This window comes from Python bivittatus, unplaced genomic scaffold, assembly GCF_059951505.1.
Source record: "Python bivittatus isolate LINGU-HERP-01145 unplaced genomic scaffold, Pbiv_v1 ctg000610_np1212, whole genome shotgun sequence".
NCBI lineage: Eukaryota > Metazoa > Chordata > Lepidosauria > Squamata > Pythonidae > Python > Python bivittatus.
In genome coordinates this window covers 48,862,600-48,982,754 of record NW_028277088.1, presented here as the reverse complement: position 1 = coordinate 48,982,754, position 120,155 = coordinate 48,862,600, and the positions used below count along the sequence as shown (strand labels likewise).

General features: G+C 37.4%; 1 protein-coding gene across 2 annotated transcripts; it reads right to left on the bottom strand.

The window, feature by feature from the left end:
* Window positions 1-13,413: 13,413 nt before the first annotated feature.
* Window positions 13,414-117,246, bottom strand: NPSR1 (neuropeptide S receptor 1). Of its 2 annotated transcripts, none has more exons than XM_088149971.1 (11): window positions 117,149-117,246; window positions 92,973-93,176; window positions 92,251-92,468; window positions 77,527-77,659; window positions 38,638-38,741; window positions 36,462-36,555; window positions 30,155-30,356; window positions 27,217-27,293; window positions 25,310-25,399; window positions 21,042-21,222; window positions 13,414-17,827 (listed from the first exon to the last, which is right to left on the bottom strand). In XM_088149971.1, the coding sequence occupies exons 3-11, from the start codon at window positions 92,449-92,451 to the stop codon at window positions 17,740-17,742; spliced, it is 1,170 nt and encodes a 389-aa protein (XP_088006097.1). In that variant the 5' UTR covers window positions 92,452-92,468; window positions 92,973-93,176; window positions 117,149-117,246; the 3' UTR covers window positions 13,414-17,739. The 2 variants fall into 2 exon arrangements, 1 of the variants encoding a protein (XP_088006097.1); XR_015797721.1 differs by lacking the exon at window positions 13,414-17,827 and adding an exon at window positions 23,855-23,986 and having other exon boundaries at window positions 21,137-21,222.
* Between the last annotated feature and the right edge of the window lie 2,909 nt (window positions 117,247-120,155).

Sequence of the window (120,155 nt, the reverse complement as noted above, 5' to 3'; positions counted from 1 at the left end):
AGAGAGGTTCAGGAGCTGTAAAACTTGTCCAATGAAAGGAACTTCTTTGTGAGTCATTTCTATGGAAAACCATCCTCACTGGTCAAGCTCACCACAGGTGTGTGGAGATGGAATGCTCCAGTGCTTAAATATTGGGATCTTTTAAATAAATCTTTATTAGTAAATTGTAAGTGGCCTGGTATCTTCCTTGGTGTTCACCTTTTTTTGGTATCTGACCTAGCTGGCAACAAGCTGTCAATGAGAATCTATATACTACTAAAACTCTCATGTCTATAACCTTCAGTTGGGCAAAACGGTGCATCATAGGGCAACAATTTTTCAACCAAGGTACCTCAAATGGGCTAACTAAATCTGGGACCTATTACTCTCCTTGGATTGAATTTGGGAAAGTTGTGACCGCTTAAGCACTGATGCGCTGCCGTGCTGCCATGGTCACGTGACCATCGTTTCCAATGCTCCCTGCCAGTTTCCCACAAGGAAAGTCAATGGGGAAGCCAGCAGGGAAAGTCGCACCTCCTTCCCTGGTCTTCCTGGACTCCCGTACGTGCACACGTCCACCAGCGTCCTCCTTCCCAAACCTCCTTGCACTTGCACACACCCACCAGTACCCTCCTTTCTGTGCCTCTCTGCGCTCGCACACATGCACACACCCACCAGCATCAGAAAGTCAATGGGGAAGCTGGCAGGAAGTCGGAAGTCGCCCCCACTCCCACTGTTTTTTTTTCCCTTGGTCATTCTGTTTCTCTGTTTAGGTAAGGAAATGAAACGTTGACCCAACGGGTCATGGGTTGTCTAGTAGGCTATATTGGGACAAATAGATGATCTGGCATAAAACCACTTAAGTTCTATGTTAGCTAAAACTTAAAGAACAAGAGTTGCTATTTGATGTTAGGTAGAAGGGCAAGCTATCCCCTTCCATAATATGCAATAATATATACCCTTCCATAATATGGTGATACATCAGAACTAAAGATAGCTAGGCAGACTTGCTTGTAACTCTAGTCCTGTGAAGTAAAGCATGGACTGAAGTGATTCAGCCCTTCGCTTTCCGAGATGAAACAGATGGAATTTGGCACTTCAAGAGGAAAACTTGCATTTTATCTGTATTTTCAGAGGGTTGGCAACTGTATTAAAACTGAATTGGTCAAGTTTTCCCAACTCTCATAAGCCAGACATTGTAAAGTAATTCTATGCCAAATTCTGCCTTGGAATTTCTTAAGTTTTTTTCAGTGATTACCTTTCATTACCTTTGATCATCCACATTTCCCAATCTGTCAAAAAAGCCCCATGTTTTCTTACAAAGTTTTCCCTTGGGATTTAATTGAAGAGTAGGAGGCCAGGGAGGCTGCAAATCTCAGCAATGGCATAATATTAAGTAACAATACTGTGGAGATCTTAATACTAAATAATCAGCTTAAGACAGAAACCTTTACTGTACAAGAAATACTTCAATGCAATCTGCAGCTGTTTTTAATATTATATTCAGTTCTGGATGAAAAAGCTAAATAGTCTTATGTACATTAACGTCAACATTTTCAATTGTAATACTGATATAATAATACTTTTATCTGAAGATAAAGTTATCTAAACATTAGAATCTTGATCTTTAGTTAATACTGTACAAATACCACTGTATTGAAATAATATAATGCCTTATGTATGTTTTACAACAATATAATAAAAAGAAAAAAAGGCAAAATGATCACTGCAGCATAATTGAAGCCCCACTGTTACATGCAAATACAAAAGGGGCAGGGCTTCTATTGCACAGCCATCTTTCCTCTTTTTACTCCACTGTAGGTACTGCTGCTGCTGGAGAGAAATTTGTAGAGTGAAAGACAAGACATTCTCTCTCTCTCTCTCTCTCTCTCTCACACACACACACACACACACACACACAGACCACACTGGCCATCCTATACCTAATTAAGTGCTAGAACACCAGGTTCCACTCATGAGGATGTCACTTTGAAGGAAAAGAAATACTCTTTGATTAGACAGAATGAGAACTATTAAAATTGCAGGAGAATTTTTTTGTGTATGAAAGCACTGTAAGAATAATGACTTTTTTGTATTCACTCTATTTTTCTTTATATTATTTTCTTTCAGTTTCTCATTCTAGGTTTACTGCTGTCATCACAGGTGAGAAAAAAAAACACAGCAAGAGTGATGAGAACAAATCAGATTTGTTCTTTGCAACAAATCAAGCTGTAGTTAAAGGAATACAAGCCTAGTTGAAAAGCTAAGAGCTTGAGGCATAATTTAGCCTTATCCCAACTTTGGCAATGCTGATTGGGAGTTATGGGGACTTGTACTTAAACACATCTGAAAAACAACAGGCTGGGGACTCAGAATAAACAATAACTACTACAGTCATTTTATTTGTATAAAGCCTTTTCTTTCCATCTATCTGTCTATCGATCGATCGATCTATCACCTCTGATGTCCAAGCAGTTCACAATAAAACATGTTCTTCTGAAATACACATCACTCTCTATAATATTCTTTTTTAAAAGCAGCACAATTCAGGACAAGCATTAACATAGCACACAGACAAGCAACACCAATACTAAAATTTCAATGGGACTAATATAAAAACAAAAATTACTAGCAGAAACAAAGTATTGTTTATGCTTTTCCATCCCAGCCCACCCCAACTAACAGCACTGACAATGTAGGTTCCCCTGTTTTTTGTCCTAGTTAAAGCAGCTCAAAAGCAGCATTTTGGATCATCTATTTTGTCCTATCAATCCTACAGTGGTCGTCAGCTCTTTCACATTTACAGCTTAATTTTGCACAGAAAAAGAACAGATTAGAAAAACACCCCTTCGCTTCAAGTGACACTCTCAACTGAAAAATTGGAATAAGAGCAAAGTTTTTCAATTATAAAAGCCAAACCAGCTTGCTATTTCTTATTACGGAAAATGATTGGTGGATTCCTTTGGCCACTGAATATCACTAACAAGAAAAATAACCATAGCCTTTCTCCCTGATATTTGCTGTGGTTTTGCTCAAGTGTTTGAATGGGTTTATTCACAGGGACATGGTTTAGTGCTATCCCAGAGCACTGCAACTGTGGTGCTAAATAGGTTAAGAAGTAGTCTCCCCCCCCCCCCAAAAAAAGGGGGAGAAGTGGAAAGTGGAGAGTAGTCCTCCCTTTGCATCTTGGAAGTGAGCAAGAGAAATGTGGCAAGGTTATAAACTTAAAGGAAAAGTCACAATTCTGTTGGTCAAGCAGCTTTGCAACTGGTTCATGCATTGAACTGGAATTAACATTCAGGGACCAGCAAAGAAAGTATTACTGTACTGTTATTGGGATGGTGGTGGTGATGATGATGATGATGATGATCCAGAACCGCTCAAATTTGCCCTCACATAGTCAATTTTTCAGCAGTCTTTTCCCCTGCGTGAATGGGGGAGAGGCAGTGCTCCACATTGATGACAGTCAAATTGAAAAAGAGGGTGAAATGTTACTTGCAGCCATCTGGAGTGGGGGACATTACCTGCACATCTGTATTTTAGTATTTTAGTCTGGCCTGCCTGTTGACTTAATGTTTCTCACTGTTTTTATGTTTGTTTGTTTTTTTAATCTTGTACACCGCCCAGAGTCCACTAGAGTTGGATGGCCAATAAATTAATAAATTCTGGGAACTAATACATAAATGCTAGGCCTTTTGTAATTAAAAAAAGACAGGTCTATCATTCTTTCAAAAGAGCAATAAACCTCTGTTGATAAGGAGCCTACATAACATCAGCTTTGGAAAACAGCAGTCCAGGTATTATCCAGACAGATGCCCCTGCAGGGGCCAAGTGTCCAATCTCTCTAACAGCCCAAAGCTCAGCATCTAGAGGGAAGGGGACATGCCCACAGCAGCCTGAAACAGTTAATAGGAGCAAAGCAGATTCCAGCCGTGAGATCACTTCGGACAACATTTGTGTTGGGAGAAGAAATAAAATACTACTGGAAAAGTGGAACTGCTAAGGACAAACTTAGGCTGCCTTCATCATGGGCTGGGGATACGATGACGTCAATGTCATGAGATTACTTTGAACTTTATTAAATTATGGCCAGCAGTTAAAAGAGTACACAAGAGGAAACAGGTTACAAAAGAAGCTTAGTGATAATGGCCTAACAGCTCTATAGAAATAGAATGAAATCAAATAGAATATATATTCTCTCTGCATGATATGCATATTGAAAGTTCAGTTCCCTTAGACTAGCATCAAATAAAAAACTTCACTATGGTCAAAGACCAGCAGAAACAACAACAAACAGACAAATATAAAGAGAAAGAATAGGAAGGCTATGTAATTATCTGATTGCCCTGACATTATTACTAAAAGCAAAGATTAAACAATAAATAGTGGAGATTTATTCTTACCTACATAGTTAAAATAATGTAATGTACTTGCATCTAATTTAATGTTTGCTAATCAGATATACTGAGTACTAACTGCACAATCTTGGTTATTCCTTTGTCCATATATAGATACTATATTTCTGTACCAATTTTTTTTCTTTTCTTCTCTTCTCTTTTTGCTTATTTGTTCATGCTTATTTGTTTACTCTTTTAAAAATAATTAATAAATTTTTAAAAATAAAAATTAGCATAATGCCAATAAAATCTGCAATATAAAAGCACACATGTAATAATTTTGATCTCTTCCATTTTACAAAGGCACAAGTAGCAGGTTATGGGAATTGCTAATACTGTGTTGCCCTGCACCAACACAGAAGGAAGGGAGTTGCAATGTGCCTTTCTAAAGGCCCATCAGTATTTAGAATGGATCAGTGTGTAAAGGTAAGATGACATGACTCTTCCACCTAATATAACTGAGACACTACAGAAACTGAACAACTGACCTAGATTTAACTGAAGCTCTAAATCCAGGAGGGATTGTGTACTCAAGTATTGGCCTGGTCCCTATTTAATGGACATAAATTAGCTGGCAATAGGCCACACATTTTTTTTCCTGGATTTTTTTCTTATATCTGCATTGGAAATTATCACTCAAAGTGAAGTCAGATAACCCAAAGGAAGTAGAACTAAATTTATGCTGGTAATTAATTGCTGCTTCTCAAGCTATAGTTTCTACTCTGACATGATCAGACTCTAACTGAAGAACAGTGTTAGCAACCCATTTGGAAGTGCCAAATATAGCTCTGAGAAACTCAAACTGTATGATCTCAAATGGCCTGAAGTTATTATATGGGCCAAGTACTGCCCCAAATAGAAGTTGTATCAGATCCTTTGCCTAAAAGGGTTTGACAGCAGCAGGCAAAAATTATTTCCTTCTTATGCTTTTTATGAATCATAAAATGGCTAAGGTGCATCTTTGTACAAGACCAGTGACCCATTGGGTCATCGTTTCAGAGATAATTCCTTACCTAAACAGAGAAACAGAATGACCAAGGGCAAAAAAGCAGGAGTCTGAGCGACTTGCGACTTTCTGCTGGCTTCCCCATTGACTTTGCGTGGGAAGCTAGCAGAAGCCTGCCTGCCTGCCTGCCTGCCTTCTTTCTCCTCCCTCCCTCCCTTCCTTCCTTCTCCCTCCCTTCCTTCTCCCTCCCTCATCCTTCTTTCCTTCCTTCCTCCCTCCCTCCCTCCCTCCCTTCATTTCCATATATACTAGAGGATTGTGCTGTTTGCCCTCCCCTCAGGAACCTCAGGGTAGCCCCGGTGAAGTTGCCTCCTCCCCCTTCCCCTACTTCCCCTCCTCCTCCCCCTCCTCCTTCTCAGCCTGCCACTTTGCTGGGGGGAGGTGGAAACAAGGAAGCCACAGTCCGTGAGGAAAACTGCACCCCCACTTCCTATTCCAGTGTATCTCTAAGAGACTCTTCCCTCGAGGAAGAGGGCTCACCCATCAACCAGCACCCCACAGCCAGCCTTACCTTGCCAGCAGGCATCCAAGTCACTCCCTTGTCCTTCCCTCACTGCCAACTGCGGTTATGTCAGGCCTAGCCCAAGGAACTCCAGGAGATCATGCAGATTCAGTTCAGCAATGTTTATTAGCTACGACCTCTAGCAAGAATCTTCCCAGACTGAAACTTAGTTCCCACAGTCAGCCAGTGAAAACAGAGTGAATTCCTCAGGGAGGTGCCAGCCTCATCCTCTTATCTCTTCCTCGCCCTTCAGGAGACGAAAGAGGATGTTTCCCGCCCTGAGTGTGGCCTTCATAATTCCATTCCATCGCAGGTTAAGAGATTTCAAATTTCTGCCTCAGTTCCAAAGCAGCCAATCGCCACTCGCCTGTCAGGCTTTGGCACTACCTGATTGGGCGCAGGGGACAGAGGGAGGCAGAAAAGAGGTCAGGAATATGCCCGTGACAATCATGTGACCTGGGCTGAAGCAGCCACAAATGTCCCAAATTTCAATCCCACAGGAGTCATGGGTCCTTACATTCTGTAAGTTAGCCCATTTGAGGTACCTTTGTTGGGGAATTGTTGCCCTCCCATGCACCATTTCTCCCAGTTAAAGGTTACAGACAGAATAGTTTTAGTATGTAGATTAGCAATGTAAGCTACATTGAGGGGGAGGGGGCTTTTCCTGTTGTCTTTAAATACAATCCCAAGCTATCTGAAGATGTTAAGTTACTCAACTGTATAGCTGTTGTTAGCCTACCAATGGATTAACTAACATAAAAATCAAATTCAAAGCCTTTTAATAGCAATGACAATTGAGCAAAACTACACAACGTTCTTGGAAATTTCAATGAAGAAGTCAGCAAGTTAAAAGCAGATGGTGTTAATTTTAACCAGCCCACAGTGAATAAGGAGTGGAGTTACAGGATCTGTGTACCAAGAAGGCAGTGAAGTAAAACCTTCCCTACTGATCTGATTGCAGAGTCAGAACAGATAAAAATATTCTGCATAAGGGATGTTATTATATGTCCCCTCTGTCAGCATTGAGGGTAAGACACTGAGCCTTGCTAATGTGAAAGCTCTTTTATATGTAGAAGAAGTAATTCTATAAAAGTAACTGGAGAATGTAGAAGGACTATGAAAGAAGTCCTTAAGACAGTAAGATAGAATTTTAGATCTGTCATTTTTTTTTTTTTTTGTTCAGATCAAGGGCTCTCAATTAAATTACTTGCGTGGTTTTGTCTATTCCGGTATTAGGAATGGGACAGAAAAGCCACAAGAGGATAAATAATTGGCAGTGGTCTTACCTCACCTATTAAATGTCTAAATATAGACATTAAAAATGATTAGCGAGGTATCTTTCAGCCAGAGTTAGCAAGATGTGTGGAAGAGTCATGAGACAAGTCAGCTTTGTTCTTTTCTAATGTAACCATTGAGATGGTGGATTGTGATAGAGGAACAGATTTTGCTAAGACATTAATTTTTCAGTAGGGTCCAGTTTCTAGGCACCTCTGTATGAATCTGTTTATATAACTTTGCACTTCTGAGGACCAGCCATTTAAATTATAAGCATATTAAAGAATGATATACTTCTTTAATAAGGGCATAGAAAAAGAAGGATGCACCACTCTTCTTTGCTTCTTCTGAACTTCCAGCTTGTTTCTACAACAAGGAGAGAAACAAAGGACTATAAAGTAAAGATTATTGTTTGGTATGAGCAATTTGCAGGTTTGCACAACAAACATTGGAAAAAGCTGGACCTGCCAGTGTTTAATTCCTCCACAACTATTAAAGGTAGTAGAAATCCATTTCAGTCCTCTTATTTAACAATCAATATATAAAGATATAGCAAGATTCGAAATTACAGTTCCAGATGAGGTTTTGATAAAATTCTCCTGGCCACTATCATTATCTGAACTTCTCTAGTAAGTGATAGGGTGGGCATCTGAATGTTTCAGGGAGAGCAACTGCTAAGATCATTTATATTTCTCTATCCAAAGTCATGGGGTTAGCCAAAATTACTTTCCAGAATTAAGTTTAGCTTGTCTGCATGTTCAAACTGCTCCACATATTGCTTTATGTCACATGGATGGATTAGGATTGATTGCCATATGGATGGATTAGGATTGGTTAGGATTAGTAGAAATTAGTAGAAATCAAAGCCAAGTATCATTTGCAAAATGATGATACAAGAGACCAAAGTCTAGATGGCTTTCTTTAGCAGTTTCATGCAGTCTGAGGGAAAAAGTGAAATCTTGTGGAACCTGTCAGCGTTATCTTCTGAGATGGCTCATCCAGAAAGATTCAGAATCACCCTCTAAACTTAACCCAACCAATAATTCAGAAGGATATCATACCACTGAAAAGACCAGGAAAATCAACAGAACCATGCTTTTTATTTAAAAGAGAATAAGAGAACAGCATAAACAAATCCCTGGCATAAACAAATCTATTACTTTGACTAGCACTCTTTCAATCTACAAACCAGGCCCGGAAATGAATTGGAGTGTTCCCATAATAGCTTAATGCCAAAGTAACTATGTGGTTCTGAGAAACCATCCCACTGATCATCCTGCCTCTGAAAAATGGTTCATTATTTGCAAGATTCAGCCAGACATTTACATTCAGGATGGTAAAGGATTGAGAAAACAAGATTTTTCAATCCTCTAAACACAATTTTTTTTCTGTAGCCTCAAAATATCCACAAGTTAAGTGGTATTCATAATAGTAATATGGCATTACAATGGTATTGTAAGGAAGTAGATAAAAAAATCTTAGCTGCAACATTTTCAACAAATTGGTCAGAGTACACTGTCAAGGGTTCAAGGCCTTGCACCCCATGTTGTACCCCAAGGAGCATCTTTTATCACCCAAACAAGTTCTGTTGGATGACATAAAATTAGTGGCAGAAATGTCTTATAGAATGAATGGGAAGGTAAATTCTCAACTATGCTTGACAATGTCTTATTTCATGGTTATCATTGACTGTGATTTTATCACCTTCCATTCTTCAGAATTTCAGGGAATTCTGGAATGGGCTGTAACTAGGCTGAGGATTTTTAGGAGTGGTCACTTGGAGAGCTTGGACATCACTTTATTTCAGGTGACAACCCTATGATCACAGAGTTTACAATCTGGAACCTTCACTTTTTAATTTGTGGAAATCTATATTTCTAATAGGTAGGATTCTCACTGGTGATGTCTTGTTCTATATTCTACCTGTGAAACTTTAGAAAACAGAGCAAGGTAACCTAATGACTTTGAGGACAAGGAGAGCTACACTTCCTACACCCTCCTCCTACTTTTGGACCCTCTCTTGAGATTCATGTATGAAACAGGCAATACTTTTACTGTGTAATACTTTTTGAGTTTAAAGCAGTATATAAAAGTAAGAGATAAAACCTCACCTTTATTTGATTGGGGGTCTCTTGCCTGACTCACAATTAGGCCAGATTGTTATTTTACATGGAATATAGCCCCATTAAAATCAGTTGAAATAAAGTCATAGCATAACTTCACTTATGTTGGACTGCTATTTAGACCATTTGCCTCCTAAAATACTGCAAAATAAAGCTTTTGGGGGGTTATATGGTTAAAAAAAAAAGAATGTCTTTAGTTGCCATGAAAACCAACTTTGTGTTTGATTGTTTTTCAAATAGCAGCTCTAATATGAACAGTTGTTAACTTATTGTTCTAAGAAAATCAGTGTGTACTCAAATCAGTATGTACTCATATTTTCACACATACTCATCTCTCATTCCAAGTTACCTTTTCTATTTATCTTCAAAAGCTCTTGCCACTGATAGATTTCTCTGAATTCCTGGAATAACTATACTAAAGCTAACTACTGGAAAGGTTAATTGATTACAAAGGACAACATTGGATGCATTCAAAGGTAAACCAAATATCTTCAAATTTAAATAATCATGAAAATAAAAAACAAAAACAAAATGCTAATAGTTTATAGTTAGCTGAGCTGGTAAAGGCTGAAAATTAAAATAACCGTTAAAAATTCTTCTCTTTCCTGCTGGGAAAGAAAAGTGCATATTTCATAAATTTGAGTTTGCATAATTACAGCTTTTTGTGTAATTCTGTAACCAAGAACCCCAAATGATCATCTGTTGTTTCTATAATCATCTAAACTTTGCTCATGGGGTTTAGTAAATTAATTGCATTATGATTCACATTAGAGATGAATTAGATTTGCAGTACACCAGAGATAAGAAATCAGATGGCCTCCAGGTGTTTTCCCAACATCCATAGCTAGCATAGTGAATGGTCAGGGATTTTAGGTATGGTAATTCAAAACATCTGGAAGGCTGTTGTCCATCCTTGCAACAGAAAATGAAGCAAAGGTAAGTTTATAGTTTTAATTAGGCCCACTGTTTTCCCAGAAAAATGCTGTGTGTCTTAGCAGTTGCATGGTAGACAGATCGTCCTGTATTGTTTTCAGCTTCTACTTTCAATGGTGGCCTTTGAAGTTTGCTGACAGTCAGCTTCATGCATCAAATTCAATTGCAGAATATGTGAATGTATCATCTTGGGTCTACTCGCTTAGTAGGAAATTCTCTTTTTTATTTAAGGGCATAAATGGCACCAGAATCTATTTTATCTAGCTAAGATGTTTTGTTTTGTCTTGGTTTGTTTTAATGGAACAGGTGTTATAAGGTTATTGCTGCCTTTTAAAAGAAAAAAAAATCTTTTAAATGCTTTCTATGAGTATGCATACACTTCAGTTTTTGCCCACGCTGCCATAGAATGCTTACAAAGTGGTGTGATTTCCATAAGATCACAGAAGTGTTGTTCTTTCACACAGTTTTCTGACTTTCTGAGAAACTGCTATATTCTGATTGTGCTTTTGAAGCACTGGGCACTGCCATTTCTTATGTGTAGGTGTGTTTAATCAGAGATAACAATAATTACACCAGAGAATCAAGGTAAAGCTATTGTAGCAGTGCTCAGCCTTGTTTGAAGTGTTTGCTGTAATAAAGCAGCGATGCAAGCGGTAAAAGCTGAAATCACCGTAGCAGCTTGACACATGCTAAGGCTGTGCAAGTGATGAATGGTAAAACCTTGAAGTGAATGTCGCAAGGCTGTTAAGCAGACATTGCAGCCAGTTGCCCAAAGGCTAGATGCCCAACATCACCTTTCATGTGCTTGGTGCACAGAATGCTTTTTCCTCTCATGCTGGGAACGATGCAGCGTGCAAACACAACACACCCACACACATGCATGCACACTGGATAAATATGGGATTGGCAAAGAAAAAGGAAACAAAATAGTTCTGAAACATTAGTGGCAGAGATTCCCAATTGGAAACTGTTTGCCACATTGGCCCACATCTGATTAAGTCATCTTTGCTGATCATTGTCAAGAGATATAACCATGCTGAAATTAAACATTTCTAAGAAATGATGCCTGAACTCCCTTGGGTAACAATTTGTGACAGGAATGTCCTTTGCCTAATAGAGGGGTATATCTTCTCCAATGGGGATGAACAGCTCCTGCAAGGTGGGTTCATGTTCTACATGTAGGGAGCAATGGGATTTTCTCTTTCTCTGCCCTCCCCGCCCCGCAGTGCTGTCTTTGTTTGAATGGGTAGAGTATGGGTGCGTTATTTTTTTAAGTGAAGTACATTAAGCCTGTATTAGGACTTTCATTGCTATTTTCACATGTTCCCCACATTGCAATAGCATGAACTACAAAATATTTTTTCCCATTCCTGCTGCCCAAATTCATAGCAAACTGAACCTAGAAAGCTTCCAGGAGCTACAAGAAACAAGGTCAGGGTCATAAACTGTCATATGTGGCCCAAAATATTAATATAGTGGTACCTCTACTTACAAACTTAATCCGTTCCATGACTCTGATCGCAAGTCGAGTTGGTCGCAAGTCGTAAATTTTCCCATAAGGTTCAATGTAATTACCGTTAATCCGTACCGGTGTCTGTGGACCACGCATCAGGGGTGGAAAAATGGCCGCAGACCACATGTCAGGGGTGGAAAAATGGCCGCAGACCACGTGTTAGGGGTGGAAAAATGGCCATGGACCATGTGGAATGGGCGGAAAATGGCCGCGGACCACATGGAACGGGTGGAAAAACGGCCGCGGACCACGTGGAACGGGCGGGAAAATGGCTGTGGACCACGTGGAACGGGCGGAAAATGGCCGTGGACCACGTGGAACAGGCGGAAAATGACTGCGGACCACGTGGAATGGGCGGAAAATGGCCGCGGACCACGTGGAATGGGCGGGAAAATGGCCGCGGACCACATGGAACGGGTGGGAAATGGCCACGGACCATGTGGAATGGGTGGAAAATGGCCGCGGACCACGTGGAATGGGCGGGAAAATGGCCGCGGACCACGTGGAACGGGCGGAAAATGGCCGCGGATCCTGTTCATAAGTCGAGGCGAGTTCGTAAGTAGAGGTATATTTTGGGGGCCGGAGCTGGCCATATCTCGAAAAATTCGTAAGTAGGGGCGTTCCTAAGTAGAGATACCACTGTATAGGATTGTTAATTAATATAGGAGTCTTAGGATTGTTTCTAAATTTAAACAGCTTTAGAGTGGCCCTATTGGGTGACTGTTATTTTGAGCTGAAATTGGTGGCTGGAGTGCTACATATGTTGTCCTCAGCTTCTAGAGAAAAGGCAGAACAAAAATCTACCAGCAGATATAACTCCCAATAAATTTAACTTGATTGCTATGCGTCTACTCTGGATATGCCCAAGAGAGCAGAGCCAAGTCCTGAATACCAGTGAAAACCAAAAACTTAATAATAAAATTTCTTTATTAGCAAAACCCTGATAGGAAGAGACATAGGATGTGCTAAGTGATCCACTCCCACATGAATTGAGATGCTATAAACAGATTTTTTTGATGACTTCATCTTTGTGTCAGCAGTAGACAGAGGTATGTCTACTGCAAAGCGCTTTTCTCATTAGATATTTCTTCTACTGAACGTTTGCAGCAGAAGTATTTAATAAAAGAATCAGTGCTATAATCTGTTGGTTTAAGCAAGTAAGATATAGTCATTAGCACTCACTCAAATGTAATTAGAACTCCATAAACTAATGAATGTTTTGTGATAATCTCTGTTTACTGTGACATCTTTTTTCTATTCAGAAATAAATGGACGACACAGTCCACTTCAAGCATAAAGGTTAAGTACGTTGTTGGAGTATTCATACTAGGGCATAACGGAGGGGCTATCAAAAGCACTAAAAAAATCAATTGGCTTTGAAAACTAAACTTGAAAAGCATATTTTAAAGCTTAACAGTGGACCATTTGAGACAGTTGAGCATTACTCATACAGAATGTATTTTTTTATTTGTTGGATTTCTCCCCCGCCCATCTCCCCCACAATAGGGGACTCTGGGCGATTTACAAAAAACATTAAAAACTATAAATATATCTAAAACACAAATACATCCAGCATTAAAACAATACTAAAAAAGCATTGGTTAATTTATTAATTTAAAAGAATTAAAAATATCAAGGTATTTATTAATATTGTAGGTGACCTATATATAGAGATCCCTCAGTGTTTAATTCCCAAGTAAATTAGGATATTATTCAGTCATTTAAAAGTCAAGCTATAGCTGATTTAAAACCTGGACCCTATCATTTTAATCAAGTTAACACTTGGTCCATTACTTTTATCTGTTTTTCCTCCCTTTCTTATGTTAAATTCTGCATGATCAACATTTAGATTATAAACCTTCAGGATAGTGATCCAGCTCCCTCTTGCTCATGCAGATACATGCTGAGGAAGGCAAGCAGGCAGGCAATGAATTCTGGAAAAAGCAAATTGCGTTGGCTTTATAAAAATGCTTCACATATGGGTCTTCTCTTTGCAGAGATGGAGAATATGTTTGCAAGCACTGTGGATTTCATTAACATTGTATTACAAATGTAAGCAAGCATACTTCAGATCATGGAGGGCAAAAGAGAAGCCTATCATAAGATGTTCTTGAGAACAAAATAACATTTGTTTACTGTATGTCATCAAGAACATGTTTCAGGCATAGGGACCAAACAAAGAAAGTATACTTGACCAAAATAAATGAAGTTAAGAATTCATGGCATCCATGCATATGTGTGTGTACCACCAGCCAGAATCCTTTGCTGTATTAACATTTATCCTGAGCCTTCCATACTGGCTGCATCTGTACCACGTACTTAACCAGATCAATAGAAGGGAATATGTGTAGCTCAGGGTTGAACTGTGGAGTCCTTGGGGTTCTCTGAGCTTGGCTGTTTTCTTGCAAATGTTTCGTTACCCGGCTAGGTAACACCTGCAGTGCTAGAGTGGAATGGGGTTTATATACAGTGGCATGCCCTGCCAGTGTTGGTGGGGGTGTGGGTTTTGTTTTGTTTTATATTTTCCCTCTGGTAGTTCCTTGATTAGGGTATTGTTAACTGCTGATTGTATGTCTGGTGATAATCTTGGTGTTAATCTCTGCTTATCTGGGTGATGATTGCTGGTGAGGAGATGTTCTGGTCTTTTGTTTTCCTTTTTGTTGTCTCTTTTGAATAGTGTGTAGATGTTGTTTATCTCTATGTGCCTGTTGATGGCTGTCTTGTCTGAATACCAAGCTTCCAGGAATTCCGTTGCATTTTTGGATTTAGCTTGGTCTAAGATGCTAACAGTTTGTTATGTTGTAGATGACTCCTGTTTTTTCTTCTTCGAGTACTGGGTCTTTTGGTTTGCTTAAGATGTTTTGGAGGGCTTTAGTTGGTTTGTGTGCTACGGAGATGCCATGTGGTTGTAATAGCCTGTTGGTAGTTTCTGAGACGTTTCTGATGTATGGCAGTGTGATCCTTTTCATAGTTTGTGTTGGTTGTGTTGTAGTAGGTTGAGTGGCCAGGCGCTTTTTGATAAAGTTGTGTATATAACATCTTCCAACAAAATGGATATCCAAAATGAACTACCAGAGGGAAAAAATAAAATAAAACAAAAACCCCACCCCCACCAACACTGGCAGGGCATGCCACTGTATATAAACAGAGAGCAAACCCCATTCCACTCTAGCACTGAATACGTTACTTAACCAGATCAGTTAAGGAGCTAGTAGCAGAAGTTCCATTGCCATTTGATGTTCATAAACAGTATGTTTGCATTGTTGGTTTCTGGTGTTGTTTGCATTGTTTAGATATCTGGTTGTACCAGGGAAATATAGGACCAATTAAGCCATTCCAAAATTTGTGTTTGTGGATATGGGTGTATTTTTAGGCAGAAAATTTTCTGGAAATGTTTATTTGTTCATTTCCCATTCAAAATGAAGAGCCATACATTTCCCACAAATTTCACTTCATATAAGAAAACACATCTTACTGCCATAGAAATAAAAACAAAACAAAACAAAAACAAGGCACAATAAAACTACATACAACCAACTACAAACCAAGAGTGGATACTGTATAGCCTTGCAAAACATTGGGAGGAGCTTCCCCCCCCACACCCATAAAAGTAACACTGACATTGAAGTAACTTGCCAAGCAGCTAAAGTCAAAAGTAAAGATTGAGAATGCTAAAGAATGACATTTTCCTGAGAAATTTTAGAAGGAACTTCCAAGAGATGGTGCACACACTGTTGTCACAGTGATGCAACCTGAATTGCCTTTTTTGTGGCAAACCATTCCCTCCATGACAATGTGAATATCATTTTCCAAATGGACTAAATCTATCATACGGTGAATCTTCACATCCCTTCTCTCATATCTCTGATGGCTAATGGAAGGAAACCATTTTAAAATTCTATTTTAAAAGAATGTGAACATTCTTTTCAAGAACATTGATGATGCCAGCCTAGAGTTCATGATGTGGTCTATTAGTCTTCTGCTCTGGAGAAGACTAATGGAAAGAAGAAAGAAATTTACCACAGAAATATTATTGATGTTTTCAGATTGATTCTTTCTTCCTCTCCTTAAACTTCTGAATAACTGTATTTAATGTCACAATTTAATCCTATTTCTGCAAGAAAACCTTGTAATGTTAATGATTACCTATTTTCTCTCTGTGCCATCTTAGCAGCTAGGAGAGTTTATAGTTCTGATCATGTAAAAACCTGAATTTTGCATTAAATAATAAGGTATGTAAGCACCTATTTATTCTAACCAATTCTATAGTCTTCCTGGTACATTTAAGGGCTTTGTGGGAACAAATCAGATTTGTCCACAAATTAAAAGACTGAAGTACTTTATTATTTCTAGGAACATGCCGTCTTGATGATCACTTTGGGATTAAAATAAATATATCCATAGAGTTCTCTTTTTTTCTCCTTAAAAAAAAGTGACCTTGAATATTGCAATTAGATTTATGATACTATATAACAATGGCAGTGCCAGCACAACAGTACAACATTTGAAGATGAGCTGAAGTTTTTGCCATGATACAAGGTCATTGGCAAATATTCAAGTGACCAAAATTCAGTGCCAAAATGTGTGGGATCCTAGTTTAACACATAAATGAGACTTCTCATTTCAGGGAGACCATAAATTCAGTATTTATATCTTAATATTGATATAATATTGAAAATATTATATAATATTATTGTTATGTTCCTTCAAGTCCTGATATGCAGCCTCATTATGGCAATAGTTATTCATGCAAGGGATAAGCAAAAATGCTGGACTATATGCGAAGAGTATATACTACCAGCAAGGTCATACAAGGTGTAGAAGTCATTCTAGCTGCCCAGCTAAAGCAATCAGGCACCTATATTGAGCAGCAGAGATATAGGATGATGCTGGAGCTGGATGATCACTTTAATTACAATGGCAAAGGCAGTCATTCATACTGTATGGGAGAAGGCAATGATTCACTCCTGTGTATTACCATGAAAACCACGTGGGTAGAAAGCTACAATGGAATCAATGACTATTATCCAAGTTTATGATCCAACCACTGATGCTGAAAAAGAGGAAGAGGATGAGTTTTATGACAAAATGCAGTTAGAAATAGAACATGCAAACAAAAAGCACTGCTTGTAGTTGGTGACTGGAATGCCAAAATTGAAATTACTAAGAAGGAAAATGTACTTGGCCTAGGAAATTGAAATAAAGCAGAACAATTTATCAATTTCTGCCAATCCAATGATTTCTTCACTGCTAACACAGTTTTCAAACAACCAACATTATGCTAATATACATGGACATCCCCAGATGGAGTACATAGAAATCAAATTGACTACATTATTGGTACAAGGAGGTGGAAGAGCTCAGTTACAACAGGAGAGATGTGGCCAGTGACTGACTGTGAAACAGATCACAAACTGCTCATGTGCAAATTCCAAGTTAAGCTAAAGAGGAAGAAGAAAGCCAACCAGTTTCCATGATATGATCTTGAGCGTATACCCACCATTTTCAAGGAAAACATCAAGAATTGCTTTTATGTCCTGAAATTCATTGATGGGGTTGAGTCAAAGAACCATAACAATTTTGTTTTAGTGTCTTTACAAATTTTATCTTCTGCAATTGAAGAATATATAGACTTCCCTGAAATATTTATAATTTGATCTACAATTCCAATAAGTGAGTAGCATTCACAACAGCAGTTAACTTTGCAACGTATCCCATTCCTGTGGTACAAAGGGACAGTATATTGTCACATGAGGTTTATGATATTAGATAGATATATGGAAAGGAAAGTTTTTACATGTGGATAAAAGCTATTTACACTGAAATATGTTGCATGTATAATATTACATGTTGTCTGATAAATGTGTTGTGAGTTGACATCTGCTGGTAGAACTTACATTGCCACAAAGTGAATTATTTTTCCCATTTATGCCTCCCAAAATACATAATTTTATGAGGTTCTAGCTTTCTGCCTTCAGAATCCATATGATCTTTGTGGTCACATATAATCTCTAAATATATTCTGGTTTGGACACAACTTGCATTTCCAGTCCTTCTGTTCGATCTCTGAAAGTCCCCAAATTACTCGATCTTCTTTGCCTGGAAAAGAATACTGAAATTAATGTAGTGTACAGTGACAATATAATGATGGTGAGCTATTGTTACACACACATACATGCAAGTGGATACCATCTCTCTTTCTGTATATATGTGCATACAGGAGTTCTAATCCCACCTTAGGCATGAAAGCTGGCTGAGTGACTTTGGGTCTGTCACTCTCTCTCAGCCCAATTCATCTCACAAGGTTGTTGTGGGAAAATAGGAGGAGGAAGGAGTATTAGGCATGTTTGTTGCCTTGAGTTATTTATAAAAATAAGGCAGGATTTTAAAAAAATCTAAAAAAAAAAAAACAATAACAGCAGAAGCAACAGTGAACTATGCCCCTCAGTGAAAAATAATTATCCAACTTTGCTTTAGGATCATACAGCATTACACGTGTGCCGGGAGGGCCAATCTCCCCTCATTTGATTCTCATGGTTTTAAACTTGCAAGGTTGATTGGGTTGGCAAATCAACTGTGAGCTTCTCTGCTGCTATATAGGGTATAAATGCTATCTATCTATCTATCTATCTATCTATCTATCTATCTATCTATCTATCTATCTATCTATCTATCTATCTATCGTACCAAAAGTCAGTCCCCATAGACAATTTATTATATAAATTATATTAAATGTTTGAAGGTTGCCATTTTCTTCTAAACACTTCCTTTCTTGTTTGACACGTGACATTTTCTCTGACAAAAAAAATTAATAAAACATATTGTGATTGGCCTTTTGGTCCTGACAGTTGGTACACCCTGTATACATAGACATATACGCACAGAGAGAGACACACACACATAATCTGTGACCAAGCATATGAGTTTGTTAGCTATATACTCTGATATGCCAGGCTTTTGACAAAATCTTTTTCATTCAGTCCCAGGAAAATGCAATTTTTCCAATCATTGGTAGACTATAGCACTCCATTAATTGAAAGGTCTCCAATACAGAGAGGCATCTACATAGGAAACATCCATCTTTTGCTTTATTTTAGGATAGTGCCTGTCAGTTTGACTGCTCTTGACATTCTTCTGAATGGTTGAAGAATTCAAAGCAGAACATCCCTTTAGGAGATTTTTAACCTAAATTTTGAAATTATACATTAATAGATGGAACTTAGTGAAAAGAGATTTAGGACTGCTGATTGTCATTATTTATATCCTGCCTTTCCTCTAGCATTATATTAAACAATCTGTAAGCCACATATGGTTCCCCAGACTGCCAGGAATGTCTAACCAAAATTCTGTAGGAAAATTGTGATTTGGGGCATACTTTGGGAAGAGGGATATTTAAGAATTAAACAGTAAATTATTTATATAATTTATAGCCCGCCTGAATCACAGTCTCTGAGTGGATCATATAAAATGAATTCTTCGGTGGGTGGAATACTTTGCATGCCTGTTTTGGGTATAAATGCTTCCCATGTCCCCTCAACATTGGAAATAAAATATCTGAATATTTTGCCTCTGCCCATCACAGTGGCTGAACGCCCAGAGGCCACTGGAGGTTGGAGCCAGTTTGATCTAGTGGTTAAGGCACCAGGCTAGAAAGCAGGAGACTGTGAGTTCTAGTCCCACTTTAGGCATGAAAGCTGGCTGGGTGACTTTGGGTCTGTCACTCTCTCTCAGCCCAATTCATCTCACAAGGTTGTTGTGGGGAAAATAGGAGGAGGAAGGAGTATTAGGCATGTTTGTTGCCTTTATAAAAATAAGGCAGGATTAAAAAAAAAACAATAACAGCAGAAGCAACAGTGAACTCTGCCCCTCAGTGAAAAATAATTATCCAACTTTGCTTTAGAATCATACAGCATTACACGTGTGCTGGGAGGGCCAATCTCCCCTTATTTGATTCTCATGGTTTTAAACTTGCAAGGTTGATTGGGTTGGCAAATCAATTATGAGCTTCTCTGCTCTTAAATAGGGTTCTGCACCTGGGTATCCTCCTGGTCCCAGCTCAAGATCTTAACTGTTATACCACATGATCCAAATTTAGGTCTACTGTTTACATGTATACATACTCAATCCAAAGTGCCAGTCAGCAGACACTGGTGGAGATGGCCTCGCATCCAAAGGCCAAAATCAGTGCAGAGGCCTTGATATCATTGTACGAATTGAGAATATCACTAAAGTATTCCCAGTGGCCTTTGCAGAAATTTAAAAATCAGGCCCCATCCAATTCCCAGCCAAAGGCAGCAAGGTCACTGATTTCTATTGAAAAAAGAAAGAATCAGCAGCCCACAATTTGGTGAGTGGTAAGTTAAAGAGAAACCTCCATAATCAGCAGACAGAAACAATTTCCTGGGAAGTTTCTCTAATTTACTAAGGACTGGGGAATTGCCAAAAATGAAAGGTTTTAAGGTTGGAATCCTATTCATACTTTTATGGAATTAGCTGTTCACAGAACTCATCTGAGTAGACATGCACAGAATTGCACTGTAAACCAACTGTATGGCCAAAGAGACAATTATTTTACAAATTCTTAAGTCTAGATGAACCACAGAGCAGGTAAGTATTCATAACTATTATTTGCTCTATCTACACTTACCAAATATCAAATGAGATAGCTTGTAATCCTAACCCATACAGAATAGGACCTTTGCTTTCCTCCTACCAAAACATAGAGCTTAGGCGGACTTTTCAATGTCCAGTTCCCCCCTATTTTTCAATGGAATGCTTTTGGGGAATTTTGGAAGCTCTAACAAAAAGGTCCAGGGGCTCATGGAACTCCTGACATGCAATCATATATTCAGTTGAGATCCCAAGAGATTTTGGGTGCAGCACCACTGAACTCTAATTTTGAATGAAACAGAAAATTAGGAAGTAATTGTGCTGATTTCATCCTTTTGTTTTTATTGTTTTAAATATAATGCCTTTTCTTTTCCTGATCCAACCTCCTTTTGGGAATATGGCCTCTGTATACCACACAACTGCAAATATGGTCCTTGCCTCAATTAATGGTGAATATCAATAATTCTTCTTATATTATGGCTGCTTTTATCAACTGATTATGCAAAAAGTGAAGCTTAGTTCTTTGCCTGATACTTTCCCAGCTTCCTTTGCCTTTTCTGCTATTGTCTTTTATTAAACGTATGTGTTGGACAAGTTTTCAACAGGGATAGCTCTGAACTGGTGGGTGTAATGTGCAGCTAGACTCTTACCTGAGGAATGTTTGCCCACTGAAATGCTGGGAGAAAAAACAACAAGCATTTACCTGAAAGCATGGCAAAGTGTATCACTGAAGATACAGTAGATGATGGGGTTGACAGCACTGTTTAAAGCTGGCAGGTTCTGAATTATCACTGCTGCATAGAAGCGTTCTTGAGTTTCTGGAAGGATGCTGAAGTTATCCAGGATATCAAAGAGAAAGTAAGGACTCCAGCAGAGCACAAATGCTGAAAGAAATTAATGGAAAAAAAGGCTGTATATTACAAGAGCTGCTAATGCCATTTTGCTCAGATCTCCCATCAACACCTTTAAAGCTGAAAGAAATGGATGTAAACTTTTTTTCAGCCTGAGACATGGCCAGCCCTCATGATTTCAGTGGGTTCTGGTACACCTAATTTAGCATAAGCTCTGGTTCTTATGCTTTGGAACAATGATTTGTTTCTAAAAATAAATGAAAAGAGGCAAAATAGATCTGCAACATCATCTTTTAGAAGATGATAATTTTTAAACACTGAAATGACTTTTCTTTCAAAGAACCTCAAAAGCATTCTTGCCTCTGCTGTTGAATCTTACAGTAAGCATCACTCTTTGAATAACTTAAAGGGAGCCCTCGTTTAGCAACTACCTCAGATAGCAACTGTTCACAAATAAGATGGTAATAAATGGTAGTAAAAAAAATCATTTTCTGACCAATGCACTCACACCCAAATTTCTGGACCTGACAACACACGCCGGGGTGAGAGTAATGCTGGTGTTCCTGCACAAGAGAAGTGTATCTAAACGAGATGGCAGCAACCCTGCATCTCTCTCAGTCACGTGGTTTGCTTAGTGACCATTTCATGGGAATTTAGTGTGGTTGCTAAACAAGGACTACCTGTATTTATAGCAATGTTCTGGAGATTCATGGGCAACAGAGGAGTGTGCAAATACAACAGCCTCATTTGCACATCCTGTCAGCAAAGAGACTCCTAAGAAAACAATGTGCAATGCATAATACTTTAGCCTCTTATATTCATCCCTCAGGACTAATCCCTGCAAACAGAAATCCAACAACGGTAATGCAATCACATTAAGCACATATGTACATCCAATTAAATCATTATTAAATGCTAGGGAGTACTTCTTAAGATGTCCTCTGGTTTAATACTCATGTAATCAAATTAATATGACTTTCATCTCTAAGCCAGAGATTCCTCAGCTTTACCTGTGATAGAATATTAATTAGCTATAGCAAATTAATATTCAAATGTACAAGTTAGTTGTGGACTTCTCCCCCTAGCATCTTGAAAAAAATATGACGGGAGATTCTCAAAAAGAGAGAGAAATTTCAATAGAAGAGAATATCTGTAGATCAGGGTTGAACTGTGGTGTCCTTGGTGCTCTCTGAGCTTGATTGTTTGCTTGCAGACATTTCATTATCTGACTAGGTAACATCACTGATGATATTACCTAGTTGGATGATGAAACATCTGCAAGCAAACAACCAAGTTCAGAGAGCACCAAGGACTCCAGAGAGGTTTAAAGAGCAAAAGAATGAAGCAGTGTATGGATGTGGATGATGTGTAAGGAAAAATGGTATGGAGATGCACAGTGACTATTTTTGGTTAAACTAGATTTAGTTGACTGATTGCATTATGAATTCATGTAACTTTCCTTGCATGTTGATGCCTCAATAGAAACATGGTAGAGAAATTGTTACACGTGATCCATTTAACTGATTTATTGTTTCAAAACATGGTGGCATAGAAGAGGAACAACACAGCCTCAGTGAAATCCTTTTGGGAAAGCCTGTCTTTTGTTGTTACATCTGTAGTTTAAAAGCAGGAGAGATTTTTTCATGTATTTAGAAAAGCATAAAAATGCACACATTTATTATTTCTGCAAAAATATAATAGGATGGTTTTTATTCTTTTGATGGTAACAAAAACTCCTATGGTTTTGATTAAAAACACCCACATTTCCTGGGATTTAACAATAATGTGAAATTTCAATCATTTATTTAAAAATATTGTAATATTGGCAACAGCATTATAACACAAAATTACATTCTCTTCCCAGCACTGGGCTATTTGCAGTATTCTTGCAGATCTATAATGGACCACAGTCTGGGAACCCTTGGTCTAAACCTTTTGGTTCAGGCACAGTTCCACTTTTTCATCTGTTACTTGTCTAACTTAATCAACATTTGCTAGACAGAGCTGCAGAAACCTGACTATTTCTACCTTCCTACTTTGCAATACACCAAATTAATTAAGTCAAATAACAGAGGACAAATTACAATTATTACTCTTCTGTCCTCAATGAATTTCCTCAATGATGGGCAGATTGTACATTCTTCTCTTCTGTACTCCCCTTTTAATTAAACCACAGTTCCTTGCTTTACACTTAAAATGGGAAACTGTAATAGCCATATTTGTTTAAAATTAAGTCTTAAATCAGAAACAATCCACCTTTTCAGATTCTCACATGAGGTCTCCTTTTCCTGTTTTATGCATAACAGAGAACTGTGATTTTAAGAAACCAGGATCTAAACACCAAAACCAGTTGTGACTGGCAAGAAAGCAGGCAGCATTAAGATTTGGTGCTCTTTTTATGCCAGGATATTATGTCTGAATCACAAGACCTGCTACATTTGCCATCATAGATACAATTTTTAGGAAATGGTCAATAATCACAAGTTGTGTATGATTTGAAGAAACTTCACAGAGCAGTTCTATTGGATTGCTAGGAGAGCTTTGATGCAGGGACTTCCATCAATCCAATGTCCAGCTGGGCTTATCTTGGCAAACCAATAGTTCAGAAAGTTTAAAATTCATTATTTTTCCTGCACTTTTTCTGTGAAGAAAAAATCACACTTACTGCTTGCAAGCAATGAAAAGCAATCAAAGGGCTTTAAATTTTGTTTTCTTCTGGGGTCGTGGCAAAGGCCTAAGATTCAACGCTTCTTCCACCATCTCATGTCTGTCTGGGACTTTCTTACATTGAGTTTTCCTAAGAAAAGAGTTAGATGTGGAAGCTGGCAGGGACAGGTGATCCAATGACAAATTTTCATCTCCAAATCCCCTCCCCCCACTTTTAATAACCACACTGTTTTGTATTTTAGTCAGAATGAGGAAGAAGATAAGTTGTTGTAAGGTATATTGTGAAGGCACAGGTCCAAATGAAGCTGCAGTACCTTGGAGAAAAATATCAGGTACTCCAAATCTCGGAGTGATGGACAAGTCAAGAATCAAAAGATCTAAAGACACTCTTTTTCCTTCCCTCTGCTCAAAGGGCTATCTTAGCACATATAATGTGAAAACAGTAAAAAGATGGGGTATAAATCAAATAAATAAATATACTGCAAAAGGGATTTTGAAAATTTGACTTTAAATTAGCTGCTATAAAGTTCTGCTGTAAAAAAAAAGATGCACCAGAAGGGAAAAAAAGAAGAAGTAATACTCTGCAAACCTCAGGCCATTCAGTAAGGAAGTTCCATAGTTCTGGGCTGCTTTCAAAATGTCATACTTATTCAGGTGTTGTAGAAACTAAATTTTCCTATCTTATCTTGAATAGTTCTATAAAATGATAATGATAAATAAATGATAAATGATAAGCCAATAAAACTATAAAATGAAATACTGTTATTGATTACTTACCCCAGCTTTATCTGCTGTTCAATAATAAGTTTGCTTCTATTCTACCTTTGAATATAGGAAAGCTAAATTTGTGTATAAAGAGAACATGTGGGATGGAAATCAATGTAAGGTTGTAGAGAATAGTGTCTTTCTAGTCTGTAACTGTGCCATAAATGCCACTTATTCTAAGATGATTGAGGGTTCTAATTTTTCAATTGATTACTGATCTGACTCTTGGAAAGGTATTTTGGTGACAATGCCTTCAAACATTCCATTCAGTCTAAGCAATACTGCGCCTGCCACAAAAGCCAGGTTTAAGATAACTTGCTATAAATCCAGATTGTCTCCAACATATAAGTATGTGTGAAAATGAACCTCTTACACAGGTCGGTGCAGTTGCATATCCACATGTTCAGCAGGTAGTCTGAAGAGAAGCTGTACTCACATTGCACTGTACTCAGTAATAATATAATTTTCTATGCAATACAGAATCATCCTTGGTTTAGGTCCTGCATGGCTGGACATCTGAAGATGCTATTATTTTATACATTTCCATTGAATTTTTACTATGGAGGTAGGGCTGATATTCCCCCTCAGGAGACAGCCATGGGATCTATAAAAAGTGAAGCCTTCTGTTGGCTGCAACCAAGACAAACCTTTCTCAAAGTTTAGTCAGCTGGCATATGTTACCACTTACCAAGAATAACTGTGACACTATATTTGATAGCCTTGATTTTTGCTTTTGATATAAGAGCTCGATGGGTGTAGCTTGCACAGAATTTACCATCTGCAGAAAAAAAAGACCCCCCCCCCCGAAAACATTATAGAGGCATAATTGGAATGGGGAAACATTCCTGACATCTCTGCAGTTTAATCAAATTGCAAATCAATACACAGATGAAATTTCTTTAGCCCCAAATTTTACTGCTTTCTAACTTTAAGAATATTTTTAAATGAGAAATTGCTGCTGCCATTGTTGAGAAATTCAACAAAATATAAATTATTGATTCTGATTTTGTAATTGAGTTTCTAAATTAAATATATCCTGCTCCTGCCCATCTCAAATGTCTAGTATTGTGCTGTAGCACAGCTTTCACCAACGATGTACTCCACAGATCTGTTGGACTTCAACTCCCAAACTTTTCATTATTTTTAGTAGAAGGCAAAAACTATTAAATACATGGGAATAATCCTACTAATTGAATTTAATTAGTTTAATTGTAATGAGAGCAAATTATTTCTTTTCATACCCTCCTAATTTCTTGGAGTGTGTCTTTTGGTTCAAGAAAAATTGTACATATCTTTTTAGCATATGATAGTCATAACATATAATTTATGTGTTTTTTATGCTGCAACCAATCAAGGCATACCAACAAGTATAGCAATTCTGAATTTTGAAATTAAACATTGTAACATTGAAATTTTCTTCATAATTTTTTCATTCTAAAAATGCAGACGAAATAGCCAACTTTTAAATATTTTGATTTTTTAAAAAAAATTGAGCATGACTAAATAGTTATTATGGATTGTCTTATGTAGCTGTGGGGGGGGCAGTTATATGGGGATAGCATAGCAAGGCTTGGCAATCACCACTCATACTGCTACATTCTGGACCAGCTGTAGCTTCTGAGTGATCCTCAAAGGCAGCCCCATGTAGAACACATTGCAACAGTCCACCTGCAAAGTGACCAAGGCATGAGTGATCATGAGCAAGGCTTTTAACCCAGGAAAATGTTCAACTGATGCACAAGTTGAACCTGCGCAAAGGCATTCCTCAGAGCAGAAGCTGAGAGTCCAGGAAGACCTCCGTATTGTGCACCAGTCTTGAGCAGGACAGGGCATATCTTATTCAGAAATAAGGATGGGAAGTCCCCAGGACTTGGAGGAACTGTAGCGACTCAATTTTGCTAGGTTTGAGCCTGAGCCTGTTTCTCCTATGAAGACCCAACATCTTCCAGGCACTGAGACAAGCCTTAACATTGCTCATCCCGGGCCTTGGCTGATTAAGCAATTAAGTATCAGCAACATACTGAGGATGGCTATTATGCCTGACCCCAAACCAACAAATAACCTCCCCTAGTGGTCTCATGAGAAGTTGAACAGGAAGGGAGAGAATGTTGCATCCTGAAGCACCTCACAGGTCAGAGGCTTTGAGCTTGACCTCTCTCCTCCAAGCAACACTGATTGGAACTGGCTGCAGAGAAAGAAACAGAACTATCATAACGTTGGGCCTCCCACTCCCTGTAGCAGGTCCAAGAGGATACCATTGCTGAAAGTACTGAAAGCCACTGAGAGCAAGGAGGGGCTCAATAGTAGCATTATCCCCATCCTAGCTGTCCCATAGTTCAATGCCATCTCCATACTATGTCCAGATCTGAAAATTGCCCAGATAATCAGTTTCCTCTAGGATCCTTTGTAATTGACCACCTTCTCAACAACCTTCTTAAAAAAAGGGAAGGTTTGAGACTGGATGAAAATTGTCCAGGATGTTTGGGTCCAGTTATGATCTCTTGATGAGGGGGCACATCACTGCCTCCTTCGAGACTGGTGAATTAATGTCTGGTTTTAATGCCATAAGTGTCCATTCCTCCCTAAATTACTTACCGGAGCACTTAGATATTATTACAGCATGGGCTTTACTCTTAACCCATATTGTCCGAATCACAATGAAGTAAATAACACTAGAATGGGAATAGCAAACAAACAAGTTATTAGTTTGGTGTGGGTGAAATTCAAGAATTGTAGCTATCACTGTGCAATTTTATCAGTACTGTGTGTATTATAGGTTTGATTACAAGTTCCATTGTAGTTAGAGACCCATTAAATAAATGGGAACATATTCTTGATTAATTTAAGAACCACTGATTTCAGTTAGTCTATTCCAAATGTACATCTAGGGTCAGCCCTTCATACAGAATAGGCAAAACTTTATTAATGAATCCATTTATACTTTAATAGATTTTTCTGTTTCCTACTTCAAGAAAACATACACTTGCTTGAACATTTTATTAAATCCAATTATCTTACTGAATGACTGTGAATGTAGTTTAATTCTGAGAATTTATAATAAGCTCATTGTCTTTTTCTAAAATAGGATACTATTTGGATTGTTTTTCTCTGCATTGTAAAGCTAGAGATAATTATAATTTGCATTTCTTTGCCTTTTGCTTTCTTTTCAGGTATGACAGAATATCATAGCACTGGAATCCTATCATGACATTTGGCCTAAGCATGCTTATTTGCCCTTTATATCTTAAAGAAGGTGAATGGTTTGCACTTTGATCATATGCTGTTTGTGGACAGTAGGGCCACAATCGTTAACAGTGAGCAGGGTTGTGCAATTCCTTTGAAAGAGATGCTTTGGAATATGCAGGGGCACATATAAAGTATTTATTTTTTGAACTGTTAATACATCATATCTTTTTCCACCTACTTCAAAAGCTGCTTCTGGATGTATTTGCTTGTGTATGAATACACAATCATTTAAACTAACGGAACAAAAAATGAAATAAAATATCTCTGTATAAACCCATATCGGAGATATCCAGAAACATCATCTGAAGGAGATGCATGAGCCTGGAGAAAGATCTGGCTGCTTTAACTATATGACAGCAAATACTTTTTACGCATCCCTGTTCACTTGCAAGTAGCTTTTTCAAAGGATTTGCACAGCCCTAGCAAAGACTCTAGAAGTTCCACAGCTTTTTTTCCCTCACATATATGCTAACCTTTAGCCAAAAAATTCTGAAAGATGGACACAATAAATTAAAAATAAAATTGAAAAGTGATACATCTAGACCTAGGATTTGATTACCAACATTCTTAGTGGTTTGTTTAAAAGCTAATAATCTTCTAGTCAGAGCTTTCACTATTTTTTACTAGTTGCTACTCTTTTTCTGAAAAGCAGTTAATGCAATTATGTTAACTGTGTTCTGGACTTTGTTAAATAATTTTATTTTTCTCTATAATTATTGTTATGCTATGGTAAATAGATATGAAATATGAAAGCAGACAAAGAGATGGATGCAGATTTACAATAGATCCTATGAAATATATGGGGTTAAGTTAATTGTGACCAATATTTCTCAGTGGTTTCAAGCATCTACTCTTAGTATGATTAAGCCTGGATCTAACACCATGATTGTACATGCAGTACTTCTAGAAAAATTCAACAAAATTAACATGAAATTAGAAATAATAGCAGATAAAATGGGTCTTTATAAGCCCTATGTCCAGTTCCATCTGTCATAATCTAATGACTCCCTAGTTGTGGCTTAGTCATTTCATAGCTGTTTGCTTTTTAAACAGCATGAAATTCTGCTTGTAAATGGAAGATATGAATGATAGGATAATACAAAGTCAAGGAGATATATGCACATAACAATTCCTTTTAATAAACCTCTAAATCCCTGTTGAAATTAGATTAGAAGGTGGTACATAATTGCACAATGCTTGTTCAAATGATTATTCATAGAGCTAATGCATTTCAAGGTAAGGTTAAGATCTTTTTTATGAAGTACTAATTTCCAAATAAATACATGAAAGCCATAGAAAGATGGCTATTGTTAGCTATTATTATTGCCTGCACTAAATCTACAGATATAGCAGACTCCTAGAAATATGATGCAGTGAAGATTTTAAGGAGTGGCTCTTAAGGAGGAGACATGGCAGAAACTAGCCAGGAAGAAAAAAAATAATAGAGGAAATTGTTTGCCTTACTGCTAGAAGTCTCAAACTTTGTAGCATTGTGACCTGGCAAAATGATAAATTGAATTTTGCTATCTCTCCTCTCCGAATAAAACTATTTTTTTTCACTAGGGTTAGGGAAGAAAGAAATATACTACTTGCTTACTCTACCATATAAAACAATGGTAGAGTCTTAGAGGTTTCTAAAAGAAAATATTAAAGAGAGAGAGAGAAAGACAGACAGACAGACAGACAGACCATATTTTTAATGGAAAGGATTAACTTTGGCATAATTCCTGAAACTGGAGTTTTATTTGAAGATAGTCACTCTCATCCACCAGGTAGGAGAAAAGAAAAGTTCATTTCCTTGCCTTAAATCAGCTTTTCTTAAAATGCTGCAGCTTGGAGAATAATGTAAGACTGTAAGTTGTTTTTGGTGCCGTCTCTCCCAGTACAGCTGCACTGAGATAAAATCACACCCCAATCTACTTTCAGCCTGAATTTGCTTTGCATGTACAGTATTAATTTCCTCATCCATTCTCTGTTTGCATTAAACTCTCTGCATGCATCTTCCGATCCATGCAAACATTCACATGGGCAATTATGTCTTTTGGCCAAAATTCTCCTTTGATCTCCTTCAAGTTTTCTTCAGACTTGTATTTACAAACTTATCAGAAAAAAAAATCCATGAGTACCAATACTGTATTTGTATATATTTTTGTCATTACAATAAGAAGGAGTAAAAATGGGCAAGATTAAGATAAGATCCCTATTAAGATAAATACAGATCTCTCATGGATGGGTGAAAGCTGTGCCTGGAGTAGGGTGTATGAGAGTAATCTGCAAATAGTCTTACCTGATAATAATTAGAGGAATAAAATACACCAGGAAGGCAACTGTGGTCATATAAGGGATCCAGTAAGAGTCGTCTGGCCAGGCAGCCCAACACTGCACTTCTCCATTAGACAGTTGGCGTTTCCCAAAGATGATGAGAGTGGGAATTGAAAACAAGAAAGAGAGGCCCCAGGCAATGACAATGAGAATTTTTGCCTGCCTTTCTGTTTATGGGGGAGAAAAAAATCTCATTAATTCTCAGCGTAAACAAAGTATCAGTAGGGATTAGAAGAGTTCTCCATAGAAATGTAGTTGGCTGAGTGCTATGAAACAAACACAGTTTAGCTGTGCTTAACTTAATATAATTGTTAAGTTAATTAAACCAATAACTTTAATAACTTTTGTTTACTAAGTGTCTTACTGTGAAAGAGAAAGGATAATTAATACCCTTTCACATTTCAATTTCAATCGGGTGTCTTTCTTTCATTTGAGAAGTCAGTCAAAATTGCTGTGATTCTTTCCAGTCCAGCTGAGAGGAACAGGAGGCTTAGCTAATACACAAAGAAATAAAGCAAAAGAAAACACATCCAAATGCCTATGATTTTATAGAGGAGAATCCTTAAGTCATTGTCAGCATTTCAATACGGTTTGCAACCAAGAGGTCTCTGATTCCATCTACAAGATCTTCAGTTAAAATGGTGCAGATAGAAGTGCTGGTGGAGGTCTTCCATTAGGTCTAGATTTAGCAGGAGGCTCTCTTAGGCAAAAGCTGGGAACTAGCAGGACTGCTGCCATCTTTGCAGAATAACATCAATCCAGGCTACCTGCTGTCAAGAAGCATACCAAATTCTTCAATGAGTAAAAACACTGTGCTTGACATTCCTTTTCAGTGTCCCCAACATAACATCCCTCTGAAATAATGCTACATGGGAAGGAGTTAAAGAAATTATATTGAGGGGGAATTAAAATGGCATTGGACCTGCTCACTCAATGAAGCTGCTCAGGATGGCTTTCAACAATGTGCAACATAGTCAAAAACACAAAAGCTAAACAAATAAATACTGTAAAGCTTAATGTCATGTCTTCCCATTTATCGGACTTTGGATGCGATTTGTGTCCAAACGGACCTCCAAAATAACAGGCTAAGTCCATTGTATTTCAAACACTCTGGAGAATTCACTTAAATTTGTATTATTTCTGCCAATGTTTTGGAATTTATGTACTGATGCAAGTATACAAATGGTGCAGCTTATGTCATTTGCATCATGCTATGTCATTTTCATAATAAATGATGTAAAGCGACATAAATAGAAGCAAATTACCTACATTCAGTTTTAGCAGACATTCTGGAGGAATGGACACTGCACGAAGGTTTCACTCCAAATAAATACGTGTAAGGAGGATCGTGGATGTAGATTTTTATGGGTCCCTTAGAACAGGGTTCCTCAACCTCAGCAACTTTAAGATGGGTGGACTTCAACTCCCAGAATTCCCCAGCCAGGCTGGCTGGGGAATTCTGGGAGTTGAAGTCCACCCATCTTAAAGTTGCTGAGGTTGAGGAACCCTGCCTTAGAAGCTTGTTTGTCTTGCCATTCATAAAAAATAAGAGCTGTGTTGGTTCTGGCCTAAAGTCTCTCTTGTCCAGTGTTGTTCTGTTTTGTACTGTGGTCATTTAGGAAACTCAGAAACACTGATAGGAGTTGACAATCTACCTTTACCTTTCTTACCCAGTTGTCAGTGTTGCAAAGCCCATGATTCAGAAGGTAGCAGCTACTGATGACTCAATCCTGTATGAATTTGTCTGGTCTCTTTTTAAAACTATGTTTATTGGTGACTACTTCCACATCTGGGGGCAGCAAATTTCATACTGTTGAAAGCCATGCAGGAAAGCTGCACAGAGCAAATAAATGGGTGAGTCATTTTTTATTCCCTGCCCTGGGAGGAGGCTCAGCAACTGGGATACTGCACAAAGTCAGTGAAAAGCAAATTAGATCTTGTTTACTGGTAGTCCTCATTTAGCAACCTCATTTGGGACCGGCAACTTGGTTATTAAGCAAAGTGGTTGCTAAGTGAAAATCACGTGACTGTGATTGCCTACAATTTTACTTCAGCTTTCCTTTGCCTTACATTGATATGACCCCAAATAGCTGGGTAAGCCCAAATGGTGGGGAAAATTTCTGGAACTCAACTCACGAGGAAGCTGGGTATCTTATAGTCCTTTTTCTCAGCTCCCCCACCCTTTGGAATGCTCACCCAGGTACTGGGATAATTAGCAAGAAGAGAATTGATGTTTATATTTGCATTCTTTGGAGAGGAAGGGGTTACAAGAGAATAAGCAGGCACACAAAGGGCAATGCACATAGAAAGGAATGCACTAGTGCCGGCTGTTTCCTTAGCGTGCTCACAGCTGTGAGCTGCAAGCCATTTAGGAGGCAAAAAGCCTTTGGTGTGAAACTGATTAGGGTCTGGTCAGTGTCAGGCAGCAGCCCAGTCAGATGGAAGATTATAATCAGTTAAGGTCACAGAGCTGAGCTTGTTAATTTGTGATTAGCACTTTTAGGGATGGGATGGGGAGAAAAACAGCTCAGGAAGAGATAGCTTGTTTTGGCAATCTCTCTACTCTGCAAGGGGAGCAGGGGAGAAAAAAACAGGTCAGGCACAGGAAAACGCGTACTAACTGATTATAATGGTGAGCACATGACTGAGAGAGAGAAATGCTGCAAAGGTGGTAAATGCAGATATTGGTTACAAAGTTACTTTTTCATCACCACTGTAACTGTGAATGGTCGCTGTCCAAGGTAGTTGCTAAACAAGGACTATCTATATTGCATAGTTAGCAATCATAGTTAGATATTAGACCTTAAAAAAAAAATAGTGTGTCTCCCTTATCCAGTTATGATCATGATAATGTTGGGAGGGGAAATTTAAACCTTCCTTTTCAAACCAACGTCCCCACTAAAATCAAAAGGAAGAAAATTGGCACTGGGAAATTTTTTTAGGCTTGTTAGGTCAATTTGGTTTCCCTGTGCATTGCATTACTACATCTCATGGAAAACAACTCTGGTTACTAAGTAGGCAATAAAAGCAACATCCTACTTTAGCCCCAAGTGAATGAGATGCCTTTTTATTCCCTGCTGAATACTTCAACATCAGGGACATTGGGAAGAAAATAAAAAGAAAGCTCACTTGTTTAGTACAGCTATTCTGTACTTCTTAACCTAGACAGCAAGGTTGGTAATAAAAAATTGTAAAGTGTTAATAGCATCTCCCTGTGCAGGAAGTACTTAAAAATAGCTTTTTCAGTTCGGTAAGAAAGGATGCATTCAGCCTGATGGTGAAGGCTGTTCATAATTTCACATGTTTTGGCCCTTTACATTTTCTTTTAAATCACAGTGCTCAAAATAAAAGTTGCTAAAAGTAAAAATATGCTCAGCAAAATCGAAGTTGAGCAAAAGGCTATGCATAAAACAGCAAGTCGATCTTTCTGCCCAATGGAGAACTAAAGTTGTATGTAAAAGATATTTTACAGTCTGGGGTAGGGGAATTGGACTTCTCCGAATCAGTCTCCTGAATTGAATGAAGATTTTTTTAAAAATAACATTATAGACATCAGCAAATATCTGTCCATCTCAAATCCACCAGGTTTATAACATTATGCTGAACTGCTTCTGTATTAACACCCAGTGATATACAGAAAGTTGAAATAATAGAATCTAATATCAGTAATAATTATATGAGACAAATCTTACTTCTTCTAATCTCAATCCTTCCTAGGTAAATAAAATTGTCACATTAGTACAGCATAATTCATTTGGTGAGGCTTAGGATGTTTTAGATGTACTACATGAGGTAAATTGACAGAGCAAAGATATACCAAAAATTAACAGGCAATGGACATCAGGATTGTTGCAGCCCAGGTATGCATAACATACCTGGGCTAACATAATTCAGAATACCTTTTATGGGTTCCCCCTTCAGGTTGCACAATCAGGGGCATATTCCAGCAGTTCTCCATCATCTACACCCATTTTCTTTCTCTGCTCAGCACAGTGTAAGGTTTTTTTATGCCCATGAAGATGAAAAAGTGCCCCCTATAGGTTTGCTACCTTGTGCTGAATCATCCAATTTGTCCATCTGGTCCAATGCTGTCAACACAGACTGGCAGAGACTCTCCAGTCTACTTGGAGATCCTGAAGACTGAATCTGAGACCATTTATATCCAAAGCAAATGTTCAACCACTGATGCCCATCATAGATATAGATATAGATATAGATATAGATATAGATATAGATACAGATACAGATACAGATACAGATACAGATATAGATATAGATATAGATACAGATATAGATATAGATATAGATATAGATATAGATATAGATATAGATATAGATATAGATATAGATATTTGTAATGACTCAGAGCATCTCATATTTTCCTTTGAATAATACTATCACTCCAAAGACATCAAGCATATTAGGAGAAATAAACTTGATTCCCACAACAGTGACCTTGCAAAAACTCAAGTAGAACAGAAATTTTAAATAATAATAAACTGGGAAAAAATATAGGTTAGCATAACCACAATACTGTAATTTTCCATGTATAGGTAGAGTCGTTTTCAGTGTGACAAAGCATTAAACATTCATTCTGTCTGAAGTAGTAAAAACCCAGGAATGATTATATACATTTGGTTGATTATGTGCATATCAAAAAGGCATGGTTATTTTCAGACAACACAAGATTTAAGAATGCAGTAACAATGTATTATCTATCTCCCTCTCTCTCTAATTTTATTCCAAGGAACTTTGTTTTTGAACCCTCTTTTAGTCCTCAAATTATATACTGAAGAAAAAGAACCTGAGAAGTTCTGTGAACTAAATCAATTTATTTCCTAAGAATAGCTATACTTTTTTCCAGGATTGTTCAATAAAAACCTAATCTAGAACACCCTTCCTCGTAAAAGTTCCCCCCCCACCACATTTAAAGATACTTCCTGCAAGCAAATCTCCCATTGTTGTACGTATTTCTGGCTGCAGTATTTATGTCTGTAAAAGCCAACATAATTTCTCCAATTCTATTTATTATTTCCTTATTTTTTTAAAATAATTTCTTTTCTATCCAATGGTCAGACTGTCTGTGTTATTTCTGAAGGAACTTCAAAAGCATTTTGCAAGAAGAAGGTTTGAGCATATCCATGGAACTCAACCTAAGTAGCCAGTGAGATTTAGAGTGCTTCAGAATGGATGGCTTTTATTGCTACTATACATTAGGATGTTGTTCTAACTTCTCTTCCTTAATGGACTTTCTGTAGTAAAGCAACAATTGCTTACAGACATATCTAGAAGTCCATTTATGTATAAAATAGAATACACTGAAAGATTAGAAAAGGAAGTTGGTATCGTCCAGACTTCCCTTAAATATCTCATTTGGAAACACTCTAAAAGAGTTTAGTAGCCATAAAATGAAAACAGGGAAGAAAATTCATAGGAAACATTGTAGAAGAGGGCACAGCTAATTAATGAGAAGATTGAAGTGGGCTGCTCCACACTGCAGGGTTTAGCTGGAAATCCTACTTGTACAACGAATGTTTCCATTAATGTGAATGGGAACCCTGATGCATTCAAAGTAACAAGATATATGTCAAGGTCTCAATTTAATTGAATCTTTGAATTTGTTGCTGATGTAGAATGGCCAGGATTCGTTTTTTATAATTTCTTAACTTTTGAAGTCTTAATGAGAGAGGAAAGATCTTCAACATTCATTTAAAGCAAAATATCATACATTATTGTAATAATGGTAGTAAAACAAAAGTCTGACACCCCTACCATCAGAAAAATAACAAGGAATTGGGCACTGTATCTAAGAGTAGGAATTAATAAAGGAAACTAGTATATTATTTGTAGTAAAAAGATTAATTGCTCCCATTTGGGCAAAGTTTGGATGCCCGAGGGCTTTTGAGCATCCAGGAGCCACAGAGAACAAGATGATGTTTCAAAGTCATCAGGTCAGGATGCTTTGAAGTTTTCCTTGTTGTTGTTGGGGGGGGGGGAGGGACTTGAGGGTTTTCTTTGCTTTTTTTGTAAATGACAATTTTGTTTTAGACCATACACTATAGTTTTCTAAAGATGATTTCTGCCTCAAATCAGCAGGAAACCACATCATTAATTTTCATACAAATGTGGTAAAAGGAGATTACAGAAACCACAAAAAGGGGGGTTGACTTCCATTGCAATAATGGGACTTCAAGCAAACCACCCCGGGTTCAAACAAAGCTTCTTAAAGGAGAGGGGAGAACAATGGGAGAATAACAGCAGAAATCTCTTACCTCCTTGAAAGAATTTCATTGGATACACAATGGCATGATATCTGTCTATGCTTAGTGATACTAAAACATAGGTTGAGGCATACAAAAGTACAACCTAAAGGAGAGAAAAAGAAGAAATCATTGGTCACATGGATATCTGGAAGTTTTTTATGTTTGAAACTAAGGGAATAATTCTACTTCCTCTTACTGGAAATAGAACCAACTGAATTCACTGGGGGTGCTCACTTATTCACAAATATATAAATTCCCCTCTCACCCCTATGGGTGGTATGTGTCTTCCTCAATCTCAGGTCCTCTACCAGAGGCCTGGGAGTTTGAGGGTTCTGCGCAGTATCTTAGCTGTTCCAAGCACTACACTCTTATGGACAGAAAGCTCTCATGTTGTTCCTGTGATCTGCTGAAGCCACTCTCCCAGCTTAGGAGTCACGGCCCCGAGTGCTCCTACCACCACTGGGACCACTTTGGCCTTTACTTTCCACATCCTCTCTAGTTCCTCCTTCAGGCCCTGGTACTTCTCCAGCTTCTCATGCTCCTTCTTCCTGATGTTGCTGTCACTTGGCACAGCTACATCTATCACTACCGCTGTCTTCTGGTCTTTGTCTACTACCATGATGTCTGGTTGATTGGGCAGTACCTGTCTGTCCATCTGGATCTGGAAGTCCTACAGGATCTTAGCCCTGTTATTCTCCATGACCTTCTGTGGAATCTCCCATCTGGACTTGGGGAGGGGTCTAGCCTATACACTGTGCAGATGTTCCTGTACACAATGCCAGCTACTTGGTTGTGCCGTTCAGTGTATGCTGTTCCTGCCTGCATCTTATACCCTGCCACTATGTGTTGGACTGTCTCTGAGGCCTCTTTGCACAATCTGCGCCTTGGGACCTGTCTAGTTTGGTAGACCTCTGCTTCTATGGATCTGATGCTTACTGCCTGTTCCTGTGCTGCTATGATCAGTGCCTCAGTGCTGTCTTTTAGTCCAGCCCTTTCCAGCCACTGGTAGGATTTCCCAATGTCAGCCACCTCAGCTATCTGTCGATATATATATCTCAATGTGCTTTCACAGCAGAGTAATTTATGCATCTCTATTTAGACATCAGATCCATTATGCTCAACAGATCTTTCTCTCAGGTAGATAGATAAATCAATAAATATTTATATAAATATAAATATATGCTTTAGGAATTTCCAATCTGGTGCCATCCAGATATGCTGAGGCTCTAACTCCCAGAATTTCCCACCAAGATTGCCAGTAGACACAGTTGGCTGGGATTTCTGGGAATTGTAGTACCAACATATTTGGACTGAATCAAGTTGAGCAAAGTTCTCATTTGGAAAGTTTGTTATCAGAAATGAACCTAAAGTTGCTGCACTGCCAAATCTATAATATTAGGGAAGAGGCCATACATATGTTTATTCACATATTAGATATCAGCTATTATTATGGTGACCATCTGGGGATTAGCAGATTATCCCTAAATTGTATCTACAAGACATGTTTAAGATTGAAAATCTCTCATCTGTTGCCATATAACAGCACATACTACAGTATTCTGCACTGCAGTTCAATACATAGATAGAAATATTTATGGTAGGAGAACAGGAGTGCAAGTGTGGATAGTGTCAGATTTATACCAAGGTGATTTAGGGCTGACATCTCTGAAAATCTATGGAAGTTCACTGGTGCCATTGTGTGTACCTGTATTTCTCAGACAAATGTATATTTTCAAAATCGTTGTGAAGTAAAACGTGACAACCCTAATGTTCACTGACTTAGTTTTCAGAATCCATGTGCTCTGTTTTCAGTTATTTGGATTACTCCAAATCCACTTTAGGAGACAATTCTTTTTAAAATGATAAATGGTTGTGTTTAATAAAAATACAGGAAATGGCATTACAGAATTTCTTTTCTTGCTTCAGGTTTCTGAACAAATGTAACCACGGAGGAACTATCAATGAACATCAGCTTATGCTACACTGCACAATTGAATTCTATGTTTCTATTTTAAAAGGTTACATTATTTTTTTATATAATGGTACATGCTTTGCTGGGTACAGCATTTTCTTTTATTTCCCATCTGTTGCCTATAGCAATTATAAAGTGATTTAGATTTTTCACAGTAGATAAAGCAGTACATCATGACACTTAGAGAGGTATTCAGCTATTCTTGTACTGTACCTGCAAATACCGAACAATTCGGCAAACAAGATCAGGGGCCATGAAATCTCCAGTGAAGCGCCAAATTATATCAGTCATTATATTTATAAGACCTGTAAAACAATCTGTTCAAAACAGTAAAAGGACAATTAGAGAGGGATACAAATATTTGAGAGTGCTGTACTATCATAATCAATAATTCTGTTCTTCCCATTTTACAAGTAGTGCTCAAATTCTGAGGTTGTTAAGGCTTCTTGATCTCTCTTACCTTCTGTTTTAGAAGGATACATCTGGATACATCATTTCACCTGCACTGTATATATGCTCTGTTCCTATTGACCTAGATAGGACTTACTTCTGAGTAGATATACACTGGACTACACTGTTAAGTTCTGAAACAGCAGCCAAAAAGAAGAAATGGATTTGACTCCCCTCCAAACACACACACACAACTACACACAAAATAAAACTCTACACATGCTAATTTATATCTTTATGTTAAACCAGTTAGCTGAAAACACCATGCAGTAAGGATTTCGAATCACAGACAAATATTAGATGTTCTAAGTAAAAAAAAAAAAAAAAGACATGCTATTCCATAAAGGCTTAACAAGTGGATTTCATACTGTCTTATCTCCTAATAATGATGCTGTGTTAAAGTGGGAAAATAAGGACCTATCATGTCTGGAAGATGAGAAGCAATGAGAGGAAAGAAGAGCAATGAAAGGTAATAATCCCAGCATGGACTTTGATAACCCTTGCTTGGAGCTACTGGCTGAAAACAATATTAACAGCTCAAACCATGATTGCCATTTTTGACCAATTCATTGTTGCCAATAGTAAGATAGACGAACTAAAAATCCTCCCTGAGAAATTTGTGATGAGCTCAAAAGGAGTATTTAGGGAGAATTTACAGGAGAAGTTAAAGGAGAACCAACCCTGATGGTTACTGAAACAGAAATGAACTGGGCTGAGGGAATTCAGGATGGGAAGGTAAAGCTGCTTATAATAAATAATAGACCCCCCCCCCCACCGCCCCAGCTACTTTCTGCCTCAAGGACCTCAAATGCCTGACAGGAATGCAGAAGTACCCTGTAAGCTTTATACCAGTGTTTCTCAACCTTGGCAACTTTAAGATGGGTGGACTTCAACTCCCAGAATTCTCCAGGCAGCATGGCTGGCTAGGGAATTCTGGGAGTTGAAATCCACCCATCTTAAAGTTGCCAAGGTTGAGAAACACTGCCTTATAGTGTATTTATAGTATAAGTATCCTAATAGTATCCTGTAAGCCAATAGTAAGTTACAGATTGCTGAAAATGAAATCAGTACAGGCAAATGGCTTAATAGAGGAGTAAGCACACTTTTTTTTTTTTAACCAAAATTTCATGTTGTCTGAAAGAAATTAGCTAGCATGTTTGGAGATTAGATTAGATTAGATTAATTTGATTTATATGGCCACCCATCTCACAATAGCGACTCTGGATCGCTTACAACGTTTAAAAGCAATACGGTAACATAATATCAAACATAAACAGCAGCTGAGGAGCCAGTCCAATCTGGACAAATAATAACCGCATTGTTGTTGTTGTCGTTAAGTCGTGTCCGACTCTTCGTGACCCCATGAACCATATTGTGCCAGGCCTTCCTGTCCTTCACTGCCTCCCTGAGTTTGCTCAGTTTCATGGTCATTGCTTCAGTGATGCTATCTAACCATCTCATCCTCTGCCGTCCTCTTCTCCTTTTGCCTTCAATCTTTCCCAGCATCAGGGTCTTCTCCAAAGAGATCTCTCTTCGCATTAGGTGACCAAAATATCTGAGCTTGAGCTTCATTATCGATCCTTCCAATGAGCAATCAGGGTTGATTTCCTTTAAGATTGACTGGTTTGACCTCCTAGCAGTCCAGGGAACTCTTAAGAGTCTTCTCCAGCACCACAGTTCAAAGGCATCAATTCTTCGGCGCTCGGCCTTTTTTATGGTCCAGCTCTCACAGCCATACATTACTACTGGAAAAACCATAGCTTTGACTATGCGGATCTTTGTCGGCAAGGTGACGTCTCTGCTTTTTAATATGCTATCTAGGCTTGCCATAGCTTTCCTCCCAAGGAGCAAGCGTCTTTTAATTTCATGGCTGCAGTCTCCGTCTGCGGTGATCTTGGAGCCCAAATAAATGAAGTCTGTTACTGCTTCCATTTCTACCCCTTCTATTTGCCAGGAATTGATGGGTCCGGATGCCATGATCTTAGTTTTTTTAATGTTGAGTTTCAAGCCAGCTTTTGCACTCTCCTCTTTCACCCTCATCAAGAGGCTCTTTAGTTCTTCTTCACTTTCTGCCATTAGGGTGGTATCGTCCGCATATCTGAGGTTGTTGATGATTCTCCCTGCAATCTTAATTCCGGCTTGTGATTCTTCCAGCCTGGCATTTCTCATGATGTACTCTGCATATAGGTTAAATAAGCAGGGTGACAGTATACAGCCTTGTCGTACACCTTTCCCTATTTTGAACCAATCGGTTGTTCCATGACCGGTTCTAACTGTTGCTTCTTGGCCCGCATACAGATTTCTCAGGAGACAGGTAAGGTGGTCTGGTATTCCCATCTCTTTAAGAATTTGCCACAGTTTGTTGTGATCCACACAATCAAAGGCTTTTGCATAGTCAATGAAGCAGAAGTAGATATTTTTCTGGAACTCTCGTGCTTTCTCCATGATCCAGCGAATGTTGGCGATTTGATCTCTAGTTCCTCTGCCTCTTCGAAACCCAGCTTGTACATCCGGTAGTTCTCGGTTCATATATTGCTGAAGCCTAGCTTGTAGGATTTTGAGCATAACCTTGCTAGCATGTGAAATGAGTGCAATTGTGCGATAGTTTGAGCATTCTTTGGCGTTGCCCTTCTTTGGAATTGGAACGTAAACTGACCTTTTCCAATCCCGTGGCCACTGTTGCGTTTTCCAAACTTGCTGGCATATTGAGTGCAGCACTTTAACACCATCATCTTTTAGTATTTTAAATAACTCAGCTGGAATCCTGTCATCTCCACTAGCTTTGTTGTTAGCAATGCTTCCTAAGGCCCACTTGACTTCACTCTCTAGGATGTCTGGCTCAAGGTCAGTGATCACACCAGCGTGGACATCAGGGACATTAAGATCTTTCTTGTATAGTTCTTCTGTGTATTCTTGCCACCTCTTCTTAATCTCTTCTGCTTCTGTTAGGTCCCTGCCTTTTTTGTCCTTTATCATGCCCATCTTTGCACTAAACGTTCCTTTCATATCTCCAATTTTCTTGAAGAGATCTCTAGTCTTCCCCATTCTATTGTTTTCCTCAATTTCTTTGCATTGTTCATTTAAGAAGGCCTTCTTATCTCTCCTGGCTATTCTCTGGAAATCTGCATTCAGTTGCTTATATCTTTCCCTTTCACCCTTGCTTTTTGCATTCCTTCTTTCCACAGCTATTTGTAAAGCCTCATCAGACAGCCATTTTGCTTTCTTGCATTTCTTTTTCTTTGGGATGGTTTTAGTTGCTGCCTCCTGTACAATGTTACGGACCTCCGTCCATAGTTCTTCAGGCACTCTGTCTACCAAATCTAACCCTCTAAATCTATTCATCACCTTCACTGTGTATTCACAAGGAATATGATCTAAGTCATACCTGAGTGGTCTAGTGGTTTTCCCTACATTCTTCAATTTAAGCCTAAATTTTGCAGTAAGAAGCTCATGATCTGAGCCACAGTCAGCTCCTGGTCTTGTTTTTGCTGTCTGTATAGAGCTTCTCCATCTTTGGCTGCAAAGTATATAATCAATCTGGTTTCGGTATTGACCATCTGGTGATGTCCATGTGTAGAGTCGTCTCTTGTGTTGTTGGAAAAGAGTGTTTGCTATGACTAGCTTGTTCTCTTGACAGAACTCTATTAGCCTTTGCCCTGCTTCATTTTGTACTCCAAGGCCAAACTTGCCTGTTATTCCGATTACTCCTTGACTTCCTACTTTAGCATTCCAATCCCCTATGATGAAAAGGACATCTTTTTGGTGCTAGTTCTAGAAGGTGTTGTAGGTCTTCATAGAAGCGGTCAACTTCAGCTTCTTCAGCATCAGTGGTTGGGGCATAGACTTGGATGACTGTGATATTGAATGGTTTGCCTTGGATACGCACTGAGATCATTCTGTCGTTTTTGAGGTTGTACCCCATTACTGCCTTTCCCACTCTCTTATTGACTATGAGTGCAACTCCATTTCTTCTAAGGGTTTCTTGCCCACAGTAGTAGATATAATGGTCACCCGAATTAAATTCACCCATTCCCGTCCATTTCAGTTCGCTGATTCCCAAGATGTCGACGTTCAATCTTGTCATCTCATGTTTGACCACATCCAGCTTGCCTTGGTTCATAGATCTTACATTCCAGGTACCTATACAATATTGTTCTTTACAGCATCGGACCTTCTTTTCACTTCCAGATACATCCACAGCTGAACGTCCTTTCGGCTTTGGCCCAGCCGCTTCACTCTTTCTGGAGCTACTTGGAAATGCCCTCCGCTCTTCCCCAGTAGCATATTGGACACCTTCCGACCTGAGGGGCTCATCTTCCGGCATCATATCTTTTAGCCTTTTAACATTGTCCATGGGGTTTTCTTGGCAAGGATACTGGAGTGGGTTGCCATTTCCTTCTCCAGTGGACCACATTTTGTCAGAACTCTCTGTCATGACCTGTCCGTCTTGGGTGGCCCTGCACGGTATAGCTCATGGCTTCACTGAGTTACGCAAGCCCCTTCGCCACGACAAGGCAGTGATCCATGAAGGGGAATAACCGCATAACAGGTTCTAACTAACCACGCCAACCTCCATGCCCAGGAATAGCATTACTTTGTAATGTTCTACTCTGACACTGATGATTATTGGAATGAAAGGATTTCTGATGAGATTTTAAATTATCCCCTTTTAGGGGTTTTACAAATTAATATAGTTCTTTATTAAAATATGGAAAGAAATCAGGGGTTGCCAAAAAAGAATTTTAAGGATTTCTTGCAACAAAGAACCAAGATCGGAAGCATCCAACAGCCACCCGTGCCTACAGAATGAACCATATGTTCAGTCGGGGAAATGTGGAAATAATTAACCATGCAAACGGCATAAGGGGCAGAAAATTCCAGGAAACCTGGTACTTAAATAAAACAGCCCTCACAGATTGGTAGAACTAGAGATGATCTACCACCCAGTCAAGCCTCTGATTCAAACCATACATAGCAGATTGATGAGGTGGACCAATCAGAATAAACTTGTACCATTCCCAATCACCTATCAGTTGATACTTCCCAAGAAGCCTTCAATCACCAGCCAATCCCATAGAATTCAAATTCCACACAGACTACAAATACTGCCAAGCAATCCCCACTTCTACTTATCTTAGTAGAATCTTAGTCTTATAGGTATTTTTTAGTAAATCTTATGTTATTAAGATTTAATACTATAAATGTGTACATATTACTCTACATTTAATACTATGTAACAGAAACACCTGAAAATTTGGTTATTAATTCAGCATTGTCTATTTTATATCATACACTCAGAAGCTATAGCTGGTCCAGATGGCGCAACATGTGTAGTTATGGGTGCACCTTGGTACACTCCTGTAACACCACTACTGTCAGGCCTAGCCCAAGGAACTCCAAGAGACAATGCAAATTCAGTCCAGCTATGTTTATTAGCTACAACCTCTAGCAAGAATCTTCCCAGACTGAAACCCCATCTCCCAAACTCAGGCAGCCACAGCAATGTGAATTCCTCAGGGAGGTGCCAGTCTCATCCTCTTGTTCCTCCTACGCTCTTCTGGCGAGCTAAGAAAATGTTTATCTCCCTGAACCTGGCCTTCATAATTCCATTCCATCACAACTACTGCATGAGCTGCACTGATTAGCAGTGGACTTCCAGGTACCATTCAAGGTGCTGGTGGGACCATCTATCTCCAGTTATCTCTGCCCATCCTATAAGATGCAATAGGGTTTAGATCCCATTGTTTAAACAGTATGGGACACAGAAGGCACGCCATTTTTATTACAACAACTGCCATATGGAGCAATCTCCCAACCCCATTTGATTGACTTCAACCATGCTGGCCTTTAATAAGGCTCTGAAGACTTATCTCCTTCCCCCAGGCACTGGCCTAGGATGATATATGTGCCTGCTGTAACTATATGGGTTGTGTGTATGGCCCCTGGACAGTATGTTTTATTTCATTGTATTTTATTATTTCATCATTTTCCTTTGTATTTAAAAGGAAGTTATCTGGCAAGTGGGTAGCAATATAAATTGAATAAATGAATAATAAAAAAGCAAAAAGAATTAATGAATTTAAATACTACTAGCTATGATATGTTTTCAGTGTTTTTTTTAAAAAATAAGAACAATTCTAGTTTGATTTGTTTCCAAAACAGAAAATTATAAAAATACCTTGAAATGATCAGTTCAGGCTATACTGTATATCTAGGTCAGTCATTAAAGACAGTCCTGTCATTCAAGAAGTTATACATAAAGGACAGCAGTTGACAAGTTAATAATTTTTTGCATATTTTAGGTTGAAACAAATTGACCAACAGACTCCTGTAGCAGCAGCGTCAGTTACATAAGAGTACTGATGCTCTTGCATACCTCCTGCTTACTCTGATGGGAATAAAAAACCCTTTCTCTCCCTCCTTAAAAGAATATGCCAATGAAGACCAAACATATTTAGTAAATGCAATGAGTCACTCAGTGTTGAGGAAGAGGAGGAGAAAGAAGAAATATGGAGGGAGAAGAAATAGTGCCACCTTAGACCTCTTTATTGCTCCCCAATCAGGTATTCTCCTGATATGATTCTACATTCCCATCTTATACATCTGAAGACCATCAGGTTAGAGAAATCCGGTTTATAACAACCCAGAAGAAGTTTGGCTAGAACCATGAGCAATGAGGGGTGAGAAGATATTGAGATATATGATTTTGCCTCATGTTGCATTTGCACTTTAGGAAGTTAGCAGCACAAACCTATCCGTTGCCCCCAGAAATATGGTGGCATGAGATTGCAATCTAAATTTTGAAAAAAGAACTAGAAAGAAGGACTTCTTTTCTTGAAGCCATTTGAAATAGAAAAGCGATAAAGGGCTAGCTATAGATTTCAAAAGACCTAGAAGGTATTATGAATTATATATTCATATTATTATAAATTTTAGATTTAATTATTAAACCTACTTAATATTTAAGGTATGAATTATATCAGTAGAACTTACATTAGTCCCAGTGAGCTCCTTTGGACAGGAAGCTAGTGCAGAATACATTAAAAAGTTTTTCTTTGTATTTATTTTGCTCTTTTGGGTTCCATGTTATCCAAATACACATTATTAGGAATTCGTTTAAAAAGGAAAATGATATTATTCTGTAGGCTGCCTCTGAAACCAATACCAATAATATATTTCTGTTTTATATTTTTATATGCACCTTATCTTCCCTGGCACTGCATATAATTCTGTTAAAATTGGAATATCGCTTCAGTTGCTAGGCAATTATGTACACATACAAATATGCTAATAGACATCCCTAATGATGCTAGTAGAGGTTCTTTGGCTGATGGAGAAATTACTTGAAAGTAGGGTGCCTGAATAGGTGTTTAGTCTCTTAATAGCGTAATCTGATTGTGCATATGTATTCTAGCTGAACGTAACATTGCCTCTGAAATCAGAATACAACTTTAGATATGAAGGAAGCCATTTTAATAGATAACAGATTTGGGATGGAGGAATCAGAATTATATAAACTGTGTAGAATATATCCTGCTTATATCATAACCCCAAGATTATTTTTAGACTGTAATTCCATATACCTGAGAGCAAGCAAAACTGAAATGGTGGGTTTATTTTGGGTTAAGATGTAGAGAGCTGTTAAAAGCGAATTTACAGTCTTACAAGTAGAAATGGGAAGAGAAAATGACAGGGAACAGGCAAAATTCCCAGAGCCAGATTCGCTTCGTCCTTAGTATACAGAGATTAGCAATGCTAATCTTTTAAGAAAATAAAAAAGGTCTATGTAAGTACATACCCAATTGTCTGAGTTTCTTCTCTTCTGCACAGAATAATTAGCAGATCTGCATTATAAAGTCTCTGCAAATACTACAGTGTATGGAAGACAACTCTTACAGTGTCCATATTCATGCTATAATCTGGGGAAAAAACATGGAAATATAGGGTGACTACTACTACTTCTTGGCAAGAAATACTACTAATGTGTATAAAACTCAGTCAAGACCCACAGGAAGAAAGTATTAAAGATATTCTATTGAATCCCGCTGCCTTCCAGATTTAAACACTTCTCTGCCCATTAATATCAGACTAGTCTGTAAGTCTTGAAACTATGAAGAACTAAGAGGGATGATAAGGATTATTTTAAAGGTGATTGAATTTCTTCAAGTATTTGGTGGATTAATCAGATGTCTAGCGATGAATGTATCTTCCATAGAAACTCTTATAAGAACAAAGGAGGGGGGGGAGGGGGGATCCTATCCTTTACTTTCACAGCTTAAATTGGCATTTTGAAATGGATACTGTTAAGATTTCTGGGTCTGTAGCACCCTCAGCGTTTCCATCAGTGGAATAGACTCCACTTAGGCAGCATTTTACTTATGTCCAGGGCCTGGTGTGCCCAGTTCTTGAAAACGTTATGCAGGTTCAGATCTGGTTAGAATGCAATGGAAGAATACCAGGAAATCCAATGGCTCTAGAGTGGTCTGGGAAGTTGAAAAAAAAAAATCCCGAAAGAAAGCAATGGCAAATTGCTTTTGTACTGATGTCAGTATGGCTATGTAGTCCTCAGGAGTCAAGTTCAACTCAAAGAAGTTTACCTTTTAAGGGCTGAAATATTCCTGGTAGGAGTCTTGCTTTTTTCTGTAAAAGCAAAATTCCCATCCTCTGGTTGCATCGCAATCAGGGTTGACGTTCTCATACGTATGCATGGCATGCCGCTTCAAAGAGAGTATGGGGCCATGACTAGCATTAAATTTATAATACGAAATATCTTAAATGCATTTAATATGTAATGTGCACTGCTGCTGAATGGCATAGGGCTGCTGTTGGTAATACCAATGCCTGTCAGCAGTAGTAATAGTAACGGAGGAGGAAGAAGAAGAGGAGGAGGAAAGAACTTCATCTTATTGGGTATAAAACAGCCTGTGCATTAAAAAAAATCATCCCAGGACTGTCCTTCTTCAGTAGGCACACTGGAGAATTACAAGTTTGAATCGATACTTTATCAAAGAAAAATAGTATTCTAGAAAGACTAGCTAAAAATCCTTCTCAGGCCATAATAGCTTTACAGAAACAGAAAAATTTGGTGTGGAGGAGGCACAAAGATGAGTCTGAGAGACAAGCAAAAAGTATACCCCACCGGCACCAGCTAGATTCCCCTGTCTCCATTCCACAAGCCTGCCTTCCATTTCCTGCTCTCTGGGAAGTCCAATGCTTGATGATATGCTGATGCATTTCTTTGTTTTATTTTTATTTTTATATTTTTGATGTATTTTGACTGTTTTTAGCTTTGTTGTATGCCGCCCAGAGTCACCTGGGGTGAGATGGGCGGCTATATAAATTGGATGGATGGATGGATGGATGGATGGATGGATGGATGGATGGATAAATATGAATGGATGGATAAATAAATAAATAGGGCAGCAGATCCACCAAACAAATAAAGATGGTAAGCATGCTACCTGCTTTAAAATATAAAGCAGTGCATATTTTAGATGGTTGTCCTAGCTTCTCTGGGGCAGGAGTGGTGCAATATAAATCATAGGAACAAATACATTTTATCATGCCAAAGGTATGAGAAAAGGCATAATAAGAGGGATATGACTGGATATTCCAATAGTCAGACAATGACTTTTTATAACCAAGTGCAGAAAATACAGTATAGTAGAGCCTGGCATTTTAGAACTACTTAATATTTCTACCAACAGAATTTCCTTTTTATTATTTATGCTCTGTTATTTTCTCTTATTTATATTCAAACCAGCTAATACTGTAGTTGAAACTCTTTCTTCAAATCCCGAGGAGCAAACTACTAAGTAATTAGTAAAATCTTATAAATACATTTGTAGAGCACAACTGCAATCCTCTGCTTAATTCAATGGTTCTTATTTTTCACTGAAGTAGAGAGTTCACATGTCCTATTTACCAGCTGAAAAACAACTTTGTTTCTATTTAAAGACATAAACATCTAGCAAAGAGGTTCCTGCCATTTCAAAGGCTAGATGCAAGAACCTCATCAAAGAAAGGGGCAAAACATCCAGGTTATGCTGGATTATTTTTTTCACTTGTTTAATTCCATTCTCTCAATCATCGTAAATAGTGCCTTAATATTTTTCCATTTGCTTGTGAAGGCAAGAGGTTTATCAACCACGTTAGCTAATGTCACCTCTACTCCCACTCTGAATCTCAGAAATGCATTTCCTATCTCTATACATCATTACCCACTGTATTTCATCTCCCCTGAAAATAATTTATTTCTTCTCATGCAGAGCAAGATCTATACTATTTCCAGTTGTACCAAGCCTTTCCTTAGCTGTAATCTTGCAAAGATATTTAATCCACCTCTCATGATCTCACCTAGTACAATGATTATCTATTTCCATCCTCAATACTTTTGTTTATTATCAGGATTAAAGGCACATAATATGTGCACACATGATGATTTCACGCATTCCTTTTTTATCCTGTTTGCCATTTCAAAATCATAGCTGCCTAAGGAGGACCCCTTATTATATTAAACTATGCAACTCTGATTCCCTGATGAAGTAAAGTAATTTTATCTAATGCCCAGCTGTGAACTAGACAAGTGACTAGATACGCATAGATCTCTTCCAGAACAGGTTACTCCTCTTTTAGCCTTGAATGGCTTTGGGGGTGTTACACATGTAATATATATAGTTAATTCAAATATGTATAAGTTACCATAAGTCAATGCAATAGCAATAATTAGGTTATAGGACATACAGCAATAAGACTCTATGAAGAACTCAGATGTGTAATAACTTGCACAAAGATTAGCAATTATTATCTACAGAGGCCGGTTAAAAAATATAGCATCGATTATGGTTCAGAAAAGCAGGAATAAAATACCATTGGAGACATCAAAAGAATCCTTTCTAATATTAATTGGCATGGGATTATGTAATTTCTAATATTCATAACTAATTGCACTTTTTCTTGTTTTATGAAAATTCCATAAAACAGTGGACCAGTGTCACATCTATTTGACTTTACAATAATAATAAAAAATTAAACAACCTGTAGAACTTGGTGGACCTTCTGTGCAGAAGGACCTAAATTAATCTTCCAAACCAGTCAGTTCCTGGATGTATCTACAATCTAACCTGTTAATTATATCTAAGAATTATATATGTTTTGGATGTTAAATATACTGTATGTATAAACTATTAAATCTATATGAGTCTCTGTAAAAATGTAGCTGCTCTCTAAAAAAAACCCACTATCTTCCAATTAGGATTCTGCTGTTATTCACAGTGTGCTATTGATTTTCAGTGGTGTGATTAGATGCCAGGGAAGGTGATGAGGGCAAAAATTCATGCACTGAATCTCTGTGAGGCTTTCTGGACCCATTTCACTCCTTAAAATCCCAACCCCACTTCTCAAACTGAAAAAAATTGGCTACTGCAGTGATATCAACAGCCACCTCCCCATGGCCAAAACATAGTCCAGTCCTCAACTGCAACAAGCTTGCCCAGTCCTGTCTTAAATTATCACAAGCTATAAGTGAAATGTAACTTATTCCATTGGCCCTAAGACATATCACATTTTTTAATGTAGTTCGCCCCCCTGGCTTTCTTTTAATAAAGAGAGAGAGAATAATGAAACATGTTTCTACATAGATAGATAGATAGATAGATAGATAGATAGATAGATAGATAGATAGATAGATAGATAGATAGATGATAGAACAGCAGCAGGAAACTTTCAGTTCTGTCCTTTTCACTGCATGTATTGAAGTATGTCATAACCATATACTGTTTTAAAAGCGAGTGATTGATTACATGTCATGAAGTTGTTGTCAACTCTTAGAGACCACATAGATAGATTTTCTGTATGATGATCTGTCCCTAACCTGTTCTTTCAGGTCTCCCAATGGTGCTCTCATCGTCACTGTAATTAAGTCCATCCACCTTGCTGCTGGTCATCCTCTTCCCTTTCCTTCCACCTTTCCCAGCATTACAGCCTTTTCCATGGATCTTCACATAATGTGTCCAAAGTAGGATAATTTAAACCTGGTCATTTCTGCCTTGAGTGACAGCTCTGGATACAGTATAGTTCCAACCATGAATCACAACAAAATAGCAGAAATGGCTTGACTGCTATTAAGTGGAAATGGCATCTGTATATTTACTAAAAGCAAGGATACTGCTTAGCTACCAGAAAACCTGATTTTAACAAAGTGAGCAGAAAGGGAAAACAGTAAATGGAAAAGTACTAGCTATAATTCCAAAAAGGCAAAAGGTGTTTCAATTGCAGAAAGGCTTACAGACCAAGTGGTTTGAGATCCTGGCAATGTATTTGTCAATATAAATCTGAGAACCTCAGTGAAGTTTGCTTTATCTGCTTATTTTACTACAAGATACAGTCCTCAATTTTGTTTTTGTTTTTTGTTCTTTTATTTCATCATGTTTACCATGGCAGAGCTAACTGAACTTAACTTAGACTTCTTTTGAACATATTAAAAATAAAAGAGAAGACATTTCTCTCTGGAAAATTCAGAGACACCCACATCTGCAGTTACATAAAACAGAAAAAAGATGGTCAGATGTTCCAGACCATCACGGGAGAGATAAGTGCCACTTCAAAGCATGCGAATGAATTAATTGCTGGATTGAAAATGAAGCATGTCAATTAAATAATTACATCATTACATTTGTATCCCAACTTTCCCCCCATTTATTTGGGGCAGAGGATAGTGATTGTTACAAAATCTCTCAATGAGCTTCATAGTTGACACCATTTCTCCACTAGTGACTTAACTGTAGAGTCTTCAGAGTATCATCCTGGCATTGTTAAAGTGATATAAAGTCTGTATTATTGTTACCATGACACAGTTATGACTGGATGACTCTAGAAAATGTCAGAAGTCAGGACTGGAGAAATAACTGAAGTGGGGATTTTTAACCAGCTAATCCAATTATTTAGCCACTATGGCATATAAGGATGTGAATTCAAGATGCTGATTAACCAGTAGGTCACAGTAACTTATTACAGAGATAGTCAACTTGATGCCCTCCAGGTAGTTGGGACTATAATTCTCATAATGCCTTACAGTGGCCATACTGGTTTGGACAAATGAGAGTTGAATTTCAAAACTCTAAAGCATTGTGCAGAGAGCCAGTTTGGTATAGTGGTTAAGTCACCAGGCTAGAAAGTGGAAAACTGTGAATTCTAATTCTGTCTTAGGTACAAAGCCAGCTAGATGTCCTTGGGCCAGGCACTCTCTCTCAGCCCTAGGAAGAAGCCAGCGATGGCCAAACTTCTAAAATTGTTGCTAAGAAAACTGCAGGGACTAGTTCAGACAGTTGCCAGGAGTCAGCACTGACAGAAGGCACACACACACATGCACACACACACACACAAAAAGCACTGTGCGCTAAGTACTTCTGTGACCATCTGGTATCTCTGAACTGTTGTAGTAATCAATACTGAACACTTCTGAAATCTGAATTTTTACTAGGTTTTATCCTATCACAACTAATAAAAATCAATACCATTATCAGACTGAAAGAAATAAACATATTTTTCTAGCAGTCTAGCCCTGTAAAAAAAAGCGTGGAGGTTTTGCTTTGAAATGTTTAGTAGATATTCTAGAACAAAGAAAAGCCAATGCAGAGGAATGATTTAAATACTAGAAGTCAAATGTTGTATGATTTCTCCAATTTAAACATGCAAATTAAGAGATTCAGTAAAGTACTATTGATTAAACCATTGAAAAGGATCAGCCTGTGTGACCACTATAGAAAAAGAAGCTTAAGTAGATTAAATATTTGCTGAACGAGTTAGTTTTAAGTAAAAGTTGAAGTATACTGAAAGACAGAAACATGTTTTCTGCACGTACGAGTGCAAACCCCAATCTCATTATGAAGGAGCAGGATCATCCAATCGGCACAGCTAGAATTTCGGGCTTCCAGTGTGACATTGTCATTCACAGATATTAAATGGATGAACAATTTATGCCAAACCAAAGGTTCACCACACTAGCAGCAAAAGAAATATGGTATTTGCTTGATTAGTAGCAAATTATGCTGTGTGATTTATTACCGATTATGATGTGTGATTTATTCTGGGCTGCTATGTATTTTGATTTTTGTATTATTGTAATTGTTTTTATTTCTTAAATTTTGTTTGCTGCCCACAGTCACTTGGTGAGATGGGCAGCCATGCAAACTGAATAAATAAATTTAAAAAATGAGAGCATTGTGACCAATTTGTGTAGAGCATAAGAAGTCCAAGGACATACAGGAGGAGGTGAACATATTTCATCTAAAATATTTCAAAATGGCATAAATGTGCATTCTGAGTTACTTCAGTCCAGGAACAGATTTCTGATGTTACTTTTTACAAAAGATGACTGGCAAGTGTATGATCTTGTTCACAGCTCTTGTTCATATCCTCCTTTATTTTTATTTTATTTTATTTTATTATTTGCCAAGCTGCTGGTAAGATATACAACAGAAATAAGAAGTGAGAGTCAGACTAAACAGCATATCAGATGACATTAGATGACACAAACTCCAAGGACAACCAAGGTATTTTGATTGATCATGTGCCATCAAGTTGGTTTCAACTCCTAGCAACCAATAGGTAGATTTTCTCTGTGATGGGCCGAGGTATTAAATGATGTTATATGTATGTGAGGAGAGTTACATTTAAATGTTTCTTAAAAAAAAAAAACAGCATTAGCACACCTTGACGTTGTTAATGAATAAAAGCAGCTTAAGATTACAGTATTTTTAAAAATATGGCTGATGAGTTTTTGACAGAGTTAGTTGGAGAGCATACTCCCACTCCACAGTCTGGATTGATTTTTTCTAGGCGTGCAGAAGAATACTACATGATTGTACTTGTTTTCTAGATGCAGTATATTTATTTTACTTTTTCATTCTACTTTTTTAACAAAAGAAAAACCACATCCCCAATGTTCAGTGGTTGGCTGTTAAATTTCAGGGGCAGGATCTCGCCATCAATTTTCTAAAAGCATTGCCTTAATAATTTCCCAGCAGTGAGGTGCTGCTCTTTTTGGAAACTGCAAAGCAGATTTAAACCACAGCATTAACAAATCAGTGATCTTTTGGCCCTGCAGTGTACTAGCTAATGTGCTTGCTGTCCCTTCTGGAGTCTAGTCTGTTGAGGAACTCTGTTGAATTGGGGCTAAGTGGTTTGAATCAGTAGAAGCAATCAGCCTACTGTTCATTCTAATTCATGCAGACAGCTGTTTAATAGTAGGCTGATGGAAAGTGCAGTGAATCGCAGGTGGGAACAACTTCCTGAAACTGCTTCCAACATTTCCTCCGTATGCTTCTAATCAGGAATACCATACACAATATATGGGCACAGCCTGAAGCCAGAAAATGCAGTAGCACCGTCCAGTTTTTCAGTATCACTTGCGCACCTTGTAAATAACAAGCACAATGTTTTGTGCAAAGGCTAGTACTAAGACATCATTTTTCGTTACCTGGGCCACCACTGGAAGGTTTGAGGGTTTATGAAGCAGTGTTTAATTAATTATGCCTTTTGGGATTAAAAAGATAAGAATGACCAAATTGCTCCATTCCTAAATGCTGGCTTCATTGTAAGTTAACATTTGAATGACAGGCCGTCAAAGCAAATTATTTCCCTTCCTCAGTGCAAAAGACCAAGGTTATCTGCAGAGAGTTTTTTTTTTTTTCCAGCAGGAGGCAACACTCTGTGTAAGAAGTGGTTGTAATTTGTGCAGAGAGCCACCACAATATAGCTGCCCATTTTCCTTATATGTGTGGGTTTATTTATTTAATTTATGGACCATCTGATTCTATCATGACCCTGGGTAGTGTGTACAGTATACATTTAAAACAATTTAATGCAAACAAAAAACAGATGTCTGGGAAAAATAATATAGAATTCTCAATAATCCCTATAAGGAGTCTGCCATCCACTGTAGCGCCAGGCCTGGGAACCAAGCTTTAATGGCTTGCTTGCAGAGTATCAGGGTGAGGTCCATATGAACCTCTGGGGAGACATCATTCCAGAAGACAGGTGCTGCGATAGAGAAGTCCTGCTTCCTGGGTCCCATTATGTCACGCTGTTTAACTGATAGGACCTTGAGCATGCTAACTCTGCCAGCTTGTATAGCATGGGGAGAAACTATGGGTGACAGATGGTTCCTCATATAACCAGACCCCATGCCATGTTTTGTAAGTGATAACCAGCACTTTGAATTGCACCTGGAAGCCTACTGGTAATCAGCCCAGCTCACATAGCAGAGGTGTTATGTGGGCATACTGTGGCATGCTCATAACTGCCCATGACACTACATTCTGGACCAGCTGCAACTTTCAAGTGGTCTTCAAGGACAGCTGCAGGTAGAACACATTGCAATAGTCCGAATGTGAGCTTACCAAAGCATGAATGGTTATTAGCATTCATTAAAGCATTAAAGGCTTCCCAGTCTAGATATGGGAATAATTAGGTCACTAGATGAATTTTGTTAGGATATTCTCATGGGAAGAAAAGCAAATCGCTTATCTCCAAACATTGTTATGGCTGCAGAAGTCATGCCACCTGCATTTGGTCTTTTAGTTTGCATGTATACTGCTATTTACTGCCACCTATTGGCGTCTTTATGCTAGTTACCTAAGGGGAGGTGCATAGTGTCAATAAATTGTGGGTGATTGTATGCCTCACTGCTAGTAGGATTTTAGTCATCATGTAATCAGTTTTATAGGTTATGTAGTTGTAACTAATAACTAAGTAGTGTACCTCTTCTCTGAGAGTTTTTTGGCTAAAGACTTTGTTGAACCTGTGTATTGGATAAGTCTTGGATGCCACATATATGAGAAGAAGTTATTTTTTCTATGTTTTGCATGGAACTTGTATTTTATGTAGTTTTATTTATGGAAATTTATGGAAATCTTCTTGACCATAGCTGCTACCAGCTTCTTGAACAACAGCTGTGAGTCCAAGAAGACTCCCAAATTGTGCACCAGTCCCAAAGGGGAAAGTGCAACCCTTTTGAGGACTAAAGATGGAACCTTTCCAATCCCAGATGGTCCAAATACCCTCAGCCACTTGGTCTTGTCAAGGTTGAGCTTGAACCAGTTCAGACACTGCTGATACCTGACTTAAACTGACAGATGACCAGCCTTGCAACCTCATATAGATATTAAACAGGAGGGTAGACAGCATAGAACCCTGAGGCACACTGCATATCAAGGGATTCTCACTCAATCTCTCCCTTCCTACCAACACTAACTGGATCCCACCACACAGAAAGGAGGAGAAACACTGGAACAATGTACCTCCCACTCTTAATACCTGTAGGTGGTCCAGAAAGATACCATGGTTGATTGTACTGAGAGCTACTGCACTACCCCTGTCCCACCCTTGTCAGATATCATCATCAAGTGATTAATTATGACATCTGGCAGAATGTCAAGAATAATGTCAAGAATTGGGGAATTGTCCAAAACTGTCAGGTACAGTGAAGGCTTATTGAAAAGGAGGCATACCACCACCTCCTTCAGAGAAGGTAGTACCACCACTCTCTCAAGCACACATCACTCCCAAGAGGCCTCCACCAGCCAGGAGGGGCATGGATCTAATAAACATGTGCCTGGGTTAATAGACCAAGGATCCTATCCACTTCCTCAGGAGCTACCGGCTCAAACTCACTCCAGCAAACCCACCTTGCTTCCATCACCTTGACAGCATCTACCTACCTGGAGCTCAACAGAGCAATTTTATCCCCAAATACCTAGAATATTCCTCACAACAGCCATCCAGGTGATCCTGTAGCTCATCCCTTCCAAGCAAGAAATTAGTCTCTTTATAAAGAGCCTCTGGATGACTACCTACATCCTACAGAAATACTAACAGAAAAATAATTGTATTTGCTATCCTTATCACCATGATGTAACCCCTAATATGGGTTCTTACCCATGCTCAGTCAGATTCACTGAGCCACCAACACATGCCCATTCCGTGCAGTGACCAAGGCCTCAGCTGAACCACCAATCATATCCTCAGGAAAAATGGGATCTGTTAATTATCTGGGGGAGACCAGATAATATGTCCTACCTCCCTGCAGGAACGGCAGCAACAGCAATCCAAAAAGTGTTCAGAGAGTGATCTGACCATGGTAAAGAACTAATGGTGATATCCTCCACTCCCAGATCATCTCACAACTGCCCTGAGACATACAGTATCTGTGGCCTCAGGTTGTGTCAAACCTCCGTAACTTAGGTCAGGTCCATAGTTGCCATGGTGGCCATTAACTCATGAGCTGCCTCCGATTTCACCCACCTGTACAGTACTTCAAATCTCAGAGACTCCACTGCCAAATCAGCAATAGAATCAAGCATCTTATGCAGGGATGTTGCTGTGCAGCAGGGAGGCTGATACAGCAGCAACAATAAATGGTGGGGGGTGGGGGGGGGAAACAGCAGCAACTCTTCTGAAATGGCCAAGCAGAGGCTTCCACACTGAACTACAGCTCTTCCTTTTGTCTTGGAAACACTCATGAGCATTCTGCAATTCTACGGGGTAGCAGTGGACTCTGTAAGAAATGCCTTTTGAGCACGATGGATAAAAAATGGATATACTTGTTGAAGATTTGAAGCCTACATCACCCTATTGATCAGCCACTTTTTTCATCACCTAACATAAATTTTGCAGCTTTTGCACAACTTGAATGTTATAGTACATAACGCTTTTGTAACTGCATGTTGCTGAAATTGCAGATTTTGTGCCTGGCTGTACATTTTATAAGAAAAGTAGTATCATGTTGTCAGCTAGGTCAGTAGGCTAGGTCAGGAAACAGGCACCATGAGAAATACTAGAACTCTATTAATAAAGGCTATAATAACAATCTTGAAAGCTTGACAGCATTATACCAAAGAAAGTCAAACCAGGGTAATACTTCAAATTATCAAATGAATAACAGCCGTAGACCAGCATAAAGAGGGAGAGGGTAGTTTTTAAAAAAGAAACATAAATATATAAAATGTAAAAAATTGTGTAACTTTTCTCTCTCTCTCTCTCTGTATTCTATGTGTGCGTGTGTGCGGATGCGTGTGTGTATGGAACATAAAAGGTATAAAAAGTGAAAATCTAAAAGGGGTCATAGGGAGCTAAAATATATATACAGTATATGAGACAGAGAAGTTATAAAAGATATAAAAAGTGAGAATCTAAAAAGGAGGTGTGGGAGCAGCAGAAAGGTGTAGGGGAGTATGTGAAAGATTATATCTATCTTTAGGTTATAGAGCACGCTAATATGGCAAACTAAATGCATATTGAATGTAGCATCTGAAAGCAACAGAGTAGTGTAAAACTTTCCTGTGCAGCATGGGTATTTATGTAATAGTGATAAGTTGAGACTGGTGTGCATGTCTCTGTAGTACAGGCACTGGAAAGCACATGCTTTGTGTCTCTGTGTGTCAAGGGCATTGCCACTCCAAGAAGGGAGTCTTCTTGTATCAGCCTTCAAGGATGGCTAAGGGGAGGGCATAACATTGTGCCAAAGTAAACCCCATTCTGTACTTCTGGACTTCTAGTTTAGTTAAGTATACCATATGGGAGGCAGAGTACCTGTTGGATTCACCAGCAAGAAAGATCAGGAACCTGGCTAGGTCTAGCTGGCATACTATATCGCTTGTTTTGTTTACTAAGCATTCTGGCCTGATATTACCCCATGCTGAATTGAATCTTTAGTTTCCTTTTCCTACTTTGTTGTTTTCCTTGGCTAAATTCACATTTTACTAACAGTTGCTGCATATTTTCTTCAAAGTCATCTCTGTGCTTCTATACACATGTCATCAGCTTTACAATAACTTGATAATGATTTGCCAAGGCTGCTGAACAATATGACAACAATGAAGATAAGGTCTATTAAATCCTTTTGCTTTCTTCTTTCATGGGCAAGAGGATATGCAATGTACTGAAATCTATAGCACTCTTCTATTTTAAAGGAACTAAACTGCAATCTATTATCTAAAATTAAATCTCAAGGAATTCCAAACTGAGCATAATTCACCATCATTTTAGCATCATGTACTGAAGAACTCAGTGACTTCAATCAATGTAGTCAACTATAAAACAGAATAAAAAAACCAAGAGCACAGTGATGTGGGCTCTTGCCTCAGAAAGCAATTATAGAAAGGCTGTTGGTGTGTCGTGCTTCATTCTGAAATGGCAGAGGTTATTTCTGTATCACTAAAATGAACTTCTGGGAAACTATTGCTACTATTGACTAACATTTTGGATATCTCTCACATAATGTGCCTCAAGTTTGGGGCACCCTTTTTTCCATGGGATAACTCACTACATAAGATACTCTTCTGCATACCGGCATTGCTTGTTTTCTTTGCTCTCTTTCCAAATTGGGGAGCAACAAATTGTAGGTGTCTGGATCAGTTGCTCTTGACATGTCTTTCATATACTACCAGAAACTTCAACTGTGATTCCCTGCATGAAAATGTTCCAGAGAAAAGCTTGATCTTTATATAGAAGTTCTGGAGAAAGTTAACCCTAGGTGTTTAGCATGAGACAGAAAGCCATTTTTGCACAAAAGGGGCTGTCTTAAAGTTTAAATATGGCTTTTTCAAGTAACATTCTTGAAGTCTATCTCCCAACCCCTATAGTACCTTTAGGATGAATGGATGGATGGATGGATGGATGGATGGATGGATGGATGGATAGATGAGAGAGAGAGAGAGAGAGAGAGATTTAGTGAATTTGCACCTTCCAATCTTCAGGGGCTATCACTATCACCAGTTAGTTATTTGGGTGGAAGAGGATTGAAACAGTATCATAGTAGAATTTGGAGATGGTTACATTGTTACCTGAATAATTTATCCTTTATTTATATTGTTAAGGATTCTGATAGAAAGAACGGAAACTGGAGTGCAGATCGTATAGGCTTGAGACACTGAAAAGAATACTGGAAATTAATATCCCTGCTTTAGATGTTAAGCTTCCATCTTAGCTTTGTTCTGGAGAGAGAAGAAGTCAACTGAAAGGCCTTATGTTTGCAGTTTTGAGGTGAAGAAACTAGCTCAAGTGCCACTGTAGTTGTCTTCTTTTAAAATAATAGACTAGACCAGAGAAGGGATATATCTATCCAGTCTTCAACCAATAACTAAAAGTTATAGACCAAGTTCTATATTCAGTGGAAGGAATCCCAACCATTAAATGGAAGGCAACATAAAGTACACATTTAGTCATGCTAAGAATAGGATGCAAAAATTGAGAGAGAAATTGTTCAATGACTGATCAAAACCCAAAGTCCACAGTAGGATGACATATAGCAACTGGAATAACACTTTGATTTTAAACAACTACACAGTAGTTGGAACAAGCTGTCTACCCTTGGTAAAGAAAAAAATTAATAGCATGGTTAGTGAGAGACTGAACTGCATAAATTCCATGGACAGTCCAGAGAAGAGAAATTGAAAAAGGATTTCCAATTATTTGAATTGCCAGATTTGTTCTATGAGCTGCTCTTTAATGAACCAATTGCACAAAGATGTTTTTAAAGTAAAGAACATAATATTAGATTTACTTAAATTAACAATAAAAAATTATCAGAACAATAATCCATAAATGCACACGATAGATCATTCAGACGTACAGTGGTACCTCTAGTTACGAACTTAATCCGTTCCGTGACTCTGGTTGCAACTCGAGTTGGTTGCAACTCGAGGTAAATTTTCCCATAAGGTTCAATGTAAATACGGTTAATCCATTCTGCCCTCCGAATTTGGTGGCACGACGAGGTAAATTTCCCCCATAAGGTTCAATGTAAATATGGCTAAACAGTTCTGAAACATATGCATTTTATTTTTAAACCTCAAAAACCTTCCAAACACCACAAAAACCTTCCAAACGCCACAAAACACACCACAGGCCTCACCGAACGTCTCCTTGCTACCGCGATCTTGCCCACAGGAAGCCGCGACCGCGTGGCAGCAGGGAAAATGGCCGTGGATCCGGTTCTTAACTCGAGGTGGAGTTTGCAAGTAGAGGTAAATTTTTGGGTCCGGAGCTGGTCGTATCTTGAAAAATTCGTAAGGAGGGGCGTTCGTAACTCGAGGTACCACTGTACTTTGTTAGGGAAAGAAGGGTAGTGTCATCGGCATATAGCAGCAGTGCAGGTCTAAGTGTCAGCAGTTTTGTAGAATGGAAATTGGGTGAAGAACAAATCTCTGGGAATACATTAAGTTTAAGACAAAGTACAATATACTGTATCTCTTGAGATCGAATGACAGGCAACCTTTAAGTGCATGACGGCTACATACACCACAAGCTTTCACCAGAAGATGCCACATATGTTTCGTCAAGTGGTTTAAGACAAACAATGTCAACTATTGACCTACCTTTCCAAATCTAGTATGCTCTGGACTTGTCCTCTGTCCTGATGTCAAGGAATGTTTATGAACACTTTAATCCCTTACAGCAAACTATCGCCAATAAAATGTACACAATTAAATTAGCTTCTATAAGGGAAAGTATAAGCCACTTTAGGCTATACTTGACATGATGTCTAGAATTAGAAGGGCTGGAGGTTGAAGACAGCAAGAAAATTGTGAGGAACTTACATGAATGTTAGTTTTGAAAGCTTCCGCTCATTGAAATGAAATATTCTATGAATCTTTTAAAAAAAACAGGGATCCTTGAAGCAGGCCAATTAAAAGAAGGGAAGAGACAGAGTCAGCTGTGGCTGTGGTTGAGAAAGAAAAGTTTGGGGAAGGATAAATGAAGAAGCTTAAGGGGAGCAGGGAGGAGGAGATTAGGAGTTGGTCAAGTGAGTGTGATGATATAGGAATAGGAAGCTTTCATTAGGTTTCAATTCTTGCATATACAATACATGACAAGATGGATTGTGGATACAGTATCGGTGCTAAGTAAACAAGACAGCTCTCCCATAATTCATTATTCTGCATCTGCAACAGGCACCCATAAAGTATGAATGAAAGCCCTATATCAACTCCCTGATGCATACAACATGCCTTTTTGAATTCTGTCTCTTTAATCTTCGCAGTGTGAATGGCTCACATCTCAAAAACCGCTTGCCTCATTTTCATGCAGTATGATCAAACACGAGAGTTTGTGATTCTATAGCAGGACTGAAGAGCTTCCTTTGCTTTCCTTTTCCTTCAGTGGGAAATGTTCTGTTTGGACAGAAGTTCTACAGAAAAGAGAGGGAAGAGCACGCTGAGGATGGAGTTGCCCTGCATGTCGAAGAAGCATGGAGTCTCATAAAATGGAACTCACAGAAGAAGCAAACTCCTCCACTCCTCCTCCTTTTACGCAACTTTATGTTATATCATAACAACTAAGTAGGTACCAAGTAAGCATAATCAATTATACTCAAAGAATTCTTGGTAGAGTGTTATTATTTTAGTGTATACTTCTGTTTTTTATAACCATTTTTATTTATCTAAATGTTTTAATATGTCAGTGTTTTAATGCTTTACTAGACTGCCATTCAGTTAAATAGCACTGTACTTAACACTTAAGCACTTCGTGCCATTCCTGCTGCCTTACATATTTAAATAGGGTACTTCAGCTCTTACCAGCTTTTTCTGGTTTTCCTCTTTCGCCTTTGTTTTGTATAGATTGCACACTTACCTGCATCCCATTCCCCTTTCCCCCATAATATTGTTGCTGAATTGTACCTACATCTGGTCATTGACTGTAATAAAAGGTTCTGATTAGAACTCTTCCACTGAATCACGGACGGTGTCCATATCCATCCCCAAAGCAAGTTACTGTTAGGGACTTGCTATTGCCCATGACCGAGAAATTTATGCTGACTTACAGATGGAAAATTAAATCAAAAACAGTTGCAGTATGTTAAAGTAATAGTAATAGATCACTGCATGTACTGGTCATAACAAAAAGGCTACATTTTTACATACCCTAAATTAATTATAATTAATGCCATTTTCAAGAAGCCTACAAGGAAAGACGTAACCCCGGACTTAATCGTAACTGTGGTGTGTGTGTGCACGCGCATGCACGTGCCTTCATGTTAGTTTTTGACTCCTGGCGACTGCCTAGACTAGTTCCTGCAGTTTTCTTGGCAAGTTTTCAGAAGCAGTTTGCCATTGCCTGCTTCTTCCTAGGGCTGAGCAGAGTGACTGGCCCAAGTCTACCCAGCTGGCTTCGTGCCTAAGGCAGAACTAGAACTCACAGTCTCCCAGTTTCTAGCCTGGTGCCTTAACCACTACACCAAACTGGGTCTCTGCACAATGCTTTAGAGTCCTGAAATTCAACTCTCATTTGTCCAAGCCAGTGTAAGGCATTATGAGAATTATAGCCCCAGCTACCTGGAGGTCATCAGGTTGGCTATCTCAGTAATAAGGTACTGTGATCTACTGGTGAATCAGCATCTTGAATTCACATCCTTATATGCCATAATGGCTAAATAATTGGATTAGCTGGTTAAAAATCCCCACTTCAGTCATTTCTCCAGTCCTGACTTCTGACATTTTCTAGAGTCATCCAGTCATAATTGTGCCACAGTTGTGCCACATAAGTAGCACACAAATATTTAAAAGTTAAGGCTGAAAACCTATTAAGCCAGTTAGGAACAACAATCATAGTGGTATAACATTCAACTTGGAAATAAGTGATGCTTGCTGAAAAAGTCCAACAATCACATCAGACTTCCCAAAAGTAAACATTGAAACTTTCTATACATGGGGATTATTCAAAGCTACAATAGTAGAATCTAAGCTAAAATGTAAACTTCAGATCAGAAAAGGTGGCAAAAAAAAACCACACACACACACACAACCAAGGGTGCCTACAAAGCAGAGTCAGAGATGCTTTTAAAAGCAAATGAAAGTCATGCCAAAATGAAGAGAACAAAAATTAACATAAACTCTGGCAAACAGTATGCAAGGAGATGCAAAACCACATGTAAACACATGAAAAAGAATATTAAAATCAACAACATGTATTCAGTTATATTCAGAAGAGAAAACCAACAGGGACATGGTTGGTCCTGGATGATACAGGAATTAAAGATTTGCTAAAGGAGGATAGGGAAATAGCAAAGAAACGAGATAATTTTTTGCTTCTCTCTTCAATATCAAAGATGCAAGAAAGATGTCTTTACTGCAGCCAGCTTTTTCAGGGAGAAGATTGGGTGAACTAAGAGAATATAGGTAATGAGAGATGACATTATAAGCCTGATTAATAAAACTATAAATAAATCAACCCCTTGGGTCTAGAGGGCATCTAAGAGTTCTTAAAGAACTTAAATATGAAGTTGCTGAACTTCTTTCAAAAATATGAAACCTCTTTAATATCTGGACCATCCTGACATGTATAATAAAGCTGGCTGAAAACACAGTTCTATCCATCAAATATTTGCTTATGCTATCAAAAACTCTTTTTTGAGGACAATTCTTTTCTATAGAGATGCCAAAAACTCCATGACACTTAAGGTAGAAAATCCACATGCCTTCCTTCAATGATAACATATATTAATGATGAATATTAATACTGTAATTAAATTTCTGACAATATGCTGTATTTTGGTGGAAGTCCAAATTTGCTGTATAAAATGGTGTTCTGCATCTTTTAACAGGTAGGATCTGACTTTACCATCCATTTCACTTATAATTTCTTATTCATTCATTCATTCATTCATTCATTCATTCATTCATTCCTCTTTTCTTTTCTTTTCTTTTCTTTTCTTTTCTTTTCTTTTCTTTTCTTTTCTTTTCTTTTCTTTTCTTTTCATGCTGCCCATATTTGAATGGTCAAATAATGTATTGTAGAGAGTTCTGTAATTTTACCTTCTGTATTTCTACCCTCTCCCTCCTTTTAACCAGACAAGGTAACTCTTTTCCCCCTTCCCCAGCATCCTTGGAGGCATCATCATCATCATCATCATCTTTAAAAGCACATATACAAATGGGATGAGACATAATTTCAATTTTTTAAATGTCAGATGAGAATTTATTATTTAAAAGTTACCTGAATTTGAGGACCACATTCAATAGAAGGCTGAAGGCCTGCCCTTCTCATCAGCTCTGCCCCCATGCATGAAATGGCCATTTGAGGCAGACATGGAGTTAGTAGGAAATGATAAAGCAGATTTTCTCTATTCTCTGCTTCCATACTTATTTGCAGCTTGACTGTGCTGCTTTATGTCAAAAAGAAAAGAAGCAGATAAGGAAAGACTCAATGAACTTCTTGTAGTTTGAGCACTGTTTCACAGTTTATGGAGCTCTTAACTGCAAGATGCTCTGTTCAGGTTTAGTATAATAAATTGTATTAACTTCACTTTATCACCCCATTGAATGATCAACTGTATTAATAAACATTAATCTGAAGATCTCTTGTCATCCTTTAATGATATCCTGAAGGTGACAAGGATCATTTTAATGCAGTTTCTCTAAAGTGAAAATGTTAATTTTAAGGGCAAATTGCAAAGGCTGTCAGTGGCTCAATAGAAATTGAAAATCGAAAGTTACTCAAGAAATCAGATTACTATTGAGAGGGCGGAGCTGGCGTCGCGGCGATACAGCGGGCGATCCTGGGCTCCCAGGATCGCAGCTGATATCTCCCCCCCCGGATGGTCCCGATGGACCTAAGCCGTCCCGTAGAGATGGCGACCGCAAAGGCCGCGTCCTGCGGATCTCAGGGATACCGCAAGTCCCAGACTGATCCCAGGAGAAGCTCTTGAAGCCGGCGGAGGAGAGGCAGCCATTTAATGACTGCGAAAGCTGGGACAGCTCCAAAGGAAGAAGAAAGAGAGGGGTGTCAACCAGGTGAGATGGACCTTTTCTATTCAACTATTCTTAGAGAACACCTTAAGTAACTTAAAGAGATTTTTAATAGTGAAGAAAAGTGGATTAAGTGGCGAGATTGAGCCTTATAAAAAAAAGGGGAAAAAAATCTTTTCTTTTTAACTTTCCCTTTTTAGTGGAATTGGCAAGATGTTTTTCTTTTAAAAAAATATATTTTTAACTGGACTGGCTTTTTCTTTTCAGTACTTAATAATCTTTTATCTCAAGCTTCTTTTTTGATTAAGATTTTTCTATTGTTATAAGAAACTTATATTTTTTGATTTGGAAATGGGGAAAGTGGAGTTAAGAGAAAGTAAATGAAAGAAAGTTGCACTGCCATCTAGAGGCTCGATATAGTGTCTTTTTTCTCATTGTGACGTATGCTCAAGGACCCTGGGCTTTCTAAAAAGATAGTGGGATGTGCATGTTTATACAGGTGCCATCCGAATAACTATAAACAAGAAAGCGGAGTTGAAAGCGACTTTGAAAATATTCAAGATGGAAAGTTTGAGTTAGTCACAAGAGCCTTGATTAGTGGCAGTAGCTCTTCTTTCTGCTAGAAGCTCTGCTTTGTTCTCTATTCCCCCCCCCCAGTTGGATTTTTAAAGAGACCTAGCCTTTCCCCTCCTCTTCTTTTTTTTTCTTTTGCTTTTTTTTTCTTTCTCTTGGCAAGAACAAAGATAAAGAATCCTTTGACTTAATGAAGGTTTATACAAGATAATAGACTATACGAGAAACACAATGCAGAAAAAGATTTTTAAACTATCGAGGATGACTATAAAAAACTGGAAGAAGAGTTGCAGAAATTCCTGCAAAAAAAAAAAAAAGATATTAAAGCTAAAATGGACTTAATTAAACATAAAACGGGATCAATGGAAAAGGAAGAAATAGCACAAGAAATCAGAAACACTAAACAGAATTATTTTGAGGCTTATAAACTGAGAATCAAAAGGGTTAATCAACTGATAAATGAAGAGGGACAGATTTGTTCTTGGTTCTGAGGATGAGAAAAAGATTATACAAGATTATAATGGAAAATCGTACTAAGAGAATGCATAAAAAGAAGAAGTAAAACAATATTGAAAGAAACTACTCCAGATGCTTAAAGAAAAAACGAGGGGAATACAACGATGGAACTGACAGAAGCTTCAAAAAGCAGAATGCTTGAAAGGACATTTATTATTGCTTTCTCTTATCCAATAATATAGAAAAAGGAATAAACAGCCAGATATTTTGGGATATTGAATGAAAAGGGTGAACTTAAAATTATGCAAGCGTTTGAATAAGGTATAAAACTAAGATATATAGTAAAGAATTGTATTTGATTGTAAATGTTTTAAGAGATTAGACTAAAATTCATACATGGTTGGATATAGTAACATATAGATTTTAAACTAGAGATATTTTTGTTGAAACATGTAGTGAAGAATTAAGTATGTTTTGATAGTGGTTAGAACTGTAACTTTTAAGAATTGGAAGAATGAAAAAGTACCTATGCAGGAGGAAGTTATTGAAAATTATGGAATGTGCAGAGATGAGTTAAATTGATATTTGAAATTAGAGTAAGAAGATAAGCAATTTTATATGACACGGGATTTGTTTTATTAATGATTGGATGAGAAAATATAGTAATGTAATGGATTAGGAAACTTTATAATAGAAATTTGATATTAATTATTATATATATACACATATAATCGATGGATAAAAATGTATTACTAATCCTATTGAAAGCTAAAATTTCTTGTAATAAATGATTCTATAGACTAGCTATGAATGATTAATAGTTGATAATTGATAAGTATACAAGTATATTTTGAATAGATGATATGAGAATTTAAGATTATGAAAGGGGCACCAACGAGTTGGTAACTGGTTGACACACGGTATAAAATGGAAGATGCTTTTTTTTATGCCTTTGTATGTTTTTTGTTTGTTTATGTATGTTTTGTGTTTGTTGTAAAGAATAAAAAATTTTATTAAAAAAAAAAAAGAAATCAGATTACTATTAAATTTGCCAAAAACTATCAGTGCCAACAGCATGAATATTAATTTGAAAGAACATGTACTGCTTAATTACTGAATAAAAGAAAATAACTACCAGATAATATGTGACAAATAAAATAATTGCTGGATCATTTAGCATATTTACTTACATGTATCCATTTAATCTAAACTACTTACACTGGTAACTAAGGCTGCAGTCTTATGATTCCTTAGAGGGATCTCAGAGGTACTGGATATTTTGGTTTTGTAAGCCTAAAGTAGAGAAGATCAGATACAGAGGGGGAAATCTGTCCTTAAAAATCTACTTCAGTCTTGGCAGAAAACAAAGGAGATGTTTTTCTTCAAAGTTGGAGGTCCAGAGTTGGAAAAAGGAAAGGAAAGCACCAATATTTTATATGGCCATGCCCCCCAAATTATAACTTTGAAATTCTCCCTTGTCCTTTTCAACGTGCTACATATCACAGAGGTACTGTGCATTCTGAAGAGGTTTTTGAATCAGAGATAGAACAAATTAAGCACCTTGAATAAGTTAAAAAAAAAACCTATCCTAATGATTCCATTTTGTATTGGATTTGGGATTCATAATGAATTCAGAGGAAAGCTCAAGGAGAAAACAATCCCTGTGTCTTCCAAAGAACTTGGTTTCTTACAGTAAATTCATATTATATTCCACTAAATCTAATTCTAGAAGGATATTTTTAATGGGCATATAATGTGAAGACAAACTCAGTTTTATTTTCTTTCAAATTAGGGATGCCACTAAGTTCCACTGGAGTTTATTTATTTGTTTATTTATTTATAAATCAGATTTATACGCCGCCCATCTCACTGTCTGAATTTGAATTTAGCAACTCAATTTCTGCTCCATCCATAGCACAATTGTACTGGAACAAGTTTGAGGTACAATACTGGAAAATGTTAGCTTTTATTAAAGTTCTAGACATTTAAGAACACAATTAAATGCATGGATTATTTGAAAGATCCATAGATTCTGAATGAAAACTTGTAGATCCACTATATTAATTTGCTAATGAAGCCTGCTGGCTGCATTACTTTCTTCTAGCTTTCTAGATTTTTATTCTAGGTAAGAACTGATATGAATGAGACATGCAATCTCAGACAGGGACATTCATGGGGGAGTCAAAAAAAGTCAAGAAGGTGGCTGTGACCACACAATTGAAGGTCTGTCTGTTTTTACATGAGTTATGCAAACTATGTGAAAAGGGGGCAGGTCTTTAATCACATGGACTCAATGACATCCTGACTTTTCTGACACCCATCTCCGTACAGATGCCCTTGTCTTCAGGCTCTACATAGGTGAAAGTGGTAGGGCTTTGTCTTACAGTAAGAATTCATAACAGACTCTCCTGAGTTGAGTCAGCTCAGAGCTTTATGATAAAGTGTAAATTACAGCAATACTGGGGTAATTTAATTTCATCAGCATTATTTAATTTAAAACAGTAGCCATCAGGCCAGTCATAATCAGTAATATGTACACACCAATTCATCAGCCATACATTTTACATTTTAAAGGTTTCGATTGTTTGTTTGTTTACTCTAAATGTGAGAATATCTTGTTACCATTTAACTCAGTGTTTCTCAACCTCAGCAACTTTAAGATGTGTCAACTTCAATTCCCAGGATTCCCCAGCCAGCATGGGAATTCTGGGAGTTGAAGTCCACACATCTTATATTGCTGAGGCTGAGAAACACCGAGTTAACTCTTTGTCTCTCATTCGGCATAATGAAGCAGATTTCTCAAAAATTTGCTCTACTGAAGAGTGACTGGGAATTATCAAGAAAACATCTTGTACAGAATGTAAATTTTTCTAATCAAGGATTTAACTCTCTTTTTCAATTGCAGAAATAGTGACCTGAGAGCAAATTCAAAGATTAATAATATGCCTCATTTGTACAACTAATCTGGGAGATTTTTAGATTCATTATTGGTTAGCTGTGTAATGTAGGATTGAAAGGATGATTAATTAAATCTGTGTAGCAGGATCTAACTAATGGGAGATTCAGAAGAAGATAATATCAGTAGTTCTCCCTCATGTTACATGATTTTAGTAATACAAAGCTCATAATCCCTCTTTATGCTTCTGGATGTACCAAAATTTCAACAACTGAAAAAGTAGGATAGAATCAGAGCAATCGCTGCAGCAAACCTGTGATCAGCTGTAGCCTGTTCTGCAGCTTTCTATAAAATTATATCATTGCTTATTATCTACAGTATACATAGTCCATATTATTTTTCCTGTTGGCTGGAAAATAGCTGCTATAATCAGATATACCTTACATTTTGGGGAATTGGGGAAGGGAAGCTTAACAAAGGGACATCTGGCAAATGTCAGCAATCTTATCTTTTTTTATAAGGTTCATCCTGTCAGATGAACTCTATCAACAGTACATGACCAATAATATATTTGGAATTAACACTGTTGAATGCCACCTTAAATTTCAGTTATGCCCCTTTTACTTTAAGAAAACAAGATATATACCCCTAAAAATAAAAGTCCTTATGGACTATGAAACATTTTAGGACCATATTTTTTTAGTAATGAAAGATGAAATATCAAAATGAATAGACTCTCCATGAATATTTCATACTGTCATGGGCCATTGTGTAATTAAACCAAACAGTAACTGAGGTAATTATTTTTTAATTTCCTTCATAAGAAAAGGAATTGACTGCATAAATTCTAGTCTTAGAGAATGCTTGCATGACCATCGCAAGGGAACAATTATAATACAACATCTGTGTGAAGCTGTGCAGATCATCTATTCCACATAGCTTAACTAGGCTTTATTTCCTAATCCATTTAGTATGGCCAGTAGCAAAATAAAATAATCTATCTAGGGTCAACTCTGACTGAGGAATCAAATACTTTCTCTTCCAGATGTTGATGTAAGGATAAACACACAAAAATGCAATCACATTCAGTTAAGAAGTATTATTACTGAGGATTAAATAAATGCATTAAATCATAGCTAATTCTGTTTCACCAGTTGGTGCCCAGAGCAGCAAGGCTTACACTCTTATTTTTGCCAAGTGTTGAACCGAACTACCCCATAAATGTCTTCTCAGAATTCTACTGAATTCAGTGGGGCTTATTTCAAGATGATTGAGCTGGACAACTTTGAACGATAGTGTTGAGAATGAAGGCATACTGAATATTAAGGTCCTTTCTGGCATATGATGCTGCTGGGACCATGAGGTATCAGTTTATACAGCGGTACCTACTGGAAAGGGACTCATGTATAGATTCCAGGATTAAATGAATGACTGAAGTAAGAATGGAAGAACAAGTGCAGTGATGTCAAGTGGCATTAAGCTATTTTGGTTATCTCCAGCAGCATGTATGTGGCAAATGGATGCATTGTTCAGATGCCAAATAATACTTGTCTATCCCCTGAAGCCAGTTTGCTGAGTCCATCCAAGGAGGCTCTGCGCCTGTTCCTGAGTCTGTATTTCCAAACAGGCTATTAGAGGCTGTGACAAGGCTACACATTATTAGCTACCCTCAATCCAGGTTTGTCTTCTGTTTCTCATTCTACATATGGGAGTGGCAGTATAATTTCTAAATGGTTTTGATATAGACAATAGTTTTCCATTGTCTTGGAAGTTCCATGCTACATACATGTTCATTCATCCACCCTCCCTCTCCACTACCTACACTGACTCTTGTTCAATAGGTTACAGAAGATGGGGGGGCAGTGGGCGGTGGCGCCAGGATTCTTCTTCAAATAAGGACTAAATTGATTATTTGGGATATTTTTTCAACCATTCAAGGGAAGTTGTCCTCCCCAAAATCATGTTCTCCTTTACAACTTTTTAAAAGTTCTCATTCTTCTCAAGCTAGTGTCACTTCCCAGAATGCCCAAGAGAGGACATCATGATATAACACATATTTTAGAAACTATATATTGCAGGAAATAAAAGCAGATGGAGAGATGCTGGACACCAATACAAAGCTTCCAAACAGACAAAAATAATACAACTTATTGGCCACATCCTAATATTATTAATATGAGGGCAAGGAAAATGCCAACCTCTTCTCTGTTTTTCTAGACCCCAAAAGCAGCAGAAAAACATTTCCCTGTTGGACTACAACATATCTGGAGAGAAGCTCCTTTAGATACCACTCTATCAATCAACTTTCTGTCCAATGGGTGATAATGATTCTTATCCTATTACCCTCACGTCTCCAAAAAAGCATTGCCTCATACACAGCTGAATACAAGTTTTCACAATATGTCTTGATGGGCATAGGAAAGGAATGCCCAGATGTATCATAAACCACCAATTTTCTTAACTGGTGAATAGTTCTCTGAAAGGATTTACTCAGAAGATTTGACTGGAGTGGGACAGTTGTGCTGGTAAGCTGCAGCCCAACCAATCAAAACATTGTAACCCCTCAACTGTTAACTGAGTGGCACAAGAATTTTTTTCATGGAGTGTGTCCCATGTTGTTGTGATAAGAAACTGTGGACCATGTGGATGGAACCCTTCACATATGTTCTTCACATGTTATCATCTCCTGGCTGGGAGAAATGTAAGTAAATTTATTCATATGGCTCCAACATTTATATCTGAATGTGGGTTGAAGCCAGGGAATGGTGGTATATAAAATATTTGTTTAACTGCTGCAATGAAGGATGAAATAATTAGGGACAGGCAAAATTATACACTCTCACCTCATGTCAAAACATTTTATCCAATAGTCATCTAGTTATTTTGGCACTAGAGGCAGCAAATCGTTAAAGCACCCCTCTTCCATCCTGGCAGGAAAAATACAATAATATCATAATTACATGAATTAAATAATTAATCATGTGCTACTCTTTCCATGAGAAATCAATCAATCAGCCTGAGGTAGCTATCCCATTTTGCCTAAGGATAGGGCTGAATTTAATTTTTGGTCCTGGATGAGGGAAGGTATTCATTCTCTCAGCATCTTAGCTGATATCCAGCAGAATCATGCTGGTCAAACAGTCTTGGTCATGAAGAGTTGTCTTAAGCTACAGCATGGCTCATGAATCATTTGCCAGTTTCTTGGCACATTTTTCATCCAATTTATTTTTTAAAAAACTGCCTTCTCTCAACAGTGCAAACTATATTAGAACAATGTTCTTCCTAATCTCTCTCCACTTGCCTCAACATATAAAACAAAAACTGCTTCAGCGTTCAGAAATTAATCAAAGAACAACATTGGCTTTCAAAGCAAAAGAAAAGAAAAGGTAATCCAATCTTTCTTTCTTCATGAATAGCCATTCAGCTTTCAGCTTAGAGATTTTAAGAGGCTCAGACATGTTTGATATGTCATAGAGCAAAGTGATCAGTCATCTCAATCTACAAATCAATAATCAGAAGTAAAGCTATTACTGTATTAAAATTGGCACAGTTGTGGCAAAGTTTGCCTGAAACCATCTGTGTTTGCTACTCAAAATGGTTCCATTTAACCATTTTAAAAAAAGAGTAACAGTCTTTGTGGTTGCAAAAAACCCGATAAAATATAGTGCGGTGTGGAACAAACACCAGCCACTCTGGAACAGTTTTGTCTTCTTTGACTCATTTACTATAATTATGGAGTTGAATGAAGACAGCAATCCAAGCTACAATTATTTGACTGGAGGAGCAGGAGAAGAGACAGCTGTTGAAATCTGACTAAGGTCCAAGAAAGCATATTAGGGTTAGGGTACCAAATTATGCTAGATGAATGTTCTTTAGAATAAAGCAAGCGACAACATTCTTTTAAAAAATGAATAAGATTTCATACTTAAAGGATTTTATCTAAAGTTCTGCCTTAACTCAGATAAAAATAAATGTGGTATTTACAAATGAAATAGTAACAACAAAGCTGCAAATCACATGTTTTTCATATGCCTTTTCATGTGATACTAGTCCAAAATATCTCAGTCTGCCATCTCATACTGGACTATTGCTATGTAGAAACAAGCAAAAAACTCTCCACTGACAATAGTTTGGTAGAGTCCGACTTTTGAAAGTAATTTAATGCAAAGTGAAACTCTCTAGTTTATTGGTTGATCTATGTTACAATCCATTTCCTTGCTGTGTTCTTATCCCCCACTACCTTTATCTGCCATGTTTTCATTCTTTGGTGTACACTCAGAATTATTTTCAGTGATGTCCTGACCAACTGGTGAGCCTCAATGCACAGTGAATGTTTTGAATGATTTCTTAGGCCAATCAGGGTTGCTATGGATATCAGGAAAGAATTTACATCCATGCCCCTTTCTCAATCCAAATCAAATGCTCTTATTTGACCCTACTGAGTGTGATGAACTAGCAGCCAGTCATAGTTTGTGTATAACAAGAGTATCTTATTTCTTATTTCATGGCTGTAGTACTTCCATAGCATTATGTAAAGATAGTGGATTGCAGAGTCTTTGAATCGGTTTCTCCCTAACCAACAGTTTATTTTGGAATATTCTACATAATGGGAGAAAGCTATCTTTCTAAATGAAATATTTTTTTCTGACTGTTCATCTTGATACAAACTGTATCCAGGGAAAGGAATACAAGTGAGCATGACAAATGTTATTACGTAGAAGCTGCCAGATTGAATATTAGCTTCTCCTCCACCTTTTGATTTTTTTTTCCAACTTCTTTTCACATCGTAATCCTAGACTGTGAATTCAGCCTGGCTCGGGCCACCTCATTTGCAGGGAGGAACGGCTTTGATCTTTTCACAGGTGATTACATACTCCCAGAAATAAAGCAATTTGAGAAGGTATTGACTTATCCTTCTGCAGACATTAATTTTCCAAGTAAAGAAATGTTCATGCATACTGTTACCAGATTGCTAGGATAATAAAAAGACTCCAATTAAAAATATGAAATTACTGGTAACAGTGACAAGTTGGCAGAAGTATAGCAAACATGTCTTTTCTTTATAACCCAGATGAATCAAATCCTCTAATGTGAAACAGCAGATATCACAGAATAGCATCAGCTTCAGCTGTTTCAATTGTATCTGATTGTTAGTGGATCTGAGTAGAAAGAAGAACAGCTTCAGTGTCCTTCCCCCCCCCCCCCTTTTGATGGCAAAGAGGCACAGGAAATTTACAACACCTTTCAGTCTGGACAGGAGGACAATAAGCAAAAACTACAAATAATAATAGAAAATTTCACTACATATTTTGCTCCTGGAGAGACATTACTGGTTTTTATCACAAGTCAAGGAGCAGAGGAGGGATTGGCTTGTATGTTGCAGAGTTTAAAAAATTCCCTCAAACATGTGAATCTGGAGAACTTTCTGAGTTACTTATAAAAGATCTGATTGTGTATCGCATACATTCTGCCACCTGAAAGAATGACTGTTGAGAGAGTGACTTGACTCTGGATATAATCAGAGCAGAAAAAGCCTCAATGTCTCAAATGCAAATTTTGAGTGCCTCCAGGAACAAGAAGTATGTTTTGCAAATTATCCCTTTTCATCGCATACTTGCTGTTGTTTTATGTACACCAGGCACTGTAGATGCTTGGCAGTCTTCCTGTGAATAAAAGGAGTGGTTTACCATCCAAGGTGACTCAACTATAGACCACAGATTTAAGGCAGAGCCACGGAGCAGTGCTGGACCAGCAAAGGCCCCCAGTGCAGCCACTCACAAAGCACCCATTTTATTTGCCTCCTGGTAAATAAAACCTGGGTGCATTTTATTTCCTAAGAGGGTTCCTGGGGTCCCTAAGGCTGTTAAGAGGAGTAGAAGTTGTGCTTGAGAAAGATGCTCTACAGCATGCTAGGTTCCCATGCATTTTTTTAAGATTTAAAGAACCTCAAAAAGTAAAATTAGGTGGACCATAAAAGCATTTTGCATTTGAAAGAAACCATTCTACCCTTAAATAATCTCTTTATATCAGAAGGAATTGATAAATATGTGTCAGGAGCTGTTATTGGAATTTGCTGACCATGCTGTGTGTCCTGCGTCATTGCCTTATCAGTAGCCCATTGATCGCAAACTTGTTTTCCTGTTCTATAGAGATATAATAAATTAAAGCAGAGCTATTTTTAATTTAAATTTTCATGTAAAATGCCTGACTGCCATCCCTGAAAAGGGGAGGATGGGATAAATTGGAAAGGTATGATTTATGTATTATAAAGGGAGGAAGCAAGAGAATGCAGGAGTATCTGTAGCTTTCCTAAGTTTGAATAGCTGCGGGTAAATATCTACTGTAGTTAATGTATTCTTAAGATTAGAAGGTTTGGAAAGGCTGCTCAAGGCCATGTCATTCATTCAATTTGAATAGCATGATACCATTCCTTCATACCTTCACAGTCAGATGAAATCACTCGTCTGGAGCAAAAAATGTAATATTGTGGGGAAAAATTCAGCCAGAAGGCAGCTAGTCTTTACAATTTTTGCTATACAAAGATATCCAGGATAGTCTCAATTTGTGTCTGTCTCATAAGCTTAGGAAATTTTATTGTTGTATTCTATATACAACAGAGAAAAGGGAAAACATTGCTCAGGAAAGTGTAGAAAAGAAAAGACAAAAATGATTTATCAGTCAAGGCTTGCTATGCATTCAATATCGTGGCAGGCTAAACAAAAAAGCAACATTCATGCAGTCATGTTATATTCCAAAACAACAGTCAACTTTTTGTAGGCAAATTGAGTTCTCAACTGTTCTACTTAAAGACAGGGGGAAAGGACTTTTTGTCCAGTCTAGAGATGAGGCTTTGTGGATTTTTCCACAATTGTGTAATCTTCATGAAAAAAGACAAATCACCTAGCACTCCTGACAGCTTGACTAGAGCAGCTCACAGATCTGAAATATAATTGTAAAAGTGATCAAGAACAAGAAGATGAAAAGCTTACACATTACTGGCTAGAGGTTTTAACCCCTGTGTCAAGTAAGATAGAATACTCTGTCTTTGTTGAGTTAACATTCACAAATATGTCATGAGCATATAATCCTAACAAAAATGATTAACAATGAAAAACAAAACAGAAAGCCAGGCTTTTCAGATATATGTCACCACCACATTTCTCACTACAAGATATATAATGCAGTTTACAAAATGTTTGTGTATAAATAGACTTGAATACTTGCTGCCCTTAAAGATAAAGATACAAATGATATTTCAAATAGGTGCAAGAAGATTTGAATGCTCAAGTCTGCTTAGTCATGCCTGAGGAAATGCTGTTCAACAGATGTGCACACTCCTAATATATTAGAACTACAACTTATTTCCAATTAGCATAGCTAGAAGTCACCAGACTGCAAAAGGTGGAGTCTGACAAATGACAATAGAGGGAAAGTTCATGCCTTTATAGGTGATGCCTTGCATGGTGGCAGTGAAGGCAGTGGCATCAGAAATAATGTAATGTAACGTAACATAATAATATAAACTCCCTAAGTACCCCAGATTGTACCTCTGAAAAATTCCAATCTAACAGTTCCATGACGATTAAGAAGTTAAATGATGGTGTTAAATCTCTGTGAAGCTAAAGCACCCATAACTGTGCCCCTTAATCCAATCTCCCAGAAACAGATACAATTTTCCAGGTTTGACCAACCTAAGCAACAATACAAAACATTTAAGTCTTTGCAAGCTAGACACCCATTTTGCCCATTGATTTCCCTATCCTTCTTCCCAAAAAATCGGCTCCAAAGTGTCTGGATTTGGGTCAATATAACAAGTATAATGGGTGACTTAAAGCCTCCCAAATATCAAAACTGGAACCAAAACCAATTAAGCAATTGCACACATATACAGTGTAATATCCCACCAGCTGGCCCCACAATTTTCACTGTCAGCTAAATTCTTCATTAAATGGCAGGAACGTTACCTTTCTGGCACAGCATTACCTGCTATGGCTAGTTGAGTAACAAAAAAAGTCATCCTGGATTTTCTCTTCCTTTTCCAGGTGGAGAGCAAAACAATTGCATTCCCAACAACTGTTACAACAAAGAGAACCCACAACGTTGCAAGCTGTTCTGTCTGTAGGAAAAGAAAATAGGATAGTAAATGGAAGGATTACGTCTGCATTATGTGAAGTTTTGAAGCTCAAACACTTTTGATTATGAAACACATATACTAAATTGTATTGTACTAAAGCTTCTTCAGAATGGAACTGAATGCTGAACATCAAATTATAAATCATGAATGTAATAATGGTGACTGATGCTGAGTTGGTTACAAAAAATTGGTATTGGAATTTGTGGTGTGTTTATGCAGCACCAAGAGCGAAATGAGATTTCTATCAAGGTAATGTGCATAAGATGTTTGTAGCTGGTCATTTAAAATGACATTTAATTGTAATTACAAAAGCCCTTCTCACCTGTATTCTCCAGATTTTTTGACCATAGTTTCCATCATCCCTAGCCAGAGGATGGATCTACCAGAGACCAAGGACTGACTAATTATATCTAGCCTAGTTAGTCAAGACATTACTTTGTATATACCAAGTGTTTTTCAACCTTGGAAGCTTTAAGATGTGTGGACTTCAACTCCCAAAATTCTCCAGCCAGCATGCTGGCTGGGGAATTCTGGGAGTTGAAGTCCACACATCTTAAAGCTTCCAAGGTTGAGAACCATTGCAACAGACTATAGAATGACCAGTTACATAAGGCCAAAAAAGAAATAATGTATCACCCCCCATAAAAGACAACACATCATGGTTATCACTTAAGCTAGAGGGGGGAACTTGCAAACTCACCCCAGCCCCCAAATATCTATAACTGATACATGTTGTAAGGGAATGCTGAGAGCAAATATCCCATGGAATATAAAAAATTGCCCTAGAGCAGGGGAAATGGCACTACCTCACTGTATTTACACAGAATATTCCTTCACAGGCAAAAACAATATATTAAAAAAAAAAGGGGGGGGGGGTTCCAGCATTTCATTAGTCCCCTGATGGAAAAAAAGGGGATAGCTTTATTGTGGGAGGATTCCTTCTACAGGCAGGCAGACAGCTTGGAGGCCCAAGACTAAATAATATTTAGGATTAAGGGACATTTCCACCACAGCGCACACTAGGTAACAAGGTGGAGGCCTGGCATGCAACTATATGAAACTCAGTAGGGGGACTGCTCGGCATGGCTTGTGCCCACAGAATTGGAAAACCCAGCATTTGACATGGAGCAAGAAAAGATGGGTGGCAGTTCCCTTTGCAGTAGGCCAGGGATGAATTGAAGATGAGGTTTTGCATTCTTCTTGAGAAATGGCTTGGTGGCTTGTCCTTGTTCTAGGGCAAACAAGAAGTGTGGAAGAGGCCAAAATTTTGGGAGATCATTGACAATCTTGCTTTGAAGAAGATAATCCAGCCTCAGCCTGAAAAAAGTTCTGTTCTCAAAGTGAAATAGTGTGACAGTCTGTCATATTTTCTCCTTCAGTAGAAAGATGACTATGGGCACAGTGGCACAATCAGTTCTTCCAGATGAATTCCAGCCTTGGGGCTGTTGAATATAAAGCAGTGTGAAGGAAAGTTATAGACTAAATTAATCTTTTTTGTTGCTGACAGTGAATAATCTTACATTCTGTTTCATTTCATGTTGAGGGGACCCACAAACCCAAGTCAAACGTAGGGGATGCCCATACAAGAGTTCCAGTTCTGTTGGAAGATTATTCAGTGTGACAACCTCTAATCCAGTTCCATTCCAGTTCAACAATAACTCCATACCAATAGGTTAGTAAAAGCATAGTTATTTATTATGACTCATAGCTGAAGGAAGTCTGAATTTACAGAGCTTTCTACAAGCCTATAATGTCAATCACATTGTTCCAAGGTTCCAGCTTGCAGAGGTATTATGAATACAGATTCAAATAGATTCTAAGGAAATTACAGCCCACGTGCATCCCTGCAATTTTTGTCATTCCCAAAGCACTGCCAGAGTTGCTTTTGTGAGATGGGCGGCTATATAAATGTGACATATAAATAAATGAATAAATAAATAACCGACATTCACATCCATAGAACATTCTTACTAAGATTTGCTCATCCATGAAATTAGGTCTTTCTCCTCTATATTAACAGATTACATTATTTAAATCTATAGCATATTATCATGCTCTGAACTTCTTTAGACGTGAAGGAGACCAGAGTAACACCCATGAAAATATTAAAGATGTGATTTTGCTTGTGCAAGAAAAACTTACATTATTAATACAAAGGAAACTTCCATTTTCATTTCCTTTTCCCTGAATATATACTCAAGTTATTTGGTGACAATAGTTTCCTCTCACAGACATAACTTAGTTACTGTATATGCCACTTCCGTAGGCCGACTTCTCTAGTACATCTAAAAGCTTTTACATGTAATTTATTGTTATTATTAGTAGTAATGTTAGTAGTATTTGGAGTATACATGCAATTTGATCAGCTTAATTCAAGTGATACTTTATTTTGAAATGTATTCCCATTTATGTTAAAAGTCATTCAGGGAGTTACGGGGCACACAGAGGCACACTGCACAATATTTTAAATATTCATCTAAAATATTCTGCAGCTGCATGTATATGTAACTTGTCCTTTTAAAAGAACAATTACATATGTAAATATTTTTCCTGTTGATAAAAATACACATTAGCCTTTGTTCAAGATGTTATTGTCATGGGACTGTCATGTTAGAATGTGTCCAGCTATCGGTAGATTGGGGCAAAGTAAGAACAATAGGCAAACCCTATTTGGAAATATAAAGTACTTAACAAAACACTTTTTGCAACCTATGTGTGCAAACAGATAAACTGACTGTATTTTAAATTGTGAGAACTTCTTTTCAATACTCTTTGTAAAGGCTCCAGCTTTTGATAATGTATTACTTTGGTTATAAAGGCGTGATTAGCTTAATTATCTTGGTTGAGTGTATTAACTTGCCGGTTTTGTTTGATGCTTTTATTTATTTTAATGCTTTAATAAAGAGTGCATTGCAGGCAATACATCTTTTTTTTTTTTTAGTTTTGTACTATTGAATTCAGTATATTCTGCGATAAAGAAGCCAAGATACGAAACTTCAGCCAAGGAAGTATCTCTAGCAGGAGGTTCAAGGCATAGGACAGTGTTGTCCAAACTTGGCCACTTTAAGAAGAGTGGACTTCAACTCCCAGAATTCCCCAGCTGGCTCATCTTAAAGTGGCCAAGTTTGCACAACACTGGCATAGGCCAACACAAAATTCTGCCCAGAGGTAATGTAACCCTCTTTCTCTATCATGTGCTGGCATGCCTTTTTGAGAGAAACCACATCTTAGGGCCAATCTGTATGCCACAAAGTCTGGCTTTTCCTCCCATGCTAGTAATCAGCCCTGTCGCATGGTGAAGGATTTTAGTCTGATGAGGAGCTCTTGATGAACTCTGGAGCAAGGCCTCAAGAGAAGTACCATAAGGCTCAGGTTTCATCCGGGCCTGGCATTCTTCAACATTTTCATTAATGACCCGAATGAAGAGGTGGAGGGAATGCTTAATAAATTTCCAGATGAAACAAAATTGTGTGGGATTCCTAATACTCTAGACCAGTGTTTCTTAAATTATGGTCCAAGGATCCACCGGTTCCCCAAGATCCTTTCCGGGATGTGCAAAATCAGAATTATTTGCCAGATATTGAAGATATTTGCAAAAATTTAAAACAACGCCACCTCATTATTCTTACTATTTGTTTTTAAAAAGTGGGTTTTTTTTCATGAAAATATTTTATTTATATAAATATCTAATGAGTTTAATATTGTTATTTTTACATGATTCAATAAATAAATATTCTATGAATGCATCAATTTTAAATTTTTGATAGAATAAATATCAACAAATATAACCCATACAAACAAAAGCTCTTTTGGGGTCCTCCATAATTTTTAAAAGTGGGAAGGGGTCCTGAGAGCTAAACGTTTAAGAAACACTGCTCTAGACAATAGAAACAAATTCGGTATCTTGAGAAATTAGAGAAGCCTGTAGAGACAAATAGTTGTCTCTCAATAATTTAATCCTAAATTGCCTTTTATACAGTTCTTTACTTAGAAAAAAAAAAATCAAATGCACAGATAAAATATTTTGAATATCAGATGAATTGATTTCTTGATAATAAACCATTTTTTAAAATACCTTCATTAAATGACTGGTAGTAAAAACAACCTTCCTTCAGTTGTGTTATACGCTGTAATGAAATCAGAAATAAAAAGTTGCCAAATATTTAAAAGGAAATTCAGTTTGGAAAAGATGAGCCGGTGGGCTGCAGTTTTGAGACTGATTGAATTACTTTCAGAAAAGCCATTGGACTGCCATTAGCTAGGAAGGACAGATTACCCCAACGGTGTTACGGACTGTTTTTCCTTTGAAATCCATAGGCTTACTTTCATACAATCATTATTAAGGAGGGAACAACTTTCCTGATCTAGCAGGTATTTGAAAGAGGGCAGTTAATTAACTTGTGAGTAGTTGGAAGGACCTAAGAAAGCAAGCAAATAGCAGTGAATGTCTGGTCATACAGCATTTCCCTTCTCCTTACAGTAGACAGTGAGCATATCTGACCCTGTGATGAAGTTGCTCGACAGGGGAAAAAGCCAACTTAAAAGGCATCAACCCATTAGGTTGTCAGCTAGCAGGCTAACACAAATCCTTTTACTTAGTTCAGTGGCCAGTGCCTGCCTCTCTATTCAGCTTCTCACCAGTCAGAAATTAACCATTCATCTTGCTCATGCTCCTGTCAGAGAAGGAAAAACGTTGACAGTACCATTACTTCAAATAGAGACAGTGATTTATTTGTACGTTCCAACATTCAGGCTGGAAAGATTGCTGTGAATGGGAGAGGAAAACACAGAAAGTGGGGCAGGGGAAAACCCCAAGTTTTCTAAAGTCTAAATAGCATGGCATTTTTCACACTTCAGGTAAAAAAGTATTTAATTTCCAACTACAAGCAGAGCCAAGCAAGTCTCTTTTCATTAGCTTTCCAAGTTCTTTCTAGTTTATGATCAAATACTGTAACAAATCGTCATGATCCAAGATTCCCTTCTTTCAAACAGGGCCTTTTAGTTCTGCAGTGTTATCTTATCCAAAGAAGTAAAATACTGAGAAACTTTTAGAACAAACTTTTCTGAAAGGAATAACATTTAAAACATATAAAAGATGTCAGGCTTTCATGGAAGGGAGAGCTATACTGACTCATGGAGCCAGGATTAAAGTATTATTTAATTAACTCATTAATTAAAATATATGATAAAGTGAAAGATAAATAGATCTATTATAAATAGATAAATAGATCTATTATAAAATAATTATTCTGTAATTATTCTGTAACAAAGCAATCTTCTTTTTTGCTATGCTAATCTCTAGAAGAGTTGCTTTTACATCCTGATGAAGTAGCCTTCAAAAGCTTTCAGCAGCTTTTTTTACAGTATTTAAGCAGACAGTATTCATTATAGATCGGTCTTCTTTTCATCCATGTTGTTTTGAAATATTTACCCATTCTGGTTTCTGTGTCCTTTTTGATCCAGACATTGCATATTTTTTTTCTAATTTTCAAATATGCTGTCCATGCCACAAACTAAGTGCATTAGTGTTCAGTGTCGAGATTGTGTCTGTACTTCCAGATTTTGACTGAAAAGGGAATTTTAAAAACTCATTTTAAAAACTCATATTCTCATTTTCTTTCAGGACAGGACCCTGCAGTCAGGAACAGATTAAGGACCAATCACTTTTGTATTTTCAAGTCAGGGGAAGCCCCTAAATGTTAGATGAAATTGATGCAGTACTGATTGTACCTACTACAAGCAAATGTGTTCAGTTTCAAAACACCATCATGAGTTTTGTGTTATAATCACATGGTTGTAACTTCCGGACCCACTTTTAGACTTTCTTGCTTCTTCTGCCTAGTTAGATTCCTAGAGAATTCAGTTCAAAATTTGCACATGCCTTGGTATTATTTTGGATGGTCCTAATGAAGAGATGATCCAAGTATGGGTTTTGGATTTGGAAAATTAGGGAAATGTATAGAAATGTAAATGGTAAATGACACATGCTCAGGTGATAGATGCTTGGTTCCTAAGCATATGTCCAAGGCCACATGGCCATACTATTGGAGGATTTTTCTCTCCTCATCAATTATTTCCTCTGACTCTACAGGTTGGAAAATAAGTATGATACAGAATGAAAACTATACTACAGAATATTCAACAGAATATCATGGGAGAGTCTTGCTTCTTACAATCAGATTAGAAGCATTGCCAGTAGCATCTACTGGGGCGGAGGGGAGGGGAGCAAGGGGTTCAGGGTAATGAACACAGCATTAGAGTATCATTACCTGCTTCTTTTCTACAGAGGTTGCCACATCAGATGCAGATACACTGCTAAAATTCTGCTTTCATTCTTCTGATGTCACTGGATGTTACATTGAGATTGTTCGGTAAACAATGTCTACTTTTAAGTTATGTGGTGAGTTATTTTTTCATACAGGAAATAAGTTATTTCTTTTGCCCAGGAAATAAGAAAACTTGAGAGGTGGTGAAATATGTGACAGAGTATTAGAGGCTGGCCTTGATTTCAAGGCTACTGGGCATCGCCATAACTAGTAATTACATTCCATGCAGCATTCTTTTATGAAATAAGCTGATTACGGTTTCTGTGAAATTATGTGTTATCAGGAGGAAAAATCATGAAGGCTGAATAATTAACTATCCATTGGAAATCCTATTAAGTATATAAATCAACTTTTCCAGCACAATTTATTTCTGTAACATGAATTTAAGTTTCATTCAACATCAAATGTTTTCCCTTAACTATTTAAATGTAAGCCATTCCAGGTGATGATTTCAGCCAGCTTGTTTATTTTGAATGCATTCAATATATATGTATAAAATTTAGAAAGGATGTGTAAGTAATTTATGCATTTCATGTATCTAAAGATAAGTAGGATTGATTTTTTTAATATTATTGGTATGCATTAAAGATAAGAACAATAAAATAAATCAATAAATATAACAAAGTTAAAAACAATTAGCATTTAAAGAGTTAATCCAAAGCATTGCAGGCATGATTATTTATAGGATAATAAGATTTTCAGATTCTACCTATTGATGGTAGAAACTTAGATTTTTCTTTCTCCTTGATAAATCAATTAATTTAACAGCATTCAATCAAGTGGATAAGGTCCCTTTAATAAGAATATTAATTATATAATCATTTTTCAGTTGAATAAGATTGACCTCAAAAGAAGAACAAAATCCTATCAAATTTACATGACCATTTCATGGGGGAAGAGGTTGCATATGCCTTTATATTAAAAGATAAGAGGCTTATGGGGAAAAAGGTGGCCACAGCCTTTATTTTTAATAATACAGAAAATGGTAGTCTTGAATAAATGCATGGTGAATAATAATAGAAAAGAACGTGTTGCTTTGAATGGTGAGTGATTCCTAAGACTGTAACTTTTTCTCCGTGTGTACACTACTGCTTTTGCTGATGATTATTATTCATCGGTTCCCTTTCAGAAGTACCCAGTTTTAAAAATGTATTCTTGGCTCACTTTATTTATGTTTTACATAATCTAAATGCTGTTGCATAAGACAATACTTTGGGATGTAGGTACTAGCTGCAGAACTGATACCAAGGAATAAAAGAGTTTTATCAAAAAGTAGTTAAAACGATACATCTTATGGAGATTTACCACTCTGTCTGTAGCACACAAATGAGCCGTCTTCAGCACACAGACCAGAGGCCACATATAGTCCTCACACAGTGCTGCCAATACCACTGTCATTTTTGGCAAAGAAAAATGTCCCTCTCTAGGTGCTGTCTCTTCCTGCACAGATGCCTCCTGAACAGGAGATGTCAAAGAGTTGTTTGATGAACTATCAGGAATGTAATGGAACTGGGAGCGAGCCAGCAGACATGAAATGCCCATGGTATAATCTAAATTATATACCTCCCTCTCCCCCTTCACCTAACAGATTGGCATTAAGGAAGACACAATAGCAAAAGCAATCACAGCACTCAGGAAGAAGTTTAACTCAGGAGTATAACATTTAGTTTAGTGCTGCTTATTTTTTGATCAGCTTGATCAAAGACCAGAACAGGAGGATGTCTTCTTGGTTCTTCTGGAACTTTCAGGGGCATTTGGTACTGTCTGGTACTGTGGGAGAAGACACTCACTCATGCTCTACTCACAGTCACTCACACCCTGGTCACCTCCAGGGTGGATTACTGTAATGCACTCTGCATGGGGCTGCCCTTGAAGAGTATCCAGAAGCTTCAGCTGGTGCAGAATGTGGCTACATAGACAGTTATGTGTACCTCTAGGATGGCACATGTTACACCTCTGTTTCCATGAGCTGCACTGGCTGCCAGTTTGTTTCTGGGTGCAATTCAAGGTGCTGGTTTTGATCTTTAAAACCTTATAGAGCATGGGTCCAGGTTAACTGAGGGACCACCTCTTCCCAATCACATCTATCCATCCCATGAGGTCCAGCAGGAGGCATATGTTGCAGGTCCCATCTGCTAAAGAGCTTCATCTGATGGGACTCAGATGATGTGCCTTTTCTGCTCTGGCTCCCACCCCCTGGAACATCATCCCGCTCCTGAGGTGAGGTTAGCTCCATCCCTGTTAGCCTTTTGGAAGGCTCTGAAAACAGGGTTCTTCCAGCAACCTTGGGGATCCCATGGGGACCCTGCACAATGGTTGTATTGTGTTTAGATGGGCGTTCTCCCACAATCTTGTTTTTATTATCTTATTTATCTTGTTTTTATTTATTTCATAAGTGTTTTAATAGTTATGATATTGTTTTAACTATTGGTTGTACACTGCCCAGAATCACATTTAGTGAGATGGGTGACTATATAAATGTGTTTAAAATAAAATAAAATAAAATAAAATAAAATAAAATAAAATAAAATAAAATAAAATAAAATAAAATAAAATAAAATAAAATATACACACAGTGGCTGCTAAGGTAGCATGGCCATTCATGAGAAGAAGGATTACTTGGGGCACGGAGCTGGAAATGTACACTTGGCACATTGGGGAGCCTATATTTTGTTCTAGGCTGAATAAATCTTCCCCACTTTTACAGGAATCTATCTAAGTGGTTGCTAGGAGTCGAAAATGACTTGATGGCACATAATCAATAATCAATCAAACAGTCAATCACCTTTACAGTGCAATTTGTCTGCCATGAGAGCAGAAGTGTTTGTTTGCAACTTTCAGAAGATAAATTCTAAGGATACTGGAGAGAGGGGCTGCAGTTAAAGTTAGAACACCAGAGTTTTTCTTAGTTTTCTTCACAAAGGATTTGTGATTACTCCAAGGACTGGCAGGGGAACACTGAGCAGCCTAGCAGCTTTCACTTCATTAGCCCAATAGTTACATTATGACACAGCATCATTCTGGAGGCATTATTGGGAGAAAAAGGGTGGTTAGTTCATTTGATGCTACTGCATAGTAATTTGGCATGATAACAACCGTGTTATGAAATCCTGTATTTTCAGGGCAATTGTAGATCTATATTAAACTTCTAAGAGAGGCCATCGGGACATTTAGAGTGGGTAATGAATATGAATGTCAGTTCTTGGTTTTTATCTCTGATCCCACAGTGTAGCCATTAACATCATGAATAGATGACAGAAGACATGAAATGAAACAGATTACATTTCTCCAGAGTTTGGAATTTTTTCAGTCTGATGTTATCGAATGAGATAAAAAAGCCCGTCTTCTAGAAGACACCATAATAACTTAAACTTTAAAACAATGTGCAGACAGAGTCCCACTTCTCTATTCATTCTTGCTTCTGTTATTTCTGGGTTCTTCCTTGCTACAGAAAGTATTGGCTGCTCCTCTACCCATTGATTAGAATCACATTTCACTAAAGTCCCTAGTGTGGCCTCCAACATTTGCAAGATTTAATGATACTGTGACCATTAAATTCAGTGTGATATGTTTCTTTTTACATCACTCATATGAGAGAGTGCAACTGGTTATTATGGAAGTCACAGAAAATGGCATTCTCAGTAGAGTGAAAAGCCAACATGTGCAAGGTTCCAGGTCCAATCCACAGCTTCTCAAAGCAGAGCAGCCAAGCCACAGAGAACCCTTAGGGATAGTGTAGACAGTACTGAACTAGATTAATAGTTTCCTACATTCTCCTCTCACCTGCAATAATATGGAGAACTTATTACTACATTAATCTATGTTCTATCTATGTAGATAGTATTCTATCTATAATCTATCTATGTAGCAGAACCAGAAATGTCATGGAGAAAGGGAGAGTGGTTGAGTCCACACAACATGCTTCTCCAGGTCAGATAAAGACCTAGCAGATGCATTCACATAATATGTGAGGCTTTGTTGGTGTTAACCTTGATTAGTTTTGTTGTTTTTTTTAAGCTTTGCTTGTTGTACGAAATAGCTTAGATCTTTTTGTACTCCATGAAGTAGTTGAGGGAGACCTTCAAGGTAAAAGTCCTACTCTGGGGTGCATAGGTGCTGGTCCGATTGATTATATTTTTGTCTCCTGGAATTTACTAGAGTCTATTATATGAATGGAAACAGAATAAAGATCAGAAAATAATAATTTACCCATTAAATTCATTTTGAAATTGTCAGAACCTAGTATCTATTTGGAAGAATTACTTACATTATCAATGTAAACATTTTAGAAGGTGAACCATGCTATTTATTCTCTGGTAGCTAAAAATCAGGAAGTATCTGATAGCACCTTTTCAGACTAACACATTTTATTAAAAGGCATAAGCTTTCATGATTTGCAGCTCACTTGATCAGATGTATAAAGTGGCTAGACTGATGTAGGATTTAATGGGGATTAGCCATTATCATCCCAATTTATAAGAAGGGAAATAAATTAGATCCATCAAACTAAAGCCCAATTAATTTGCAGTATGTTAATTGTAAAACACGTGCAAGATGCTTATGTTGGAAGATGAAGTACAGCAACATACTGGAGATGAACAGAAAGATTTTTGGCTGAGTTATTTTGACCTGAAGCAAGGCTTAATTCTACAGCAGGTGATGAAGACATATTTGAATAAATTCAGAGTGCTATATGTAGCCGTCATTGATTTTAAGGTAAGGCTGTTTTTGGCTCAGTACTCATGGAGTAAAATGAATAAGTACTTGAGGTTACTCAGGAGGAAATTATATGAAAATTTCTTTAGATGTCTGCAATTACATGTTGGGTTGTTCAACTAAAGTTAATGCCCCCTAACAAAAGGAGGAGACAGAACTGTAGGCTAACTTTGTAACTAGCTGTTTCTAGTTAACTGCTTCTGAGCTGGTTACAATGAAACCAGCTTGTTATTTAATTAATGTAATGATAGCAAAGCAGTGCAGGGCATTTACAGAGGCTCAGTGAGGTGCGCTCCCCTTTCACCACATGAGGGTAACCTCTGTAATCAGCAGAAAGGAGAGGGAAGTTCTGGTACTTCTGAACGCCCTCTTGAAATCATGGTATTTGTCAGAACTGAGTTTAATCTATTTTAAAGAATTACCCAAAAAGGTCCACAGTTCGATGCCTTTTTCTTGCTTTCAGATCAAACAGCTTGTGTAGTGTTTCTAGGGTTTGCTCTGTGCATTGCAACTCACGAAAACAAGCTGTTCATATAAGGACAAATAATTAAATCATGTGAAATTTAGGCAACTAGCAATAAAGGAAAAAGGGGTAAGTAAAATTGTAATGTTTAAATATAGGTAACTAGGTGCTTTATTAATATGACTTTTTCTTCCTTTCTTGTTCGCTTCTGCCTTATGTTTTCTGAATCAAAACACATGCTGCTTTTGTGGTAAAATCTGGGATTTTTTTTTTCACTATAGTATACTATATTACTTTAGTAATAAACTATAGCAAGCACTGATTGGTCTAGTGATCCTATTTGATATATGTATAGTTCAATGTATTGTTTGACTCAGAAAAATGGCGGACTCTCATGAAGTTAAAGCCAAACCACTGAGGCAGAATAATGATTATTAATTAATATTGGTATTAGTAAACAGGACTGGTTCACACATCATCCATGATAATGGATTCTTACAACATGTGAAACCAAAGCCACACCATAGCTTAATGTGGTCTGGCTTTGGTTTCACATGTTGCAAGAATCCACTAGAGTGGTCTGTAAACATGGAATATTTTATGCAGGTAGGTAACACAAGTGCTTGTCCATATCAGATATTTACCAGCAGAGAAAATAAGATGACATCTTGATGTTTTTTATGGCACTAATACATACTGCTACCTTAGAAATTCAAGTTCATTTTTCTTTTATGTGGTGTCCTAGTTCTTTCTCACTGGATCTGGGATCTCCACTGTTAAGTAGCACAGCCTGCTAGGACATTGATTTAAAATTGACAAAGTTAACTAGTAATTCACTACATGTGTTCCTAATCTCTTTTCCTTTCCTTTCCTTTCTCTTTTCTTTTCTTTGATAGGAGTCTGCTGCTGTTTACTGTTCCAACAACTGTTGCCAACAGTAAAGAACAATTGATTGTTTAATGTTTTGCCCTGTTATAGAACAGTTTCAAATGAATTCATAAAAAGGAATGTGTAACTCAACTGCATGAATTAGATTCTTCTATCCACACCACAGAGTGGATTTCCTCCTTACTGTTGCAGATAGGAAAACAAGTTTTACACCTTCCCTCTGAGTTCATTGAGGAAAGGGGTTGAGTAGGTGCTCCAGTCTCTAAATCAGACAGATGTCCTCCAACCCCATGCATAATCATTCATGAAAAATTCCATTAGTAGAGTTAAAGCATATGTCCATATAGTGTTTGCAATGTGGAAGTAAGTTCTTTTGATCTGAAAAGTATATGTTCCCACATAATGGGTACATTCTAAGTAAAATTAAGACATGAAATCCCATTTATTTCATAAGACATAAGCATCCCACAGAACATGCTTAATTCTGTTCCACTGAAATTGATGGATAGGGATCTGCATGACTCACTTAAGTATTGTTAATGTTCAAACATATTTGGAAAGGTAAACTTATATCTAGAACTTAGTGAGGGGGAAAACAGTTTTACAGAGTTTGCAACAGGAGAGTTATGGGAGGGAAAGGACTAAGCACACTCTACTTTGAACTGTTTGATTAAAATAGTTTGCAGTGAGCAGAAGTGGCCATTGATTATTGAATATGTACATATGATCCATCATTACATCTCAAAGGGAACAATTGTAAACCCAGCATAGGACAGGAATTCTGCAGAACCTGCAGCATTGACAGACATTATGCTTTTCAGCGTCAATGACTAGGCTTCTAAATTCACCTCCTGCTTTTCTCTTTTTCTTTCTTTCTTTCTTTCTTTCTTTCTTTATTTATTTATTTATTTATTTATTTATTTATTTATTTATTTATTTATTGGATTTCTCCACCGCCCATCTCCCCCACAATAGGGGACTCTGGGCAGCTTACAGAGACATTAAAACTATAAATATATATAAAATACATAATATATATAGAATTTTCCCAAAGTATCTGGTTGGCTATTAGAAGAAGTAGGATACTGAACTTGGTGGGTTTGTTCTTCTCATCTAGCAGGACTGTTCTTATTACTTTTTATATAAGATGTGCTATAAGAAGAAAAGCTGCTTTTCAGAAGGTGTCTTTTTGGTGGGTGCTATAAGAGCCAGCAGCAGTACAGATATGTTCTAGGTAGGCAAATCAGTGAGTGCTGCTTCCATACAGGGATGACAGACATTTCTACATTTTAGAAAGTGCATTTAAATGGAGCTGCCCGATTCTTGTTTACATTCCCACAAATTCAGATGTACACCAAGCTCAAAATCGAGAGATTGACATGGCCTGATATCAGCACAGTTTTACTGCCTCATCTTCGCGTGCCGGAGCATTCACAAATAGGAAGGCATCTTCACCGATCTGCTCTTCCAATGGCACCTTAGAATCAGAGTTCCAGAAGATGTCTGCAAATTCAACCTGCAGAAAAGCAAAAACCCCAACCCAAGAGCTCATGCTTGTTTTCATTTGACCCAATTCCATTGTGTAGAGCTAACAGCAATATTCTATATTTTTCTGGAAAGTGGAAATTTAATCCAACTCATCTAGAATAAGACAGATTGAAAGACTGTATAAACATTGAAAGATCAGTCCACCATCAGGTGCTTGAGAACTGGCAAGCATGCTGTGATATTGATTAAGGACAAAAAGAACAAAATACAAGAACAGATAGTGGCAATTAGGTCAAAGATAAGCCAGATTTACTATCTAAATTTCAAAGTTCAATTCTGTGGAATTTTTTGTGCCATTGCAGTACAGAAATCAACTGGAGAAAGAAAACTATTGGCTTCACTAAAAAAAAAAAAAAAATTAAATACACCAATGCTTGTATATAATTCCCAGAACATTCAAAAGAACTTTCCTACTTTCTGCTGAAATTTCCTCTTGTTCATTGACACTGAAGGGCAACTAAAAGCTAATAGTTTAGCTAAAAACATCTAGGAGTCCCTTCTGAAATGAATGTCAGAGTGGAAGGAAGTTGGATATCAACTCAAAGCAAGATATTCTCAGTCCTGAAGCACTGAATGCTTGCCAAACTCTTGGAAAATACAAAACCATGAAATAGCAAGACAGCATAACATACCTTAAAGGAATAATAAAAAGATCCCCTTTCCTCTTCCTCCCACTGTGGAGTGAAAGTCACTGTTTCTGTGCAAGTTCCAACAGTGGAATCCAGGCTTTCTGTGCTTCCATTTGAGCTATTGCTGGCTGCGGTGACACTGATTCGCATAGCTTGATGCTCTTTCCTGAACTGCTTCAGTTCTCCTTGTGACAGAGAGTTCATACAGCCACACTCTCCTCCTAGGAGAGCAATGAAACAGGCAGCTTTATTACTCCTTCACTGCTACCAGAGACATCAAAGCAGATGAGCAATATATCCAACCTGGAATCCTCCCTCCCAGACATCCACCCACCACAACAAAAACCCAGTTTGCCAACAGGATCCAACAGGCAGCTGTTTCTTTACAGCATCAATTACACCTATTATCTATCTACTTTTATATTTAAGGTGTCAAGTGGCATCTTCTTTATGAAATAGTTTTACATCCTGTGGAGCAGTGGAGCAGCTGGCTATAGGGGGTCCTTAGGGAAGCTGTTTGGTGGGGTGGTTAAGGCATCAGGCTAGAAACCAGGAGGCTGTGAGTTCTAGTCCTACCTTAGGCACAAAGCCAGCTCGGTGACTTTGGACCAGTCACTCTCTCTCAACCTAGCAAGAAGACAACAGCCACTTTCAAAGGTCTTGCCCAGAAAACTGCAGGCAGTCCCAGAAGTCAAAACTGGGAAACAAAAATTTCTATTTCCTACCTTTTACGATAGGTTGCCTTGGTCCAGTTTATTTCCCCCAAGTGAGCACTCCAGAGGTAAAGTATACTGTATATCAGGAAGGAAAGTCATCGCCATCCAGAGAAAATTTTTCAAGTTGGCCTCATTCAGTTATTGAACTACTTCCATCGCTTTCACCATACTTTCAGCCTCATCTTATGGCTCCAAAGGCCCTGGTCCAAACAGCTGAAATGAAGACACTATCATAAGTTCTAAATTTCAGTTGAGTGCTCGAAGTTGAATGCAGCACGGTTTTTCAGACATACTTTTGAAATGTTTGGGCCCTCATTTTCTGATTCCTGATTCCCATTCACACAAATAGGTTCAAAATGTGTTGCTTCTATGCCCTGATTTGGATGAAGAGCAGATGAATGTTTTGAGTGCATGTTGCTTTCTGTATGTGCCATAATTGGAACAATGGTGTTTGCCAGACTGAGTCACTTCTGGAAATGTCAGTTCTCAGAAATGGTGCTTCATGATGAATGCTTCTGGTTGCAAGCTCATTACCTCTCTATTTCCTCTCTCTATATATGGCAGCACCATTTTTTCAGTCAAGCTGTGATACTGAGTCAAGCTGTGATACTGTGATACTGTGATACTGCTATTAGCTGTGATACTGAAATAGAAATAGCAAGACAGCATAACATACCATCCAGCAGCCATGTTTTCTAGAATGTGAGGTGGCAAATAACAGGACCACTTCGTTTTTTGTGGAAGATTTCACTTGTAAGAAAATGAATTCAATAGCTTGGCCATTCATACTTCCAGAAAAGGTTGTAAAGCATACTTTTTAAAAGGCCTTCTAAAACCAAGTCCAAGTCCATAAAAGCTAAAATATTTTTTAAAAGAGCAGTACTATACCCTCTCTCAGGATTCACAAGACTGGATTTCCTCCTGTATTTCACAGGTGACGTTTCTTTATAAACAAGAAAACAGTATTATAGTAAATCCATTAAACAATTCCATTCTGATGAATGTCAGGAGCTGATTAAGTTCATTACTTATCCAAATCTTAAAGGTCATATGATACTACAGAAACTCACGTAATAGGGATGGGTCAATATAATGTGTTGCCTCTTATTCCCAATCATATATTGTGACTTGCTAGGTATTTCGCAGCCCATTTTTTCAGTCTCACTTCCATGTTTTTTTAATTACAGATGTTAGAACTATTTTTGGCTGAGTTCACCCATCATGCTAAGCTATGACATACTTTGTTTAACATTTATGCAAAGCCTACCAATTGTGGTTTATTTATCACATCGCAGCTTAGAGTGAAGGAGAACTCTTGTGGCTTTCACATTTTACTGGTGGAGCAATGCCATAATAGGGGGACGCGGTGGCGCAGCGGCTTAATGACGCTGAAAGTTGCCGGCCAGAAATGGCTGACGCTTCGGTGGTTCGAGTCCAGCCTTCGCGCTAAACAGGGTGAGCTCCTGTTTCCTCCCCAGCTTCTGTCAACCCAACAGGTCGAAAACTCACGTGAGTAGATAAATGGGTACTCTCACTCCAGTGGGAGGAAAAATGCTGGCGGCGCCTCGCACGGGAGTCGGGAGCAGCTGCCAGTAAGCGCAAAACCGCGCTCGCCCAAAAAGGGCGCGAAGCAACGGAAACCCCGCCTCCTGCGCTCGCCAGCTGGGATCTGCTCTAGGAAGGAGGCTCTGGCAAACCACTTCCAAAAACAATTGCCTTGAAAACTGCAAAGGACTCGTCCAAAGCAGTCACTGCAGGGTCAGTAATGACTGAGCGCAGACAAAAAAAAAAAAAAAAGCCATAATGCTGAGGCAATAATGCTTTCTCTCCCCCAGATCACCACCCAAATTCAGGTTGCAAATAAATAAAGAAGGATGACAATTTGTCTACTTAGGGCAGTGATTTCTAACCTTTTCTATGCCCCACACCCCTAGGAAATGTTTGATTAATGTTCGCACCCCCTGCAAAAGTAATATCACATTTGAAGATAAAGAAGTCTAATTTCTAATTTTTGAACCACAAATTGAACCACATACAATACTGAGGGTGAACAAATTGAACTTAAAAAAATAAGCTTTTAACTCAGTGCATAAAATGCAAATATAAATTGAGCAATTAGATTCTAATTTATTCAGAAAAAAATTGTAAAAGGTAAAATCAGTCCCAATTGTGAACATAAAATTCAATGACTTCTTTGCTTCTGCTTTTCTTCCTGATTTTGTCAAAACATGGAACTTTTTTGCTGACTGTGATCTGCAGGTCTGGATTCAGGCAATTCCTAAATTTTGTCTTGAATGACAAAACAGAACTGAATCCAGATTCACACAAACATGTTGTTGCAAATGGAATGAGGACACAAAGTGCTTTTCCATCAAGTCTTGGGAACATATCCAGTGCTGCACACCAGAAGTCTTGCTTTCAAACTGCATTTCAAGAGTTTGATTTGTCTGCAAATCAATAAGATCTTCCTTCAGCTCTTCATCATCTGACATTTTCTCCAAATTGTAGGAATATGGATTCATGATCCATTCTTCTGAAATCTTCAGGTCTCCAGCAGCAAAATATCCATCAAATGATTCTGATAGCATTTCCAAATGAGCCAAAATTTCTTCACACACAGTAGGAGTTACGGATCCAGCATCCCAACCATCTCCTCTACTGAAGAAAAATTTGAGAGAGTGCCTCTTTCCATCCTTCAATGCCAAAGACATAACTTTTCTTTGAAGGCATTCGACTTTTCACAAGCCTTCAATATGTTTATCCCTTTTCCTTGAAGAGAAACACTCAGGTCATTCATATGAGTGAAAATGTCAACTAAATAAGCTAGCATTTGGGTGAATCCCTGTGATTCCAATGCTCCAACCAGATCACATTCATGCTTTTCCAGAAAAACTTCGATTTCTTCCCACAGTTCAAAGAAGCAGGTTAAAGCAGGTTGTCCTCAAGACAACCAATGGGCTTCTGTGTGGAAAAGCAAAACTGAATGCTCACTTCCCAGATCCTCACAAAATGATTTGAAGATACGATGGTTCAAAGCATGCCCCCTGATCCAGTTGATTATCTTCACACAAGTATCAAGGACTTTCTTTAAATTTGGAGGCAATGTTTTGAGACTGAAGCATGCCAATGAAGAAAACAATGGGTAACTTGCAAGTCTGGAATCTCCTTTTTCATCAATGCAGAAAAGCCAGATTTATTTCCAGGCATTGCAGGTACACCATCAGTGCACACAGAACCAAAGACTTTGATATCTAAATGTTTGGCAAAGAAGTCTTTCACCAGCTGCATCATATCCTTTGCAATTGTGCTTGCTTTCAGATCTTTACAAAACAGGAAATCTTCCTTCACAGCACCATCATTGACATACATCATTAATGTTATGAGTTGACTACAACTAGAGACATCAGCTGACTCATCCAACTGAATAGAGATTTTAAGAGGACTAGCTCTGACCTCTGAGATGACTTGGTCCAAAATATCTTCACTGAAATCACTGATTCGGTTGTGAATGACATTATTTGATAGGGGCACCTGTTCAAATTTTTTTCTTGCATCTTTGCCCAGGATAATTGTTGCTATTTTCAGTGCTTGATGAGATCTTCCACAATTGTGTGGAGCTTCTTGGATTTGGCCATTTTATATGCCACTTGGTATGAAGCAAGAAGTAGTAGTTTTTCAACAGAAATGAAACCTAATGTTGGAAGAGCTCCCTGTGAATCAAAACAAGCTCTTTTGATTTTCAATGACCCAACATCATGTCCTTCAACATCAGCTCTGCCATGCTTATACTTGAAGCTTGGATGGCTTCAGATTTGAGCTGGAAAATACAATGCTAAAAAAAATGCACTGGAGTTTTTGCAAGCCATTGTTTCCTGTTGTGCAAGTGAAACCAAAGCACACATAATCATCATTCCATTTCCTTATTTTTGACATGATGAATGGTTAATCTGCAAAACTGAAGAAGAAAAATATGAGCTAATATGAGAAAAACTATCTACTAAGTCAGGGATGAGCTCTTTACTCAATCAGACACACCTATAGCAAAGTATCGTGAGAAATATGCTTTCAAATATTATATTACAATATTATCTGCATTATATCAAGATAAATCATCAGATGGAAATGCTACAGGGACATGACACGACTTATTAAGCTACTCTTTTATTCCCCGACGCTCATGATTATTATGAGATAAGTTCGTACTGTATGTATATCAGTGTATGATAGGAATGATGCACCAAGTCAGCCTGTATCACAACTGTACTTCCTCTAATAATAATTATTCACACAGATGTGCTCATGGGCTTATATAAATGTGCTGGTCAAGTGTCAAGATTCGTGATGAACACTGTGTCACACTCAACCAATGCCACAATTTATGTGGGAGTAACTTCTGGACAAGTGAATGACACTGTTTAGTTGGTCAATTTCACTACCAATAAACTCATACCTTGCTAGTGTGAGTGAATGAATAGATTGGACTACCAGAATATGGAGAAACGAACATACACAAAGGAGTTTATGTCTCTCTCAACTCCGGCAGTGGGAGACTGGAGTGTACTTGGGACAAACATTACCTCCTGTCTCATAGTGCGTATGAGCAGAGGCAACAGGCGAGCTGAGAGGCCCCGAGGGGTGAAATACTTAATGAACTCTCGCAATTGTGAATTTATGAGTGAAACAATATACAATGATTGTGTCAGATGTTGTGTTATAATGATTTTAAAAGCAATATTCTGACAATCTGTTATTTACTTTACTTATATGTTAATTCTGTTATTCTCTCCTTTTGATTAAAGAAACAACGAGACTAATATCTATGCAACACAACCACCTACCACCACTGCTCAAGGCACATTGGCAGCTGGCTGAGTGATGACTCATGACTTGTTACTAAGAGACACAAGCCACTCTTTGTTGCACCCCCTGAAATTCCATCTCGCACCCCCTGGCATGTGGGCACCCCAGGTTGGGAACCCCTGACTTAGGGTAGTAAGAGTTCATTGAAAGTACTAAATATTTCCTTCCCTTTACTAGTTGTGGCCTGTTTTCATTCCTTCTCCCTGCCACTGTCTCAGGTGGTTGATGTGGTAGCTCCATATGATAGGTCCTAGATAGCCACCATTATTTCCCTGTCCTAGAATGCTACATGATGTGGTGACCTACCAGAAGCATGGATGCAAGGAATGGTGGTCACTACATGAGGACAGATTCAGGAAGATCTCCAGTGATTAGGCATCACTAACATCACTATAGATACTTGTACAAAAGAATGTAAAAGAAATTACTCATCAAAGAAACATGGGGGAATGAGGCAACACTTTAGTGCAGTTTTGTTTTGCTAATTAAATCAATACATCTTTTTTCGCCCTCCAACTTGTGAGTAAAACATTCTCTTTAAAAAAAACTTAAGCTTGGCTCCTGCCAAATTCTTGAAAACTCTGCTCAATCTAAATTCAGAGCACCAGGGAGTACTGAGAAAGAGGGAGGGAGGGAGGGAGGGAGGGAGGGAGAAAGGAAGGTCAAGCTTCAAGCAAATCTGAGTGACTTTGTCCTCCAGATGCCTAGAAATTTCTTCATGCCCCTTTGATGGTACTCCTACCCAGGTCATTTTTAAAAAGATTGCTGGGCAGCAATCTGTGGATGCAGTAAGAGCAAAGAAATATCGACATTTCACTGCTTTTGTGTAGGTCTGAATATAGGTTCTTACCTATGTTTGGTCAGGTTCTGGGTCAGCAAACCAGGAGAGGACATTCAGGTGCAATTTTGTCTAATGCCACTGCCACCTCTAGGTTCCAGTAGGTGGTTAGAGCCTTGACAGAATTTCCCATCACGTCAGGAAACTCCCCGAGTGCTTTCCTTAACAAATATTATCTTGTTTAAAATAAAAAGGAATGGATGGATGATTATATTGTGTACTCAAATCCTCTCAAGTACACTCATTTAACTCCCTGGCATGTAACACATTGTGGCATTTAACTACCAATTGTAATCATGTGCCAGACTTTTAGAACACCTGCTCATATCAAAGTGTATCAAATGGGACTCTCCTGGTAGAGAAGGAGAGAGACAGACACAGAGCAGAACTATCTATTAGGACTAGTGACAGCCAAATCAACAGCTTTGCTTGAGCCAGCCTTTAGTGTCTAAAGAGGACCCAATGCATGTTGGCTGGGTTTAATGAAAGTTTGGGGGAGGGGGAAGTTGGTGGGTTTTTATATTTATATTTCATTTTTAATATTCTGCAAGAAGAAAGAAACAAGAATACACGATAATAATCCAGAACAGTATATTTTAACATTCCACCATACTTTACATATATTACTAAATTTATCAAAAGAAGAATTATTATTGCTAATCTAATTTATGCAACCTTTCTAGATCTGATAAAAATATGATTCAAATTGTATCAGTAACTTTTTCCATAAGTACACCAATTGTTCAATGATAGGCTATCTAAAAATTTCCAGTTTTAAGCAATTATTGATTTAGCAGCCAGGTGTAAGAATACAATAAGCTTTTTTTTGTGTAGTTTAGAATTATCTCCCTCAAAAATATGGAATAATCTCAGCTCTGGAACAAATTCTCCTTTTGGTTTAGTTATTACTCTAACTTCTTTGGGCATATTATAAATGTAACCTATCATGTTGAAAAGCTGAAATCTTTAAAAAGACTGTTTTAGAAATAATTCTTCCACACAATTAAAAGTTTTAGATATCTAATGAGATTGCTGATAGAGAAGACTTTTTAATTTTACAAGAATGAATAGTATTTAGCAATTTTCTGATGGGGTTAGATATATTTCTTTTTGGAATGAAACCTAATTGATTGGGATGTATAATTTTTCTTATACTTAATTTGACAAGACTGACAGGCTAGTAGTTTGGAATATAATTTATAATCAAGATTAAGTAGGGTTATAGCTCTGTAGGAAGATACTTCTACTTCTTTACTTCGTTTAGGAATTAAAATTATTTTAGTATGGTGCTATGATAACGGAAGATCTCCCTGACCTCCCTGATGGTCCATTGCTTAATGATAAAAATAAAAATTCTTAAATAAGAGTATTTTTAAATGCTTTATAGAATTCATATGTTAACCCATCAAGACTGGAGGTTTTTCATTTTTAATATTGTTAAAAATCTTATCACCTTCTAGTTGAGAAAAAGGAAAGTCCAAGTATTGAGTATCAGTTAAAGGTAATTCTGGAAAATTCAGTTTATCCAAATATTTGTTAGGGTTTTTTTTCTTCTCTCTATTACAGGCTTTTTAGAAGCCTATAATTATTTTAAAAATTCTACAAACTTTTTTCTGTATTTTAGTATATATATTGACCTTTAATAAGTTTTATTGCCTGTATATATCTCTTTTTTGGTTAGTTTTTTAAAACTCATTTGCCAATAATCTTGGGTTTTTATTTTCAATTTCATAAAAATAAAATGTGGGTTGATATTTTTTCAGCTTCTAAAGTATTGAACTTTTTCTTTTCATTCCTAATTGATTACATATATTAACAGGACCTGTTATATTTTATCCATAATATCCTATTATATTTTATCCATAAATCCTTAATTTTTGAAGATAATACATCCTTTGTCCGTGCAGATTTTTTTTTTTTTTTGATCCTGCTCATTTGACTTACACATTCATTTTTTATTACTGCCTTCACTGCATCCCATGAGAAATAATGTATGCTCCTTGTGGTTGAAATACAATTAGCTTGAAGGGAGCCCCCATTTATATCTTGTTCCTTTTTTTAATATTCTTCTCTCAGAGGTTTGAAGGCTTTTCTTCTCTGTAGCATGGCAGGACTAATATCCTGAAAAAAATAACAATTTTTCACCATCCCAACTGATCTTTTTTTAGTCTATGAGCGGTTTGTAAATTTTTTCTTTCACCTGTTCATTTACAAATCTTATTTGTATAGTTCTTGGTTTTTGCATTTGACTGAACCTAGGAGAAAAGATGCATTCCACATCATTATCTGAAAGTTTTAAACCTGGTAGCTTGCTGTTAAATCTTGAGGTAAGATACCTAATTAGATTAGCCTTTTCTGCATTTTTCCTAATTCCTCTAATTTGACTCTGAAACTTGAAAAGACAGATTGGTACAAAACATACCTGCCAGTCAAAGTAGCTGATTTATCCCATTCTTCCTTTGGTTCTTGTTTGAGTTGCCTAATCAGATTTCCTAGCAAGTCAACCTCAAGACTTCTTCTCAGGTGGCACTCGGCTTTTGTACCTTCTCATGAGGCATTTTCCTCCTCTGCCATCTCTTCTTCACTGCCAGGGCAGGATGTGGTATCAGCTGACCTTGACTCATCCATGTAATCCTTAATTCCTCTGCCATTTCAGGGATTACCTTTCTTAGACTTCTTTTTATTGTTAAACTTGCCAGTTAGATATTAGTCAAACATAAACAGCAAAAATCATCAAGAAAACTGGGCCAAGAGGAGAGCATACCATCTTCTGTGGTGCTGAAGCCCCTGGGCTTAACAGAAGAGGTTGAGGAAGGCTTTGTTCCTGTTTCTCATTGCTCAGTGCTGCATATTCTTCTGTAAGACTTTGCTTTCCAAAATCAGGAATTGCTGTGCAATATGGCAACAGGATCAATACCTGAAGCCAGCTGATACATCACTGGGTTGTTTGTTTGTTTTCTGGCATGGATTACAATCCCAAATGTTGCTTATAAATGCAAATCTTTTGCATATAATGGAGCTTCTGCTATAACACAATAGCTTGTATTGAGTTCAGGGAACTGGCTTTCCAACAATTCACCCAAGCAAGGTCCCTCCAGCTCCTATCCAATTCACTTGAAACAAGCCGCTACAGTAGGGTGCCAGGGAGATGACCTTGGAAAAACTATACAGAAACAATGCCTAGGGGACAGAGAAAGTGTGAGAAAGACTGGCTCCACCTTGTCACTAGAATATAAGAGGAAGGAAAGGGAAAACTCAGTCAAGCTTTCAAGATTCTGTTACTATAGCCTACATCCAGTCAAACTTGTAGACTTTTTTTCTGACCTGGCCTACTTGGAATCTCTACCCTTCCCTTCGAGCATCCAACAGAAAAATATTTTGATATGTGATTTCTTTACAGTCAAACTGTCAACCAACCTCCTGACTCTTTTTCACCCTAGCTGTCCTCTTTCCTTCTTAGCTGTAAGGTATAGCTGAACAAAGTGCTGCAGGGAGAACACCGTTCCCCCTTTCTTCCTTTTACCTCTTATTTACAGGAAGTCTTTCTCTCTCTCCTAACTTAAAAGCTTTTATTTTCTTTGTTTTCTTAGACTAACCTTTTCCATTTTCTCTTTTTCCTAACTGGGCCTTCAGGCTAAGCCTCTTCTGCTCCTCTGTTTCTTCCCTCTGCATTTCTTGGTGCATCTGTTTCCAGTGCCCACAATTCCATAGCTTGTTTATATTATTATTATTATTTATTAAATTGGTTATGCCCATCCACTCCAGTAGACTTATGTCTTCCCTGGCTCTACTAAGCTTCATTTCTTGCCTCTCTACTCTTTGGGAAAGACACACTTCCTTTTCGAGGCCTCCAGTTCTGACTTATGGTCCTTAATCTCTTCTTCTCGGTAGGATCTTCACCTCTCTGGAGATCCTATTACTTCTGCTTTTAAATTCTTCCAGTTACAGAACTCTGTGGCCAGATCTTAAGTTAGCTTCTTTACTTTACTTCCCCTGGAAAACTCCTGCCCATTTGCACCAGACCTTAATCCCTTTACTTCTTTTTCTACTATAACCTTCTGGTTACATCTGTTAGAGAGAAAGGCCACCCTGCATTTCCTTCTGGAATGCTTTTTTCTGATATTTTATTTTTCATGGAAAATAAGCATCTGTTCAGCTTCATCATTAAATGGAACCAATAATCCACCATAAGCTTTGCCAGTTAATTATAGTCAGTGCAAAATGACTCTTTAAAATAACTCTTGCTCTTTGAGATAAATTACAACTGATTAAGGGGTTAATTGTCACACTTTAATCCAATGGATTTCAGTAGTACTATTTTAACCTGTAGTATACATGTTTGATAAATTAAATTTAATGCATTCTGCTTCCTCACTTATTCCTAAATTATTTGGCCCTACTATTAAAATGTTGTGTAGTAATTGTCTCTCATTTCCATACACCAAATTTACCCAGCTTTGAGTCCCAAGTGCTATTGCATTATGATATCCATCCTTCCCAGTCTGCATAGGTTATTACTGGCAAATACAATGGAAAATGCAGTGTATAATCTGGGTCTCAATGTAGGGATAATTTAAGTAGGCTTTAGTGCTCCTTTGAAAAAGATAGGTCTCTTCTGGAATGCATATCTTAAAAAAGAATGCAGATGCTAAGAATCGGAAGCTGATAATAAATGCTAGAAAATAAACAAGTATTTTCCCAAGCATTCTTCAAGGATGTGCCCAATTTCTGATTCATATACAAGTGCAGAGAGTTTACCCATCACAAATCAGGGTATGTCTTGATTGCCTTCCCTTTATTTATACTTCAGGCACTGAAATCTTGTTTTTTGCATCATTCCTGCTTCGAAATACCTGTCCTGTCTAGTTTGCTTCATGAATACAACCATTTGTTTTGCAGTTATTTTGTCCATAGAACTGAATGCTGTTTTTTTAATTTCTTTTTTTTGTTGTTGCTGTTCAGAAACATCTCCTTAATACATACTTTTTCCTGCACATTTATGCACAAACATACAAAGGAACATTTCATGGTGCCACTCTTGATCCAGCCACATACATCAAGTTTGAGGACCATTGGAAGTGTTGAAATTGCACTTCCATATTTCATCTTTAACTGCCAGTAGGTGGAGCTATTGATTTATTCAAACTACTTAAAGGCTGGCAGAGAAAATAAGGAATCTTGAGTGATTCTGCAGCTAGGTTTTACAGTTAATGAAGCTTTGGCTGATAACTGACTTTTGACCTGAAACGTTCTTTTATTACCATATAATGAGGTACATAAACATTTGACAGTAGCTCATGTATATCCTGCCTTGAAGTGAAGCCAACATTTTTCATCAGTTTCAAGGGATTCAGGCTTTTCAAACAGTTTGAAAAACTATATTTAACAGGAGGAACAGAGGGAGATTGGGTCTATTATCTTGGTTCAGGCTATATGTGGTACTTTAGGAAAATCATTTAATTTTTTCCACTTGAAAAGTTGCGAGCAGAGAAGAATAACTGGCCAAAAAATAGCAACATCCATATTTAAAAAAAAGTTTTAAAAGTTTGATTGTAGCACAAATTATGACAAGACTAAATAAGTATAGTCGGAAAGTCGGAAGGAAGGAAGGAAGGAAGGAAGGAAGGAAGGAAGGAAGGAAGGAAGGAAGGAAGGGAGGGAGGGAGGGAGGGAGGGAGGGAGGCAGGCAGGCAGGCAGGCAGGCAGGCAGGCAGGCAGGCAGGCAGGCAGGCAGGCAGGCAGGCTCAATTAAATATACTGTACATTAAAAAATTTCATCAGCATTTGCCCCTTGCAGGTATACACTGTTTTTCTTATAATTTTACCCACAAGATGCTAACATAAGAACAACACCCTTTAATCAAGAGATGGAAAGATTTGACACTGCCCACTATGGAGGAATGGCTGGTGAAATTGACAGATCTTGCTGAAATGGATAAATTAACTTCTTTGATTAGAGAAAGGAGACTGTCTACATTTATTGGTGACTGGAAACCTCTTATGGACTTTTTGTGTAAAAATTTTTAAAAAATGAACTTGTGATTTATGGTTTTGATGATTAGACAGGCTAGATTATAGAAAGAAGAGCATTATGACATAACTTTAGAGATAGAGGTTAAAATGTAACTGTACTTATAATTGCTGTCAAGAATATCGGAAGCCGCTGCTTTGTATTTTTTTCTTTCTTTTCTATTTTGCTTTAACTTTTTTTCTTCGCTTGCACTTTTTGCTTTCTCTTTGCTTTCTTTCTTTTTCTCTTTTCTCCTTTACTTTATATTAGTTTGTATTATTTTTTATCTTTTTTTAGAATCCTGTTTATATATATAAACAGGATAAAAAACAGGAACCATTAATCTCACTATGATTTGGCTTCAGATACCACCAGAATAGACAATTATTTTTGGCTATATCATGATGGCAAGGCAGATTTCAGATAATGCTTCCAGCTCTCAGTCTGATTTGGCTTTATAACTGTGACATGAGGCAATGAAAACTGCCTGCATTATGAAGCCAATACTTATAGCCAAATCAAATTTCACCTGTCCTCATTCTGTCACATTATGAGAAAAAGGGGGGAAAGTTTTCATGATTTGATCTGAAAGCTTATGTCAGGATTTGCTTTAACCTGATGTAGGAAACTAGGATACTGATTTTTAAAATGGGCAGAACATGAGAAAAGTACTAAATCTGTGTTTCTCCAATTAAATAATTATTTTGAAATGTTCTGTTGTAACCCAGAAACCCTAGAGAAAAACAATCTGAGCATATTTGCTCAGTGTGATACAGTGCAGTGCTGAAGACGTTGGAACAGGACCAAGGAGAGAAAGCAAGTTCAAGTCCACCATCAGTCCTAAAGTTATCTTTAGCCCACTGCACTCAGTAATAAATCTGAGTTCAGTAGGATTTTTCTCAGATAACCAGTCATGCAGGGCCCTTGTGTAAAGGAGCTGCATTGGACAAAACCATACTGTGCTGTGAGAACAAGTTATACAAGTTGGCCAACATTCCAAAAATTACACATATACTTGCCCAACAGTGTAGATCTGATGAACAAAACATGTAATGTGCAATATACTATATTGTATGAATTAAGCTGTGAATGTTTTGGGTCATCATTACACATTTAAAAATACTTTATACTCCATAAATGTTTAAATGTATGGTCTTCTAATAAAATTGATTGTATAGTGTCACCTTCCTTGTCTTGGTGATTGAAAAACCCCACGTATACATATCCCAGGTCCATGTATCTCTATGCTCTATCATGATTGATGTCAGCTGAACTCCTTGTAAAAATCAGATTCAACACTATTGCGCAACTGTATCAGGATTGTTTAATTGATTGCTCACCATTGGAATAGGGAACCAGATGGACTTCTAACTGGATCTTTTGACAAATGATAATTTAAATAAGTAGAAATCACTTTTCATTTGCTCTTAACACTGATTCTTATACACCACTTTTAAAGGCGCAGCTATATAGGCTAAATTAAACACTGAGATCCTACTACGTATACATTTTAGATGAAAATAAGTTAGAAAATTACAGAAAATACAAAAGTATTGAAAATCAAAGCTTTTCCTTGATCTACAATAAAATACCATAAAGCAAAACCAGACTTCAATACAATGTACACATTTCTCTCTTTTTGTCCATTAAAAAATAAGTCTGTTTCTCCTAAAAAAGTGTAATCCCATTATCTGATTATCTTTAAATTTAAATTATGATATGATTACTGAGCTAAAGCAGAAAGAAGGTTACAAGACACCCCAGTTTAGGACCTCTGAACTCCTTAAAACTGTTTTTGCCAGCTTTCACCACTGCATGAGGTACAACCTCGTGTATCCAGCATGCACCTAACACATTGATCATCAATGAGTTTTTTGTATTGAGGGTTGGCATTTGGTGGAGCTGAAGCCAAATGAATGAAACTAAAGCAAATATGGGAAGGAGGGCTAACTCTTTTTTTATTATTTCATTTGCTTTCCTCCCCTCCTATTCCTTCTCATCCAAGAAATTACTATGGGAAGGAGAGCTCACTCTTGCTGGTGTACTTGGCTGACTGATGCCTTGCCAATGACTTCTGACATACAGATATTTCTTTAAACGTTCTATTCAAAATCAGTTCAAGAGCTATAATCTAGATCAGTTTTCTCCAATCTGGATCTTCCAGATTATGCTGGTGAAAATTCTGGGAAGTGTAGTTCCAGCACTTCTGAAAAGAACCAGGCTGGCAAATGTTGATTTGGATGTTCAAAAACTAGAACTACAAAGGGATTATGGCATTATAATCTCAGATATGTGCCTAGAAGCATAACATGTTTGAACATCCCACTGTGTGGCTGTAATTTGAACTAGCCATTGTTGAAGATAATTCTGCATGTGGTTATTTAGAAAGACGTTCCACAGCATGGATCGGACGAGGGCATGCTATGAACACAGTTTGCAGTAATTCTGGATGAAGAGTATTCCGCCGGGGAAAGAACAATCTGTCCCATATAAAGTGCTACAGAAGTTTTCACCCTAAAAAAAGCAGGAAAAATAATCACAAGAGCAAAAGCTGTTGCAGATTCTTTTGCTATGAGAAAAACATACCACAAGGGAAGAAAGCATATTTCTGTAAATATATTAAACAAAAGATATCAGCTACAAGGTGAAAAGTAGCAATCAGGATCTAGGCTAGAAGAAATCTTAACATTTCCACAGATTTCAGCACCCTATGACAACACTGAACAGAGGTCAGAAGTGACCTGTTAAATTGCTGAATTCCAGCTGTGCAAAGATTACACAAAACTATCACACAAAAGCTTCTTGCATTCAGCATTACAGAAGCATGAATTATGTACTGCAGCAACATAGATAATCACACTGTTCGGACTGAAGTGGATCTCTAAAAGCTACAAACCCATTTTTATAGCCAAATAATAAGCACTGCTGTAGGCATTATCGCTCTTAATTCATCCTGAGGATATAGCATTTTATGTAATAATAAGGTTTAAAAGTATCCTGATTCTTTCTTCCTAGGCATCTGAGTTTTAGTACAATGGGATCTCGAAACATTAAAAGTTTTACCTAGTTTCAAAAGTATTAAAGGTCTGAGAGAAGAGAAATCAGTGAACATACCCCATCACTATGAGTCATCATTTAGGGACAGCACATTTTTCACTGTTTGAACATGGCCCATGATCTGCAGCTTTGTAACTGGTCTCATAATTTAGCTTCATAAGCCTGAAGCAATCACTATCTTTAGGTTAATGCATCAGTACCTTCACTGAAACATTCACGTATTTTTCTATTCTTCCAATTTTCCCTTTACTGTCTTCTCTTGCACAAACCCACACCACGTTCTAACTAATGTTAAAATTGTAAATGAATTTCTGTTTTGAAAGGTAAAATATTAAAGTTAATTAAAATCCTTTGGAGAAGTGGGAAATGATATTGGGTTAGATTCAAAATTAGTCATACTTTCAGTAAGTTAGTCACTGATTTCAGTGGATCACCTTTAAATGACTCAATTTATTTTCATCACACACATTACATTTATTGCATCTTGCTAAAATTTTATATGTTTGAATTCTGACTTCTAATTTCTTTGAAGAGGACGCAACATCTCACAAGGGGAATTCCATTTTGGAATACCACTCTTATCTCACAGTTTCATCTTAGCCTCAAGATGATAACTCCTTTGCTGCAAGGAAGGAAGGAAAACATCATTTCAAGAATGAGGTTCCTGTAGGACAAACCCAATCCTTGTGATTAAACCATATCCTCTCTTACTGAAATACTCCTCAGGAGGGTTAAGCACTTTTGGTTGTAAGTAATTTTATCATGAGAAACACAGAGAGATGAATTTGTGATGGGCATCTAGCTTGTATGTTGATTTGCCTGCTTGGTGCAAAGAATACACATATCACATGTCCTCTAGGTAAGCTCTTGGATAGTGCTGGGAAGGAGACAACAATCATGGTGCCAGTCCTAGAAGCTGAATTTGGCTGCAAGTAGCACATTGAAGTCCAGGACTGCCAAATTAGCATTCTCAAAAATGCTACCTGTTCCATGTGGAGAATCAGCTACACAAGCACTGCTTAGGGATCTCAACATGTGGATGAGACAATGATGCCAGGAGAGGAGATTCAGCACTGGAGAACATCTTGGGACAAGCTGAACCTGTACAAGCAAGATGGACTCCACATGAACCAAAATGGAATCATACTGCTGGCACATACTATTAAAAGGATGGCAGACCAGATTTAAACTGATCTTTGGGGGAAAGTTGACAAATGCTGGACAGCATCTGATTTGGAGGTATTTTGAAGGATCAGACTAATATTCCTTAATAGGCAGATCAAGGAATGGAAAGGCCATAAAAATGCTCAAGACAACAACATATGAAAAGTGACATGGTGTACAGATACTTCTATACCAATGCTTTAGATCTCCAAGCCAAGATGGGAAAGTTAGTGTGTGGTTGCAAACAAGAATGCAAATTTAATGGATGAAACAACAAACCATCAGTGGGATATATATATAGTCATCCCTGGATACAAACTCTATAAAAAAGAAAAAGACATCATGGAGGAAGTGTTGCTCTTTATATAGAAAAGGAGATAAAATCTAATGTACTAGAAAACTTTGGAAGATTGGATCCCTTCATAGATTATTACAGTTAACAAAGCTGGCCATAAGTAGCAGACATATGCTTTTGCCTATCAAAGTACTGGTGGTGACTTCAATATAGTGAAAGAAATTAGGGAAACATGCAAAAGAGAATTAATTGTAATATAATGTGGGACTTTGGTTACTCTTATATTCATGTCCAGGATACCTTAATGAATCCCAGTTCCTTTATACCCAAAAGACTGTGCCTAAGAAAAGGCACATAAAAAGTGGTGATACATCTGGACGTTTAAAAAATCTTTGACAAAGTTCCTCATTAAAAAGTTATTGAGTACATTTAAGAGTCATGGGTCAGCTTAGGAAAAAAGTGAATGAGCAAGGAATAGGATCAAGATGTATGCATGGCATGGATAATTGGATAGAAATAGATTTTTCTCCCTCTCTCAAAACACTAGAACCAGGGATCATCCAATGAGCTGATTGGAATGAGATCTAGAACAGAAAAAAAATATTTTTTCACACAGAGAATTAGCACAAGATGTGGTGATAACCACTGTTTTGTATGGCTTTAAAAGGAGAGGGGCTAATTCATAGACGGGTCTCTTAAGGCATATTAGCTCTGATGATTCAGAGTTACCTCCAAATTGGGAACAGCATGCCTCCAAATACCACTGGCAGGGGAGCAATGGTGAGAGAGGAATAGATTTTTATTTCCTGCTTCTGAACACAACAAAGATATCTGGCTGGACATTGTGAGAAACAACATGCTCCTCTAAGAAGGGGCTTGGCTTGATCCAACAGAGTTATTCTTATCTCTAGAGAAGCTACAGTCCTAACTTTATTCCTGTCCAAAACTTAAGTAGGAAATAATTCTTTGCCAGTTTGTTTTTAAGCGAAGACATATGGTAGTTATTTTTCTGAGAAGAAGGTGACACTGGTGGTGTGAAATGGCAATGTGAGGCGAGTATTACTTCTATCTCATTTGAACATTTCTTAGCCAAACAGTACTTGTGATAAAAGGACATTTAGGAAAAACAATAACACCTTGCATTTTATAAACCCACAAATTAACAGTGGGTTGCAATGGTTTTAGCCATAGTAGTCAGTGGTTGTCCATGTGATGCTAAATGCTTTGATAGAGTAATGTACAATATCTTGAAATATTTTTTACAAGCAAGATCAAATAAGTGTACCATAAGTTGCTAGGACTACAACACTATAATATATTGAATTCATGATCTAATTATCTAGGCTGTGAATTGATTAATCACTGGCAGCCAGTTTCAAATGGAGCACTTGAGAGTTATGGTCACACCTGCATTTAGGTTTGCAACACCGAAATGTGAAGCAGTTGGCTTCGCAAAGTGTGGGAGGAAGAGGTGAAGGCACGAATTCAAGTGTGAGTGATATGACAAGGCTTTGGAAATGGTTGGCCTAAAGCATTGTGTGGAGGTAGAAATGTGGGTTCCGCTTCAAATCTCTGAGGGCTTTTTTAGGGCATATATTTTAATAAATTTAAATATCTGAGTGAGCCATCTTTTTCTTTTCATTTCTTTACAGCATTCAGTAGGGGTTTGAATTTAATGTGATGGCACAAAGAAGATCCAAGGCAACTTTAGAGCAGTGTTTCTCAACCTCAGCAACATTAAGATGTGTGGACTTCCCCAGCATGCTGGTTGGGGAATCCTGGGAGTTGAAGTCCATACATCTTAAAGTTGCTGAAGTTGAGCAAAGCTGTTTTAGAGGGTCACTCCTCTTCTTTAAAAATATGCCATCCAAATTTGGTGGTACAATGTCAATTTTTGGCAGAACATTTTTGAGTTTCTTCTCTCCTCTCTCCCAAAAAAGATCTCCAAGTAGGCTTGTGAAAACTCTGGGAAATTTAACGTATCTGTTTTTACTGTGCCCCCTCCCCAAAGCCCTCCAGCAACTATCATGTCCACTGCAGCCTTTGAGGTCCAAGAATAAAAGGGAAAAAAATGAAGTTTTGTCTGTGCTTCAATTAAATGGCCCAATTTTAAGAACATTTGGAGAGGAAAGGAACTTTTATGGATATACTGTAGCAATATTGTTGACTCAGTTGCCAATGACCTAACATGGTTTCTGGAATTTGTATCCACCTCTGAAAAAGTAAATCCAAGTTTGGTCTACATAAAATATACACATGTTTTAATATTTACTGGGTTGTGGAAAAGGATTCAAAGTAGGTGGGACTGCTAGGCATGAAATGGTGTTAGCTATAAATATGAATCCGCTTCAAAGTATATCTGTCACGCATGCCGGTTTCAAAGCTATGCCAACATTTAATGCTGGCCAACCATTAAGCACTTTTAGATTTAAGAAAATAGACTTGGTTTCTGAAGCAAAATATTCCCATCATTACTTGCTTTTCAATTACATTGAGGGAAAATTTCAGAGGGTTAATTATGTAATTCTCATGCCACAAAAATTACAGCCTTAAGACCTTTTAGGGCAGACTTTCTCAACCTAGCTCTTTACATATATTTTAGATTACAGATCCTATCACCCTCAGCCAGCACGTCCAAGGACTATAGCTGGATTCCAACATATGGGACGGGGGAGGGGCACTATCATATTTGCTTTCTCTCTGTCTCTGACACACACATATGAGCACACTATTTGCACCATATTGTATAAATAATGGCACTCAAAAGACTTGACATTCATATTTTTACAGAAGGCTCATTTTTGGCGAATGCAAATAGAACCTCTTTGATATTCTGTTTAAGATAAGAAACACTCTGAATCAAGTAGGTAATTTATATGAAAGAAGCAGACTTGAAACAAAACCATAGTATATATTCATCCCTGTCTGCTTCCATCTACCCACCCATGGGATGTTGCAAATTAAGATAAAGACCACCTTGCTCAATTTTTGATGATTCCATCCATGCCATTTTCTGGGCAACATTACAAAAGTGGTTTGCCTCTGCCTTTTCTGCAATATTGTTTTATATTTCAGTTCTGAAATCCATAATTGTTGCAGGTGTTGGGTCTGGGGCCATATAGGTAGTCGTATCTACACCTTGGGTAAGGACATACAAAACCCCTCCATTCCCTGTTCATCTTGATGCAGCTGAGATTGATAAGGAAGAACATCTGATCTTCCCTGCCTATTCCTCACTTGCCAGCTCTTGCCTGATTTACCAGTACTGCAAACAAACTGATTTTCTGTTCTGTTTCATCAGGTTCTAGCAACTAAAGTATCTTCTTGGTGTCCTGAGAAGGCTCCATGGTTACCAGCCCCAGAGGAAGAGGCTAACTTATTGAAGGCTCTATGTCAGCCCCACTAGATAGACCAGACCAAGAAATCAACTCCTCAGGCAGGGTAACTTTTATTGAGATTAGCTATAATAACAGAATCTTGCAAGTCTGATTGTGCTGTTCCTCCTCCTGTTTCTTATAGTTCAGTGAATTAGGGAGGCGTCTGTCTAAGCTACTTCTTAATGTTGACTGGACGTTCTGGACTTTAAAAAATGTTTTAGCCCTTTCTGCTTAGGCAACAGTAGCTGCATAGCTCCATCAAGGGCATCATCTTTATTCTCTTCACTCTACTTCTTCTGGGCCCAACAACTACAGAACACTTTTTAATCAACAAATCCAAAAATCACCAAGTCATTTTTATACAATTTCAACAAAAAGTCCATAAAGAGTTTCCAGTCTTTTATGAAAGTACCTCTTTTTTTATCCCTGGTCATCCCAACAGAGTAGTATCTTTTTTTGTTTAAATCTAATCAGTCATTTCAATTTGTCCCATCAGAATGGTATCTTTTTCTGTTTGAGTTTATCCATCAGGAAAGTGTGTTTTTTCTCTCACACAGTTGTTGTAAAGCCTGCTCTCTTGTCTTCTTCCTGACAAGGTGTACAATGTCTCTTGGTACATTTCTTGACTTTACATATCTTGTATTAATTCTGTACATCTTGTCCACTTCTGCATCCATGTCTTTTTCATCCCATTCCAAAAATTTATTCAGACTTCAACAAACCTCTCCTTAATATACTCACCAGGTTGTTCTTTTTCTATCTATTGATTTATTGTTTCTCTCTTAGTTTCCAAAAGTTTTATTTTTCCCTTAATTTGTCCAATTTTTTAATTCATTTTTTTCTTCTATGTTTGCAAATCTTTCCTCCATTCTCCCTTCAAGTGTAAGCAGCTCTCTTAAAAGATTCAGTAACTGAAGCTGTCATTGATACTGTAACACTCTCCCCCAATTCTTCAAACATCCTTTGCAGAATCTGTGTTGTAATCCCTATTATTTGCTCTGTTAATGATCCTCTCCTCTCTTCTTCCACTGTTTTGCTAGTGACAGCCATTTCTCCCTTTTAATTTATAAACCAGAAAGGAAAAGCAGCAAACAAGACAGCCTTTCTCTCCCCCCTCCACTTTCTCTATATCCTTAACTCTTTGATCCCCTTCAGCACACCATAGCTCTATAGTCTATGATCTTTTGCAATTTTCCTTTTGTCTTTATTTAAGAAAGTCAACCATTCATTTCTCTTGGAAAGTTTAAACAGTCCTCTTTCCCATGGAGGTATGTATTATTTATTTAATGAATTCAAAAATACTTAAACGTCAACAATTCCAAATGTAACTGATCCCTTTATCCATTTTAAATTTTTGTAGTTCAAAATCTTGGTAAGTTATTTGCTTTTAATTATTTTAAATCCTTATAGTTGTTTCTTTGTGTTTCACTTTAATCACACTCCAGATTGAAGGAATACACACTAGATGGTCTAGTTGCTCTCCTGCTTAGAAGATCTCTATAGTTTTTAAATTATTTGTAATCCAAACGTGCTTTAGAAAGTGTAGTTTGGGCGAACCTAGCATCCTTTAGCATACTCTGCTAAATACATAAAAGTGGTTTAACAAAAAAGTGAAAAAAATACAACAAAGAGAAAAAAGTGTTAATATATCATTATAACAATAAACAATTCAATTCTATATACTTATCTAATACAAATATTATTCAAGTACATATATATTTCTAATAGATTTATAAGACTATCATGTTTTTTTTAACCTACTGTATTTTGTATAAATGAATCCCATATTTCATTATACTTGTCCATACAAAGTCTATGTCTATAGGCAATCCACTCATAAGTGGCAAGTGCAATCAGGTCTTCAATCCATTGAATAAATGGGGCCTTACATTTACCTTTCCAATGCTGCAATATCAGTCTTTTGGCCATAGTAAGGGCACAGAGAGTCCATTTACATTGTCCAGTTGTCAAGTTCCATGTACCAGGTATATAGTTCAAAAAAATACCCTCTGAAAATTTTAGCTTTTTTTGCACAATCATATCTATATAGTCCACTGCTTTCTCCCAAAACTTGGTAAGTATAGGACATTGTAGAAACATGTGCTTTAAAGAGGCATTGTCCTTATTACATATCCAACAAAATGCTGTTTTTGACAATCCTTTCCTATGCAGGCACAGTGGAGTCCAATAAGTTTAAGGTCCATTGATAGTCTTGCTATAGAAGTTAAGATACTCTCTCATTGTCTAGGCAATATACAGACCTCTAATTCTTTATTCCATTCACCCCTCTAAATAGTGGGAAAGTAGGAGAAAACACAGTACTTGAAATGTGTGTTTCAGAAACTGGTTAAGGTATTGAGAAATTGGTATCTTAATGTTTATGCATATCAAATTGATTTATTGATAACAGATATCGATAAAAACTAATAGCCGGCTTTTTAGTTTTAAAGGATTTAACAAGTTGCTCTAATATCTCAGGTGTCTCAGAAGCTAAAAATGCTGCTGGTCCAAAGAATGGATGTAGTACAAATGTAGCTGTAAATATTGACATTGGGTTACATCTGATAGATGATATTTATCTCTTAAGACAGAATACATTAAAAATTCATCTTTGTCATCCATCAGTTGGTCCAAAGTCAATATCCCTGCTTCCATCCAATTTTTCCATATCACCATCTTTTTCCCAATTTTTAAAGTTGGGTTTCCCCTTAAAGTCAATTTGGCATGAGAAAAAGGGTCAAATCTTTTTTTATTAGACATTATGTTCCATAGCTTTCTAACTGACAAAATTGTTTCCAGAGATACTAGAGTTTTAGTATAATTAGATCCCAATACTGTCCATCTGACCAAAGGTTTTATATATGTATATTCCAAAGTTGCCCAAATTGGAAAATTAGCACCACTTGTTGGCTTCCAGTATTTAATGCTTGATGATATAGCTCCAGATTCGGAAGACCGAATCCCCTCATTAATTGATAATTTCATTTTCTGTAAAGATATTCTCAGAATTGAAGAATCCCATAAAATTTTTCTAAACAAAGAATTTAGTTACTGACAATATTTTCCAGATATAAAAATTGGAATTCCTCTGAATATAAATGAATCTGGGAATAATGTTCATTTTGAGAGCATTCACCTTTCCCCAAAGGGTGAGGTTTAATGACCTCTATCAATATCTGAAGAAACCTCTCTATATATTTCATTTATATTGTTGCTAACTGAGTTATATCCTTTGGTATATACATACCTTCATATTTAATAGATTTGGTGCAAATACGGAATTGATATTCCTTAAATGAATGGGTAACCAAATTTTCACCTATTGGCATCAATTCCAATTTGGACCAGTTAATAGAGTATCCTACTATTTTACTAAAGGCATCTATCCTTTGCATCAACACTGGAATAGTAGTGTGAGGTTTAGAAATAAATAAAAAAATGTCTGCAAATAAAACCAGTTTGTGTTCAACTGAGTTGTGTACTACTCCGTAGATCTTCCTGTGTCGCCTTGGCTATTGCACAAGCCAAGGGTTCCACGTAAATGTTCAAAAGCAAGGGTGAAAGTGGACATCCTTATCTAGTTCCTCTAAATAGTGGAAAAGTAGGAGAAAACACACTACTTGAAATGTGTGTGTCAGAAACCTGTTAAGGTATTGAGAAATTTGTATCTTAATGTTTCCCTGTTGAATTATAAAGAATTTGTACAACAAATGTGGGTAGAAACCTTTCAATATTTTGATCTGAATTCAGAAACATCAAGCGCCTGAATTTTTGAATGGGAAGCATATAAAGCGTACATTCAAGGTAGAATTATTGCTTATGCATCACACAGAAATAAGATTAAAAATAAAAGGGAAAATAATTTGAAAGATGAATTGAAACATTTATGGGCACACACTCTGGCTCTGATGGTTAGATGCCCATCTACAGTTTTGTACAGAGAAATACAGAAAAAGAAATATGAATTAACTACTATAATATCACAGCAGACAGAATTTATGCTAACATGTTTATGACAGAGATACTGGGAGAATGGTAAAAGACCCAGTAAGATCTTGGCTAATCATGTAAAGCAAAAAAAAAAAAAAAGATAGGGCAATGATTCCAATCATTAAAGGTGAAAGAGATGAAATGTATAAAACTTCAGTAAGTATTAATTGTCAAGGAAAGAAAGAGCCTGGATTCACCCATCAAGTTAAGCCAAAATGTGATTTATTTGGTTTATGGCTTAAGTTGAGGTGTGACCCCAAACACTGTATTTGATAAACGCAAGGCTTCCTTTTCTTATCTTGCATATTTTGAAAAAAAAAAGTATTGGGCAGTGAAGAAATCAAATAAATAAACACACCTTTACCTTCAATGTGTGCTCCCTTTCCACATGTCTACTTTCCCCCTGAAAAGATTCCCCATGAAAAAACATAATCTTTTATTAAAATTATTAAATATAACTTTAATATTTTCTAGCCATCATTGGAATGGAGTCAAGCATCTGCTCGAGCACTACCCAAAGCTATGATCACTTTGTCTTTCACCTCATCCCCCCACCACCACCACGAAGACCCATATACATGAGGAAATGCTTACGTTTTCATCAGGGCTTGAGCATCCTAATAAATCAGAGTTTAAAGATGAAAAAAGGCATTTATCCTGATTCCCGCGAGTCCTGTCAAGATGAATAATGTTTTCTGAAAGGCAACTCTTAAGCTATCAAAGAACAGAAAGGGGCTCTTTCAAAAAAACAACTGATTGCATCACTTTTCTGAAGACCAACTGTCCTGTCCAATAATTGCTTCACAGGACATTAATGGGATTCCTGAAATAATCATCTGTCATTGCCAAGTAAGGCAAATGTTGGGTTTAGAAAATGATTGCATAGCCATAAACAGAATGCCGCATTGTTAAAGCTAAGCTTACTCTGTATTCATGGCCGTTATCTATGTGTGCTGCTAGAAAAACACAGTAACCGTTAAAAAGTTTTTAAAAAATTATTTAGGTAATTGGTGGGATTTGTTTACCAATGAAGGGGTAGGGATAGCTTAGTATTTTTTCACTGGGGACAGAAATCTTTCCCCTGAAGAAACATTTGGTAGCATCCTCATTATTTGGAGCTCCTTAGTCATATGTAACTTTTAGTGACCTAAATAGAGAGACTTCCACCTCAGAAGTGCGATGGAAGAAATTAGATTCAAGAAAGTAAAATAAACATCCTTGGTGGCCTTCTAATTTCTCCAAATCCATATTAAAATGACTAGTGCAGAGTAGAATGATTATTTCCTGTGATTTGGAAATTATATTTCTATACTTCTGTCTAAAATTGAATTTTATTTTTGCAGCCACATCACACTGCTAGCTTATATTCAACTGGCAATCGACTACTTTTATTAAGCCAGCTATCCCCTACCTTATACTTTATATTTCATCTTTGTTTTCTGAGTGAAACCTTACAATCGTCTTTGTGGTTTCACTATTACTTTTAGCCCATTTATTTATTCATTTATTTTATCTATTTATATGTCAAATTTATATCGCTCAAACTATCTAGATATTTGTATCTCATTTCTGTCTTCTAGACTATTAACTATCTATCATTTACAAATTTCATAAACATTCCTTATACCTCTTCATCCAAATCATTAATGTAAATAGTGAAGAGCAGATGACCTGGACCTCCAGAAGAAGAAATGGTGGACTGAAGACAGCTCTGCAGAAAAGTAGAGCCGACAACCGTGGCAAAGAATTAATAACTGGTGAGTAGACCGGCTCTTCATAATTCCTCTCCAAACAAAGAGAGGACTTGAGATCACCCACAAGTGCTCCAGACAGTTGCTCCTCATGAGGAGACTGCAAGACAGTGGTCTCTGGCAGATTTTGAGCACTGGGAGATGAGGCAATAGCCTTCTTGCTCAAAACACAGTCAGCACCTTTAAACAGACACTAAGTTCACATACTTCCTTTTCTAATTCAGAAGTTGCTTATTAACTACTTTTCAGCTATTAGAAACCTTTGGATTGACAAGTTTGGAAACACCAGGTGAGTCTGCCTTCAATCCTTAATGAAAGAAAATTTTAACTACAAGCTTAAGAACTTTAAAAAAAAATTGAAATAAATAGCAAAAGGGTAATTAAGACTTTGATTTTAGAAAGTTATAAATGGATTAAGGATCCAGATAAATTTGAAATAAGATTTTGGAATTAATTATAAAGAATCCTTCCTGTGGGAAAGTCAAATTGTTTTCAATTTTTTTAAAAGCATAATAAGATAAGAATTTAAAATTGGACACTAGTGGGAACTAAAGATTTCAGTTAAAGGAGAAGAACACATAAACTTAACTAACAGTTACAGAATGGTGCAAAATATTTTAACACTCTAAATGGAGTCAAAAGCTAATATTAACAATGTCAACAATGATGTCTGCCTCTATGGATAGACTGTGTCTACAAGATGTTGTGGAAGAGGAACAAGTTTTACCTGACAAAACAGAGTCGGAAGTGGATTTGCAAATGACAGGCTACAAGAATGACCTGGAAAAAGATGTTATACTGGACATACAGAAGAAACTGCCTGATGTTATAATAATTAAAAGGGACATACAAACAATAAACCAAAAGAGTGACCTGGATAATTTTTCCATATTGGACTTACAAAAGAGATTATTAAAGCTTTGAAGAATCTCATGAGAAGGGATAAAGAAGAAATGAAATCAAGTTCTATGACATTATTTAAATGGACTAAAGATTAAGATTGTTAAAATTAAAAGGAAGGGATATAAAGTTGGTTTATTTGATCAATTTTAAAATAAGATATGTTGTTATTTCTAGTAACCCTTAATGGACTTTTGCTGACACCAGGACTGAAATGACAATGCTTTAGGATTTGTTTATAGATAAGAGATGGGATAGTAGAAGAAAAGATCATTTGTAGTAATTTAAGAGGAGGTGAAAAGTTAGTAAAATGGTTTATAATTGTGAAGTTGGAAAGAAATATATTACTTCTTCATATATTTCTTTTCTTTTTCTTTACTATATTCTTACTTTTCTTTCCTTTCTATTCTTTGTCTTTTTTTTCTTTTCCCTTTGCACCTTTTACTCTTTCTTTCTATTTTTCTTTTTTTTTAGTCTGTATTAGTGTTTACTATTGTAATTATAATCTTTTACTCTTTCTTTCTATTTTTCTTTCTTTTAGTCTGTATTAGTGTTTACTATTGTAATTACAATCTTTCATAAAATTATTTGGAAAAAAAAAAGAGCAGATGACCTAGGACTCATCCTTGTGGCACCTCATTTGATACTTAGATGAATCTGGTATTTTGGCTGGGACTGGTTGTGCTGTTATTATGTTACTAGCATGATGATTATTTTTTGTTAGTTTTATAACTCCTCAGCCCCACTTCCCTAAAGACATAAGCATGACTACTATTACAGCTGTTAAAAACAAAGAGAAAACATATGGTAAATGTATCAAGACTGGAAAAAGATTTTGGCTTTCACATTTTTTCCTTCTGTGCAAAATCTCAATCTATATTTCTTGGCTCAGAAAAACATTAGGCTTAATAATTCACTGAACTGCTTCCAACTCATCCCCTGATATGTCA

Excerpts from the sequence above, each read along its gene's own strand:
- NPSR1 (XM_088149971.1), bottom strand. The coding sequence starts at position 92,451 with ATGAACTCTCTGTCACAAGGAGAACTGAAGCAGTTCAGGAAAGAGCAT. Across the intron at positions 77,660-92,250 it reads CTTTTTATTATTCCTTTAAG|ACAGAACAGCTTGCAACGTT; the intron begins GTATGTTATGCT and ends CTTTTCCTACAG. Across the intron at positions 38,742-77,526 it reads TACTCAACTAGCCATAGCAG|ATTGTTTTACAGGTCTTATA; the intron begins GTAATGCTGTGC and ends TGTTTTGAACAG.